General features: G+C 43.3%; 3 protein-coding genes across 13 annotated transcripts; 1 reads left to right on the top strand and 2 right to left on the bottom strand.

Annotated features, from left to right (window-relative positions):
* Positions 1–14,021: 14,021 nt before the first annotated feature.
* LOC121541448 (2-oxoglutarate dehydrogenase, mitochondrial) lies at positions 14,022–51,325 on the bottom strand. Of its 4 annotated transcripts, XM_041850456.2 has the most exons (24): positions 51,199–51,325; positions 44,678–45,252; positions 35,036–35,224; positions 34,429–34,531; positions 32,652–32,696; positions 25,249–25,364; positions 24,995–25,149; positions 23,837–23,983; positions 23,549–23,639; positions 23,058–23,237; positions 22,834–22,962; positions 22,557–22,736; positions 19,665–19,817; positions 18,785–18,887; positions 18,489–18,617; positions 18,175–18,325; positions 16,446–16,573; positions 16,083–16,261; positions 15,780–15,851; positions 15,518–15,646; positions 15,358–15,430; positions 14,728–14,891; positions 14,434–14,588; positions 14,022–14,248 (listed from the first exon to the last, which is right to left on the bottom strand). In XM_041850456.2, exons 2-24 carry the CDS (start codon positions 44,909–44,911, stop codon positions 14,128–14,130), a joined length of 3,126 nt encoding a protein of 1,041 aa, XP_041706390.1. In that variant the 5' UTR covers positions 44,912–45,252; positions 51,199–51,325; the 3' UTR covers positions 14,022–14,127. The 4 variants fall into 4 exon arrangements, with proteins under 4 accessions (XP_041706390.1, XP_041706392.1, XP_041706391.1 ...); XM_041850458.2 differs by lacking the exons at positions 32,652–32,696; positions 34,429–34,531 and adding an exon at positions 34,830–34,923 and having other exon boundaries at positions 51,199–51,324; XM_041850457.2 differs by lacking the exon at positions 32,652–32,696 and having other exon boundaries at positions 51,199–51,324.
* Positions 51,326–56,276: 4,951 nt separating this feature from the next.
* On the bottom strand, positions 56,277–112,768 carry LOC121541449 (calcium/calmodulin-dependent protein kinase type II subunit beta). Of its 8 annotated transcripts, none has more exons than XM_041850460.2 (21): positions 112,485–112,768; positions 110,550–110,644; positions 106,118–106,177; positions 105,877–105,931; positions 102,281–102,346; positions 100,956–101,028; positions 95,059–95,161; positions 89,159–89,242; positions 88,929–89,023; positions 88,620–88,742; positions 88,453–88,536; positions 88,197–88,245; positions 84,185–84,256; positions 75,325–75,359; positions 62,532–62,591; positions 61,477–61,515; positions 60,904–60,949; positions 59,929–60,004; positions 59,400–59,494; positions 58,900–59,139; positions 56,277–58,809 (listed from the first exon to the last, which is right to left on the bottom strand). In XM_041850460.2, the coding sequence occupies exons 1-20, from the start codon at positions 112,544–112,546 to the stop codon at positions 58,904–58,906; spliced, it is 1,608 nt and encodes a 535-aa protein (XP_041706394.1). In that variant the 5' UTR covers positions 112,547–112,768; the 3' UTR covers positions 56,277–58,809; positions 58,900–58,903. The 8 variants fall into 8 exon arrangements, with proteins under 8 accessions (XP_041706394.1, XP_041706395.1, XP_041706397.1 ...); XM_041850461.2 differs by having other exon boundaries at positions 88,203–88,245; XM_041850463.2 differs by lacking the exon at positions 62,532–62,591.
* Positions 112,769–122,060: 9,292 nt separating this feature from the next.
* On the top strand, positions 122,061–124,078 carry LOC121541450 (28S ribosomal protein S24, mitochondrial). Its single transcript, XM_041850469.1, has 4 exons — positions 122,061–122,146; positions 122,369–122,449; positions 122,575–122,686; positions 122,910–124,078. Exons 1-4 carry the CDS (start codon positions 122,108–122,110, stop codon positions 123,191–123,193), a joined length of 516 nt encoding a protein of 171 aa, XP_041706403.1. The 5' UTR covers positions 122,061–122,107; the 3' UTR covers positions 123,194–124,078.
* The last annotated feature ends 1,771 nt before the right edge of the window (positions 124,079–125,849 follow it).

Genomic DNA, 125,849 nt, shown 5'->3' with positions numbered 1-125,849 from the left:
GCGCTAATGCCTGTCAGTTTTAACCCTCTCAGGTGTGATCCCATTACTCTGCCTGTTCTAAAGTATTCTGGGAATACCCATTACATTCCCTATACTGTATGTGTCTCTAGGGATAGGTATCTGTAAAGCAGGTAGTGCTCAGCAATACAGACACTTTACCTGAGTTGTGTTCAGTATGCTGCTAGCCCCATGTCTTGCAACAGAAAAACCAGAACATGTGCTCTTATTGGACATATTCCGTTTTACTCTGTGTTTCAAAACACTTTCTCCCATTTTATACCTACTGAACATGACCCAGGTTAAGAGGATCAGCTCGTACCACTGCAGATTGAGAAGGGTGGAGATGGGTTACACCATGTGGAATAAAGTGTGTGTGTGTGAGAGAGAGAGAGAGAGAGAGAGAGAGAGAGAGAGAGAGATGGCACTGGGAGCGTGTACTGTATATCATTGTTTCTCAACAAACTTGTCCTCGGGGACCCCAACCCATCACTGTTTAATTCCATAGCCTGATTCAATGAATGCGCTAATCAGCAAGCCCTAAATTAGCTGAATCAGGTGTTCTAGTGGTGGAAGTTAACAGTTATGTGAAACGACTGGGAGTTCCTGACGATTACTTTGAGAAACACTGCTGTAGTAGAGAACACAGGCTTTAAAGTGTGTCAAGATGGAAACAAAAAGTATTTCCTTCCTTTGTGCCTTCCCTCTTCCTTTGGTCTAGTGCGGTTGGTATGTTCCATCAGTTACACCCTGCCTAAGGCAATCACATATCAGGGGAGAGAGGGGGGAGAAGCAGTGTAGAGGGAGAGAGGGGTTAGAAGCAATGTAGAGGGAGAGAGGGGGGAGAAGCAGTGTAGAGGGAGAGAGGGGGGAGAAGCAGTGTAGAGGGAGAGAGGGGGGAGAAGCAGGGTAGAGGGAGAGAGGGGGAGAAGCAGTGTAGAGGGAGAGAGGGGGGAGAAGCAGTGTAGAGGGAGAGAGGGGAGAAGCAGTGTAGAGGGAGAGAGGGGGAGAAGCAGTGTAGAGGGAGAGAGGGGGGAGAAGCAGTGTAGAGGGAGAGAGGGGGGAGAAGCAGTGTAGAGGGAGAGAGGGGGAGAAGCAGTGTAGAGGGAGAGAGGGGGAGAAGCAGTGTAGAGGGAGAGAGGGGGAGAAGCAGTAGAGGGAGAGAGGGGGAGAGGGGGTGTAGAGGGAGAGAGGGGGAGAAGCAGTGTAGAGGGAGAGAGGGGGGAGAAGCAGTGTAGAGGGAGAGAGGGGGGAGAAGCAGTGTAGAGGGAGAGAGGGGGGAGAAGCAGTGTAGAGGGAGAGAGGGGGGAGAAGCAGTGTAGAGGGAGAGAGGGGGAGAGGGGGTGTAGAGGGAGAGAGGGGGGAGAAGCAGTGTAGAGGGAGAGAAGGGGGGAGAGGGGTGTAGAGGGAGAGAGGGGGGAGAAGCAGTGTAGAGGGAGAGAGGGGAGGGAAGCAGTGTAGAGGGAGAGAGGGGGGAGAAGCAGTGTAGAGGGAGAGAGGGGGGAGAGGGGTGTAGAGGGAGAGAGGGGGGTAGAGGGGTGTAGAAAGAGAGGGGATGGAGAGGGGGGGGTGGAGAGGCGGGGGGGGGTGAAATAGAGGGAGACAGTGGGGTGGAGAGAGAATGACAGAGAGGGGGGTGGAGAGGGACGGGGGGGTGGAGAGGGAACGACAGAGAGGGGGTGGAGAGGGACGGGGGGTGGAGAGGGAACGACAGAGAGGGGGGTGGAGAGGGAGAGATAAATAGAGACAGAGGTTGGTGAGGACTGAGGAGAACAATAGATGAGAGGTGCTGTTAAGCATGGCTGAACAGAGCTGCCCTCTCCTGATGTCAGGTCAGAGCAATACACAAGGGAACGTGTGTGTGTGAGAGAGAGAGAGAGGGAGGGGAGAAAGTGTCTGGGGACGACAAAGCCAGCGTCTGCAGACCATGGTGTCTGATGAGACCGTCACACAAGACTGAGTACACAGTTACTACTCTGCTTATAGACGCCTTATAGATGATTCATAAACAGTAGTGGTTATAAACTAAAGCTGGTTTCTGTATGCGCACATGTGTATGCGTGTGTGTGTGTGTGTGGGGGGGGTCAGACACGCACGTACGCACGCACACACTCACACCTTATACATAGGCACTGCATCTCAGTGCTACAGGCGTCACTACAGACCCTGGTTCGATTCCAGGCTGTATCACAACCCGACCATGATTGGAGTCCCATAGGGCGGCGCACAATTGGCCCAGCGTCGTCCGGGTTTGGCCAGGGTAGGCCGTCATTGTAAATAAGAATTTGTTCTTAACTGACTTGCCTAGTTAAATAAAGGTTAAATATATATATATATATATATATATATATATATATACACTACCGTTCAAAAGTTTGGGGTCACTTAGAAATGTCCTTGTTTTTGAAAGAAAATAATTTTTTTTGTCCATTAAAATAACATCAAATTGATCAGAAATACAGTGTAGACATTGTTCATGTTGTAAATGGCTATTGTAGCTGGAAACGCCTGATTTTTTATGGAATATCTACATAGGCGTACAGAGGCCCATTATCAGCAACCATCAGTCCTGTGTTCCAATGGCACGTTGTGTTTGCTAATCCAAGTTTATAATTTTAAAAGGCTAATTGATCATTAGAAAACCCATTTGCAAATATGTTACCACAGCTGAAAACTGTTGTGCTGAAAAAGCCATTTCTCAGACTGTCCATCTTAATCTTTTCTTTTTATTGGCCAGTCTGAGATATGGCTTTTTCTTTGCAACTCTGCCTAGAAGGTCAGCATCCCGGAGTCGCCTCTTCACTGTTGACGTTGAGACTGATGTTTTGCGTGTACTATTTAATGAAGCTGCCAGTTGAGGACCTGTGAGGCGCCTGTTTCTCAAACTGGACATTCTAATGTATTTGTCATTTTGCCTCCCACTCCTCTTTCTATTCTGGTTAGAGCCAGTTTGCGCTGTTCTGTGAAGGTAGTAGTACACAGCGTTGTACGAGATCTTCAGTTTCTTGGCAATTTCTCGCATGGAATAGCCTTCATTTCTCAGAACTAGAATAGACTGACGAGTCTCAGAAGAAAGTTATTTGTTTCTGGCCATTTTGAGCCTGTAATCGAACCCACAATTGCTGATGTTCCAGATACTCAGCTAGTCTCAAGAAGGCCAGTTTTATTGCTTCTTTAATCAGCACAACAGTTTTCAGCTGTGCTAACATAATTGCAAAAGGGTTTTCTAATGATCAATTAGCCTTTTAAAATGATAAATTTGGATTAGCAAACACAACGTGCCATTGGAACACAGGACTGATGGTTGCTGATAATGGGCCTCTGTAAGCCTATTTGAGATATTCCATAAAAAATCAGCAGTTTCCAGCTACAATAGCCATTTACAACATTAACAATGTCTACACTGTATTTCTGATCAATTTGTTGTTATTTTAATGGACCAAAAAATTGCTTTTCTTTCGTAAACAAGGACATTTCTAAGTGACCCCAAACTTTTGAACGGTAGTGTGTATATACATACAGTCTAACCTCATGTACAACACCAAGTTAGACAGTGGCAGTTACAGAACTGTTCACAGCCCATCACTGGCAGATAGATTTAGAAGCAAGGACACACTGCTCAGTATGCACTGACTTAGGTAAGTCTGTGTGTGTATGTGTGTGTAGAAGTGTCTGCAGCATTCTGCTAGAGGGCAGCATAGCGTGGAGAAAACACTCCGACCTGCAGTTTTCCGTTGCCCTGGAAACAGGTAGATATCCTTTCCTTTTCTTCATCTTACTCGCCGCTATCCATATCAGTGCACCCTCCTCCTCCTCCCCCCATTCCTCCTTCTCCAGCCCCCTCCTGTGCCCCCTCCCCTCACAACTTGCCGCAGCGTGAACACACACATACCCCCCCCCACACACACCACCTCCCCACCATTCCAATCCACTGCAGTAATTTAGCAATGTCACATAACATAACAGGAAGAGTCGGCATAACAACCAACTCTTCCTGTCTTCCACTTCACAAACTAGTACACAGAGTGAACACACATACAAGCACATACAAACACACACACAGACAGACACAAACAATCTGAAATGGTCCACCCACACAGACAGTGTGGTGAAAAAGGCGCAACAGTGCCTCTTCAACCTTAGAATGATGAAGAAATTTGGCTTGGCCCCTAAGACCCTCACAAATGCACCATTGAGAGCATCCTGTCGGGCTGTATCACCGCCTGGTACGGCAACTGCACCGTCTGCAACCGCAGGGCTCTTCAGAGGGTGGTGTGGTCTGCACAACGCATCATCGGGGGCACACTGCTTGAACTCCAGGACATCTACAGCACGCCATGTCACAGGAAGGCCAAAAAGATCGTCAAGGACCTCAGACACCCGAGCCATGGCCTGTTCACCCCGTTATCATCCAGAAGGAAAGGTCAGTACAGCTGCATCAAAGCTGGGACTGAGAGACTGAAAAACAGCTTCTATCTCAAGGCCATCAGACTGTTAAATAGCCATCAATAGCCGGCCTCCACCCAGTACCCTGCCCTGAACTTAGACACTGTCACTAGCCGGCTACCACCCAGTTACTCAACCCTGCACCTTAGAGGCTGCTGCCCTATGTAAAGTTGAAGTCGGAAGTTTACATACACCTTAGCCAAATACATTTAATCTCAGTTTTTCACAATTCCTGACATTTAATCCTAGTAAAAATTCCCTGTCTTAGGTCAGTTAGGATCACCACTTTATTTTAAGAATGTGAAATGTCAGAATAATAGCAGAGAGAATGATTTATTTCAGCTTTTATTTCTTTCATCACATTCCCAGTGGGTCAGAAGTTTACATACACTCAATTAGTATTTGGTAGCATTGCCTTTAAATTGTTTAACTTGGGTCAAACGTTTCGGGTAGCCTTCCACAAGCTTCCCACAATAAGTTGGGTGAATTTTGGCCCATTCCTCCTGACAGAGCTGGTGTAACTGAGTCAGGTTTATAGGCCTCCTTGCTCGCACACGCTTTTTCAGTTCTGCCCCCAACTTTTCTATAGGATTGAGGTCAGGGCTTTGTGATGGCCACTCCAATACCTTAACTTTGTTGTCCTTAAGCCATTTTGCCACAACTTTGGAAGTATGCTTGGGGTCATTGTCCATTTGGAAGACCCATTTGCGACCAAGCTTTAACTTCCTGACTGATGTCTTGAGATGTTGCTTCAATATATCCACATAATTTTCCTTCCTCATGATGCCATCTATTTTGTGAAGTGCACCAGTCCTTCCTGCAGCAAAGCACCCCCACAGCATGATGCTGCCACCCCCGTGCTTCACGGTTGGGATGGTGTTCTTCGGCTTGCAAGCCACCCCGATTTCCTCCAAACATAACGATGGTCATTATGGCCAAACAGTTATATATTTGTTTCATCAGACCAGAGGACATTTCTCCAAAAAGTATGATCTTTGTCCCCATGTACAGTTGCAAACCGTAGTCTGGCTTTTTTATGGTGGTTTTGGAGCAGTGGCTTCTTCCTTGCTGAGCGGCCTTTCAGGTTATGTTGATATAGGACTCGTTTTACTGTGGATATAGATTTTTGTACCTGTTTCCTCCCGCATCTTCACAAGGTCCTTTGCTGTTGTTCTGGGATTGATTTGCACTTTTCACACCAAAGTACGTTCATCTCTAGGAGACAGACCGCGTCACCTTCCTGAGCGGTATATAATATATAATATAATATGCCATTTAGCAGACGCTTTTATCCAAAGCGACTTACAGTCATGCGTGCATACATTTTTTTTGTGTATGGGTGGTCCCGGGGATCGAACCCACTATCTTGGCGTTACAAGCGCCGTGCTCTACCAGCTGAGCTACGGTATGACGGCTGCGTGGTCCCATGGTGTTTATACTTGCGTACTATTGTTTGTACAGATGAACGTGGTACCTTCAGGCGTTTGGAAATTGCTCCCAAGGATGAACCAGACTTGTGGAGGTCTACAATTTTTTTTCTGAGGTCTTGGCTGATTTCTTTTGATTTTCCCATGATGTCAAGCAAAGAGGTACTGAGTTTGAAGGTATGCCTTGAAATACATCCACAGGTACACCTCCAATTGATTCAAATGATGTCCATTAGCCTATCAGAAGCTTCTAATGCCATGACATCATTTTCTGGAATCTTCCAAGCTGTTTAAAGGCACAGTCAACTTAGTGTATGTAAACTTCTGACCCACTGGAATTGTGATACAGTGAATTATAAGTGAAATAATCTGTCTGTAAACAATTGTTGGAAAAATTACTTGTGTCATGCACAAAGTACATGTCCTAACCGACTTGCCAAAACTATAGTTTGTTAACAAGAAATTTGTGGAGTGGTTGAAAAACAAGTTTTAATGACTCCAACCTAAGTGTATGTAAACTTCCGACTTCAACTGTGTGTGTATATATGTATATATATATATATATATATATATATACAGTGGGGGAAAAAAGTATTTAGTCAGCCACCAATTGTGCAAGTTCTCCCACGTAAAAAGATGAGAGAGGCCTGTAAATTTCATCATAGGTACACGTCAACTCTGACAGACAAATTGAGGAAAAAAAATCCAGAAAATCACATTGTAGGATTTTTAATGAATTTATTTGCAAATTATGGTGGAAAATAAGTATTTGGTCACCTACAAACAAGCAAGATTTCTGGCTCTCACAGACCTGTAACTTCTTCTTTATGAGGCTCCTCTGTCCTCCACTCGTTACCCGTATTAATGGCACCTGTTTGAACTTGTTATCAGTATAAAAGACACCTGTCCACAACCTCAAACAGTCACACTCCAAACTCCACTATGGCCAAGACCAAAGAGCTGTCAAAGGACACCATAAACAAAATTGTAGACCTGCACCAGGCTGGGAAGACTGAATCTGCAATAGGTAAGCAGCTTGGTTTGAAGAAATCAACTGTGGGAGCAATTATTAGGAAATGGAAGACATACAAGACCACTGATAATCTCCCTCGATCTGGGGCTCCACGCAAGATCTCACCCCGTGGGGTCAAAATGATCACAAGAACGGTGAGCAAAATCCCAGAACCACACGGGGGGACCTAGTGAATGACCTGCAGAGAGCTGGGACCAAAGTAACAAAGCCTACCATCAGTAACACACTACGCCGCCAGGGACTCAAATCCTGCAGTGCCAGACGTGTCCCCCTGCTTAAGCCAGTACATGTCCAGGCCCGTCTGAAGTTTGCTAGAGTGCATTTGGATGATCCAGAAGAGGATTGGGAGAATGTCATATGGTCAGATGAAACCAAAATACAACTTTTTGGTAAAAACTCAACTCGTCGTGTTTGGAGGACAAAGAAGGCTGAGTTGCATCCAAAGAACACCATACCTACTGTGAAGCATGGGGGTGGAAACATCATGCTTTGGGGCTGTTTTTCTGCAAAGGGACTAGGACGACTGATCCGTGTAAAGGAAAGAATGAATGGGGCCATGTATCGTGAGATTTTGAGTGAAAACCTCCTTTCATCAGCAAGGGCATTGAAGATGAAACGTGGCTGGGTCTTTCAGCATGACAATGATCCCAAACACACCGCCCGGGCAACGAAGGAGTGGCTTCGTAAGAAGCATTTCAAGGTCCTGGAGTGGCCTAGCCAGTCTCCAGATCTCAACCCCATAGAAAATCTTTGGAGGGAGTTGAAAGTCCGTGTTGCCCAGCGACAGCCCCAAAACATCACTGCTCTAGAGGAGATCTGCATGGAGGAATGGCCAAAATACCAGCAACAGTGTGTGAAAACCTTGTGAAGACTTACAGAAAATGTTTGACCTGTGTCATTGCCAACAAAGGGTATATAACAAAGTATTGAGAAACTTTTGTTATTGACCAAATACTTATTTTCCACCATAATTTGCAAATAAATTCATTAAAAATCCTACAATGTGATTTTCTGGATTTTTTTCCCTCATTTTGTCTGTTATAGTTGATGTGTACCTATGATGAAAATTACAGGCCTCTCTCATCTTTTTAAGTGGGAGAACTTGCACAATTGGTGGCTGACTAAATACCTTTTTCCCCCACTGTATATATATTTATACTCCGGACTCCGACATTGCTCGTCCTAATATTTCTATATTTCTTCATTCCATTCTTTTACTTCTAGATTTGTATACATGTATTGTTGTGTATTGTTATATATTACATCACTGTTGGAGCTAGGAACACAAGCATTTCGCTACACCCACAATAACATCTGCTAAATATGTGTACGTGACCAATAAAATTTGATTTGATTTGAAACACACGCTTACAGGGCGCAGGGTCAAATAGTGCTTCAGTATTGATCTAATTTTCCCCTTTGTGTGTGTGGTTGAGACATGAGGATCACTGCTGCAGCAATCGGACCTCCAGCTAATCTCTAAGCAGAGAAGAGAGGGAGGTAGGGAGAGAAGAGGGAGGAGAGAGAGAGGAGGGAGAGAGAGAAAGAGAGAGAGAGGTGGGGGAGAAAGAGCGGGGACAATAGAGAGAAAAGAAGGAGGAGAACGAGAGAGCGTGTGAATGCCACTGGGTGCATGTGATGATGTCTGTCTGCACTATTATTGGTGGAACTGACGATGGAGACAAAGGGAAGGAAAGCTCTTTTTCCCTCCTCTCTCTCTCTCTCTCTCTCTCTTTTTCTCTCTCCCTCTCTTTCCATTTCTCTTTCTCCTGTGCTGAGCTTCTGTCTCTTAAATCCTCTAACATTCTTTTATAGATGCTAGATTGACACACACACAAAGTCTTTCTTCATTTTCTGGCCTTTTTTAGTCAGTGTTGTGTTTTTCCGGTTTCTCAGTGCATTCCATTGTGGTGACTCCTCAATGGCCAGGGGTGGAACATTCCACAGAAATGGCTGACCCACAATAATACACACACACACACACACACACACACACACACACACACACACACACACAGTAAGGCAGGAAGAGTGAGCAAGACCCTCCACCCTCGTTCAGAGTCAGCCACATAAAGTAAGCCTACATACAGAAACACACACATACAGTGCATTCGGAAAGTATTCAGACCCCTTGACTTTTTCCACATTTTGTTACGTTACAGCCTTATTCTAAAATGGATGAAATTGTTTAGTAAAAAAGAAAATTCCCTCATCAATCTACACAAAATACCACATAATGACAAAGTGTAAACAGGTTTTAGAAATGTTTGCAAATTTAAAAAAATAAAAAACAGAAATACCTTATTTGCATAAGTATTCAAACCCTTTGCTATGAGACTCGAAATTGAGCTCAGGTGCATCCTGTTTCCATTGATCATCCTTGAGATGTTTCTACAACTTGATTGGAGTCCACCTGTGGTAAATTGTATTGATTGGACATGATTTGGAAGGCACACACCTGTCTATATAAGTTCCCAGAGTTGATAGTGCATGTCAGAGCAAAAACCAATGAGGTCGAAGGAATTGTCCATAGAGCTCCGAGACAGGATTGTGTCGAGGCACAGATCTGGGGAAGGGTACCAAAACATTTCTACAGCATTGAAGGTCCCCAAGAACTCAGTGGTCTCCATCATTCTTAAAGGGAAGAAGTTTGGAACCACCAAGACTCTTCCTAGAGCTGGCTGCCCGGCCAAACTGAGCAATCGGGGGAGAAGGGCCTTGGTCAGGGAGGTGACCAAAAACCTGATTGTCACTCTGACAGAGCTCCAGAGTTCTGTGGAGATGGGAGAACCTTCCAGAAGGAGAACTATCTCTGCAGCACTCCACCAATCAGGCCTTTATGGTAGAGTGGCCAGACAGAAGCCACTCCTCAGTAATAGGTACATGACAGCCTTCTTGGAGTTTGCCAAAAGGCACCTAAAGGACTCTCAGACCATGAGAAACAAGTGGCTTCGGGACAAGTCTCTGAATGTCCTTGAGTGGCCCAGCCAGAGCCCGGACTTGAACCCGATCAAACATCTCTGGAGAGACCTGAAAATAGCTGCGCAGCGACGCTACCCATCCAACCTGACAGAGCTTGAGAGGATCTTCAGAGAAGAATGGGAGAAACTCCCCAAATACAGGTGTGCCAAGCTTGTAGCGTCATACCCAAGAAGACTCAAGGCTATAATCGCTGCCAAAGTTTTTGCTTTGTCATTTTGGGTTAGTGTGTGTGGATTGATAAGAAAAACAAAACAATTTAATCCATTTTAGAATAAGGCTGTAACGTAACAAAACGTGGAGAAAGTGAAGGGGTCTGAATACTTTCCGAATCCACTGTACACTCAACTCGTGCATGTAAAGACACAGACATATCCCGCTCCAGCACATGGGTTTTCCCCCTCATATCTGCAGACCACATGCCTAAGGTAAGCCGATACAGCTGCCATCTGCCTATCTGCCCCTCTACACTCACTGCTGCAGACTGGCCTACTGACCCTACACACCTGTCTCTGTGTGCCCTGACTGCATGCACGCACGCACACACACACACACACACACACACACGCACACACACACACACACACACAAAGTAGAGGCCCACACATGCGCCACACACACACGTACTGTTCCACACACACACACACACACACACACACACAAACGCACACCCACACACACAGCCCCTCCATCTGCTCAGAAACATGTTGATGAAAGACAGATGCTGTGTCCTAAAAGCCCTTGCCTCCTATTCTGTGTTTTCAGATCAGAGCAAATGGGAAACGCTGTGCTGCAGTATGAGGAAGCGCATAGCCTGTGGATTACTGTACATCACTACCACCTTCTGTTCAAGAGCGGAATTGATGATTACTCTTTCACAAAGCCAACTTGCATGTTGTTGTGATGATTATGACAGATAGGCCTAATAATCATGCGTTTATTCGTGCTAAATGCAGGGGCGCAACTTTCACTGTGGATGGGGGGGGATACAAACGAGGCAACTGCTTTGGACCATGCGGACGCCTCCGAGCGGTCGGGTAGGCTGTTTGGGGTGTTTATCTGATTGAAACAAAAAGTATAACAATTATGTCCCCCCCACTTCTGAAACCAAAGTTGCGCCCCTGGCTAAATGTACAATGATACATTAACAAAAGTGCAAATTGAACAAAAGGTGAGTCAATTTATGGCTTTATATGTCACAGGTGACGTGCTTGAAAATATCCCTACCAACCTAGACTACATTTCACTTGAATTTTCAGAATTGCTCCACTTTCACGTTCGGTCAGCGAAGCTTTCTAGATCCGTTCTGGAACAAAACATAGGCTATTTATACTGTTCAGAAATAAACTGCATCGGCATCATTCAACTGAAATTACTTATCCGATGCCATTGCCATCATATTCTGGTTATCTTCTGGTTATATTCTTATCACTTATCAAAGTGTCAATATGACAACATGATTATATAGATTAATCTGGATTAACCTGACTTAATTTCGATGTTTTTTCAAAGACAAACAAACGAAATATATACTGAACAAAAATGTAAACGCAACATGCAACAATTTCAACAATTTTACGGAGTTACAGTTCATATAAGGAAATCAGTCAATTGAAATAAATAAATTAGGCCCTATTCTATGGATTTCACATGACTGGGCAGGGGCGCAGCCATGGATGGGCCTGGGAGAGCATAGGCCCACCCACTGAGGAGCCAGGCCCAGCCAATCAGAATGAGTTTTCCCCACAAAAGGGCTTTATTACAGACAGAAATACTCCTCAATTTCATCAGTTGTCCAAGTGGCTGGTCTCAGACGATCCCGCAGCTGAAGAAGCTAGATGTGGAGGTCCTGGGCTGGCGTGATTACACGTGGTCTGCGGTTATGAGGCCGGTTGGACATACTGCCAAATTCTCTAAAATGACGTTGGAGGCAGCTTATGGTAGATAAATTAACATTAAATTATCTGGCAACAGCTCTGGTGGACATTCCTGCAGTCAGCATGCCAATTGCACACTCCCTCAAAACTGTTGCGTGACAAAACTGCACATTTTAGAGTGGCCTTTTATTGTCCCCAGCACAAGGTACACCTGTGTAATGATCATGCTGTTTAATCAGCTTCTTGATATGCCACACCTGTCAGGTGGATGGATTATCTTGGCAAAGGATAAATGCGCACTAACAGGGATGTAAACAAATTTGTGCACAAAATTTGAGAGAAATAAGCTTTTTGTGCGTATTGAAGATTTCTGGGATCTTTTATTTCAGCTCATGAAACATGGGACCATCATTTTACATGTTGTGTTTATATTTTTGTTCAGTATATATATATATATATATATATATATATATATATATATATGATATATGTTTTACATTTTGGCGACCCCATTGCAGTTCCCCCATGACCCCGACTTTGAATACCACTATTGTAGAGCATCTCTGACACAATGACCCTCCTCCACAAGAGTCCAGACCACATTTACTCAGACCCGCAATACCTTGTTTTTTTTGTCTACACTGCTTTTGATGAGCTGTGTAAGCTGTGGTAAAGTTCCCCTTACTAGAGAGATACTTTAGTATGCTCTTTTCTTTTCTTCCTTTTTGCCCCAAAAAATGGCAGTGTTTCAATCTTGTGCATTCACATTGATCTCAATGTACCAGTGTACTTACTTTGATGAAAGCCTATATACTGAATAACAACTGTATTTATATATTTTCTCATTATAAAACCATGTATTGTTTATGAATTACAATAAATTAGACTCTGGTGTCAATCTCAGTTTATGTAGTACTAGTGATATGATAAACTAAAAGGCGTTTAGCTCATTTTGATACAACTAATTTTCTGGTGCATTGAGAAAGCTATACCAGTAGTTAGATATGGCTTATTATGTTTTTAATAAGCAGTTATACCATGCCCATTCCAAGCTGATGTTCCTATTATGAAGTACAAAATATGAAGTTGTTTGAGTATAAAAACTTTATCTGGCTTACTAATTTATACTTTTTTGTGATTTAACCCTCTGGTGATGGCCACCCCAATGTAACCAAAAACTGGGCACTATCTGTTAAGTGTACTGTAAAAAAACAAAAGTCCACAATGATCATTCTTTCTCAAAACATTATGAATAAATTCCTTCATTGATGACGTCACTATGTTAAAATAAACAGAGCATTGTGGAGCCCTGTATTGTGACTGACTGCTGACACACACAAGATATGTTATTAGTAAGTTATTAATATGTAAGATATTATGATAACTGAAAAGTATTTTAAGGCTCACACGATGACACAGACAATGTCTTTATTGAATGAATACATGATAAAAGAACAAACATAAAACACTATCCGAAAATAAATAAATCCTTTACTTAGTCCCAAAGAGATCCCCACCAGACCAGTAGGCATGTTTTACCTTGTCTCTTCATAAATTAGTGGAGCTTATACACTGTTTTTATATAATATAATAGTAATTTCTCATCTCCCAACAGTTTGTTTACATTTGGCACAGGGGGTGGAAGAGAGGGAGAAGAAGGGAGGAGAAAAGAGAAGGAGGTGAGTGGTCAAGAGGAGAGAAAGAAGAAGAGGGGAATGAAAGAGATGATGAGTGGGAAGAATAAAGGAAAGAGGGTTAAAACAGAGGAAGAGAGGGATGGAGAAGATGGAGAATGAGTAGGGAGAGAGGAAAATGGAGGGCATTTGTATGGTTGAATACATTCCTCATAAAATTGATCCATTGTCAGACTGCATGGACCTATGGTCAGTCAGTGTGCATATCAATGTATCTAAAGTCTTTCATAGCAGACAGTTCATAGTGTGTCTTGATATATAAATAATATAGAGAAACTGAAGGAGGGTTCAGGGGAAGTGTATTAAGACTATCCAGTGTATGCTGGTTTAGGGATAAGGGTAGGGTTAAAGGTGTTGGGTTTAGAGTGTAGGGTATAAGTGTGCTAAGACTCAAGTGTATGCATCCAGGTTAAAACCTGACTAAAAAGCGGTGTAACCTGTAAAGCAGGTGAGGTAAGGGTAGTGTGTCGAGTATAGGGCAGGGGTATTCAACTCTTGCCCTACGAGGTCCGGAGCCTGCTGGTTTTCTTTTCTACCGGATAATTAATTGCACCCACCAGGTCGAAATCAGTCCCTGATTAGAGGGGGACAATGAAAAAACGCAGTGGAACTGGCTTCGAGGTCCAGAGTTGAGTTTGAGGGGTATTGGGCATAGGGATTATGGTATAAGTGTGTTAGGACTGTCCAGTGAATGCATCTAGGTTAAGAGCTGTATCTAGGAAGCGTTGTAACTCCACCAGGTGAGCTGCTTTGTTCCCAGTAGCTGGAGCTGCTGCTGGCCCACGACCAGCATACCTACACACACACACACACACACACACACACACACATACATACACACACACACACACACACACAAACATGAGAAAGAAGCGAGCACACAATTAATACAAAACACAACTCTACCCCCACGTTTTATCAGAAATTTCATTGGTATCTTCCCCTGTGAGCAGGTGTGAGTGAAGAAGGGTGGGTCGTACCAAACGGGGCGGGTGCGGTCGACGGTGGTGCGGAGGCGGGGTTTGACGTAGTCATAGTAACCCTGGTTCTTGTGCTCTTCCTGGCACCACACCAGGTCAGCGTTGGGATAACGATCTGTCTCAACCTTCACCTGGTCAAACGGGAAGGGAGAGAGCTGGAGGAGAGAGAGAAGAGAGAGAGAGGGAGGAGAGAGATAGATAGAGGAGAGAGGTGAGATTGATAGTGTGTGTGTGTGTGTATGCCTGAGTGTGTGCACTGTACCTGTGTGCGTGTATGCATGCGTGTGTGTATACCTGCTCTATGCGTGCAATGGCCACAGTATCATCCATGCCTCTGTTCTTGCGTTCTCGGGTCAGTTCATAGTAGACCTTCCCAGTACAGAACACAATCCTCTTCACCCCATCTGGCTTCTCACACACAGGACCACTGTCTGGGATCAGACGCTGGAAGTGGGTACCTGAAAGACACACACACAAACACATTATAGAAACACACACATGTATGGTACACACATACATGTACACACACACACACACACACACATTCGACTCTCATTGGTCTGATAAGCAGTATTTAAATAGTATCTGTTTTCTTTCAAATACTCGCCTGGTGCAATGGAACCAAATGGAATAGTCCCAAAAGTGCAACCCCCGCCCAGGCTCAGTCAAACGCTCAAGGCATTTGATAGAAAGCAAATACCATTTGACTCAGGTCTGGTGACAAGCAGACACTTCAGACAATCATTCTCATCCCATTCCACCAGATAACTTAGCTAAGATAGCTTTTCTACCATCTAACTTAACGACAGTACTGTATGTCAGATGTTAGAAGCAGCCATCATGACCATAGCTAGCTCCCAACCTCCTCGCCTTGCTAACCTAAATCATCCCTCATCTCTCTCCATTCCTCCCTCTCTCCCTCACCTGGCAGCATGTCGTCAAAGCTGGACTTGGCATCAGGGTGGCGCAGCAGAGACTTGGGGGTGAAGACTATCAGCTGGAAGACAGAGAAAAAGAGGAGAGATGTGTGTGTGTGTGTGTGTGTGTGTGTGTGCATGTGTGTGTGTGCATGTGTGGCACTCACAGGCTTCCTGAAGGGCTGTAGAATTTGTCTGCGGAGGACGTGGAAGTAGTTAGCAGGTGTAGAGCAGTTGACTATGATCCAGTTACAGTCATACAGCTGACGCACAGCAAACTCCTCAGCGGAGAATTTCTATACATGAAAGAAGGGACAGGTCATACACACACACACACACACACGCACGCGCACGCGCGCACACACACACACACACACACACACACACACACACACACACACACACACACACACACACACACACACTTACAGGGTATGCATCCGGGTCTTCATTACACATCTGCAGGAACCTCTCTGGTCGGGCCGACGAGTGCTCTGGACCCTGAGTATAGGATCATGGGATACGTAGTTTATCAGCAATTTGTGACCACAGACAATGTTCTTCAAAGCGAAGACAGACTTATAGATAAGTGATGGGAGCAGCAGTGCTATTCTGTTCTCAGAGACTGAGGCAGACAAACAGACAGACGGGTGGACGGACACACACTCACACAGGTTTACACTCACATACTCTGCCTCACAGATGGATGGACGGACAGACAGTAGTTCCTACCATTCCTTCCATGCCATGGGGTAGCAGGAGGACTATTCCGTTCTGTCTGACCCACTTGGCCTGTCCTGGGCAGATGAACTGGTCTATGATACACTGGGCTGTGTTGTGGAAGTCTCCAAACTGGGCCTCCCACAGAACCAGAGCATTGGGACTGGCCATGGCAAAACCCAGCTCGAAACCTAGAGGGGGGGAGGAAAGGAGAGAGAGAGATGTTCAAGTCAGAAAGCATGAGGTTACTAAAAAAACAGACAACCCCTCATAATGCTGTGGCGTGCTGTACCGTAACGAGTGCAAAATAAAAGACTGCGTCTGCATGTCTGCGTACATGTACGTGTGTGTGTGTTTATGTGTCTGTGTACTAACCCAGTACTCCGTACTCTGACAGAGAGCTGTTACAGACAGTGTATGGAGCCTGGTTAGGAGCGATGTGGTTCATGGGAATACAGATCCTCTTATCTACATTCTGGTCATGGAGAACATGGTGTCTGTGACTGTAGAGGGGGAGATGGAGAGATGGAGAGAGAGAGAGAAGGAGAGAGAGAGAGATGTATGGGTAGAGGAAAGAGAGGAAGGGGAGAGGGAGAGGTGTGGGTAGAAGAAGCGAGAGAGAGAGATGGAGAGGGAGAGAGAGAGTAAATAAGAGTTAATACACCACCAAGAGTTAATACACCACCAAGAGTTAATACACCACCAAGAGTTAATACACCACCAAGATGTGACAATAACGCTCCAGTATGGCACCCAGGTCTCCCAGGTCTCCCAGCCCACCAACACAACCAACTTGAGAAGATCCAATGACGTGCAACCAAAATCATCCCACCTACACCTCCTACGACTCTGCATGCAATGACATGGGCTTGTAGTCCTTGGAGTCCCGCCGCACCCACCTCTGCAGATTCTTTGCCCAGAAGCTTGCAAAATCCCAGGATTACAACAAATGGCAGCCTCAGACGAGAGGCCATGTCAGTAGCAGATCTACCCAATCCAGTCACAAACTGAACCTTCCCCCTACTCGGACTGACAGATACTACAACAATTTACATAAGTATTATGAGACTCATAATTGAGCTCAGGTGCATCCTGTTTCTATTGATCATCCTTGAGATGTTTCTACAACTTGGTTGGAGTCCACCTGTGGTAAATTCAATTGATTTGGAAAGGCACACACCTGTCTATATAAGGTCCCACAGTTAACAGTGCATGTCAGAGCAAAAACCAAGCCATGAGGTCAAATTAATTGTTCGTAGAGCTCCGAGACAGGATTGTGTCGAGACACAGATTTGGGGAAGGGTACCAAAAAATGTCTGCAGCATTGAAGGTCACCAAGAACACATAACACTCTTGATAAGAGCGTCTGCTAAATGACTAACATTTTAAATGTAGATTCTGTTTCTTTTTTACCCCCTTTTTCTCCCCAATTGTTAGTTACAGTCTTGTCCCATCGCTGCAACTCCCGTACGCTCGGGAAAGGCGAAGGTCGAGAGCCATGCGTCCTCCGAAACACGACCCTGCCAAGCCGCACTGCTTCTTGACACACTGCTCGCTTAACCCGGAAGCCAGCCGCACCAATTGTTTGCATGCACCCGGCCCGCCACAGTAGTCGTTAGAGCGCCCGGCCAAACCCTCCCCTAACCCGTACGACGCTGGGCCAATTGTGCGCCGCCTCATGGGTCTCTCGGTCGCGGCCGGCTGCGACACAGCCCGGGATCGAACCCAGATCTGTAGTGACGGCTTAGACCGCTGCGCCACTCGGGAGGCCACGTGTGTAGATTGATGAGGGAAAAAAACAACTGAATCCATTTTAGAATAAGGCTATAACGTAACAAAATGTAGAAAAAGTCAAGAGGTCTGAATACTTTCCAAATGCAATGTATATTTCATATTTTTTATAGCATTTTATTTACTTACTTATGTAGACCTACAGTATAGTATGTATGCTGCAATTCAGCTTTTAGCTGCAAATGTATACAATTTCAAATAAACCTTAAATATATATAATGACAAACAACACATAACACTGTCAAACAAGAGACTTTAGAATGACATACAGTCATAACGTTGACATAAGCTGTCGTAAGGGTGACATTAGTACCTGAAGGTTCCTCTCTCCACGTCCTGTCCGCTGAGACGTATGTGTGTTCCTTCCTTGAGAAGCGAGCCAAAAGCCATGTACTCTCCTAGAGCCCAGTCACACACACGCTGGCCCACCATCGCTGCACGACCCTTTAGTATACGACTCAGACCTGACACACACACAGATATGAGGATATGTGAGCATGTACATAGGTTACGCTGTACTTGTCTTCCAGAGGTATTGTGTGTGTCCACACGTGTGTGTGTGTTTGTGTGTGTGTGGGGGTTTGTGCGCGCACTTGTGTGTTTGAGTGGATGTGCGTGGTTGTCTACCTCCATGTATAGTGAAGTCTTCCACAGGGACAGATGAAGCGATGTGTCCTATGTGTCCCAGCTCTTCCTCAGTCAGGCCTGTAGACGGACTGGTCATACTCTTAGGCTGGCCATCCACGTTGAAGAAACCTACACACACACACACACAAACACACACACATATTGATAAAAGATACACACTTTTAGTGTATGCTTACACATAGAGAATAAAACACACACACACATATCCACCTACAATATATTGTAAAACTTAGGTTTACACACACACACACACACACACACACACACACACTGACCGGGCCAGGGTGAGTCTAGCCAGTGTTTGATGTGTAAAATCTTCTCGTCTTTGGAGCGAGCATAAGCCTCCTCACAGATCTTGTCATACTTGGCTATCTCTTCCTACAGAGGGGAGAGGGTTAATATACATTTCATGTTAAATTAAGTAATCCTCAACGACAACACCTTGCTACCTCATATCAATCAGCGGGTGCGTTCTATATAAGGACAGTCTTTTATATAAAGACAGAGGACAAAATACGATATCTAAGTACAGGTTTGTAAGGACTGTTTATGGTACATGATTTATATGGGCAGTCTATGGTGTATAGTATACACTGAGTGTACAAAATATTAAGAACACCTGGTCTTTCCATGACATAGACTGACCAGGTGAATCCAGGTGAAAGCTATGATCCCTTATTGATGTCACTTGTTAAATCCACTTCAATCAGTATAGATTAAGGGGAGGAGACAGGTTAAATAATTATTTTTAAACCTTTAGACAATTGAGACATGGATTGTGTATGTGTGCCATTCAGAAGGTGAATGGGCAAGACAAAATATTTAAGTGCCTTTGAATGGGGTATGGTAGTAGGTGCCAGGGGCACCGGTTTGTGTCAGGAACTGCAACGCTGCTGGGTTTTTCACTCTCAACAGTTTTCCATGTGTATCAAGAATGGTCCTCCACCCAAAGGACATCCAGCCAACTTCACACAACTGTGGGAAGCATTGGAGTCAACATGGACCAGCATCCCTGTGGAACGCTTTCAACACCTTGCAGAGTCCATGCCCCGACGAATTGAGGCTGTTCTGAGGGCAAAAGGGGGGGTGCAACTCAATATTAGGAAGGTGTTCCTAATGTTTGGTATACTCAGTGTATATGGCAATATATGTTACCTCGTACTCCTGTCTGGTGACAGCTCCCTCTGCTATGAGCTTCTCAGCGTATTTCTTTAGGACTCCTTTCTGCTTCTTGATCTGCTTGTACATTAGCGGCTGGGTGAACATGGGTTCGTCCATCTCATTGTGGCCATTACGCCTGTAACACACCTGTAACACACACACACACACACACACACACACACACGCACACACACACACACACACACACACACACACACACACACACTAGAGGTTGTCGGCTCGTTCATGGTTATGGCATGTTACCTGCATGGGCTACATATATGGGTCTTTCTATAAACTAGGGTACCAGTGTGCATCTCTAGTAGTGTACAACTGTTTGGAGCTGTTACAATTGTATTCATGGATGCCCCCCCTTCAATTCGCAAGAGGCTGAATGTATCTCATCTGAGAAAGCATCCAAATGAAAGAAACAGCGCCCCCTCTGTCTCAGGATGCGTAGCCCATCTATCTGATGCTGTCTGGTCAAAAAGAGTATTACACTGTTATCGCCCGTAGCATTAAATGCACGGGAAGCCAGCGAGCATTTGTTTGATGTGCGTTTGATGTCTAGCTGTTTAGTTACATGGGGACATTATCGCACAACATCAGCTGATTCAGGAAAGGATTTTCTGAATGACAGTCAAGTGATAAAGAGCACGCGATTTAACAACAGCCAAAGTGCAGGAATTAATGTTGATCTCGAGGATTGATTGACAGAACATTTCGGTGTCTGTTGTTACGGTGGTAAAGATAAATAGCCCACTTCGTGGAGAACATTGAATCAAGATTACTAAGGTAAGATTACAGTCTGTGTACGTTTTGATCGTTTGTTTTCCGAGTTAAAACGGAGCAAGCGGCAACGTTAAAACGGCTTGTTTATTCGTTTTTGAATAGAAACAGAAAAATATGAAAATTGCTTGTTCTTTTCATTTTTGCATATAAAACCAAAAAACTATTTGATATTTCGATGTTCAAATGTGGCTGGGGTTAAATGTGGAATGCCTGGTCAAGTGCACAGCCAAAACATCCTGTCCTTTCAAAGTACGAGGTCACTCTTCTAACTCCATTCTATAAATCTATTATCTATTAATTAATTGATTAATAGCTGCCCATACCATGCCACAGTGCCAAGATAAAGTAAGATTTCTACATTTCTGCATAAAATGTTGTGTGTATTGACTTATTAATGAACTGCTGTTACTGTAAATAGTTAGCTGACTGATATATCCTAGCTACCTAGCTAATCATTGGTAATCTTATTAAATGATGCTATACAGCCAAAACAACAGTATCTATTGCTAGACTAGAGATATGCCCTAGATATATAGTTAGTCAGTGGTTGCACATCTAACTAGCTGGAATGAAGGAAGGGTTTGAATAGCAGACATGTAAATATATCCTGTTTACAGCAGGTCTCCAGCTGCCCAGACCTGTCTGATCAGCCTGATAGGGTCCCGTGAGTGTGTCCAGCTTACACCTGTGAAAATCTGTGTGTGTATAGCAATGGAATTAAACATCCAACCAATGCCTCAAGTGTTGTGCTCTAGGTCCACCACACACCCAAAGTGTTGTGGGGTCCTGTCCAGAAACAACCCCTAGCCCTACCCCTAGACACTTGTGGAGATCTGAGAGAATTGAACAGGTGTAAGCAATACCACCAAAATTCCACCAAGCCTATCAGAGGTTAAGGTGGAGTTCTCACCATGTTACCACCCATCAGTCCCTCACAGATCTCCACAAGTGTCTAGACTCTGGGCAGTAGGGGATGCGGGTTGTTCCTGGACAGGCCATGGGTATTATGGTAGCTCAGTCAGTCAGTCAGGCAGTCTGGCACTGTCAAAAAATGTTAATAGCTGTCAAATACTTGCTTCCTCCGTCTTTGGGAGAATTTCTATTGCATTTCCTTGATTTGTTATATGAGAAGGTCAGAGGTCCCTTCCCTGTCACCTTCTTATTCAATGGGTTTTGAGAAGGAGGCAAGGGGAGAGGACATGAGGAATGACGAGGACGTGAGGAATGAAGGAAATGCAATTGAGATTATCCCCTTGTTTCCTCCATTCCTCACCTCCCTCTCAAAGCACATTGTGGGAGAGGAGGGAAGGTTCCTCCCCTTGGGCTCCAATGCACTTTCAAGGTGGTGCAAGGAGAGGAGGAAACAAGGACAGAGGAAGCAAGAATGTGATGTCTAGTTTTCACACACACAGACGCACACACACACACACACCCACACACACACACACACACTACTTGAAGAGTTTACTGATTATAATGATTTCATTATTGGTTATTATTATTGTCAATTATGACAGAGGCCATTGTATTATATTATTGTACTAAATTATTATATAAACTATAAAAAAATACAGAAATGCTTTTAAAAATCTTTTTCATTCTTCTGGAAGGTTTAGCATGGCTATAAATGATAGAGAAGTTGACTACAGCACAAACAGACCTGGCTACTAGGCATGACAAAGAAACATGCAGTATCCATGCAGTATCCATGTTTCATGTGACATTTTGAATGACATGTAGATGTTTTGTTGTTGCTAGGAGTTATGGTCTCATTGTGTCTATCTAGACTCTTCTTCCTGTTAGTACCCATTTTTAAATGTACATCAAACCATTTATTTGTTTTGACCCTGATGTCACACATTGGTCCCTTTATTTATAGAGAGACCCATATACATATGCTGACTGTTCGGTAAGTCACTAAAGGTGGCTGCTTGATAACCCTATTATAATGATCATCTCATTATGACCATTACAAATACCTGATCAGGAAACACACACACACACGTTTCTTATTGGACAAGTAGTCCGTTTCAGTCCGTTCTCCTCCGTTTCATGCCTAATGAACACCACCCTGGTCAGGAAACACACACTCACCAGGTCGACGACCACGTCCTTGTGAAAGGTGGCCCTCCACTCGGCGGCGACATTACACACGTACATGACAGCCTCGGGGTCGTCAGCGTTGACATGGAAGATGGGGGCGTTGACCACTTTGGCCACGTCTGTAGGGTAAGAGGATGATCTCGCCACCCTGGGGTCGGTGGTGAAACCAATCTACAGGGAGGGAGAGAGAAAAGAGGGAAGCTAAATTAAGGGAAGGGTGTGTGTGTGTGTGTGTGTGTGTGTGTGCGTGCGTGCGTGCATGTGTTACCTGGTTGTTGACCACCACATGGATAGTGCCATGTGTGGTGTAGGAGGGCAGGTCAGAGAGGTGGAAGGTCTCATAGACAACCCCCTGGCCTGCAAAAGCTGCATCACCATGGAGTAGGATGGACATTACCTGGAAATACACACACACAGAAATATAAATACACACACACACAAAAACATACAACTACATACACAGTCTGTCTGCCTGTGAGTGTGTGTACTTACCCTGTTGCCTTCTGTGTCCCCGCAGTAGAACTGCTCAGCTTTGGTCTTGCCCTGCACCACGGGGTCCACAGCCTCCAGGTGGGAGGGGTTAGCCATGAGTGACAGTGTGATGTTCCTATCAGTGACCCGGTTGATCCTCCGGTGCCACATCCCCAAGTGGTACTTCACATCTCCAGAACCCTGAGGGGGGGAGAGAGAGAGGAGGGGGAGAAAACAAGGGCAAATGAATTGCATGAGTACAACTTCTTCATTTTCTTTAGGTTCTGATATGGAAGACTTTTTCCATGTTAATCACTTTCCATATTGTATTACCAGGGTCGTGATCTTTAGGGCACGCAACGGACAGCATTTTAAAATATTTTGCAACAGAATACGAAAATCAGTGTTTCTTATTGGACAAGTCCAGGTAGTCCCTCCCTGCTTCAGTTATTTATTTCCCCTTTTGGTAGTTAATGAACAGGACCATGCTCTCTGCTAGTTGTAGGATGTACCTCATCAGCAGCCTCGAGCTTGGAGTCAAACTGACAGAAGATCTGATCCAGCTCCTTACGGATCACATTGGCCAACACATTCAATCTCCCCCTGCAGAGACAGAAAGAGAAAGAGAGAGAGAGAAGGGTGGAGAGAGGGAGAACAACTTTCAGCTACCCTACGCATGGGGCAGCTTGTGATTGGTGTGTATGTGGTAACAGTACCTGTGGGGCGGCCTATGATTGGTGTTTCGATGGACCCGCTGCCTGTGGGGCAGCCTGTGATTGGTGTTTCTGTGGTAACAGTACCTGTGGGGCATGCCCATGATGATGCTCTCCACTCCGTTCATGCTGGACTTGTCGATGATGGTCTTCAGGGCTGGGATGAGAGACTCACAGCCCTCAAGGCCAAAACGCTTCTCTGATGACCATTTCCTCTGCAGGAACTCCTCGAACCTTGCCAACAGGAAACAGGAAGTTAAACAGGAGGTTTAACATATGTCGCCCAGTCCAGAAATCACCCCTATTCCCAATTCCAAATCGCCCTTTCGCTCTATGCATTTGTGGAGATCTGAGAGGATTTGATAGGTGTCCGTGTTACAGAACCGATTAGACAACCTTCTGTTACACTATACTCACTTTGTCTAGGGGACCTAGGCTTGCCTAATTGTTCTGTGACCTGACTAGGTGTGTGCTTTAACGTGAAAGTAGGAGTGTCCGGACCGTGTTGTATGTACATGTACCCAGGAGACAGCAATCTTACCGTGTTCAGGGCCAGCTCCGTCTTGACCTCTTGGTTGGCCAGTTCAAGCAGGTTATTCATATGTTCAAAATAAATATGTACAAAAACCAACCTACAAAAAGGCATGCCCAACTAAAGAGGTTAACTAACACAAAGAAACAAACAGAGGCCGTCTGAGAGGCTTCGGGCCTCCTCTCTCTCCCGCACTGACAAACCACCTGATTGCCAACACTTGAGTAATTATCAAGGCTTTCGTGAACTAACACTTGCACTTGACCTTTCCCCCCCTTACTAGCTCTGACTTTGCTGATAGCTACTTTATTGAGGAAAAATGTACTTACTATGCCTGTGATATGTGGTTGTCCCTCCTAGCTATCTTAAGATGAATGCACTAACTGTAAGTCGCTCTGGATAAGTGCGTCTGCTAAATGACTAAAATGTAAAATGTAAGGCTTCCTGGCAGAGCACATCATCTAAACCGGTTGCTGCTGCCCCCTGTCAATGAGGTGTTGAAGTGTAGTATGTTGTCCAGCTATGTGCCTCACACTAAACATATCATAACATAAGCAATATGGTAATAGCAATATGCTTATGCAATAAACTGGGGGAGCATTCAACAGCGTAGAGGAATTCCTTTTCTTCTATGTGACATTTTTTGTAACCTGCACAATTGGTAAATATGCACACACTTGTTTTTTTTATGTGAAATCGGTGTACAGACAGACCTGGTGGATCGAACCATTCTGGCTAGCAGGGTCCTCTTCTCCTCCAGGGTGAACTGCATGATGCCTGGCCTCTCAAACTTCTGTCTGATCCACTGGCACTGCTCCAGGTCATTAATGAACATGAACTCTACTCCGATAGACTGACAGTACGCCATCTACAGGAGAGGAGAGGTCAGTGTGTGTGCGCGTGTGTGTGTGCATGTGTGTGTTGAGTTTTTTGTAAGCAGTGAGTGTGTGCAATGCGGCGGATCTACCTCGAGGCGCTGTATGATCTCTCGGAGGGGCAGAGCGCTCTCGCTGCCACCTATAAAAGTGGTGGTGGGGAGCCGGAAAACCTTGTCCAGGTCGGACTCATCCAGACCATAGAACTCTGCCATCGTTACCATGGAGACGAACGGACCGGGGGGGTAAAGAAACATAATAGACAAATGGAGAGAGGAAGAGGTGATCAGAGAGTTAGAAAAAGAGAGAGAGAGAGATGGAGAAAAGCAGAAAGAGAGGGAATTAGTGGGAGAGAGAGGGGGGCATAGAGAAGGAAGGCTAATTTAAACATCAAAACGACATGATATCTAGAGAAACCCACTCTATATTTGAATACCTAAGTTATACAGACATCCAAAAAAGCACAACATTGATTGATTAGTTTGATGGCCACAAGCAGGGTTATTGCATTACACGAGATAGACGGGAGGGACAAAGCACATGAGAGAGAAAGAGGTAGAGCGAGAGAAAGAGAAAGAGAAACAGAGCAAGAGGTGATGGTGATGGTGAAATAACAATGTCAGCAGTAAGCTGAAGAGGGGTGGTGGGGAGGGATGGAGGGGTGACAAAAACAATGTCAGTCTACTCATTCTAGAATACTTGATTCTAGAAATTATATTCTACAGTGGTATGGCAACAGGAGAGAGGGTTGAATTATTTTCTGGAATGTAGGGGTAAGTGATGATGCATATACAAAATGGTAGCAGGCAGTGCGTGAACGTGAAAGGCTGTCACAGAGTCAGCAGAGTCCCAGCAGCTTTATATTACAGTGCCTTCAGAAAGTATTCACACCCCTTTACTTTTTCCACATTTTGTTGTATTACAGCCTGAATTTAAAATAGATTGCAATTTTGTGTCACTGGCCTACACACAATTCCCCGTAATGTCAAAGTGGAATTATGTTTTAAAAAATGTTTACAAATTGTGACTCGTTTCAGGAAACTAGGTGTATGCCGCGCATCACTACTTCACATGAGAGGCATTTGAACGTAAACATCAATTTTTTATCAAAATGCATTTTTTGGCAAGAATGCCTTCTGGAACATGTGAACTTTCATGTGCCCTAATAACAAACTTGTATGCCATCTGTAAATATGAATACAACTGTTAAATTACGAGCCTAGTTAGTTTAGCCACGAAAAAAGACAGGAACCTTGATTGGCTAAGATAATGGATGGGCTGGACATGCCGAGAGATGGGTTCGGATTGGTCTTCCATGTAGCACGCTTCTGTCTATAACATGAGCTGCTCAGTATGTGTAGGTAATCCTTTCTAAAGCTGATTTTTTAAAGAATATCACGAAGAATTGCAAAAGTGTTGCTAATGCTCTCCACTTTCTGGAGGACCAAGTTTTGAAATCAGTGTAATGTCCGGTGGAAGCAGAGTATGATAGCTAAGGAGATGGAGAACATTCTGGCGTTTGATTGCAAATATGCAGAGGGAGTCAAACAGAAGAAGGCTGTTGTATAAAGCACCTGTCTCCGGATTACATCTTCAAATTAAGGGCAACCATGGCATCCGTGACAGAGAGGGAGAAGTGCTCATCCATGTATACGGGAAATAGAGTCTAGCTAGCTACGTTTTCGGATATTATACATTTCTAATTTTGTCAGAAAGTCGTTTTCATTGCAAGTTAAAGCGTACTGTTAGTTAGCTAGTTAACGTTAGCTTGCTGGCTTGCTAGCTAATGTTACGTGTATGATCTGTGTAGCAATATTATTCGTATCTCAGAGCCATTTGCATTGCTAGTTATAGCCTAATGTTAGCTAGCTAGCTAAGATTGAACCTAGTTGGTTAGCTTTAGCTACCTGCAGATTCGTGCAGGGTAGTAATGTTATCAGTTGGGATTATGGTTAATTGTTTATTTAGCTAGCTACATGTCTAAACAAAAGACTCATAACCATTTCACTGTAGCATTTACACCTTCTGTATCCTGTGCATGTGACAAATAAACTTTGATTTTATTTGATATAGTGTGTGTTTACCAGAGACAGTAATGTGAAGAACAATATGACCTGCACCAAAGTCAAATTAGGATACAGTGGGGACAAAAGTTTAGTCAGCCACATTGTGCAAGTTCTCCATTAAAAAGATGAGAGAGCCCTGTTTTATTTCATCATAGGTACACGTCAACTATGACAGACCAATTGAGGAAAGAAAATCCAGAAAATCACATTGTAGGATTTTAATGAATTTATTTGCAAATTATGAAGGAAAATAAGTATTTGGTCACCTACAAACAAGCAAGATTTCTGGCTCTCACAGACCTGTAACTTCTTATTTAAGAGGCTCCTCTGTCCTCCACTTGTTACCTGTATCAATGGCACCTGTTTGAACTTGTTATCAGTATAAAAGACACCTGTCCACAACCTCAAACAGTCACACTCCAAGCTCCACTATGGCCAAGACCAAAGAGCTGTCAAAGGACACCAGAAACAAAATTGTAGACCTGCTCCAGGCTGGGAAGACTGAATCTGCAATAGGTAAGCAGCTTGGTTTGAAGAAATCAACTGTGGGAGCAATTAATAGGAAATGGAAGACATACAAGACCACTGATAATCTCCCTCGATCTGGGGCTCCACGCAAGATCTCACCCGTGGGGTCAAAATGATCACAAGAAAGGTGAGCAAAAATCCCGGAACCACACGGGGGGACCTAGTGAATGACCTGCAAAGAGCTGGGACCAAAGTAACAAAGCCTACCATCAGTAACACACTACGCTTGCCAGGGACTCAAATCCTGCAGTGCCAGACGTGTCCCCCTGCTTAAGCCAGTACATGTCCAGGCCCGTCTGAAGTTTGCTAGAGTGCATTTGGATGATCCAGAAGAGGATTGGGAGAATGTCATATGGTCAGATGAAAACAAAATATAACTTTTTGGTAAAAACTCAACTCGTCGTGTTTGGAGGACAAAGAAGGCTGAGTTGCATCCAAAGAACACCATACCTACTGTGAAGCATGGGGGTGGAAACATCATGCTTTGGGGCTGTTTTTCTGCAAAGGGACCAGGACGACTGATCCGTGTAAAGGAAAGAATGAATGGGGCCATGTATCGTGAGATTTTGAGTGAAAACCTCCTTCCATCAGCAAGGGCATTGAAGATGAAACATGGCTGGGTCTTTCAGCATGACAATGATCCCAAACACACCGCCCGGGCAACGAAGGAGTGGCTTCGTAAGAAGCATTTGAAGGTCCTGGAGTGGCCTAGCCAGTCTCCAGATCTCAACCCCATAGAAAATCTTTGGAGGGAGTTGAAAGTCTGTGTTGCCCTGCGACAGCCCCAAAACATCACTGCTCTAGAGGAGATCTGCATGGAGGAATGGGCCAAAATACCAGCAACAGTGTGTGAAAACCTTGTGAAGACTTACAGAAAACGTTTGACCTGTGTCATTGCCAACAAAGGGTATATAACAAAGTATTGAGAAACTTTTGTTATTGACCAAATACTTATTTTCCACCATAATTTGGAAATAAATTCATAAAAAATCCTACAATGTGATATTCTGGAAATTTTTTCTCATTTTGTCTGTCATAGTTGACGTGTACCTATGATGAAAATTACAGGCCTCTCTCATCTTTTTAAGTGCGAGAACTTGCACAATTGCTGGCTGACTAAATACTTTTTTTCCCCACTGTATAATGTTAGGCCAAAGAGACAGTGTCCAAGTTCTAAAATTCTCCAGTAGAATGCCCTGCTTTTATTTCATCACACTCACAATCATAAGCTATTTTCTGTAATTAGCTCGCCATTAACTTGTAAGTAATGATCTTGTTGTGAGTTTATTTTCCTGTAATAATGAATACAATGAATACGTTGTCAGCTATATGATATGCTCATTATTTGAACTGGCTAACCAGCTAACTTAACGTTAACTTAGTCTTGAAATCTTTGGTTATTTAGCACACTACCATCGTACTCACTCTGTTTTGCACATGGCGTCACATGTGAATCCTTAAAGAGATGGGTGGGGCTAAGGCTTAAGAGGGTGTGAATGATGCTGAATGGGTGGACAAAAAAGAGCTCTCCATTAGGTATACCAAAACATTCAAGGGCCATTTTCTCAAAAGTGGGGTTACAAGTTTATCAATTTTCAAAGCAGAATTACTTTCCCATTGTCCCTCAACTGTAGTATATGATATACCATGTTCTAGCTCTGAGTCTCTACTTTTATCCAATGTAAAAAACACAATTTCAAATTTTGCTACATAAGATCAAATCGAGCCGGTTGGTCACAATTATTTAAAAATTGAATGAATGTCTTGAGTCAATAAGTATTCAACCCCTTTGTTATGGCAAGCCTAAATAGGTTCAGGAGTAAAAATGTTCTTAACAAGTCACATAATAAGTTGCAGGACTGTGTGCAGTAATAGTGTTTAACATGATTTTTGAATGACTACCGTGGTCCTCTGTAGCTCAGCTGGTAGAGCACGGCGATTGTAACGCCAAGGTAGTGTGTTCGATCCTCGGGACCACCCATACACAAAAAAAAATTTATGCGCACATGACTGTAAGTCGCTTTGGATAAAAGCGTTTGCTAAATGGCTTATTATTATTATTATTATCTCTGTACCCCACACATACAATTATCTGTAAGGTCCCTCAGTCGATCAATGAATTTCAAACAAAGATTCAACCACAGACCAGGGTGGTTTTCCAATGCCTCGCAAAGAAGGGCACCTCTATTGGTAGATGGGTAGAAATAAAAAAAGCAGACATTGAATATCCCTTTGAACATGGTGAAGTTATTAATTACACTTTGGATGGTGTATCAATACATCCAGTCACTACATACAGCGTTTCCCAAACTTGGTCCAAGGGGTGCACGTTTAGTTTTTTGCCATAACACTACACAGCTGATGAAAATTATCAAAGCTTGATGATAAGTTGATTATTTGAATCAGCTGTGTAGTACTAGGGCAAAAACCAAAAATATGCACCCCTTGGGGTCACGAGGACCGAGTTTGAGAAACCCTGCACAAACCCAACGCCTGTATCTTTGTAGTGCAAAGTTTCCCAAACTCCAACTCAGTTGCCGGAGAGGAAGGAAACTGCTCAGGGTCACAAAAAATCACTAAGTACCACTCTCGGAGACAAATTCACCTTTCAGCAGGTCAATAACCGAAAACACAAGGCCAAATATACACTGGAGTAGCTTACCAAGACGTCATTGAATGTTCCTGAGTGGCGTAGTTACAGTTTTGACTTAAATCAGCTGCGTAGCAATGATCAACAACTAACTTGACAGACCTTGAAGAATGTAAAAAAAAATAATGTGCATATTTTGCACAATACAGGTGTGAAAGCTCTTAGAGACTTACCCAGAAAGACTTAGTGCTGTAATCGCTGCCAAAGGTGATTATAACATGTATTGTAATTTTCTTTACAAATGTTAGAATTTTTCTTTCACTTTAACATTACAGATTATTTTGTGTAGATCGTTGTCACGGATACAGCCGAGGCTGCCCCTCCTTCTTGCTCGGGCAGGCTTCGGCGTTCGTCGTCACCAGAGTACTAGCTGCCACCGATTGATGTTTCTGTGTCACACTAGTCCTGTCTTTATTATTCACACCTGTTACTCATTAGGCTTATTGGTTTCCCTATATTACCTCTGTTTTCCCTCCTGGGTTTGTGCGTGATTGTTCGTTGTTACGTCGTCTGTTGAGCTGTTGTTTTGCTCTTCCCTGCGTGGAGGGTTTGCTATGGTTTACTTTGTGTTTAGTAAAGCCATACTTTTCTCAGTTCTGTGTCCTGCGCCTGATTCCGTTTCACCACTTCACCCAGACGTTGACAATCATTGACAAAAAATTACAATCAAATCCATTTGAATCCCACCTTGTAACACAACAAAATGTGGAAAAAGTCAAGGGGTGTGAATACTTTCTGAAGGCACTGTACATGTGTTCTTTATTGAAAGTTTCCATTGCCATATGTTATGCTTGAGTGTGTAAAACCTACGAGCATCGGTAGCATCAGTGCTACACTGATGACCTAAACAGCTGTTTCTGTTATGTTAAAGTAACTGTCCAGTGTTTCCAGATTTCTATTAAAAATGAACTAGAATTAATTACAATATGATTGAAATAGTTTTCCTTCCAAACAATTGTAAGTATGTTAAAAAGCAGCATTTAGGTGTTTGAATGGTGTGGGCGTACCACGTACACCTAACAACAGAATGGTGTAGGCATATACCCGTCATTAAAAATATTCATGCGAGTAGACCGTTGATTGGCCAGCTCAGCCAATGAGCCAACATGACATCATGTTCTATTAGGAAATAGCAAGTATTTTTGAAACAGTCTGTTTGAGATACAAGTTTGAGGTGTTTTTTATAAAATATATTTTTATTATTTATGCTTTGGCCACAAATACGAGTATAGGACGAGTCAACAACATTATTTGGTTATGAGTTAACAGAATATGAACTTTTAGAAGATAGATTTTTACTGGACAGTTACTTTAACAGAAAGACTATAGGTCAAAGTCTATACTTTTAGCCAATACATTTATAATATGCTTTTTATTACAGAAGGAATCTTAGGTGTGTGTGTGATCTCCCTGTAGGTGTATGAGTAACAGTCCTGATATGGATGGAGTACATAAACCAACAGGGCAGCGTTCTCTAACACTATGACACTTGTTTTACTAGAGACTGGGGGGAATCCAGCCAAGCAGATGAACTCTTAATGAAATCTAATCAAGTTAAAGAGTTGAGGCAGCCGGAGAGACATGTCTACACAGCCCTCTCACTGACCCTGAAAACACACATTTCAATTTTAGTCATTTAGAAGACGGTCTTATCCAGAGTGACTTAAAGGAGCAATTAGGGTTAAGTGCCTAGCACAAGGGCACATCAAGAGATTTTTCACCTAGGCGGCTGGGAGATTCGAAGCAGCAACCTTTCGATTACTGGGCCAACGCTTTTAACCGCTAGGATACCTGCCACACACACACACACACACACACACACACACACACACACACACACACACACACACACACACACACACACACACACACACACACACACACACACACACACACACACACACACACTACTCTACTTCTACAATAAACTGCCCACAGAGCAACCCAGAGATAAAAGAAGAGTTAGAACTAGGGAACTTTCCTACCATCACTCATCAGTGGGACTAGGGAAACATCACCTGAATGCTACAGAGAAATCCTTAGGTCCAGTTCCAAACCAATACTGTGACCTGATCCCTAGACCCTTGCTTCTCCATCTGAGAGCGTAGTCTTAGGGGCATAGACAACAAATACGTAGAGACAGGGGCATGGTGTCGATTTGGAATCAGGCCGCAGCAGCAGCGGAGCTGTAGCAGAGCTAAAAAGGAAGTAGAGGATCCTGGGTATTGTAGTCTAGGGGCTGTGTCCATACCTTCAGCAGTGAGATCATACAGACGCTCTTTATACCCAGAGAGGTCTGGGGGACACAGAGAGAGACACACACATATGGATTAGTGAAACGTACACACGAACAGGTTGGTGACACGCACACATGCACACAAACACGCACACACATTCTGGTGCACACCCATAGATGTCTCTCAAACCCACACACAAACCCGGATATTGCTTCATATAGCCTAGCATTCCTCAAAGTTGTTGAGTGCCCTGTTGACATCAGCTAAAAGTGACAGCCAGTCAGTCAGCCAGCCAGACACACTACTGAAGCTCAACAATACTCATTTGAGACACACAGAACCAAAGGATAACCCTTTGAAGAACCCTTTTCGGTTCCAGGTAGAACCCTGTTGAGATCCATGTACATTTTACATTTACATTTTAGTCATTTAGCAGACGCTCTTATCCAGAGCGACTTACAGTTAGTGAATACATGTTATTTTTCTATACTGGCCCCCTGGGAATCAAACCCACAACCCTGGCGTTGCAAACGCCATGCTCTATCAACTGAGCTACATCCCTGCCGGCCATTCCCTCCCCTACCCTGGACGACGCTGGGCCAATTGTCGCGCGCCCATGAGTCTCCCGGTCGCGTCAGCGGCGACAGAGCCTGGATTCGAACCAGGATCTCTAGTGGCACAGTGTAGAACCCTTACACAGAGGGTTCTACATGGAACCCAAAAGAGTTCTACCTGGAACCAAAAAGGGTTCTCCTATGGACAGCCGAAGAACCCCTTTGGAACCCTTTTTTCTAAGAGTGCAGAAGAGACCTCTTTGACCCCAACACCACTTAGCAATAGGCCAACTGTAAATTCCATGTCATCACAATTTGTTTAACTCTGTAATCCTTTCAGTGCACACACATGCATATGCACTCACACACACACTCACGCATGCATGCACACACACTCTCAGTGACCCTTTCACTGCCTTCCCTTTCGTTGGTTGTGTGAACGTCACAATAGTGTGCTGACAATGACGCGTTGTTCTATGTGAAGGCCTTGTAAGATAGCAGGCGGCACAATACAACCAGTCCACAACGTCATCATGACATTGTCAGAACTTTTAACCCCCAGTCCCCTATGCAGTTAACCCTACATGAGTTGCAGGGGTGGGGAAACACTTATCTTATCTTATCTCTACACTTATCTCTGACAGATTCCATGATGACACCACAATGGGGGAATTCCACTGGAGAATTACGGCACAGAACACTGGGAATGATGACGTTCCTAAAAACGTTCTGTCCTCAAAGGGTTAAAGTGGCCACAAACCTCATCTTCTCTTATCTCTAGCACGTACAGAGAATACTGTGGAATACTAGTGTGTTATATGTACTGTCGGAGATCATTCCCTAGAGATTACCCAGGCAGGAGGAAGGGGTGATTAGATAACAGTATGCCTGGAGAGATGACTAGATCCCATGGTTTAACAGTACGACAATCTGACTCTGTGCCCTAAATGTGACTGAGAATGAATTAAACAAAATGGCGGGATGCAATATTTACCCATGGCAAATGCAACAATAGCACAGACAAATATATAGTTTAGTATACTGCTAGAAGAAGCAGCATGTATGCTATAGTACACGCTAAGGAAATTACATAGTTGGGTGACAGGCTGGTGACAGGTGGGTTAAACCATGTGGAGGGTGAGGATATGGGTGTGGGTTAGGGTTAGATATGTGGTGACAGACTATATTTAAGGCCTAAACCCATCAGTCTCAATTACCCTTCCCCTCCTCTCCTCACCCAGTTTGTCATTGGAGGTGATGATGTCAGAGGGGGGAGGGCCTGGGTCGATGGCAGCCATGATGCCCAGAGGGTCCAGCTGTGCCACGTGGTGACCCCGAATCTACAGGGGGGCAGGGGGCGGGTTCGAGAGAAGGGAGGGAACAAATTAAAAGATACAAAATAAATGAAACAGCAAAAGAGAGCAGAGGGGAGGAAAGACAAATCAAAAAGAGGTGAAAGACAAAATAAATCAAGAAAGCAAGAGGGAGGGAAAAAGAGAAAGAGATAACAAATAAACGAAGGGAGAACAGGAAGAAGAAAGAAAGACAATCAATCAGAAAGGTTAACAAACAAGCCGCTTAATCAGAGTTGGCACACACACGGCAGCGAGGCGAGGCAGGCGGGCACACGTTTCTCACCAACTTTCTTCAAGCCCACCATTACTGGGGCCTCATCAAAGTCTACCACACTGATGTCCAGAGGGTCCAGCTTGGCTATGTGGTGCCCCCGCACCTAGACACATACAGGGCAATGACACTCAGTGTGTGTGTGTGTGTGTGTTCAGAGGAACCTCCTAGACACAGGTATTACACTCAGTGTGTCAGTGTGTGTGTGTGTACAGTACCTGGTATGCCCGTACAAGCGACTGTACAGCCAGATGGTCCTCCACTAGCTTCTCCACGTTAGGTTGCACCCCGACCATCGCCTGGGCGTTGGCCAATCCCAGAGCAGCACCACCCAGAGGAGGAGGGCTCTGATAGGCTGCGCCTGGTGGCGCCCCCGCATTGGCATTCCGGAAGAAAATATCCCACGACTGCAGAGTGAGAGTGAGAGAGTGAGAGAGAGAGAGAGAGAGAGAGAGAGAGAGAGAGAGAGAGAGAGAGAGAGAGAGAGAGAGAGAGAGAGAGAGAGAGCGAGAGACAAAGATACAGACAGAGAGACAAAGAGACAGACAGAGAGACAGAGAGAGAGAGACAGAGAGAGAGACAGAGAGAGAGACAGAGAGAGAGGGAAGAAAGACAGAAGAACAGAAAGAGGGCTTGGTTAGAAAACCATCAATCCAGGTATGCCAGGTATTTACCAATAAATCACATGGTAAAATGGTAATTACATAGTAAAAACCTATGAATTACTTTTGCCTCTTTGGAATTCATTTAAAAACTAGCACCACTACGAGACACCATTTGGTACCAGATAGTTAGCAACTGCATTGTCTAATATTATCTATTGATCTTAGGTCGCCAAGCCACATTGAGCAACGTTAAAGAGCAACTGCCCCTAAAAAACAACTTCTCATTTAGAAAACAGCCTAAGTGGCATTGATATGAGTCAGAAACATATATTCTACTGTCAAAATTGACTACAGTGTAAATAGGATACTTTTGGTCAGTCTCATCCAAAACAGGGTTTTGTAAGACTTGTGGTCGTGACCGCATCACAACATAAATGAAGGTTGGGTTTGTTTCAATCCTGCCCACATGCCCACAGCTGGCAGCACACAAGAAATCATCAATTTGGAAATCATCTTTGGATATCCATATTGGGCTAGTTAGGGACCTTAGGTAAATTACACAATATACATGGGACAATATGTTAACATTTCAATAGCTCCAAATTTCAATGAGTTAAAAACCTCAAACTAACTACAAATTGTTGAAATGCACTATCTGACTCCATTTTTGTTCGAAGGCTATAGGTCCAGAATCGTATCCAGTGGGTATAGCCAAGGTTGCGAGCATTGCGTCACCACTCGGAATACTAAGATGCACGTGTCTAGGTTTACCGTTATGCTATTATTAAGAGGCTAAGGAACTAAGTGCTAATATTTTTGCAATCAATGTCCTAGCATTAAATGATTGAGTTAACCCTTAGCTCAGAGATGCACAGTTAGAGACCGAGCACATGTGCTATGTATATTGTGAATAACATTTACCATTGGACATTTCATCAAATAATAATTCAAGGAATATTACTCAGAAATGTGAGGACTACGGTTCATATCCATTTATAAATAATCCGATTTATTACAGCTATGAAGTAAGAATACAATTAACAAATGGTACATACCAGAAATCATCACGATGAAAATAATCCAAAATATCCTAAGTCTTTAACAGCATAGAAAACTCACTACTATGACATACAAGCGTATATCAGGAGATCGGTTTACCAATGACTCCATGATCAACATTTAAACCCAGCTTTTATTCTTCCAAGAGCGCCAAATCCCTGTATCTCCTATCACCATTAATTAACATCACTTTGCATGGCTCAAAACATTAAAACAACGCACACATTCTTGGATCTAATTATCACAACTCTTATCTAAATTATACGGGCGCACCCCTGTGTCGCTCCTCTTTGAACTATGCGCTGTCCGACGAACAGAATAACACAGTTTCTCTGTAACAGTACAATTAAATATATCAACATTCATTCAATCCAGAACACTGACAATCAACATGACAATTAAATTCACACAGTAACATACATTCTGTCTATTCAGGTTTCATCAGTCTTCACCTCTCCTGTCTTCAGTGACCCTTGGACTTCTGTGGGAATGTCTCTTAATTGAGATTGCCACAGATAAGGTGTTTGACCCCTGTGATAGCCCACAGATGGTCTGTCATTCTACTAATGCTATAAATTATGATTGTCATCACGCTGGGCCTCGGCGCTAGCAAGTCACTAGACGCATCTTCATCACTGGCCTTCATCATTGTTCACATTTGTTCACTGTCTTTCTTTTTCCACTACACATATACAAATATTGAAAGCATTTAAAATATTTACAAAATGTTGTCTCATTTCCCTAACTAGCCCCAGAGCTAGGCTATACGAAGTCAAAACCAACTTTGCCAACGTCGCACACCAGCTAGCTGAAGCTAATTGGCTAAATAATTTAGCTAACTCTCCCACCTGTGAACATACACAAGAGACAACCACATCAAACCACACCCCGAAACCAACTCACGTTTGAATTCAGTCACGGATGCTAGCATTTCTTAATGAACCAAATCTAAAATGAGGCCAAAGGAGGAAGTGCAGTCGCCCTTTAAACTAATTTAGCACAAGGGGAGAAAACAAACACTTAATATTAATTTAGTACATTTCTCTTTTGGATGTGACCCATGCCATATCAGTCACAGTGAGTGCTTTTGAACAGGCTTTGCAATATTTGCAAGTTTTAATCTGACCAAAACGCTGTAATTGAGCCAAAAACTGCTCTACAATATACAAATGTTTTGATGTACAATAACATGCAGTTACACGTTTATTCAATACCTTGCCATAACATGAACAATAACATGAACATAGGTAGTGCTCCTACTGAACAGTAGTTTATAGGGCTTGGTTTTTAGGTCAGTAAGCCATGTTAAGCATTGGTTGATCAGATCAGGCATCTGAGAGTGCTTCCAAAGTGGGCCAGGCAGAACTCTTTAGCTGGTTAAATCCTGGGATGCAGTAACACACACCATTTCATAATCAGGGCTCTGGGTTATATAAACTAGAACAAACTGTTAGAACAGCTGTGTCACACACAAAGTCACTCACATAGGATGTATGCAGGCACGTACGCACACACACAGACACACACACATATAGGCACACACACAGCTATTCAATGATGACGACACAAACAGGCGTTGAGTTGGTTCACTGGTGAGGCTTCCAGGCTCTGACTTGGCATATTGAGTAAGACTGGGTCAACCATGCGGTCAATGACACTCACACTCACACTCACACACACACACACACACACACACACACACACACACACACACACACACACACACAGAGAAGTGTGTAACTGTTTCTAACCTGGGAGAAGTCTAATGAGTTTACAGGCTTTAGAGATTAGTCAGTTGTGGAAACCTATGGGGGGGGCTTGTGTGTCCATGCATGCGTATGCGCATCTGCGTATGCCCCTATAGGCCACACAATATTGCAACTCCCCGCACACACACACTCTCTCTCACACACACACACACACACACACACACACACACACACACACACAGACCATCAGCCTCTAAATCAAATCAAATGTTATTGGTCGAGTACACATTTTTACAGATGTTATCACGGGTGTTCCTAGCTCCAACAGTGCAGTAATACCTAACAATACACGCAAATCCCAAAAAGAAGTCCATTCTATTGACACGACACAATGCCATGAACTAATATTCCTAATCAGAAACCTTCTATTCTAACATCTCACTGGTCTCCTGACACTGAGTATAAATCTAATTAGCATCATAAAGAAATCCCCATACAAATCCATCAGTTTAAGACAGAGAGATCTGTATTTTTGTATTGGATGTGTCTTCCGCATCTGCGGTGAAAGGTGACAGAGCTAGAGTGGTATTTGTCAGACCATGAGACATACCGAAAATCGGTCTTCTCACAAAATCGTCTATAGCGTCCGAACGGTTTGGCCTACTATTATCACGAACTCAATGGTGTTCTCCGTTTTGCTCTGTGACCTCCACAAGCATCTTGGGACTGAAGTCGGTACAGTCTGAAGTTGGTACAGCCAATCTGCCAACTTCTGTCTGTAGTGTCCGAATTGTTTTGGCTACAGACTGTGGAAAGGTGAGACTCTCACAAAAATGTACATGTCGGTTGTTTTTGCTATAGGACGCCCACAGGTCTCACAAGACTTGTCTGAAGGTACAGTGGCTTGCGAAAGTATTCACCCCCTTGGCATTTTTCCTATTTTGTTGCCTTACAACCTAGAATTAAAACATTTTTGGGGTTTGTATCATTTGATTTACACAACATGTCTACCACTTTGAAGATGCAAAATAAAACAATTTGTGAAACAAACAAGAAATAAGACCAAAAAAAAGAAAACTTGAGCGTGCATAACTATTCACCCCTCAATACTTTGTAGAGCCACCTTTTGCAGCAATTACAGCTGCAAGTCTCTTGGGGTATGTCTCTATAAGCTTGGCACATCTAGCCACTGGGATTTTTGCCCATTCTTCAAGGCAAAACTGCTCCAGCTCCTTCAAGTTGGATGGGTTATGCTGGTGTACAGCAATCTTTAAGTCATACCACAGATTCTCAATTGGATTGAGGTATGGGCTTTGACTATGCCATTCCAAGACATTTCAATGTTTCCCCTTAAACCACTTGAGTGTTGCTTTAGCAGTATGCTTAAGGTCATTGTCCTGCTGGAAGGTGAACCTCCGTCCCAGTCTCGAATCTCTGGAAGACTGAAACAGTTTTCCCTCAAGAATTTAAGTCCCGTGTAGCTCAGTTGGTAGAGCATGGCGCTTGCAACGCCAGGGTTGTGGGTTCGATTCCCACGGGGGGCCAGTATGAAAAGAAAAATGTATGCACTCACTAACTGTAAGTCGCTCTGGATAAGAGCGTCTGCTAAAAAAATAAAAAAATGCATGATACTGCCACCACCCTGCACCCTGGGGAAGCTCAATTTTAGTCTCATCTGACCAGAGTACCTTCTTCCATATGTTTGGGGAGTCTCCCACATGCCTTTTGGCGAACACCAAACCTGTTTGCTTATTTTTTTCTTTAAGCAATGGCTTTTTTCTGCCCATATTCTTTCCATTTTTTTATAATGGATTTAATGGTGCTCCGTGGGATGTTCAAAGTTTCATATATTTTTTTATAACCCAACCCTGATCTGTACTTCTCCACAACTTTGCCTCTGACCTGTTTGGAGAGCTCCTTGGTCTTCACAGTGCCGCTTGCTTGGTGGTGCCCCTTGCTTAGTAGTGTTGCAGACTATTTTGTATGTCCATCTCATGAAATCCAAACAAAAATCCCTTTAAATTACAGGTTGAAATGCAACAAAATAGGAAAAACTCCAAGGGGGATGAATACTTTTGCAAGGCACAGTAGGACAGACACTTCAAAACAAACTTCATTTAGATTTTTTGGGGGACTATCTGTTGTTCCATGTAGTGACTCTGTTATTCAATGCGTTTGTATGGGCTAATAGCATGTATGGGCTAAGACCAGAAATAATTTTTCATCAAATAATTTATTTTATCTATTTTTTGATACTTCAAGGGGTCTTAAAATTCAAAATCAAATAAGCAAAATAATCCTTGATATGACCTTCTTAAAACAATTCCATATAGCTTAGTAGAACCCCTCCTCTGGCTTGGACAGGGCTTAGACTTGTGGGTTAAGGGAATTAAAAGCTATGAAAATGACCCAACATGTCATTCAGTTCGGCTTGGATGCATATTTTATGTGGTTGAAATACTATCAGCGTTTATGATGCTGATAAAGATACAACATTTAAAGGCGGTCCCTAACCGCCCATTCATTCTCTCAAGATGCTGAAAGAAAGAAATCATATTTCTCCCCTCCTGTACATTTGGTGTATCATTTTACTGCAAGAATTGCTTAATTATGCAGGAGTTAATATTATTTTAGGCTATGTGAGAGGTTATAGACCTACATTCAGTGTCCAGATTTCAGTACTATTCCATTTAACCCATCTGAACAGTACAGTTCCCTTGACGTGCCATATGTACTTGTTTCAGGAAACTAGGCATATGTCGCGCATCACTACTCTACAGGTGGGGCATTTGAATGTAAAAAAAAATGTTAAGACACAAAATGTGTTTTTGGGCAGAAATGTCTTCCGGAACATGTTAACTTTTATGTGCCTTAATAACAAACTTGTATGACATCTGTAAATACGAATAAAATTGTTAAATTACGAGCCTAATTGGTTTAGCCATGGAAAAAGACAGGAACCTTCCCGCTAGCCATGATTGGCTGAGATAATGGATGGGCTGGACATGCCGAGAGATGAGTTTGGATTGGTCTGCCATGTAGCTCGCTTCTGTCTATAGCATGAGCTACTCAGTATGTGTAGGTAATCCTTTCTAACACGGCTGTTTTGAAAGATATCACAAAGAACTGCATAAGTGTTGCTAATGCTCTCCACTTTCTGGAGGACCGAGTTTTGAAATCAGTGGAATGCCTGGTGGAAGCAGAGTATGATAGCTAAGGAAATTGAGAAATTCTGGCGTTTGATTGCAAATAATGAGGAGGGAGTCACACAGAAGAAGGCTGTTGTATAAAACACCTGTCTCCGGATTACATCTTCAAACTAAGGGCAACCATGGCATCCGTGACAGAGAGAGAAGTGTTCATCCATGTATACAGGTAAGAGAGTCTAGCTAGCTACATTTTCAGATATTATACTTTTCTAATTTTGTCAGAAAGTCATTTTCATTGTACTGTTAGCTAGCTAGCATTTGCATAGCTAGTTATAGCCTAATGTTAGCTATCTAGCTAACATTGAACTTAGCTAGTTGGTTAGCTTTAGCTACCAGCAGATTCATGCAGGGTAGTAATGTTATGAGTTAGGATTATGGTTCATTGTTTAGCTAGCTAGCTACATGTCTAAACAAAAGTCTCCACTATGCAAGTAACCATTTTACTGTACCGTTTACACTTTCTGTATCCTGTGCATGTGACAAATAAACTTTGATTTTATTTGATATAGTGTGTGTTTACCAGAGACGGTAATGTGAAGAAAAACATGACCTGCACCAAAGTCAAATCAGGATATAACGTTAGGCCAACGAGACAGTGTCCAAGTTCAAAAATTCTCTGGTAGAACGCCCTGCTTTTATTTCATCACACTCACAACCATTAGCTATTTTATGTAATTAGCTCGCCATTAACTTGTAAATAATGATCTTGTTGTGAGTTTATTTTCCTGTAATAACAAATACAAATGAGCTAAAGTTAAGATGTTGTCAGCTATATGATATGGTCATTATTTATTTAGTACACTACCGTACTCACTCTGTATAGCACATGGCCTCAAATGTGAATCCTTAAAGAGATGGGTGGGAATAAGGCTTAAGAGTGTGTGAACGATGCTGAATAGGGTGTAGACAAAGAAGAGCTCTCCAGTAGGTGTCCCAAAACATTAAAGGGCCATTTTCTCAAAAGTGGGGTTACAAGTTTATCAACTTTCAAAGCAGAATTACTTTCCCATTGTTCCTCAACTGTAGCGTATGATATACAATTTTCTAGCACTGAGTCTCTACTTTTATCCAATGTAAAAAACACAATTTCAAATTTTGCTACATAAGACCGAATGGAGCCGGTCGGTCACATATTTGAAGACCCCGTCTTGTGACTCAAACTTGTATAGCGCCGAACAATCACCACATATAACATCTTTCCCAAACAGGCAACTGTTCTGGCCCTCCCTTCTCTTTATTTTCAACTCTCCATTTTGCAGATTTTCTCTTATGGAATTAAACTCCGACATTGTCCTTTTTGCCTCAGTGGATCGAAGTTGACTTTTTCTGTCCAAGCTCCCAAAAGCATTCGACAATTGCTGTGTCATTTGGCGAGCGTACAGTTAGGCCCTAAAGCTTAGGCTTACGCAACAACGGCAGATAAAAATAATGAAAGAAAAACCTAAATGTAGCCTATAGATATAACTTGCACAAGAATGATACATTTATGGATTTTTAATGCACTGTTTTCTCTTTATTCAAACCGCCCGCCACCCACCAGCCCTCCATCCACACAATATTTCATGACCCTAAACCTGCTCGGCACGCGGATATAACTGCAGGTTCTGTGGGTTATGAGTCAACCCGCGCATCACTAGTGGCAGTCAGTGCCATTTTTTTTCATGAGCATGGCCTTATTTCTATTACAGCATATTGGATGACTGTCATTTATATTCCATTCACCCAGTTCAATGTAACAGCGATAGGTTTAGGCTACTACATGATACTCAAATTTTCCCTATACCCATCACGAGGTTGCTACAACCTAGCCTATGAATGAACGTTTACAACGTAGGAGCACACAGGTCGAGAGAAACATTTGACGTGACAGACAGTGACACATGGACAGACAGTGACACATTCAATATCGCCTTGCACACTCTTGCCCGCATCTAGCTGATCTAGGGTGTAATCATTAGTCCAACAGTTGCAAATTCAGTTATTTTTATCCCCGTTTCATTTGCTTCCGTTTAAGAAACGTTTTTCAACAGAATCGGCAGAATGAATACACCCCTGATCACGCGTAAACACCACGTTGTATTCCTTCTAGCCTCTATGCACTCTCCTCCTCTCACCTTTTCCCTTCCTTTGTGGACTTCAATGTACAACACATCAGCTGTATGTGACCAGGCGAAAAAACCTTTCCAAGCCAAACCATGTCATAATCGCTACACACAGCCTACATCATTGTCTCCATATTAGCTAAAGTAACGTCCTAGTCAACATAGCTAATAGAACTAATGCATTAGTAAGCCTTCTACAATCATGCAGTAACGTAACAGCGCACAGTCACGAAGCAGTTACACCAGTGGGACCCGGTGGCAATAAATTAATAAAACCAAAAGCTTACCTTGACTTGGAAGAGTTCCAGTGTTGTGTTGGATAGTCATAGCTAAGTGTTTGAGTAGGCTAAACTAGCCAGCTGCATTTGCTAGCTAAGTAAGTGAAACTGAAAGTAAAAAAAAAAAGACAAAATCTCTCTCTCTCTTGCTTCTCCTTCATTTTTGAAGAAATTAATTTGTTGAAAACTGTTCAACTATTGTCTTTCTCTCTCTTTGAGTCAACTACTCACCACATTATATGCACTGCAGTGCTAGCTAGCTGTGGCTTATGCATTCAGTACTAAATTCATTCTCTGATCCTTTGATTGGGTGGACAACATGTCAATTCATGCTGCAAGAGCTCTGATAGGTTGGAGGACGTCCTCCGGAAGTTGTCATAATTACTGTGTAAGTCTATGGAAGGGGGTGAGAACCAAGAGCCTCCTAGGTTTTGTATTGAAGTCAATGTACCAAGCGGAGGACGGAAGCTAGCTGTCCTCCGGCTACACCATGGTGCTACCCTACATAGTGCTGTTGAGGCTACTGTAGACCTTCATTGCAAAACAGTGTGTTTTAATAAATTATTTGGTGAAATGTGAATATATTTAGTATAGTTTTATCTAAAAAGGATAACCTTTTTAATGTTTTTCAATTTCAATTTTTATGAAATTCACTGAGGAGGACGGTCCTCCCCTTCCTCCTCTGAGGATCCTCCACTGGTATGCGCCCATGTGTGTTTGCCCTGACCAAAGGTTATTGATTGTGCAGGTGTTTGCATAATTCTTGTCCCACTGCGTTCTGAACATAAAGAACCCATAGTACTGGGAAGCAGCTCCACGCGCACACACACACTCTCTCACACACACACACACACACACACACACACACACACACACACACACACACACACACTCCTACCTTGTGTACACTCCTAGGGTTCTTCAGCCATGCGTAGTACATCTCTTCCACATAATTAGAACTGGTCCCATTCAGAAAAGGCTCGGCCGACACTGACGCAGTGTAACTCCTTATTGGCTGAAACGTCCTCAAAGCCCCTCCCACTGCCGCCGACCTGGCTTGTGATTGGCTCTTGGCTGTCTGGGTGGCCGTGATAGGCCCTAGCCTAACAACCGTAGTCCTTAAGCGGTGCATGGTAGCCTATCAGCAGTGGCTCCTTTCGCTAAACCAGGAAGTAGATCAATAACACCTGTCGCCAGGAAACGCCAGGATTAGGAGGAAGTTATCCTCTAGATGCTGATTTTAGTTCAGTTGTGTGCTTCCCTCCTATGATTAAGATTAAGATTGGAGGAGGGGCAGCTGATCCTGGATCTGGGGCCTACAGGAAATTTCTCCCAGGAGCATGGGACACACAAAGTACAGGGTGTCCTCTGTACGGCTTCTCTTCCTCTGCTTCCGGCCTCTTCTTTCTTTTACTCTCTGTCGTTGTCTCAGGGGGGTTTTGGTCCAGTCCTGTAAATCGTTATTTCCTCTGGCTGTGTAGAGAGAGATTACATAATCAGACAGACACACAGGCATACTTCCCAGTTCCCACTGACCCAGCCTGTGCTGTGTGCACATGTAACACATTTATGACATGGGCTGGATTATATATCATTATTTATGTATTTAGACCTGGCTGCCTAAATGGCAAATAAGAGTCTGCTAAAAAAAACACCTTAGTCACATTCACATTTACAGTCACACACTCCTCCACGTACACACACACACACAGACACAATAATACTACCACAAGTAGGCCTACACACACACACACACACACACACACACTGACCACCCCCCCACCCACACACATTGTTTCAATATTGAAATTCGATCTCCAGCTTTCCCATAGTAACTTTCCCATAGTAATGAACATGTCGGGAGTCGGGACGAGCCAGACAGGCAGGCAGTTTTTCTGCCGAAATCATAATTCAGCATAATTTGTATTGATATATACAAAGAAATGTAAATACAAAAACAGGTGAAACGAAACAAAATGCAGCTACTTTGCCGTCTTTCCAGGTTCAGTTTGAGGTGATTGTGTTGCTGTGTAGATGGCAAGCTGAGTGTCTGAGTGAGAGCGCATCATTAGTGTCCTATGCCAGGCGCAATCGTGCATCATTAGCTAATTTTTATGGATGTCTCCAAATAAATCTCACTAGAGAAAAGCGTAGCCCTTTCCTGCAGTCAAATGACCTAGTGGCGTCATGGGTGGAATGTTATTAATATTTTCATAATTTCATAATTAATAAATCCCGCTGAAAATCCAGTGTTTCTATGTCAAATGGTTTTGTTATATTTCAGTCTTCTGTGATGTATTTAAAGTGTAATATTGGGATGCAACCTCAAAATTGAATACATTTTAACTCTATATCTGACATGGTACAGGTGTCTTCTTTTTTAAATCCCATAACCATGTATGTGAGGTGTATACTTTTGCTTCAGAGTAGATGTGTTTAAGACTACCAAGGAACACTCTGTGTGACCCTGATTTAGCCCACTGCAGTAAAAGGTTAACCAAACTCAAATGCAGCTACTTTGCTGTTATTCTGGCTGCACTGTTTGACGTGACTGTGTTAGCCGAAGTTGGCTAGCTAGCAAGCAAGGGATAAGGGCTGGAAACGGAACATTTAGAACGAACGACTGGGTCGCGTCCAAAGATATAGAACAAAAAAACTTCACGACTGGGTTGCGTCTCTGGCAACCTAACCGATAGAATGAATGACCAGCCGGCTTGGTTAGCAACCCTAGATTTGTGTTGGGACTATATCTAGTGGAAGGATGAACTAGTATGAATACATTTATCCAAATAAAGTTTTTAATTAAAATATGTCAATCATTATTTGAACATGTTGGTAACCCATAGTATAGTAATAATGCCCTCGAAGCCTGTGGTTGGAGGATATATTGGTATGGGTGTTGTTAGGGCCGAGACAAAAAACACTGGCTTCTCAGGCATTATCACTTAAGCATTGACGATAAATCATAATCATCAAAAAAAAATGGAGCTAGCGAACTAGCAGATTTACGTCAATCATCAATGAGAATCACTAAAATCACGCCACTTCGATACAGCTACTACTGTCTGTGACTTTTCGCACAGGTTAGGAGAGAATGTTTGCTAACCCCTTTCCTAACCTGAACCTAATTCTGGTACGATAATTCTCCTAAACTGCTGCGTAAATTCTAATCTGCTACAAAAAAGTAAATTCCGGTCGTAGCTGTATCGAAGTGGTGTGTTTTTAGAGAGTCTCAATCATCAAAGATCAGCTGATAGTCCATCCTCTTTTCCCGATGTCAATCATGTCTCCTAAGGTATAAGGGCCCGGGGTTGTGTTTCTACTAAGCAAACATATGGAATTGTTTTAAGATGGTCATACCAAGGATCATTTAGCTATTTGATTTTGACCCCTGTAAGTATCCCAAAAATATATTTATTTATTTTTTTGCCCCCTGAAAGGTCTGTGCACGGCCCTGGAGCCCATAAATTATGTGCTAAACTGTGTAGAGCCAGCTGGTAGCGTGTCAAAACACATGCAGTGGTGTGTAGTCATGGATGCCAAGGGAAGCCAGGCTTCCCCAAATATTTGACCAATCAAAATATATATATATATATACAGTGGGGAGAACAAGTATTTGATACACTGCCGATTTTGCAGGTTTTCATACTTACAAAGCATGTAGAGGTCTGTAATTTTTATCATAGGTACACTTCAACTGTGTGAGACGGAATCTAAAACAAAAATCCAGAAAATCACATTGTATGATTTTTAAGTAATGAATTTGCATTTTATTGCATGACATAAGTATTTGATACATCAGAAAAGCTGAACTTTAATATTTGGTACAGAAACCTTTGTTTGCAATTACAGAGATCATACTTTTCCTGTAGGTCTTGACCAGGTTTGCACACACTGCAGCAGGGATTTTGGCCCACTCCTCCATACAGACCTTCTCCAGATCCTTCAGGTTTCGGGGCTGTCGCTGGACAATACGGACTTTCAGCTCCCTCCAAAGATTTTCTATTGGGTTCAGGTCTGGAGACTGGCTAGGCCACTCCAGGACCTTGAGATGCTTCTTACGGAGCCACTCCTTAGTTGCCCTGGCTGTGTGTTTCGGGTCGTTGTCATGCTGGAGGACCCAGCCACGACCCATATTCAATGCTCTTACTGAGGGAAGGAGGTTGTTGGCCCAGATCTCGCGATACATGGCCCCATCCATCCTCCCCTCAATACGGTGCAGTCGTCCTGTCCCCTTTGCAGAAAAGCATCCCCAAAGAATGATGTTTCCACCTCCATGCTTCACGATTGGGATGGTGTTCTTGGGGTTGTACTCATCCTTCTTCTTCCTCCAAACACGGCGAGTGGAGTTTAGACCAAAAAGCTCTATTTTTGTCTCATCAGACCACATGATCTTCTCCCATTCCTCCTCTGGATCATCCAGATGGTCATTGGCAAACTTCAGACGGGCCTGGACATGCGCTGGCTTGAGCAAGGGGACCTTGCGTGCGCTGCAGGATTTTAATCCATGACGGCGTAGTGTGTTACTAATGGTTTTCTTTGAGACTGTGGTCCCAGCTCTCTTCAGGTCATTGACCAGGTCCTGCCGTGTAGTTCTGGGCTGATCCCTCACCTTCCTCATGATCATTGATGCCCCACGAGGTGAGATCTTACATGGAGCCCCAGACCGAGGGTGATTGACCGTCATCTTGAACTTCTTCCATTTTCTAATAATTGTGCCAACAGTTGTTGCCTTCTCACCAAGCTGCTTGCCTATTGTCCTGTAGCCCATCCCAGCCTTGTGCAGATCTACAATTTTATCCCTGATGTCCTTACACAGCTCTCTGGTCTTGGCCATTGTGGGGAGGTTGGAATCTGTTTGATTGAGTGTGTGGACAGGTGTCTTTTACACAGGTAATGAGTTCAAACAGATGCAGTTAATACAGGTAATGAGTGGAGAACAGGAGGGCTTCTTAAAGAATAACTAACAGGTCTGTGAGAGCCGGAATTCTTACTGGTTGGTAGGTGATCAAATACTTATGTCATGCAATAAAATGCAAATTAATTACTTAAAAATCATACAATGTGATTTTCTGGATTTTTGTTTTAGATTCCGTCTCTCACAGTTGAAGTGTACCTATGATAAAAATTACAGACCTCTACATGCTTTGTAAGTAGGAAAACCTTCAAAATCGGCAGTGTATCAAATACTTGTTCTCCCCACTGTATATATATTTAAAAAAGTTTTTTAATCTCTCTGTGTTTTCATAACTTTCCTTCAATTATCTGAATCTATATCTCACCGGAGAAATCATCAGAGCGTGGGAAACAGTGCCCCTCTGTCTCAGTATGTGTAGTCCATCTATCTCATGCTCTCTGGACAAAAAGAGTATGACATGTTGCCGGCGTAGCATTTGATTGATTGATGACAGCAAGTGTTTGGCCTCCCTTTGATAAAACAATTATAAAATAATTTGCCAATCAGCGTTGAGCTGAGCTCAACTGTGGATAGTCCTGGCACAGCAAAACCACTCCCCAAGGGAGGCCAGTTTGGATTTGGCTTCACACCAATCAAATCACATCAAAATCAAAACATAATTGTCAGAAAAACTTGTCTGTTTCTGGTCTGCTTGTGTTGTTGTCCTGCAGTAGCTAGCTAGCTAAATTGGCCCTTTCCAAAGCCATAGAGAGGGGGATTTGGGCTTGTGGTTTTGACTTAATTCTCCGTACAGGCCAATGATTATAACGGTGTGAGACGATTGAAGTTCAATATTTAGCCTAGATGTTGCCTAGTAGGCTCACGTTAACTAGTTAGTTAATTTAGCTGGTTCATTGTTTCCCATGTGAGGAAGTTAAAGCCGATTTACAGTACGCTTGATCCGGCAATGAGGTCCAGAAGATCTGTACGGAGGGTGTGACACAATTGCAGAGCCTCCAGAGGCTTGCGGAGGCCAAATCAAGCTCCTTGCACCTCCCAAATTTTGTAACAAAGCGGAGGGCTCCGTATAGCTCCGCATTGACATGATTGATTGACGTAGGTGTGGGCGGTACGTCCTGTATGAACACAAACTCACTTCCTTCACAACAGCTCTGCTCCGCAAGAAGTATGAATGCCCTGACTTCTGCAGAGGCTGCATTGCAATAAATGCTGTATGGCCAATACAGAACCAGATTGACCATAAATCGGCTTTTATGCCCGATGTCCACCAGATGTATATGCATTATGTCTAGCCCACATTTCCCGTACTTAACGATCGTGCTTCGCTTTTCAACTAGCTAAAAGCTAGCTAGTTGGAGTCTGTGTGTGTACTTCCGTTTGGACCACCGCACCGTAAAGCAACACAAGTTGAAAATATTAAACGCACATTGTTGCGGACTGCTCTATTGACAATGAATGACATCCACATGAACGCAAAGAGTTTGATGCATCTGGTGGACATGAAGCATTAAGCTAGCAAGCATTTTAGCCAGGTAGCCTATGACAACAATAACTAAAAGTGTGTACTAGTCCTACTGTATGACAGTCTTTCATGTTGAGAGGAGGATGGCATTGTCATTCTAGTCTACAAGTAGGGTGAGTCCATATGTTTTTTTCTACTTGAGCACACACACACACACACACACAGAAATCAGTACCATAGACAGCCAAGTTATTTAGCAACATTGATTGGACTAAATTGTTTTTGGTATCTTTAAGTTTGTTTTAACTGTATTAGACTAAGCATATAGCCTTGTTGATTGAATAATGTTTTCATGTTTAAGTTGAAATGGTGCTGGAATAGTGCAGGCAGTGCTCCTGTTTTCTTTGTGCTGACTTGCAGTAACTCTCCATGGTTCTAAATCAGTAGTTGTTTAGTGAACTGTCGGAAACATTAACTTGCTTGACCATGCTGTAGGTCATGTAACTGTTTGTTACATGCAATATTTGCTTTGTGGACTTCACCAGACAGATGTTGTTCTCCGGTTTTGGGATCAAACAAACATATGTGTGGTTGAATTTATACCACCACTGTGTGACTATTGTATTTTTGTTGTCTCGGCCAATTGTATATCACTGTGGCGTATGAACGAATCGGTTATGGCGCAAGCAACGCAATTATCACAACATAGGTTGTATTATGGCTTTTTTGCTGGCTTTGCTTCCCCAGTGATTTTACCCACGCACCGCTACTCAACACGTGACCTTGCGTTGCGCTTTCTGCGCGCATCATGTGTGTCAGCTACTGGTACCCTACACTTGGCTGGGAAAAATATAATTCATGCTTTTAGATTTGTATATATAAAAAAAGGAGCCGGTAAATGTATATATTTAGAAAAATAAGAAAACTGCAATACCCACGAATTCGACAACCTATACTAGTCACGGTCTAAAAAGCTATGGCTGGCGCGTTTTACTCAAATAACGAAATAATAATTTTAGAAATAGGCTACTGTACTTACCTTGCGCGACTTGCTGCTTTTCGTAGGCTACTAGCTTAACTTGCTTGCTATAGACGCTTTCTGAGACTGTTCTCACCGTATGTCTCTTCTGTACACTGGCTGGCAGGCTTTCTGATGGCACTGTCGGACTCAAGTGCTGATATGCGTCACACCGTTACGTCATCCTATTAGGAGAGGAGCGCGGTGCACACATTTTCTGCTTTCTGTATGTAAGAGATAAGGTACATGTGATCTATTGATTATTGGACAGTTCAACGTCTAGTTTTGATAAACATTTGGTTGAGTTGTCAACTAACAGGAATTCAACGTAAAATCAACAAAACAGGGTCTATCTGCAGACGGCGTTTGCTACATGGCGCGCCCAATGAGCGTGACTTACTACCTACGGCGCCCACTACCATTGATGCTGCAAGCTAGCTAGGACACCCGCACACAGTGTCCTTCGCCCCCCACCTGCCGAGCACTGCTTTCCCACAGTTATTTTAACGTTACGGTGAGGGTAATCACTACTCGGTAGTGCCATGCGAGAGTTGGGTTGGCTACACTAGCTAGCTACTTCCCTCACCGTAACGTTAACAGAACTGCGGGGAAGCAGTGCTTGGCAGGCAGGGGTGAAGGACACTATGTACCCAAATATTGTTTATAACTAACCCAAGACAGAGCACAGCCTGTCGTTTCCAATGGGAGCAAATTCATCATAGTGGGCAGAACGAGCAAGGAGGTGGGCAGAGCCAAGCACGAGCTTGCGAGATCCTATTGGCCCGTTCTAGCATGTATTTGCATATTTCTGTTTGGGAACGCCTACTCTATGAAGTGCAAGTTTGCAATAATTAAATAAAATAAAATAAAATGTTATTTGCCACATGCGCCGAATACAACAGGTGTAGACATGACCGTGAAATGCTTACTTACAGCCCTTAACCAACAATGCATTTATTTTTTAATAAAAAAGTAAAATAAAGCAACAACAACAAAAAAGTGTTGAGAAAAAAAGAGCAGAAGTCAAATAAAATAACAGTAGGGAGGCTATATACAGGGGGGTACCGGTGCAGAGTCAATGTGTGGGGGCACTGGCTAGTTGAGGTAGTTGAGGTAATATGTACATGTGGGTAGAGTTAAAGTGACTATGCATAAATAATTAACAGAGTAGCAGCAGCGTAAAAAGATGGGGTGGGGGTGGGGGGGGGGGCAGTGCAAATAATCCGGGTAGCCATGATTAGCTGTTTAGGAGTCTTATGGCTTGGGGGTAGAAGCTGTTGAGAAGCCTTTTGGACCTAGACTTGGTGCTCCGGTACCGCTTGCCGTGCGGTAGCAGAGAGAACAGTCTATGACTAGGGTAGCTGGAGTCTTTGACCATTTTAAAGGCCTTCCTCTGACACCGCCTGGTATAGAGGTCCTGGATGGCAGAAAGCTTGGTCCCAGTGATGTACTGGGCCGTACGCACTACCCTCTGTAGTGCCTTGCGGTCGGAGGCCTAGCAGTTGCCATACCAGGCGGTGATGCAACCAGTCAGGGTGCTCTCGATGGTGCAGCTGTATAACTTTTTGAGGATCTGAGGACCCATTCCAAATCTTTTCAGTCTCCTGAGGGGGAATAGGCTTTGTCATGCCCTCTTCACAACTGTCTTGGTGTGTTTGGACCATGATAGTTTGTTGGTGATGTGGACACCAAGGAACTTGAAGCTGTTCCACTACAGCCCCGTCGATGAGAATGGGGGCGTGCTCAGTCCTCTTTTTTCCCCTGTAGTCCACAATCATCTCCTTTGTCTTGGTCACGTTGAGGGAGAGGTTGTTATCCTGGCACCACACGGCCAGGTCTATGACCTCTTCCCTATAGGCTGTCTCATCGTTGTCGGTGATCAGGCCTACCACTGTTGTGTCGTCGGCAAACTTAATGATGGTGTTGGAGTCGTGCCTGGCCATGCAGTCATGGGTGAACAGGGAGTACAGGAGGGGACTGAGCACGCACCCCTGAGGGGCCCTCGTGTTGAGGATCAGCGTGGCAGATGTGTTGTTACCTATCCTTACCACCTGGGGGCGGCCCATCAGGAAGTACAGGATCCAGTTGCAAAGGGTGGTGTTTAGTCCCAGGATCCTTAGCTTAGTGATGAGCTTTGAGGGCACTATGGTGTTGAAAGTTGAGCTGTAGTCAATGAATAGCATTCTCACGTAGGTGTTCCTCTTGTCCAGGTGGGAAAGGGCAGTGTGGAGTGCATCATCTGTGGATCTGTTGGGGCGGTATGCAAATTAGAGTGGGTCTAGGGCAGGGTTCTTCAATTCCGGTCCTGGAGGGCCGAAACACCTCTGTTTTTCATCCTCTCCTTCTAATCAGGGGCTAATTCAGACCTGGGACACCAGGTGAGTGCAATTAACTACCAGGTAGAAATAAAAAACAGAAGTGTTTCGGCCCTCCAGGACCGGAATTGAAGAACCCTGGTCTAGGGTTTCTGGGATAATGGTGTTGATGTGAGCCATGACCAGCCTTTCAAAGCACTTCATGGCTACAGACATCAGTGCTACGGTTCGATAGTCATTTAGGCAGGTTATCTTAGTGTCCTTGGGCACGGGGACTATGGTGGTCTGCTTGAAACATGTTGGTATTATAGACTCAGTCAGGGACATGTTGGGAATGTTGATGAGCACATGCATGTAAGTTTCCCTGCATTAAAGTCCCCGGCCACTAGGAGCGCTGCCTCTGGATGAGCGTTTTCCTGTTTAGTATATTGGCTTATACAGCTCATTGAGTGCAATCTTAATGCCAGCATTGGTTTGTGGTGGTAAATAGACAGCTATGAAAAATATAGATGAAAACTGTCTTGGTAAATAGTGTGGTCTACAGCTTATCATAAGATACTCTACCTCAGGCGAGCAAAACCTCGAGACTTCCTTAGCATTTGATTTTGTGCAACAGCTATTGTTTGTTTACAAATATACACAGACCGCCACCCCTTGTCTTACCGGAGTCAGCCGTTCTATCCTGCCGATGTAGCATATATTCCGTCAGCTGTATGTTGTCCATGTCGTCGTTCAGCCACGACTCTGTGAAACATAAGATATTACAGTTTTTAATGTTCCATTGGTAGGATAACCGTAATCTTAGGTCATCTAATTTATTTTCAAATGATTGAACATTGGCTAATAGGATTGATGGAAGAGGCAGTTTACTCGCTCGCCGTCGGATCCTTACAAGGCACCCCAACCTACGTCCACGATATCACAGTCTCTTTCTCCTGCGAATGACGGGGATTTGGGCCTTGTCTGGTGTCTGTAGGATATCCTTCGCGTCCGACTCGTTGATGAAAAAATATTAGTCCAATACGAGATGAGTAATCGCTGTCCTGATATCCAGAAGCTCTTTTTGGTTATAAGAGACGATGGCAGAAACATTATGTACAGAATAAATTACAAATAACGCGAAAAAACACACATAATAGTACAATTGGTTAGAGGGCTGTAAAACGGCATCAAAGCCATCTTCTCCAGCGCCATCTCTATTCAAGGCAGTAGTAATAATTCACTCTTGCACTCCTAAACAACACCATTTTAAAAACTTTGATAAAGGGTAAAGTCTACAAAACGTAGTCCACTCTGTTCATAACAGATTCTAGTTTTAGGAACAGAGAACTCTATTGAGATTCATCGATGAGAAAATTAGCAGAATGTCGGCCAAAATCCATCTAGCTCCATCTTCACCCACTGCAGGCCACTGGGCTTCCTCTCATCACCATATTTGGTGGTGAGTGGAAACGCCAACCGGATGCTTCAGATTTATACATCCAGTGAAACATCTGTCTAATTGTTCTATCTGTGGCGTACCAGTGTCCGAGCTAGCTAGCTAGCTACTTCCCTCGCCGTAACATTAACAGAACTTGAAAGCAGTGCTTGGCAGGCGGGGGCGAAGGACACCGTCTACCGGTGTGCCCTAGCTAGCTAGCAGCCTGCAGATAGACGTTGGGGAAAAAAATCGAAATTCCCTTACGTTGATGACTTTTTGCAAATCCAATCAGTTTTCCACGTTGATTCAACTACATTTCACAGTTTTCGCCCACTGGGAATGTATATTTGGGCAGAAAAACATACGCTTTTCTGTCATAAATGTTTCCCTGTGTTTTGTATGTGCTTCCACACTATGAGGTTGGAATAATACTGTGAAATTGTGAAAATTATGATAATACCCTTTCAGTGTAAGAGCTGTTTGAAAAGAACGGCTGAAATGTCAGCCTGTTTTGGTGGGATGAAGTTTTGGTCTTCCTGGCGACATCACCAGGTGGTAAATTAATTAATATATAAAAAAGAAAGTTCCAACCTCTGCCAATAACATCCAGTTTTCAGTTTCCCCCTCCCAACTCAGACCACTCACAGACAGTTTCTCTTGTTTGAGAAATTGCTCGTTGCTAAGAAGCTATTTTTGTTTCTTTTTGACCACTTTAATTGAAAACAATCACAGTAAGGTACTTAACTGTTATCCAGAAATTCTTTGATATTGAGATAAAAATGGCTGCATTGGACCTTTAACAGCAGTAAGTGTAACTTTGTGCTACAAAACATTTGCAATGTAGCCTTTAATAATGATATAGTAACAAAGTATTAAAATAGGTGTGTACAAGTGTAGCTTATAATATGGAATAATAAGGAGTTTAATTGTCTTATATTGGTGTAAAACTGGGCATGGTCAGGTTCCTCACACTAAACTCTGTCAGGCATTCACTGTTCCATTCCAGCTTATCTTATCAATGACCTATTTCAGGGCTATTCAACCTTTTCTTGCCCAGGGACCCCCTCCCAGGAAAACCGGTGACCCAGGGACCTTTAATTCATACGTTAGCAAAAAATAAATAAATCACATCTTGACTTATCAGGTGAATGATAATGGCAAGGATAAGTAATCAACATTTTAAAATGAATAGATTTGGTAGATCGTTTTTCATTATTTGACCTCCCTACATTATAACAGGAAGAGGAAGTGTAAAAACACACACAAGGTTTGAGCCAATAGTGCTTATTCTGCTCCCAATATGATTTAGGACATGTGTGTGTGTGTGTGTTTCCCTTGGTGTCAGGAAGAGATCCAGACACAGCTGATCTTAGCACTGACAGGAGTTCTCTTTATTGGTAACATATTGTATAACATCTCAACACACGTCATTGTTATAGAACACAAGAAATGCTAATTGGAAGAACAGAATTCATCGTCAATGAAGAAGAACCAAGAAGAGAAATATTGGATTCACATTTACAAACTCATCTTGTGAAAGTGGATGATGTGAGTCTGATGGCAAGCCCATAGTTGACTCTCTACAGAGGAGACTTAAAATGAAGGTTACGACTAACAGGACTCTACTAAAACTGGAGCGGTTGGCTTTATGTAACTAGAGTGGGATAGGATGAATATACGCGCACAGAGTTTTCGTTTCATCATTGACCGTGTGAAGTAATGCCATCTCTCTGAGTGACCTTAACCTGAAGGTGTTAGCAGGCCTGATTAGCACTGATCCCATTACTGAGACTACACAGGTAAAGGACTACTGGAAAGACACAAAGTGCATGGCCCTGTGTGTGACTGGGGCCTTAAAGTGTGTGTATGCCAGGACAAGTCTTAGGACAAGCCCTAATTTTTAACCCAATTTCCAAACCTTGTAGATAAAGGTGCAGCGCTTCAGTGTATATGGTGGCTCCCCCTAGGGTTAAGTGCATTGCCAGACAGCAAAGCAAGGCAAGTCAACAGGGACGGAGGGACATTACATATTGGTAGACTCAACTGAACCACACAATGTGCATGTTGTTGTTCCAGCCCAGCACTGATGCACCCGATTCAACTCATCAACTAACGATCAAGCCCTTGATTAGGTGAATCAGGTGTGTTAGTGCTGGGCTGGAACAAAAGCCTGCAGTGCACACCCTGTGGGTCCCCTGGACCTGGGGCTTCATTTATAAAAGTTCTTATTTGTTATATTACATTTCTGCCATCATACAATTGTACAATCATTTCTTAAAATATGATGAAATGTCGACACCCATAAATAGTTGTTCACAAAAAAGCACTTTTCATTTATAAATCACAAAACGTAATGCAAAATCTATGTAAATTGCATATTGTCATCACATCGTTGATGTGGATTTCGCCAGACGGACAATTTATGATCAAATCTATGCGTACTAACATTTTATAAATGATGCCCCTGGATATATATAGGTACCAAATCTGTTCACAATAAATTAAAACCAATAACCATATGAAACACTGTTAGTGACCGACCAACCAACCCACTCTGCCTCAGCAGTAGAGCCTGTACAAAAGCATGTTTATCATCTTCATCATTACACATGTCATCATTATCATCATCATCATCATCACGGTATAGTCTCCAGACAAAAATACTTTGATGCACTTTACAAAGTTCCGAAAATAGACATAGGAGTTCATAGATCACCAGCATTCAGTAAAAAATCCACACAACGAACAACAACACTACATTTATCGTCATGTTTCAAATTCATGCAAACAACGCATTATAGTCACCACAATGAAACTGTAGTTGTACAATATAGTGTGTAATCATTTAAAATGTAAGGTATAGTCAGTGATTATTTCCAATGCTCAACACTCAGAGAATCAAGTATAAGAACAACAATACAGAAAGGTACATGCTGCATCGTCTTCTCGCGCCGATGGGGTGGGGGTGGGGGTGGGGGAGCATATAGTTAATTAGAGGGTAGCCGGTTTCCATATTTCAGAATAAAAGACAAGCAAAACAGTGGGAAAAACACACAACTACACTAATCCAGTGGGTTTGTTGTGGATTGTGTGGTCAGTTCATACAGCAGGTAGGAAGCAGCCTTAAGCCTAACTTAAACTTTACACAAGTACGCAACTAGCTACGAAAAATGTCTGTTCTTAGTACTTGCATCATGAAAATAAGCAGGAAAAAAATGCAAGCACGCAAATTGTAACACCTTTTTGCGTAGCTAATTTTGGTATGCGTGAAGTAAAAATTTGACTTCACTGGAGGAGCACAACTCAACAATAATCAGTGGGAATAACACTGGAGAAGTCATGCTTGTCTTTAAGAACAAGCCAGGGACAACCACTTTAAAGAGTTTCAACTGGACCATTAAAGATATTGTACAGTTTCAATATAACAACAACAACTTACTTGCAGCAATAATAGTAATAATACTACTCCTACTAATAATAATAATACTAATAATAATAACAACAATAGTAGTAATAGTAATAATATAAATAATAATAATACAGTAATACACTTGATTTAAACTGTAGATCCTATATGTATGTGTGCCAGGGGTGGGTCTATAGCAGAGGGAAGAGCTTGAATACAGGACTGGTGGCTTGAGTCTGTAGGCATTTGTAATGGATTGATATGGTTGCAGTAGCAGTCGCTGCTGCAGCTTGTGTGTGTGCGCGCGTGTGTGTGTGTGTCCAGGAGGGGTTGAGGTTGTGCGTTGTTGTGTTGCAGTAGCATGCACTGGCCATTAGAGAGCGCTACAGTGATAGAGGGAGGAGCAGCGGGGGGGTGGGGGGACAGGCATCTCTCTTCATCTTCCTCTACAACTCTCTTTCTCCCTTTCCTCTCGAAGGCTCTTCCTCCTCCTGGAAGACAAAAGCGCACACACACACGCGTATACAGTGAGTGAGTGAGTGAGAGTGTACGTGGTTTTGTGCGTGTGTGTTTATGCGTACCAGTTTACTGCTGCAGCGGTGCAGCCGGTGCTCCAGAGCAGTGGAAGTGAACGTTCTGCCACTTGCGCTCCCGGCGATGCCACACCCTCGTCTCCTCTGATTGGCTGGAGCGTGGGCGGCCCGTGCCGTCGACAAATTGTGTGAGCCGGATGTAGGCAATGCAGGCGGCGTCTTCACCAATCAGGTGGACGTGAGGGTTGAGGATGGTGGTGTGGATGGGCTTACTGTTCTTAGACAGAACTAGAGGGAGAGGGAGAAAGAGATGGGTTTGTTTATGGTTGTATAATAGTTGTGTAGTTGTTGTGTGGTGGGGGGGGAGAAAGGTTTGTTTGTGGTGCCTGTTGTTGTTTGTGGTTGTGTAATGGTTGTCTTGCGGTTGTCTACACTTGTTGTTACAGTTGTGCCGTGGTTGTCTTATGGTTGTGTTGTGGTTGTCTTACGGTTGTCTACACTTGTTGTCTTATTATGGTTGTGTAGTGGTTGTGTAATAATTGTCTTACGGTTGTCGAAGTAGAACCGATGAAAGTCCATGCCCTCCACTAGGTTCCCCAGGGCCTCTGGCTCAAATGATGTCAGGGATGGGTCACAGATCTTTCTGTTGAAAACACACAACACAATACAACACATCAGCTCAAAACAAATCCGCTCAGAACAACAGCTTAGGCTACAATGGCAGCCAAGCAATTTCAGTTTAGAACCTCTAGTTGTAGGGTGATGGTGAGGTGCCGAATGGGAGTTGTATTGTTATAGTGAGGCGCAGGCTAGGAGTAATAGGGCATCATTTTGCCTTAGCTAAAATGCACTGATCTCTGGGAAAATTACCTTACTACTTACAACAATATAGAGGAAACTATTAGGGTGAGGTGCAGTCTGGGAGTTGTAGTGTTAGGGTGAAGTGAGGTGCGTGCTGGGAGTTGCAGTGTTAGGGTGAAGTGAGGTGCGTGCTGGGAGTTGCAGTGTTGGGGTGAGGTGCAGCCTCAGAGGTGTAGTATTTGGTAAGGTTCAGGCTGCGAGTTGTAGTGTACTCACGCGTAGGCCTCAAAGTCTCCATTGTTGACAGCTTCAATCAGCTGCTCAGTGATCTTGATGATCTCCTGTTTTCGCACTGCAGAGTGAACCAATAACATAGTGGCCGCAGGTACGGGACAGTAAAACGGTTGAGCAACACATTACAACATATTACACTCTTGAACTTGAACACACAGCAGAAGCTCACACACATACTGTGTACACTCACACTTACCAACATAGTCACACACTCACAAACACACACTGCATTGTGTAACTCAGAACTCAACTACAGAGTGAGGGTTGTTGTCATAGCAGAGTTACTCACCAGACGGCTTGCTATTCATGTTGGTAAATCCTCTCATTCATCGCTCTCTCTCTTTATCGCTCTCTCTTATCTCCCTCTCTCATCCTCTGAGCCTCGTATTAGTACACTCACACACCCTTTCCTAGCATGGTATACACACTCACCCATAACGTACAGTCCTGCCACTCAGGGCTCCATAGAGGTATAAGCAGGGCCTCGCAGAATGAAGACCTCTCCAATAGAAAGACTCGACCAGATATAGTTCACTGGGCTACAGTCACTAGAACCTTCCCTGGAAAAGTATTTCATCCTCAATGAAGAACTCCTTTCTTTCTTTTACTCTCTTCCTCTCTTTTCTGTCGCTTTCTCCTCTCTTTTCCCCCCCTTTCTCCTTTCCTCTACCCTCTCTCATTTGATGTGTGGCACGTTGAGCTCATCATGCTATTCCTGTCCCTAGATAAGACTTACCAGGGAAGGTCCGTCTCCCTCTACCCCTCCCCCCATCCCTCGCTCTTGCTCTCTTTCAGTAGGCCAGCAGTAGAGCTTATACTTACATCCTAATATGCCCTTCCTTCCTCTCTCTTTCTCCATTCCTTCCTCTCTCCTCCCTCTTTACTCTCCCTCTTTTCTGTGTGTGTGTGTGTGTGTGTGTGTGTGTGTGTGTGTGTGTGTGTGTGTGTCAGACTCACGTTTCACATCCTCGTCCTCAATAGTGGTGTTGCTGTCAGACGAGTCCTGTAGACACAGAGAGACCTGTCAATGACACACATCAATGCAGACGCACACAAACCCAAAACAGAACATTCATCCAGTGTGCTGTCCCATACATCCCATACATGCAGTGATCTATACCAGTCTAAACCACCAGATTTTGCAAGACATGGCGCAACAGAGCCCAGTTCCATTTAATTCCACAAGGTGGCGATAGTGGACAATATATCTCCACATAATGTAGTGTGGGTAGTTTTGTGTCAGTGTGATTATATTTAGCTGCTGTTCCCAGGTCTGTATGACTGTGGAATGCAGGCACACCAGACCTAAAAAAAACACAAAGACCAGACCTACAACCCACAAAACACTCCCCAACCAGGAGTCATGATAGACACGCATGCAGGCATGCCCGCTGACACACTCACTCACACACACGTGCGCATCCAAGCACGCATGGGCTATCACACGCTAAAAACACCAGCAAGAGAAGACAAAGATGAGAGGACTGAAAGGAGTAGAGAAAATGATGGAGGGATGGAAGAAGGATGTACCTTGTTCCTATCCACATGGATAACAGTGGTCTGAGGCTCCTATAGAGAGAGAGAGAGAAAGGTATGACACATAAGAGGTGAAATACGGATGCTCGAGAGCAGGGTTGTAGGAGCAGAGAAAAAAGAGAGAGAAAGAGATATGGAGGGAGAGAGAGAGAGAAGAAGAGACTGGTTACATTTAAGGAAGAGAAAGAGATTGATAACCCTTTCACAGGGGGAAATCTAAGGGTTAATGGAAGGAAGGAAATGGTTATTTGAAGAATTCCTCTAAGAAAACTAAATCACAAAACTAGTCTCACATAGCCACGCATTCTCACACTGGCAAGAACCTAAAATGAACCCACATCAAACCCCAAAGTCAACCAGCACCCATATCTTCCAGGAGGTCATACGTTGTGGATATCTTCTTAAAAGAAAGAAAGAAAATGCCATTTAGCAGACGCTTTTATCCAAAGCGACTTACAGTCATGCGTGCATCATTTTTTTTGTGTATGGGTGTTCCTGGGGATTGAACCCACTACCTTGGCGTTACAAGCGCCGTGCTCTACCAGCTGAGCTACAGAGGACCACAGTTCAAACTAGACCGAACAGAACACAGATTTACATACACCTGAGTGACACACAACAACACTATCACCCACAAATAGACCAAATGTCACAGGGCAATGGCTGGTGACTGCGCTTCAACCAGTTAGTCATGGTAGCTACTCGATGATGGCACCTGAAAGCTACTACAATCTGACTGACCATGACATGTACACACAGTCGCACACACAAAACCACACATGCAAAGAATCACACTGAACCGCTACTGACAGGTAGGTGATGAGGGGTTAAGACAGGCAAAGACAAAGACAGAGAGAGAGAGAGAGAGAGAGAGAGAGAGAGAGAGAGAGAGAGAGAGAGAGAGAGACAGAGAGAGAGAGAGAGACAGAGAGAAAAACAGATACAGACCAACAAAAACACAGAGGAAATTGAGACTGACAGAGACAAATAGAGAATAAAGTTGAATAGAAACAGAGGGAGATGGAGTGATATATAAAGGAGGAGTGTACCAGTGCAGCAGAGGGGGTTCCTTTGGGGCTGGTGACTGTGCTGTTTCTCGTGCTGTTAGGCTGCAGCGGTGCAAAAAAGACAATGGGTTAAAATATGGCACAACAGACATGGAAAGTGAGAGGTCTGGGTGTAAGGATGTGGGTGAGGTTAGAAATAAGGTGTATATGCCGGAGGCTGGTCTAGTGGTTACGCTGCCACGCCCGGACCACATATTATGCCCCTGAAGGCAGCGGTTAGATTCCCTGTTCCGTCACTCACTTTCTGCACCCTGTTCCTTTCATCTATCTCTCCATCTACACTTCTATCTATATATCTGTAAAAAAAAAAGAAAGAGTATGATGACATTGCCACTAGACTAGACCCTATGATCTAAGGTCAGTTATGCAATTTCCCCCTTAACAGTTAGTGGCACTCCAGTCTCCTTTTCACCTCATTTAACACCAGATGTATTCAAATAAAAAGACACATCTCAATAGGTGGTCCAGGTATGTCACGACATAGCACAAGTGGGGGGTGGGCCTTTCCTCTTCTGTTCTCTATTGCTCCTCTGTTGTTCCTCAAGCAAGGGGGGAGGCCGATGACATTACGGATTTCCATCAGACCAACTCCTTAAAGTTTGCAGTTGTCTAAAAAAATATTTTTTTTACCCTTTAGTGTGTGTTCTATACTGTATCTATACTTGGGATATTGCTTTTCAACAGTAAAAGTTCAAAAATCGATGTAGGACGTCTTTAAGTTTAGGATTTAGGGAGTGAAACCTACTCCTATATCTGTGCCAAGGGACAACCTCTACCACTAAATAATAAATAAGCCACTCTCTTTCACATATCTCTCTCAAATATACTAGAAGTCTATATCAGATCCAAGTCTATATGGCTATAACCTAACGTAGCAGCCTGAAAATAGATCCCCCACATTCTGGTCTTGACGAGAATAAAAGAAAACTGTTGTGGGATGTTCTCTTCTGCACTGTTCAACCAATCCAGTAAATGTAGAGGAGGAGTTAAGATGGAATGTCGCCTTATTAACGTCCAAAAACGGAAGTCGTGTCACAGGCTCTTTCTTCCATTTCCCCTGAAAACCGGAACATCCGGTTGTTTCCGACCCCGCTGAGGCTAATATGACTGTGGTCTATATCTATCAGGAAACGGACTCATTCAACCCCAATGGACTGATATACTGGGCAGGATCAATACTGTGAGTCAGTGGGTGTGCAGCCAACCTATCAGAGGGTCTGGTTAGTGTGCAGCCAGCCTATCAGAGGGCATGGTTAGAGTGTGGCAGTATTAGAAGTGATTGAGCAGAGATGGATAGACAACCTACAGCTCATATAACATTGTTTACCCACAAGTCTGATCAACTGGAAGCTAAATGGATCAAATGGTTTAGAGGTGAATTGGATTAGGTCTCTTCATCCACCACTTACATCCGCGATCCAATTCCATCAATCATATCAACGCATATCAGGAGTTTTGGTGGAACCTGAAACGTGGTATATTTGACCAAGACCAACAACATAAACCAGAACACAGACACTTTAGAGACTAGAAAATAGAGAGGAAACACACACACACACACACACAATAACCGATTATGTGTTTGGGAGAATGGCTAGCCCCTCATACCAAGTCGGATAATAGCTTGTCATGTCACAACCGTAACAATGCAACTTGGCATATCTGTCTGTCTCTCTCACACTCTCTCAGGTGGACTGTGTCTGAATGAGCAATCACTGAGACGTGACTCATGAAGAGAGGATGAGTAAGAGACAATCGAAAGAGTGATAGAGAAGGAAGACAGGAGAAGAGGAGAGGAAGAAGAGGAAAGGAGGATGGAGAGAGGGGAGGAGGGAGAAAGAGAAGAGGTGGAGAGAGAAGAAGAGGAGAGGAGAAGAGGTGGAGAAAGAGAGAGAGAAGAAAAGGAGAAGAGGGGGGAAAGGGGGATACAGTGATATCCTCACCAAGATCTGAACTTTGGGGCTGGATTTCAATCTCTGGATGAAGTGATGAGATGGAGGAGAGGAGAGAGTGAGACAGAGATAAACACCATAAGGGACGTGAAGAATGCTGAGGATGAGTGTGGATTGTATGTAAAAAGGAATGATTTACAGTTACACAAATGATCCTAGAACAATATAGAAACAATTAAATAATCAAACTCATAATCATTAAAATGTAAGAGATCTGACACTTCGATTATGCTCCTATATGGTGGATATAAATGGAGTGGATATATAACTAGTGGATGTAGAATACTGCCTCACAGCAAGAATATTAGAAAAAACGTATGTGTGTGTGTATTGAGATGATTGCTAAGCGACGCCAGAGGTGCAGCGGATGATATTGTAGCTTCTATTTCTGTCTTCCTGGTTCCCAAAGTTCAGACACACAGCAAGAGTAGCATTCCCATCCGACAGCACGCACACACACACACACGCACACACACACACATCCCAGTGTAGGTGAACCCATTTCATCCTTGATGTGGTGGAGAGTGGTGGGGGTCTGTAGGTGTGGGAGGATTTGGATGGAGTGATGGAGTGAGAGAGGGGTGGAGAGGATGAGAGATGAAGGGGTGATTCAGACAGAGAGAGGGAGAGAGAGAGGTAGAGTAAGTGGTCCTTGTCCATTACTGTTAGTTGCTGGGCTGCACAGAGAGAGATTACAACCGCCCGCTGCTCATAGGGAGATATAGTGTGTGTGTGTGCTTGTGTTCTGAACCCAAGTACAGTGCCTAGTGAAAGTCTACACACCCCTTGCACAGTTGTCTCATTTTGCTGCCTTAAAATTAAATCTAACAATTTATTTAATTAGATTTTTTTCCTATTGATCTACACAACCTGCTCCACATTTTCAAAGTGAAGGAAAAATTATAGAACATTTTCTAAATAAAAAACTAATAAAAAACAAAGATGTCTTGATTGCATATGTCTTCTCACCCCAGATACTTGGTGGAAACACCTTAGGCAGCAATTACAGCTGTAAATCATTTTGAAGAAGATTCTACCAACTCTGCACAACTTTTAGGGCAATATACTGTATATCCATTGTTTTAGTCAAAATTGCTCAAGCTCAGTGAACTGGGTTGGGAGTCATTGATGGACAGCAATATTCAAAGCTTGTCTCTGATTTTCAAGCAGATTTAAGTCAGGACTGAGACTGGACCCCTCAGGAACACTCTTGGAAAGCCATTCTGGTGAGTCTTTTGCATAAAAATGTGTTTATTGTCCCGCTGAAAAATACAACTCTATCCCAGGGTTCGGTATTCAAAAGACCTGGGCTTTGCTCCTTTAATATTGATTTTGATCCTGACCAACACCCCAGTACATATGAGGTTGCAATAATACTATGAAATTGTGAAAAGGATGATAATGCCCTTTTATTGTAAGAGTTGTTTGAAAAGACTGCCTCAAATTTGAGCCTGTTAGGATGAATTGGGATGGAGTTTTGGACAGCCTGGTGACATCACAAATATTTTTTTATTTTTTTTGTCATTTAGCAGACACTCTTATCCTTACAGGAGCAATTAGGGTTAAGTGTCTTGCTCAAGGGCACATCGACAGATTTTTCACCCAGTCGGCTCGGGGATTAGAACCAGCGACCTTTCGGTTACTGGCACAACGCTCTTAACCACTAAGCTACCTGCCGCCCAGGTAAGAGAGTTCCAAATCTCTCTGCCAATAACAGCTAGTTTTCAGTTTTCCCCTCCCCACTCAGACCACTCCCAGACAGTCCTAGCAAAATTCTTGCTTTCGAAATTGCTCTTTGCTAAGAAGCTATTTTAGTTTATATTTTACAATTTTCATTGAAAACAATCACAGTAAGGTACTTAATTGTTATCCAGAAAGAATTTGATATTTAAATAAAAATGGCTTTAAACCCGCAATGCGCCTTTGATACCCCTCTTTTAAAGTCACTGAGATCTCTTCTTCTAGCCATGGTAGCCAAAATAATAATAAGCAACTGTTCCTTTTTATACTTGACCCTAAGTATGATGGGATGTTATTTGCTTAATTAACTCAGGAACCACACCTGTGTGAAAGCATCTGATTTCAATATACAGTGCATTCAGAAAGTATTCAGACCCCTTGACTTTTTCGACATTTTGTTATGTTACAGCCTTATTTTAAAATAGATTAAATTGTTTTTTCCCCTCATCGATCTACACACAATACCCCATAATGACAAACCAAAAACTGGTTTTTATAACTTTTTGCAAATGTATTAAAAATAGCTCTAGGAAGAGTCTGGGTGGTTCCAAACTTCTTCCATTTAAGAATGATGGAGGCCACTGTGTTCTTGGGGACCTTCAATGCAGCAGAATGTTTTTGGTACCCTTCCCCAGATCTGTGCCTCGACACAATCCTGTCTCAGAGCTCTAAGGACAATTCCTTTGACCTCATGGCTTGGTTTTTGCTCTGACATGCACTGTCAACTGTGGGACCTTATATAGACAGGTGTGTGCCTTTCCAAATCATGTCCAGTCAATTGAATTTACCACAGGTGGACTACAATCAAGTTGTAGAAACATCTCAAGGATGATCAATGGAAACAGGATGCACCTGAGCTCAATTTCGAGTCTCATAGCAGAGAGTTTGAATACTTATGTAATGAAGGTATTTTTAAAATATATTATTTTATACATTTGCAAACATTTCGAAAAACATGTTTCGCTTTGACATTATGGTGTATTGTGTGTAGATTGCTGAGGATAAAAATAAAATCAATTTTAGAATAAGGCTGTAACATAACAAAAAGTCAAGGAGTCTGAATACTTTCCGAATGCACTGTACCTAACACGCAGTCCATTCTGATCTTTTTTCCACTAATTGGTCTTTTGAGCAATCACATCAGATATTTTTCAGAGCTGATCTGATTGGTCAAAATACCAATTAGTGAAAAAAAGATCAGAATTGGGCTGCCTGTCTAAATGCAGCCAGAGTATACCTCATTTACTGACGTGTTTCCTTTATTTTGGCAGTTACCTGTACTGTATATAAAAAACAGGAAAATCACGTTTTTGACTGCACTGGGCTTTTAATTTAGAAACATTTCTATACTTGTTCTATCACTTTGAAAATGTGGAGCAGGTTGTGTAGATCAGTATGTAAAACATTTCATTTTAAACTTTTTGTTATTACATTTGAAGGCAGCAAAATGTGACAACTGTGCAAGGGGTGTGTAGACTTTCACTAGGCACTGTAGCTCCAGTGTTGTTTGCAGAGTCAGAGAGAGAGGAACAGAGAGTGAGAGGGAGGGAAGAAGGGAGTGCAGAGGGTTGTGCAGAGAAAGATTACATAACGACAGATTAATCATGAGAGAGAAATAATCTGAGATTAGCACCCTGCCACCCAGAGAGCGAGAGAGAGAGCGAGAGAGAGAGGGAGGGACAGAGAGAGGGTGTACAGAAAGAGGGAAAGATGGAGGGAGAAGAGATGGAGGGAGAAAGATGGAGATTAGAGGTTGAGGATGGGTTATACACCTGACAGCTCTGCCCTCAGTTCAAAGGTCACAGGTGAAATATTTGGCTGGGATACTGTTTAGTGTGTGTAATCTGGGTGTACATCCTATGCTGTGTGTGTGTTAGCGTACCAATGCCAGCAGAATCCGTCTTTGAGGCTGATGAGACTCCATCGACTTTCATTTTTCACCCATCTAAAAAACTCTTTAGAATTCTATAGAACAGATTATGTTCACACAATTTCTATTTGGTGCAAAATTGAAAAACAATGTAACTGGGAATCAAAATGGCATGCCCATACGCCAATATTTCGCTATAACGCCTTGTGATCTGGAGAGCGGCCTTTTGCACCACCCCAATGGTACAAATGTGGAATCCGTACCCATGGACAGTAATGGTTTGAGAACATTCAAAAATTTGAAAGACACATACACATTACCAGACAACTCCTTTTTCTATATTTACAACTTAGGTCAGCTATGCTGGCCTATGGAGTCCTCTGGGAAACCCAACTACCGAAACATCCAATGATGGGATTTATAAAAACATTATCTGGGCCCCCAAAAGGACTGATCTCTATAATACACTGCTCAAAAAAATAAAGGGAACACTTAAACAACACAATGTAACTCCAAGTCCATCACACTTCTGTGAAATCAAACTGTCCACTTAGGAAGCAACACTGATTGACAATACATTTCACATGCTGTTGTGCAAATGGAATAGACAACAGGTGGAAATTATAGGCAATTAGCAAGACACCCCCAATAAAGAAGTGGTTCTGCAGGTGGTGACCACAGACCACTTCTCAGTTCCTATGCTTCCTGGCTGATGTTTTGGTCACTTTTGAATGCTGGCGGTGCTTTCACTCTAGTGGTAGCATGAGACGGAGTCTACAACCCACACAAGTGGCTCAGGTAGTGCAGCTCATCCAGGATGGCACATCAATGCAAGCTGTGGCAAGAAGGTTTGCTGTGTCTATCAGCGTAGTGTCCAGAGCATGGAGGCGCTACCAGGAGACAGGCCAGTACATCAGGAGACGTGGAGGAGGCCGTAGGAGGGCAACAACCCAGCAGCAGGACCACTACCTCCGCCTTTGTGCAAGGAGGAGCAGGAGGAGCACTGCCAGAGCCCTGCAAAATGACCTCCAGCAGGCCACAAATGTGCATGTGTCTGCTCAAACGGTCAGAAACAGACTCCATGAGGGTGGTATGAGGGCCCGACGTCCACAGGTGGGGGTTGTGCTTACAGCCCAACACCGTGCAGGACGTTTGGCATTTGCCAGAGAACACCAAGATTGGCAAATTCGCCACTGGTGCCCTGTGGTCTTCACAGATGAAAGCAGGTTCACACTGAGCACGTGACAGACTTGACAGAGTCTGGAGACGCCGTGGAGAATGTTCTGCTGCCTGCAACATCCTCCAGCATGACCGGTTTGGCGGTGGGTCAGTCATGGTGTGGGGTGGCATTTCTTTGGGGGACCGCACAGCCCTCCATGTGCTCGCCAGAGGTAGCCTGACTGCCATTAGGTACCGAGATGAGATCCTCAGACCCCTTGTGAGACCATATGCTGGTGCGGTTGGCCCTGGGTTCCTCCTAATGCAAGACAATGCTAGACCTCATGTGGCTGGAGTGTGTCAGCAGTTCCTGCAAGACGAAGGCATTGATGCTATGGACTGGCCCGCCCGTTCCCCAGACCTGAATCCAATTGAGCACATCCGGGACATAATGTCTCGCTCCATCCACCAATGCCACGTTGCACCACAGACTGTCCAGGAGTTGGCGGATGCTTTAGTCCAGGTCTGGGAGGAGATCCCTCAGGAGACCATCCGCCACCTCATCAGGAGCATGCCCAGGCGTTGTAGGGAGGTCATACAGGCACGTGGAGGCCACACACACTACTGAGCCTCATTTTGACTTGTTTTAAGGACATTACATCAAAGTTGGATCAGCCTGTAGTGTGGTTTTCCACTTTAATTTTGAGGGTGACTCCAAATCCAGACCTCCATGGGTTGATAAATTTTATTTCCATTTATAATTTGTGTGTGATTTGGTTGTCAGCACATTCAACTATGTAAAGAAAAAAGTATTTAATAAGATTATTTCATTCATTCAGATCTAGGATGTGTTATTTAAGTGTTCCCTTTATTTTTTTGAGCAGTGTATATAACAACTTTTGGAAAGCTCATATTCTGAGCTAGCCATTAAAAAAGTATGGTCCACAGATCTAATTGAATCTGAACCATGCATAAACTGAAACAGAATATGGAAAAATATGACCTTGGTATCCCGTTGACCATTGCTAGACAGCAATTTTCAAGTCTTGCCATAGATTTTCAAGCCAATTTAAGTCAAAACAGTAACTAGGCCACTCATGAACATTCAATGTTATCTTGGTAAACAACTCCATTTGGCCTTGTGTTTAAGGTTATTGTCCTGCTGAAAGGTGAATTGGTCTCCCAGTGTCTGTTGGAAAGCAGACTGAACCAGGTTTTCCGTTAGGATTTTGCCTGCGCTTAGCTCTATTCCATTTCTTTCCATCCTAAAAAACGTCCTAGTCCTTGCTGATGACAAGCATACCCATAGCATGAAGCAGCCACCACCATGCTTGAATGTGTTGTTTGCCCCAAACATAACGCTTTGTATTTGTATTAATTTCTTTGCCACATTTTTTTGCAGTTTTACTTTAGTGCCTTATTACAAACAAGATGCATGTTCTGGAATATTTTGATTCTGTACAGGCTTCCATTGGCCTCATGGTAAAATCCCTGAGCGGTTTCCTTCCTCTCCGGCAAATGAGTTAGGAAGGACGCCTGTATCTTTGTAGTGACTGGGTGTATTGATACACCATCCAAAGTGTAATTAATAACTTCACCATGCTCAAAGGGATATTCAATGTCTGCTTTTAAAAAAAAAATTACGGATCTCCCAATAGGTCTTTGTGGTTGAATCTGTGTTTGAAATTTACTGCTCGACTGAAGGATCTTAAAGATAATGTAGAGGGTACAGATATGAGGTAGTCATTCAAAAATCATGTTAAACACTATTATTGCACACAGAGTGAGTCCATGCAACTTATTATGTGACTTGTTTTATGTGACTCCTGAACTTATTTAGGCTTGTCATAACAAAGGGATACTGGTGTATCAATACTTATTGACTTAAGACATTTCAGCTTTTCATTTTTATTAATTTGTTTAAAAAAATCGAAAAACATAATTCCACTTTGACATTACGGGGTATTGTGTGTAGTCCAGAAACACAAATTCTCAACTGAATCAATTTTAAATTCAGGCGGTAACACAACAAAATGAGGAAAAAGTTAAGGGGTGTGCATACTTTCTGAAGGCACTTCTGGGGCAAAGTTACAAAATTCATTTTGAAGTGCATGAATTTAAATATTCAATACTTTCCATCTATTATGTTACTTAACGATGATAGCCCCTTGAATCTCTCAATCAATCAGAGAAGATTACTGCTGAAAGGCAGCACTGCTGTGACTTTTTTTTAATTCTAAGATGGCAACCACCTCTCTCTCTGCCATTTAACCAGCGGATACAGTTACTATTAGAAGTTATAACATTAGAATTATCGACAGCGAGAATGAATTTTGCTAGTCAAGGAAGGCGGGGTGGGAAGCATGGTTTCCGGGTGGAGAGGGATGATACGGGCGGGTGGATAGGGACTGAGTGGGGAATGGGTCAGGGTTCTTTGTATGCATTTATTTGATTGTTTTTGTACCTGTAACCCCCCCCTCTGTAAAATAAAAATTAAAAACTACAGTGGGGAAAAAAAGTATTTAGTCAGTCACCAATTGTGCATGTTCTCCCACTTAAAAAGATGAGAGGCCTGTAATTTTCATCATAGGTACACGTCAACTATGACAGACAAATTGAGGAAAAAAAATCCAGAAAATCCCATTGTAGGATTTTTTATGAATTTATTTGCAAATTATGGTGGAAAATAAGTATTTGGTCACCTACAAACAAGCAAGATTTCTGGCTCTCACAGACCTGTAACTTCTTCTTTAAGAGGCTCCTCTGTCCTCCACTCGTTACCTGTATTAATGGCACCTGTTTGAACTTGTTATCAGTATAAAAGACACCTGTCCACAACCTCAAACAGTCACACTCCAAACTCCACTATGGCCAAGACCAAAGAGCTGTCAAAGGACACCAGAAACAAAATTGTAGACCTGCACCAGGCTGGGAAGACTGAATCTGCAATAGGTAAGCAGCTTGGTTTGAAGAAATCAACTGTGGGAGCAATTATTAGGAAATGGAAGACATACAAGACCACTGATAATCTCCCTCGATCTGGGGCTCCACGCAAGATCTCACCCCGTGGGGTCAAAATGATCACAAGAACGGTGAGCAAAATCCCAGAACCACACGGGGGGACCTAGTGAATGACCTGCAGAGAGCTGGGACCAAAGTAACAAAGCCTACCATCAGTAACACACTACGCCGCCAGGGACTCAAATCCTGCAGTGCCAGACGTGTCCCCCTGCTTAAGCCAGTACATGTCCAGGCCCGTCTGAAGTTTGCTAGAGTGCATTTGGATGATCCAGAAGAGGATTGGGAGAATGTCATATGGTCAGATGAAACCAAAATATAACTTTTTGGTAAAAACTCAACTCGTCGTGTTTGGAGGACAAAGAATGCTGAGTTGCATCCAAAGAACACCATACCTACTGTGAAGCATGGGGGTGGAAACATCATGCTTTGGGGCTATTTTTCTGCAAAGGGACCAGGACGACTGATCCGTGTAAAGGAAAGAATGAATGGGGCCATGTATCGTGAGATTTTGAGTGAAAACCTCCTTCCATCAGCAAGGGCATTGAAGATGAAACGTGGCTGGGTCTTTCAGCATGACAATGATCCCAAACACACCGCCCGGGCAACGAAGGAATGGCTTCGTAAGAAGCATTTCAAGGTCCTGGAGTGGCCTAGCCAGTCTCCAGATCTCAACCCCATAGAAAATATTTGGAGGGGAGTTGAAAATCCGTGTTGCCCAGCGACAGCCCAAAAACATCACTGCTCTAGAGGAGATCTGCATGGAGGAATGGGCCAAAATACCAGCAACAGTGTGTGAAAACCTTGTGAAGACTTACAGAAAACGTTTGAACTGTGTCATTGCCAACAAAGGGTATATAACAAAGTATTGAGAAACTTTTGTTATTGACCAAATACTTATTTAATGAAAAAATTTCCTACAATGTGATTTTCTGGAAAAAAATTCTCATTTGGTCTGTCATAGTTGACGTGTACCTATGATGAAAATTACAGGCCTCTCTCATCTTTTTAAGTGGGAGAACTTGCACAATTGGTGGCTGACTAAATACTTTTTCCCCCCACTGTAAATAAAAAGTTGGTCACAAAAAAAGAACAGCTTACGTTATATGTATACCGTATGTTTGGTTTGACCTCTGTGCGATCAGGTCAGTCCACATGAATGGAACATTTTAACTACATACAGTGAGGGGAAAAAGTATTTGATCCCCTGCTGATTTTGTATGTTTGCCCAATGACAAAGACATGATCAGTCTTTAATTTTAATGGTAGGTTTATTTGAACAGTGAGTGACAGAATAACAACAAAAAAATCCAGAAAAAACACATGTAAAAAATGTTATACATTGATTTGCATTTTAATGAGGGAAATAAGTATTTGACTCCTCTGCAAAACATGATTTAGTACTTGGTGGCAAAACCCTTGTCGCAATCACAGAGGTCAGATGTTTCTTGTAGTTGTCCACCAGATTTGCACACATCTCAGGAGGGATTTTGTTCCACTCCTCTTTGCAGATCTTCTCCAAGTCATTAAGGTTTCGAGGCTGACGTTTGGCAACTCGAACCTTCAGCTCCCTCCACAGATTTTCTATGGGATTAAGGTCTGGAGTCAGGCTAGGCCACTCCAGGACCTTAATGTGCTTCTTCTTGAGCCACTCCTTTGTTGCCTTGGCCGTGTGTTTTGGGTCATTGTCATGCTGGAATACCCATCCACGACCCATTTTCAATGCCATGGCTGAGGGAAGGAGGTTCTCACCCAAGATTTGACGGTACATGGCCCCATCCATCGTCCCTTTGATGCAGTGAAGTTGTCCTGTCCCCTTAGCAGAACAACACCTCCAAAGCATAATGTTTCAACCTCCATGTTTGACGGTGGGGATGGTGTTCTTGGGGTCATAGGCAGCATTCCTCCTCCTCCAAACACAGCGAGTTGAGTTGATGCTAAAGAGCTCGATTTTGGTCTCATCTGACCACAACACTTTCACCCAGTTCTCCTCTGAATCATTCAGATGTTCATTGGCAAACTTCAGACGGCCCTGTATATGTGGTTTCTTGAGCAGGGGGACCTTGCGGGCGCTGCAGGATTTCAGTCCTTCACGGCGTAGTGTGTTACCAATTGTTTTCTTGGTGACTATGGTCCCAGCTGCCTTGAGATCATTGACAAGATCCTCCCGTGTAGTTCTGGGCTGATTCCTCACCGTTCCTATGATCATTGCAACTCCATGAGGTGAGATCTTGCATGGAGCCCCAGGCCGAGGGAGATTGACAGGTCTTTTGTGTTTCTTCCATTTGCGAATAATCGCGCCAACTGTTGTCATCTTCTCACCAAGCTGCTTGGCGATGGTCTTGTAGCCCATTCTAGCCTTGTGTAGGTCTACAATCTTGTCTCTGACATCCTTGGAGAGCTCTTAGGTCTTGGCCATGGTGAAGAGTTTGGAATCTGATTGATTGATTGCTTCTGTGGACAGGTGTCTTTTATACAGGTAACAAACTGAGATTAGGAGCACTCCCAGAAAAAGAGTGTGCTCCTAATCTCAGCTCGTTACCTGTATAAAAGACACCTGGGAGCCAGACATTTTTCTGATTGAGAGGGAGTCAAATACTTATTTCCCTCATTAAAATGCAAATAAATGTATAACATTTTTGACATGCGTTTTTCTGGATTTTTTTGTTGTTATTCTGTCTCTCACTGTTCAAATAAACCTACCATTAAAAATAATTTCTTTGTCAGTGGGCAACCGTACAAAATCAGCAGGGGATCAAATACTTTTTTCCCCTCACTGTAGCTAGAGCGCATTAGACTATGCTGGAAAGTCAGACTAATAGGCTACACACACACACACACACACACACACACACACACACACACACACACACGCACGCACGACACAGACAGAATGCCCAGTGTACACAAAGAGTGAGAATAAACACACACACCCAAAGAGCATGCCCTCAAAACACGACACAACACTGTCAATTGCAGGAGGAGGGGAGAGAGAACAGAGAGGAGAGGGGAGGATACACGTGTTTTTGCGTCTTACCTTGACGTCAGCCTTCTTGTTGAGGAGACTCTTGGCTGCAAAGGAGATTGAGAACACACTCTCAGAGGGTAAAGTACTCATCATACACACTCTTTTACTCAAACACACCTCAAACATACACACGCACGAGTGTCGATACCTATCTTACTCCTAGCTAGCTAACACACACACACTGAACTCTCAGTCTGCTAGCATGCACACACACACCGAACCCTAACATTTATAAACACACACACACATTCTCACTGTGTGACAACAGCGACCTACTCTATAATGAAACTATATTTTATACTCCCTCAATACCCCTATCCCCCACCCCCCACCACCACACACACACACACACACACACACACAGGGGATTAGGGGAGAAAAGGCAGGGGAATATGGAATGGAGAAGCAGGTGTATAATAATGGCTTTGTTAATCTCCGAGGCAGGTGGGATTAATTCAGATTAGGGGATTCCACTCCGTGAATATAATACAGGAATATAATACAGTACGGAGCACCATGCAAATGATGATGAACGCACACTTTACTAGCTGCTAGATCTCCACTATTGTCTAAGCTTAATGTGCTCAGCCGGTAATACACTCCTGTCCCCCGGTGACCGGTTTGTACATAAAACATCCTCCATTCAGGCTGCAAAGGCATCGGTTTCCTCCTTAACTAGCTTTAATGGTGCGCCGCTGGCAAAATTATTTTGTTAAAATATGCGTACTCTCTTAATAAAACACAATTTTCCACCACCTTGCTAGAGTGGGTAATGGTACTTCCTGACGTTGCGCCCCGCGGTCAGCCAGGGGTAAACAACAGACTGCTGCAACCTGATTGGCTGAACACTGTGTGCAACATCCGGAAGTCGTCCGAAGATCAGGAAATGGTGGTGGAAAATGGTGTTATACAGTTGAAGTCGGAAGTTTACATACACCTTAGCCAAATACATTTAAACTCAGTTTTTCACAATTCCTGACATTTAATCCTAGTAGAAATTCCCTGTCTTAGGTCAGTTAGGATCACCACTTTATTTTAAAAATGTGAAATGTCAGAATAATAGTAGAGAGAATGATTTATTTCAGCTTTTATTTCTTTCATCACATTCCCAGTGGGTCAGAAGTTTACATACACTCAATTAGTATTTGGTAGCATTGACTTTAAATTGTTTAACTTGGGTCAAACGTGTCGGGTAGCCTTCCACAAGCTTCCCACAATAAGTTGGGTGAATTTTGGCCCATTCCTCCTGACAGAGCTGGTGTAACTGAGTCAGGTTTGTAGGCCTCCTTGCTCGCACACGCTTTTTCAGTTCTGCCCACACATTTTCTATAGGTTTGAGGTCAGGGCTTTGTGATGGCCACTCCAATACCTTAACTTTGTTGTCCTTAAGCCATTTTGCCACAACTTTGGAAGTATGCTTGGGGTCATTGTCCATTTGGAAGACCCATTTGCAACCAAGCTTTAACTTCCTGACTGATGTCTTGAGATGTTGCTTCAATATATCCACATCATTTTTCTTCCTCATGATGCCATCTATTTTGTGAAGTGCACCAGTCACTCCTGCAGCAAAGCACCCCCACAGCATGATGCTGCCACCCCCGTGCTTCACGGTTGGGATGGTGTTCTTTGGCTTGCAAGAACCCCCTTTTTACTCTAAACATAACGATGGTCATTATGGCCAAACAGTTCTATTTTTGTTTAATCAGACCAGAGGACATTTCTCCAAAAAGTACTATCTTTGTCCCCATGTGCAGTTGCAAACCGTAGTCTGGCTTTTTTATGGCGGGTTTTTGAAGCAGTGGCTTCTTCCTTGCTGAGCGGCCTTTCAGGTTATGTCGATATAGGACTCGTTTTACTGTGGATATAGATAATTTTGTACCTCTTTCCTCCAGCATCTTCACAAGGTCCTTTGCTGTTGTTCTGGGATTGATTTGTACTTTTCGCACCAAAGTATGTTAATCTCTAGGAGACAGAAAACATCTCCTTCCTGAGCGTTATGACGGCTGCGTGGTCACATGGTGTTTATCCTTGAATACTATTGTTTGTACAGATGAACGTGGTACCTTCAGGCGTTTGGAAATTGCTCGCCAGGATGAATCAGACTTGTGGAGGTCTACAATTCTTTTTCTGAGGTCTTGGCTGATTTCTTTTGATTTTCCCATGATGTCAAGCAAAGAGGCACTGAGTTTGAAGGTAGGCCTTGAAATACATCCACGGGTACACCTCCAATTGACTCAGAAATGTCAATTAGCCTATCAGAAGCTTCTAAAGCCATGACATCATTTTCTGGAATTTTCCAAGCTGTTTAAAAGGCACAGTCAACTTAGTGTATGTAAACTTCTGACCCACTGGAATTGTGATACAGTGAATTATAAGTGAAATAATCTGTCTGTAAACAATTGTTGGAAAAATTACTTATGTTATGCACAAAGTAGATGTCCTAACCGACTTGCCAAAACTATAGTTTGTTAATAAGACATTTGTGGAGTGGTTGAAAAAAAGAGTTTTAATGACTCCAGCCTAAGTGTAAGTAAACTTCCGACTTCAACTGTATTAAGAGAGTATGCATATTTAACTCGTTTTTTTTCCCAGCGGCACGCCATTAAAGCTAGTTAAGGTGGAAACCGATGCCTTTGCAGCCTGAATGGAGGATGTTTTATGTAAGAACCGGTCACCGGGGGACACGAGTGTATTTCCAGCTGAGCACATTAAGCCTAGATGAGATCTTGCACCCACTAGAGGCTACCAAGGCAAACACTTTACATTACAGTAGGATCATACACATATGCACGCACACATAGATACTCATAAGTGCTTGCATTTCTTTAAGGAAGGTTTATTAATCTTTCTGTAGTCTCTCTCTCTCTCTCTGAAAGTATTCAGACCCCTTGACCCCCACATTTTGTTAGGTTACGGCCTTATTCTAAAATTGATTGAATAGTTCCCCCCCAATCTACACACAATACCCCATAATTATTAAACAAAAACAGTAAAAAAAAGAAAGAACAGAAATATCACATTTACATAAGTATTCAGACCCTTCACTCAGTACTTTGTTGAAGCACCTTTGGCAGCGATTACAGCCTCGAGTCTTCGTGGGTATGACGCTACAAGCTTGGCACACCTGTATTTGGGGAGTTTCTCCCATTCGTAACTGCAGATCCTCTCAAGCTCTGTCAGGGTGGATGGGGAGAGTTGCTGCACAGCTATTTTCAGGTCTCTCCAGAGATGTTAGATCGGGTTCAAGTCTGAGCTCTGGCTGGGTCACTCAAGGACATTCAGATACTTGTCCCAGAGCCACTCTTGCGTTGTCTTGGCTGTGTGCTTAGGGTCGTTGTCCTGTTGGAAGGTGAACCTTCGCCCAGGTCTGAGGTCCTGAGCGCTCTGGAGCAGGTTTTCATCAAGGATCTCTCTGTACTTTGCTCCGTTCATCTTTGCCTCGATCCTGACTAGTTTCCCAGTCCCTGCCGCTGAAAAACATCCCCACAGCATGATGCTGCCAACACCATGCTTCCCCATAGGGATGGTGCCAGGTTTCCTCCAGACGTGACACTTGGCATTCAGGCCAAAGAGTTCTTGGTTTCATCAGACCAGAGAATCTTGTTTTTCATGGTCTGAGATTCTTTAGGTGCCTTTTGGCAAACTCCAAGCGGGCTGTCACAGGCCTTTTACTGAGGAATGGCTTCTGTCTGGTCACTCTCCCATAAAGGCTTGATTGGTGGAGTGCTGCAGAGATGGTTGTCATTCTGGAAGGTTCTCCCATCTAAACAGAGGAAACTATAGAGCTCTGTCAGAGTGACCATCGGGTTCTTGGTCACCTCCCTGACCAAGACCCTTCTCCCCCGATTGCTCAGTTTGGTCGGGAGGCCAGCTCTAGGAAGAGTCTTGGTGGTTCCAAACTTCTTCCATTTATGAATGATGGAGGCCACTGTGTTCTTGAGGACCTTCAATGCTGCAGACATTTTCTGCTACCCTTCCCCACATCTGATCCTCGACAAATCCTGTCTCTGAGCTCTACGGACAATTCCTTCGACCTCATGGCTTGGTTTTTGCTCTGACATGCACTGTCAACTGTGGGACCTTAAATAGACAGGTGTGTGCCTTTCCAAATCATGTCCAATCAATTGAATTTACCACAGGTGGACTCCAATGAAGTTGTAGAAACATCTCAAGGATGATCAATGGAAACAGGATGGACAACAGCTCAATTTCGTGTCATATAGCAAAGGGTCTGAAAACGTATCTAAATAAGGTATTTCTGTTTAGGATTTTTTATACATTTGCTGAAATTTCTAAAAACCTGTTTTCGTTTTGTCATTATCAGGTATTGTGTGTAGACTGATGAGGAAAATGTTTTATTTAATCCATTTTAGAATAAGGCTGTAACGTAACAAAATGTAGAAAAAGGGAAGGTGTCTTAATACTTTCTGAATGCACTGTATATACACACTAAGTGTACAAAACATTAAGAACACTTGCTCTTTTCATGACATAGACTGACCAGGTGAATCCAGGTGAAAGCTATAATAATAATAATAATAATATGCTATGATCCCTTATTGATGTCACTTGTTAAATCCACTTCAATCAGTGTTTTTTATATTTGAGATTCTTCAAAGTAGCCACCCTTTGACAGCTTGATGACAGCTTTGCACACTCTTGGCATTCTCTCAACCAGCTTCATGAGGTAGTCACCTGGAATGCATTTAAATTAACAGGTGTGCCTTGTTAAAAGTTAATTTGTGGAATTTCTTTCCTTCTTAATGCGTTTGAGCCAATCAGTTTGGTTGTGACAAGGTAGGGTTGGTATACAGAAGATAGCCCTATTTGGTAAAAGACCAAGTCCATATTATGGCAAGAACAGCTCAAATAAGCAAAGAGAAATGACAGTCCATCATTACTTTAAGACATGAAGGTCAGTCAATACGGAACATTTCAAGAATTTTGAAAGTTTCTTCAAGGCAGTCGCAAAATCCATCAAGTGCTATGATGAAACTGGCTCTCACAGGAAAGAAAGACCCAGAGTTACCTCTGCTGCAGAGGATAAGTTCATTAGAGTTAACTGCACCTCAGATTGCAGCCCATATAAATGAGGGGACTGTGTGAATCAGGCCTTCATTTTTATTTTACCTTTATTTAACTAGGCAAGTCAGTTAAGAACAAATTCTTATTTACAATGACGGCCTACACTGGCCAAACCCGGACGACGCTGGGCCAATTGTGCGCCGCCCTATGGGACTCCCAATCACGGCCGGTTGTGATACAGCCTGGAATCGAACCAGGGGGTCTGTAGTGACGCCTCAAGCACTGAGATGCAGTGCCTTAGACCGCTGCACACTCGGGAATTGCTGCAAAGAAACCACTACTAAAGGACACCAATAATAAGAAGAGACTTGCTTGGGCCAGGAAACACGAGCAATGGACATTAGACCGGTGGAAATCTGTCCTTTGGTCTGATGAGTCCAAATTTGAGATTTTTGGTTCCAACCGCCGTGTCTTTGTGAGACGCAGAGTAGGTGAACGGATGATCTCCGCATGTGTGGTTCCCACAGTGAAGCACGGAGGAGGACGTTTAATGGTGTGGGGGTGCTTTGCTGGTGACACTGTCTGTGATTTATTTAGAATTCAAGGCACTTAACCAGCATGGCTACCACAGCATTCTGCAGTGATACGCAATCCCATCTGGTTTTGGCTTAGTGGGACTATCATTTGTTTTTCAACAGGACATTGACCCAACACACCTCCAGGCTGTGTAAGGGCTATTTTTTACCAAGAAGGAGAGTGATGGAGTGCTGCATCAGATGACCTGGCCTCCACAATTCCCCAACCTCAACGCAATTGGGATGGTTTGGGACGAGTCGGACCGCAGAGTGAATGAAAAGCAGCCAACAGGTGCTCAGCATATGTGGGAACTCCTTCAAGACTGTTAGAAAAGCATTCCTCATGAAGCTGGTTGACAGAATGCCAAGAGTGTGCAAAGCTGTCATCAAGGCAAAGGGTGGCTACTTTGAAGAATATAAAATCTAAAATATTTGTTGGTGTGTCCAAACTTTTGACTGTGTGTATATATATATATATATATATATATATATATATATATATATATATATATATATATACACACAGTACCAGTCAAAAGTTTGGACACACCTTCTCATTCAAGGGTTTTTCTATATTTGTACTATTTTCTACATTGTAGAATAATAGTGAAGACATCAAAACTATGAAATAACACATATGGAATCATGTAGTAACCAAATAAGTGTTAAACAAATGAAGATATGTTATATTTTAGAGTCTTCAAAGTAGCCACCCTTTGCCTTGATGATAGCTTTGCACACTCTTGGCATTCTCTCAACCAGCTTCATCTGGAATGCTTTTCCAACAGTCATGAAGGAGTTCCCACATATGCTGAGGGTCACTGTCCTGTTGAAAAACAAATGATAGTCCCACTAAGCCAAAACCAGACAGGGTGGCGTATCGCTGCAGAATGCTGTGGTAGCCATGCTGGTTAAGTGTGCCTTAAATTCTAAATAAATCACAGACAGTGTCACCAGCAAAGCACCCCCACACCATAACACCTCCTCCTCCATGCTTTACAGTGGGAACTACACATGCGGAGATCATCCGTTCACCCACACCGCGTCCCACAAAGACACGGCGGTTGGAACCAAAAATCTCAAATTTGGACTCCAGACCAAAGGACAAATTTCCACCGGTCTAATGCCCATTGCTCATGTTTCTTGGCCCAAGCAGGCCTCTTCTTATTATTGGTGTCCTTTACTACTGGTTTCTTTGCAGCAATTCGACCATGAAGGCCTGATTCACCGGGACCACCCATACACAAAAAATGTATGCATGCTTTGGATAAAAGCGTCTGCTAAATGGCATATTATTATTATTATTATTATTATTCACACAGTCCCCTCTGAACAGTTGATGTTGAGATGTGTCTGTGACTAACTTTGTGAAGCATATATTTGGGCTGCAATTTCTGAGGCTGGTAACTCTAATTAACTTATCCTCTGCAGCAGAGGTAACTCTGGGTCTTCCATTCCTGTGGCGGTCCTCATGAGAGCCAGTTTCATCATAGCGCTTGATGGTTTTTGCGACCGCACTTGAAGAAAAAAAAGTTTTTTAAATGTTCCGTATTGACTGACCTTCATGTCTTAAAGTACTGATGGACTGTCGTTTCTCGTTGCTTATTTGAGCTGGTCTTTTACCAACTAGGGCTATCTTCTGTATACCCCCCTACCTTGTCACAACACAACTGATTGGCTCAAACGCATTAAGAAGGAAAGAAATTCCACAAATTAACTTTTAACAAGGCACACCTGTTAATTGAAATGCATTCCAGGTGACTACCTCATGAAGTTGGTTGAGAGAATGCCAAGAGTGTGCAAAGCTGTCATCAAGGCGAAGGGTGGCTATTTGAAGAATCTCAAATATAAAACATATTTAGATTTGTTTAACACTTTTTTGGTTACTACATAATTCCATATGTGTTATTCAATAGTTGATGTCTTATTATTCTACAATGTAGAACATTGTAAAAATAAAGAAAAACCCTTAAATAAGTAGGTGTGTCCAAACTTTTGACTGGTAGTATATATATATATATATATATATATATATATATATATATATATATATATATATATATATATATATATATATATATATATATATATATATATACACATATATATATATATATATACACACACATATATACACACACACACAGGTAACTGCCAAAATAAAGGAAACACCAATATAAAGGATTTTTTAATAGGGCGTTGGGTCACCACGAGCCGCCAGAAACGCTTTCATGTGCCTTGGCATAGATTCTACAAGCCTGGAACTCTATTGGAGGGATGTGACACCATTCTTCCACAAGAAATTCCATCATTTGGTGTTTTGTTGATGATGGTGGAAAACGTTGTCTCAAGCGCCGGCCCAGAATCTCCCATAAGTTTTCAATTGGATTGAGATCTGGTGACTGACATACTGACTGACTTTACACCCCCTATGCTCCTTTGACACCCTTCTTTCAAAGTCAATCTCTTCTTCTAACCATGGTAGCCAAAATAATGGGCAACTGGGCATTTTTATACATGACCCTCAGCATGATGGGATGTGAATTACTTAATTAACTCAGGAACCACACGTGTGGAAGAACCTGCTTTCAATATACTTTGTATCCGTCATTTACTCAAGCGTTTAGTTTAGTTTGGCAGTTACCTGTATTTATGACACACAGCAAACACACCTCATACACCTAACCCACTGCTCATGAGGGAGGGAACAAAAGGCAGAAAAAGAAAGACAGAAAACGACTCCAAAGATACAAAAGACTAAAGCATGGTAGAGAGAGAGTGGCTGGGTGTGAGGGAGGGAGGTAGAGAGGGTGGTGGGGAGAGTGGGTGGGTGGGGGAGAGTGGGTAGAGGAGTTAAAGGCGGGGTGAGGGAGGAGGTAGAGAGTGGGTTGGTGAGTGGGAGAGTGGGTGGGTGGGAGGGAGGGAGGTAGAGAGCGGGTGGGTGAGTGGGAGAGGAGGAAGGGAGGTTGAGAGAGAGGGCTGAATGGTGAGATGTGGGTGGGAGGGAGGGAGGTGGAGCGGGGAGGGGAGAGGAGAGTGGGTGGGTGGGAGGGAGGGAGGGAGGATGTGGAGATGGACATGCCTTATTCATTAGAGGGGAGGGATGATAGCGAGGCAGTGGAGGAGAGGAAGAACACGAGAAGTGCAAAAGGGTAGGATGAGGAAGGGAGTGTGAGGGAGAGGAGCGAAGAAGAAGAGAGGAGAAAAGGTATAAATGTGGAGGAGGAGGTATAGAAGCGAGTGGTGGAGGGAGGAGAGGAAGAGGATACCTTGCTCCACTATCCCAGCGGTAGTTTCAGACACAGTAGTGATTGATGCAGGAGATGTAGACTGTCTACCAACTGATGCAGAGATAGAAATAGAGGAAGACAGAGAGCAAGTGAAAGCAAAGAAGCGAGGGAGGAGAAGAGAGGAGTGTGTTAGTGTGAAGAGGAGGACAGATTGAAGTCACATTAGGTCCAAGGTAAGTCAAGCGTCTCAGAGTAGGAGTGCTGATCTAGGATCAGGTCCCCCCCTGTCCATTCATTATAATCTAAAAGGCAAAACGGATATCAGATCAGCACTCCTACTCTGAGACACTTAATGAATAAGGGCCAAGAGTCGAGTCACAAGTCTCACTCCCCTCTTACCTGGGTCGGCAAACACAGTGTGAGTGCAGAGGAAGTGACAAATGGAAAACATTTCTTATAGGGATAGTTCAACCAAATTACACATAGGTTTCCTTACCCTGTAAACAGTCTATGTACAAGGTATGACAGAAATCCATGCTTTGGTTTACTTTCCCTGGCAGTGGCTGGCACTCCTCTCTTCAAGTCAGAGACTGTTCTCTCTGCTACAGCACGGCAAGTGGTACCGATGCACCAAGTCTAGAACCAACAGGACCTTGAACAGCTTCTGTCCCCAAGCCATAAGACTGCTAAATACTAAATAGTTAGTTAAATAGTTAACCAAATAGCTACCCAGACTATCTGCATTCAACCTTTTTGCACTAACTTTTTTGACTCATCACATACGTTGCTGCTACTGTTTACTATATGTCACTTTATTCCTAGTTATATGTACATATCTACACTATATGCCAAAAAGTATGTGAACATCTCATTCCACTCTTCTAGGAAGGCTTTCCACTAGATATTGGGAACATTACTGCTGGAACTTGCTTCCATTCAGCCACAAGAGCATTAGTGAAGTCGGGCACTGATGTTGGGCGATTAGGCCTGGCTCGCAGTCGGCGTTCCAATTCATCCCAAAGGTGTTCATTGGGGTTGAGGTCAGGGCTCTGTGCAGGCCGGTCAAGTTCTTCCACACCGATCTCGACAAACCATTTCTGTATGGACCTCGCTTTGTGCATGGGGGCATTGTCATGCTGAAACAGGAAAGGGCCTTGCCACAAATATGGAAGCAAAGAATCATCTAGAATGTCATTGAATACTATAGCATTAAGATTTCCCTTCACTGGAACTAAGGGGCCTAGACGAAGCATGAAAAACAGCCCCAGACCATTATTCCTCCTCCACCAAACTTTACAGTTGGCACTATGCATTTGGGCAGGTAGCGTTCTCCTGGCATCCGCCAAACCCAGATTCGTTCGTCGGACTGCCAGATGGTGAAGTGTGATTCATCTCTCTAGAGAACGCGTTTACACTGCTCCAGAGTCCAATGGTGGCGAGCTTTACACCACTCCAGCCGACGTTTGGCATTGCGCATGGTGATCTTAGGCTTGTGTGCGGCTGCTCGGCCATGGAAACCCATTTCATGAAGCTCCCGACTAACAGTTATTGTGCTGACGTTGCTTCCAGAGGCAGTTTGGAACTCAGTATTGAGTGTTGCAACCGAGGACAGACGATTTTTACGAGCTGCGCGCTTCAGCACACGGCGGTCCCATTTTGTGAGCTTGTGTGGCCTACCACTTCGCGGCCGAGCCATTGTTGCTCCTAGACGTTTCCACTTCACAATAAAAGCATTTAGTGTTGAACGGGGCAGCTCTAGCAGGGTAGAAATTTGATGAACTGACTTGTTGGAAAGGTGGCATCCTATGACGGTGCCACTTTGAAAGTCACTGAGCTCTTCAGTACGGGCCATTCTATGGCCAATGTTTATTTATCGAGATTGCATGGCTGTGTGCTCAATTGTATACAGCTGTCAGCAACGGGGGTGGCTGAAATAGCCGAATCCACTAATTTGAAGTTGTGTCCACATACCTCAATTACCTCATACCCTTGCACATTGACTCGGTACTGGTACCCTTTTGTATATAGTAGCCAAGTTATCGTTACTCATTGTGTATCTATTATTACGTGTTTTACTTTTCTAATATTTCTCTATTTTCTTTCTCTCTGCATTGTTGGGAAGGGCCGGTAAGTAAGCATTTCACTGTTAGTCCACACCACAAATTTGATTTGTTTCTAAATGCTAACGTTTTATATTTGTGGCACAAATCCCACTCAAGTCATGGGACTGATATTAGCATTTCTCGCACATCATGGTCAAATAATCTATAAGTGACTTTGGTGAGCTTTACAATCAATTTGAGATACTTTCGGATTATTTGGACATAATGCGCAAAAAATGCTAATATCAGTTCCATGAGTTGAATTGGATTTGTGCCACAAATGCTAAAATGTTAGCATTTGGAAACAGTGCCTGGGAAACTAAACCAAAACATGGATTGCTGTCATACCTTTTCCATAGACTGCTTACAGGGTAAGGAAACCACTATGTAATTTTGTAATGTGGGTGAACTATCCCTTTAAAGTTTAAACGGCCATAGGTTTTCTGTTAAAGCGAAAATAAACATTCCTAAAATTCCACAATTGCTATTGCGCTCAATTAAGTTATATTTACGGCAGTCATAAAGTAGGCTTTCATGTGAACTTGTCTAATGTCTGTTGTTGGGGGCCTGCGCTGCTGCCAGGATTTGTTTGGGTCTCACGGTGCGTCCCTTTCAGATAGTTAAGAATTGCACCTGTACTACCATTACTGTACTTCAATTCCACCACCTTCTCATTTAACTTCTTAAAGTATTGCCATGTAGGACTTCACTGCTGTCATTTGCCTTTCTCTGTCTTTTTTCCAACTGTTAACGACAATGACGTAGTGGTGGAGAGTCGACTCCAAAATAATAGATTCCTCGACTTCTTGCACATCGACTCCAGGTGTCAACTCCCATTTCTGAGTGACTCATCGACTCCTAAGATTCAGTGTTTTTGGAACGGAGGACACTGATTAGTTGCTGTACTTCCAAGAACACGAACACTTGCATAGCGAGCTAGCGATGGACGGAGAGAGGCGTATAGGCAGGTCGGCCACTAGGCAGACAGATTCAGAACTGTTCAATCGGTAATCAAAAGCTGTACCTTGCAATGGAATGCTGTATCTTGCAATGTCTGGCAACTTCAGTAAAGCAGGAACCATCTTCAATGAATAGGCTAGGATATTCTACACGCAACAGACCAAAGACTGAACACGAACGCGTATCATTAGCAAAGAGAAAAAGTAGGCGAGCCAACGTGAGGGAGAGAGAGGAGGGGGCAGGCAGAAAGAACTGTGCGCATTTGTTTAGGTAATCTGTATCTCGCAATGTCTTGTCTTGCAATGCCTCGCAAATTCACCAAAGTAGCCTAAAGTTCGCCTTTTTGGTTTTATTTAAAATGGCACAACTTTCCCCAGGCCTTTATAGCCTATCGTCTAGTTAGGCTATAACACGGCAAAGAACATGTTTGGTGATAACTGCACTGTGATTTAAATTGTGTGGGGAAAAATTTAATATTCACTTTAAAGATCCCTATTTCATTTAAACTTTTTAAAGTTTAAAAGTTCACACCCCTAAGTGGAAGAGCAACATGTAATGATCCATGCAGGTTACCATTGTAGTCAAACTTAGTAAATTGGAGGTGAAACTCAATTTGTGATAATGAGAAAGAGAGGGTGTTTGTGTGGGTGTGTGTGTGACTGTAGCATGCATGCATGCATGCGCAGTTTGACGTTTATTGTCATGAATCTTGCCTTGGAGGCAGAACTGAGCGATTTCCGCTAGATGGGCGAGCTACAAAGCAGAAATTGGCTATATTGTAAAGATTCATGAAAACTTAATTTAAGGTTAGGGTTAGGCATTAGGGTTAGCAGTGTGGTTGGGGTTAAGGTTAGGTTTAGAATCAGATTGTATGACTTTGTGGCTGTGCCAGCTAGTCACCACTCTGCAGAGATGCCTCCAGTACACGAGTCATCCCAATAAATGCCAACCTGCTGTGCATGCGTGTAAGTGTTAATGAAGACACACACATTTACCGGAGAAATTCCTCGTCACCAGCATAGCAGTCAGGACTGCTCCCTATGGACAGAGAGAGGAAGAGAGATGGGGGGAGAGAGAGAGCGAAAGAGAGATTAGGAGAGAGAGAGAGCGAGACGGGAAGAGAGAGAGGAATAGAGAAATAAAGAGACTGGGTGAGTGGTAGGTTACTAGGTTAGTGAGAAGGCTCACATATGTTTAAAGTGAAGGTATTCCTGTGGATTATGAGATTATTAAGAGAGAGCAGACCTTGAGTTTCCTCCTGGCGTTGAACTTCTTCAGGCACTCCACTGTCTCCTGTCTGTGCATCATGGACGCCACCGTGGAGCGTTGCTGGAGAGAGATAGAGAGAGAGATAGACAATGTCAAACAGAGAGGAAAAGTGTGTGTGTGTGTGTGTGTGTGTGTGTACTTACGGAGACCCATGGGTGTTTGAGGGCCTCCTGGGCAGTTATCCTCTTGGCAGGGTTAATAGTCAACATCTGGTTAATCAGGTTCTTGGCTTCTGGAGTCACCGAGTCCCACTCTGGAGATGGAAACTACATACACACAAACATACACATACACACACATATGCAAAAACGCACACACAAACACAGACACACACACACACACACCCTCCCTTTTGTCAAACAGATTGATAGACAGAGGTGACAGAGTGTGTGTGTGCTTGTGAGTGTGCGCTTGCATGTGAGTGTGTGTGTGTGTGTGTATGTAAAACTCACGTCATAGGCTCCTGCTTTGATTTGCTGGTAGAGTTTGTGTTGGTCCTCATCCCAAAATGGAGGATACCCCACTAGCAGGATGTACAGGATCACACCTATACATAAACACATACACACACACACACACACACGTTGAGTGGTGAGAGGGGCAGGAGATATTGAAGAGAGAGGGTGAGAGAGAGATGGAGAGAGGGATAAGACAGAGAGATAATAAAGTGATCTGTACTCACCACAGGCCCAAATGTCTACAGGTTTACCATAGGCCTCCTTCCTCAGTACCTCTGGAGATAGGTAGCCTGGGGTACCTGCAAAACCTACACACACACACCGACACGCACAGAGTCATTAAGCTGTATTTTACTTTAGTCGTGTGCTGTGGATGATGTATCACATGATGATTGAGGTAGTCGAACAGAGCAGACCAAATAACGCAACGAAACTGATTCCACTGTATGTCTTTTATTTTGTTGAAAACCGTAACCAAATACCATAATCAACAATGTAATTTTAAACTGAAATACATTTATTTAACTGGAATGGAAAGCTGAACTGGGAAGTCCTGCTGTACAAATGGTAGTTTTTGACAGGTTATTTGCTATTTATATGTAAGCTAAGGCCTACTGTGTTTGTGTATTTCTTTCTTTTTATATTTTGTATTTGCAATGTAAATCATGTTGTCTAACTGACTATGATGCAATAAAGAAAGTATTGTAATTGGATAGATTCTATTTGATCTAACATGACTTATGACATAACAAACGAGGGGGTTCCAGGAGTTCCAGGAGTTCCAGGGGTTCCAGGAGTTCCAGGGGTTCTAGGAGTTCCAGGGGTTCCATGAGTTCTAGGGGTTCCAGGGGTTCTAGGGGTTCCAGGAGTTCCAGGGGTTCCATGAGTTCCAGGGGTTCTAGGGGTTCCAGGAGTTCTAGGGGTTCCAGGAGTTCTAGGGGTTCCAGGAGTTCCAGGAGTTCTAGGGGATCTAGGGGTTCCAGGGGTTCCAGGAGTTCCAGGGGTTCCAGGAGTTCCAGGGGTTCTAGGAGTTCCAGGGGTTCCATGAGTTCTAGGGGTTCCAGGGGTTCTAGGGGTTCCAGGAGTTCCAGGGGTTCCAGGGGCTCTAGGGGTTCCAGGAGTTCCAGGGGTTCCATGAGTTCCAGGGGTTCTAGGGGTTCCAGGAGTTCTAGGGGTTCCAGGAGTTCTAGGGGTTCCAGGAGTTCCAGGAGTTCCAGGGGTTCCAGGAGTTCTAGGGGATCTAGGGGTTCCAGGGGTTCCAGGAGTTCCAGGAGATCTAGGGGTTCCAGGAATTCCAGGGGTTCCAGGGGTTCTAGGGGATCCAGGAGTTCTAGGGGTTCCAGGGGATCCAGGGGTTCCAGGAGTTCCAGGAGATCTAGGGGTTCCAGGAGTTCCAGGAGATCTAGGGGTTCTAGGGGTTCCAGGAGTTCCAGGGGTTCCAACACTTGACATTCTATCATCCTCCTGTCATTCTGTTCTCTTGAGCAACCATCGATCAGCAGCTAAAACATAAACCTTACAAGATTTGTAAAGAAAAAAAAGAAGGACTTGCAAACAAACCAACGTGAACACCACAAGAATGTATGCTCCGTCATACATGGCTCCCAGCGGGGCCAGAAACCCCAGGGTCTCCCTGTATGTTGGTGATCTCCACCAAGAGGTCACTAGCGCTGTCTTATTTTACAAGTTCAGGCCTATCGGGGATATACACTCCATCCCAGTGGAGGCTCCTCAGAGGAGGAAGGGGAGGACCATCCTCCTCAGTGAATTTCATAAAAATAAAAATAGTGAAACATAAAGAAAGTTATCCTTTTTAGATAAAACTATACTAAATATATTCACATCACCAAATAATTAATTAAAACACACTGTTTTGCAATGAAGGTCTACAGTTGCCTCAACAGCACTCTGTAGTGTAGCACAATGGTGTAGCTGGAGGACAGCTAGTTTCCGTCCTCCTCTGGGTACACTGACTTCAATACAAAACCTAGTAGACTCATGGTTCTCACCCCCTTTCATAGACTTACACAGTAATTATGACAACTTCCGGAGGACGTCCTCCAACCTATCAGAGCTCTTGCAGCATGAACTGACGTTGTCCACCCAATCAAAGGATCAGAGAATTAATCTAATACTGAAAGCATAATCTACAGGTAGCTAGCACTGCAGTACATAAAATGTGGTGAGTAGTTGACTCAAAGAGAGAGAAAGACAATAGTTTTGATCAAATTTATTTATTTATAAATGAAGAAGGAGAAGCAAGAGAGAGAGAGAGCTAGGTATATTTGTAAACGTTTATTCATAGGCTAGGTTGTAGCAACCTCATGATGGGTATAGGGAAAATGAGAGTATCATGTAGTAGCGTAAAGCTATCATCTTAAATGGCACCAACCACAACTGCTCCATCCGGGTCGCTCGGAACAAAATAATCCTTTGTTCACTCGTATACGGTTATGTCAAATATGTTATAATTAACCCAACCGATGCTGAGCGTGCCCTGAACACGATCAACTTTATAACCATCCATGGAAGCCCCATCCATGGAAGCCCTATCCATGGAAGCCCTACCCACTTAAACAACACAATGTAACTCCAAGTCAATCACACTTCTGTGAAATCAAACTGTCCACTTAGGAAGCAACACTGATTGACAATAGATTTCACATGCTGTTGTGCAAATGGAATAGACAACAGGTGGAAATTATAGGCAATTAGCAAGACACCCCCAATAAAGAAGTGGTTCTGCTGGTGGTGACCACAGACCACTTCTCAGTTCCTATGCTTCCTGGCTGATGTTTTGGTCACTTTTGAATGCTGGCGGTGCTTTCACTCTAGTGGTAGCATGAGACGGAGTCTACAACCCACACAAGTGGCTCAGGTAGTGCAGCTCATCCAGGATGGCACATCAATGCGAGCTGTGGCAAGAAGGTTTGCTGTGTCTGTCAGCGTAGTGTCCAGAGCATGGAGGCGCTACCAGGAGACAGGCCAGTACATCAGGAGACGTGGAGGAGGCCATAGGAGGGCAACAACCCAGCAGCAGGACCGCTACCTCCACCTTTGTGCAAGGAGGAGCAGGAGGAGCACTGCCAGAGCCCTGCAAAATGACCTCCAGCAGGCCACAAATGTGCATGTGTCTGCTCAAACGGTCAGAAACAGACTCCATGAGGGTGGTATGAGGGCCCGACGTCCACAGGTGGGGGTTGTGCTTACAGCCCAACACCGTGCAGGACGTTTGGCATTTGCCAGAGAACACCAAGATTGGCAAATTCGCCACTGGCGCCCTGTGCTCTTCACAGATGAAAGCAGGTTCACACTGAGCACGTGACAGACGTGACAGAGTCTGGAGACGCCGTGGAGAACGTTCTGCTGCCTGCAACATCCTCCAGCATGACCGGTTTGGCGGTGGGTCAGTCATGGTGTGGGGTGGCATTTCTTTGGGGGGCCGCACAGCCCTCCATGTGCTCGCCAGAGGTAGCCTGACTGCCATTAGGTACCGAGATGAGATCCTCAGACCCCTTGTGAGACCATATGGTGGTGCGGTTGGCCCTGTGTTCCTCCTAATGCAAGACAATGCTAGACCTCATGTGGCTGGAGTGTGTCAGCAGTTCCTGCAAGAGGAAGGCATTGATGCTATGGACTGGCCCGCCCGTTCCCCAGACCTGAATCCAATTGAGCACAACTGGGACATCATGTCTCGCTCCATCCACCAACGCCACGTTGCACCACAGACTGTCCAGGAGTTGGCGGATGCTTTAGTCCAGGTCTGGGAGGAGATCCCTCAGGAGACCATCCGCCACCTCATCAGGAGCATGCCCAGGCGTTGTAGGGAGGTCATACAGGCACGTGGAGGCCACACACACTACTGAGCCTCATTTTGACTTGTTTTAAGGACATTACATCAAAGTTGGATCAGCCTGTAGTGTGGTTTTCCACTTTAATTTTGAGGGTGACTCCAAATCCAGACCTCCATGGGTTGATACATTTCATTTCCATTGATAATTTTTGTGTGATTTGGTTGTCAGCACATTCAACTATGTAAAGAAAAACGTTTTTAATAAGATTATTTCATTCATTCAGATCTAGGATGTGTTGTTTAAGTGTTCCCTTAATTTTTTTGAGCAGTGTATATAACAACTTTTGGAAAGCTCATATTCTGAGCTAGCCATTAAAAAAGTATGGTCCACAGATCTAATTGAATCTGAACCATGCTTAAACTGAAACAGAATATGGAAAAATATGACCTTGGTATCCCGTTGACCATTGCTAGACAGCAATTTTCAAGTCTTGCCATAGATTTTCAAGCCAATTTAATTTTTAAACGGAATGCTCCTAGATAATTTTTGTGTGATTTTGTTGTCAGCACATTCAACTATGTAAAGAAAAAAGTATTTAAAAAGATTATTTAATTCATTCAGATCTAGGATGTGTTGTTTAAGTGTTCCCTTTATTTTTTTGAGCAGTGTAGTTTAGTGGAACAACTTTCACCTAAGCAAAACAAAGCATTTACAATGCATTCGGAAAGTATTTAGACCACTTGACTTTTTCCACATTTTGTTACATTACAGCCTTATTCTAAAATGGATTTAATTGTTTTTTTTCCCCTCATCAATCTACACACAATACCCCATAACGACAAAGCAAAAACAGGTTTTTAGAGATTTTAGCAAATGTATTAAAAATATATATTTTCAGGTCTCTCCAGAGATGTTCGATTGGGTTCAAGTCCGGGCTCTGGCTGGGCCACTTAAGGACATTCAGAGACTTGTCCCAAAGCCACTCCTGCATTGTCTTGGCTGTGTGCTTAGGGTCGTTGTCCTGTTGGAAGGTGAACCTTCACCCCAGTCCGAGGTCCTGAGCGCTCTGGAGCAGGTTTTCATCAAGTATCTCTCTGTACTTTGCTCTGTTCATCTTTCCCTCAGTCCTGACCAGACTCCCAGTCCCTGCCGCTGAAAAACATCCCCACAGCATGATGCTGCCACCACCATGCTTCACCGTAGGGATGGTGCCAGGTTTCCTCCAGACGTGATGCTTGGCATTCAGGCAAAAGAGTTCAATCTTGGTTTAATCAGATCAGTGAATCTGGTTTCTCATGGTCAGAGTCCTTTGGGTGTCATTTGGCAAACTCCAAGCAGGCTGTCGTGCCTTTTACTGAGGAATGGTTCCGTCTGGCCACTCTACCATAAAGGCCTGATTGGTGGAGTGCTGCAGAGATGGTTGTCCTTCTGGAAGGTTCTCCCATCTCCACAGAGGAACTCTGGAGCTCTGTCAGTGATCATTGGGATCTTGGTCACCTCCCTGACCAAGGCCCTTCTCCCCCGATTGCTCAGTTTGGCCGGGCGGCCAGCTCTAGGAAGAGTCTTGGTGGTTCCACACTTATTCCATTTAAGAATGATGGAGGCCACTGTGTTCTTGGGGACCTTCAATGCTGCAGATATGTTTTGGTACCCTTCCTCAGATCTGTGCCTCTACACAATCCTGTCTCGGAGCTCTACGGACAATTCCTTTGACCTCATGGCTTGGTTTTTCTCTGACATGCACTGTCAACTGAGGGTCCTTATATAGACAGGTGTGTGCCTTTCCAAATCATGTCCAATCAATTGAATTAACCACAGGTGGACTCCAATGAAGTTGTAGGAACATCTTAAGGATGATCAATGGAAAAGGACGCACCTGTGCTCAATTTAGAGTCTCATAGAAAACGGTCTGAATACTTACATTTTTTAAATGTTTAATACATTTGCAAAAAAATCTAAAAACCTTTTTTCGCTTTGTCATTATGGGGTATTGGGGTAGATTGAGGACGGAAAATGTTTATTTACTCAATTTTAGAATAAGGCTGTAAAGTAAGAACATTTGGAAAAAGTGGAAAAAGTGAAGGGTTCTGAATAGTTTGCGAATGCACTGTATACCTTTAAGATAAGGTTGATGAGCACTCTGGAGCAGGTTTCCATAAAAAATAAATTGAGGTTTAAAATGTGAATATGAAAAAATATTCTAACAAGAGAACAGCTAGTCTCTGGGACACCCACCCACCCAGCCAACCACCCACCCACACACCCACACACCCACACACACACACACACACACACGTTCAAGCATGAATACAATGTGTGTGTGGACGTACCGAACCATGCCTGTTGGTCTCCCTGCACCTCGATGGCCAGTCCAAAGTCAGCCAACTTCACTGCAGCGTTCTTACACTTACTGGCCAGCAGCAAGTTCTCTGGCTACACAGGGGACAGATGGGACATGAAGTCAAACACTTCCCATGGGGTACTGGGCACAGAGATCCTATTAAATATATTATAATATGTTATTCCATGGTGCTAGGCCTAAAATAATGTAGTAGTAACGCACTTGCACATACACACACACAAACATACACAGAGACACACACACGAGCATGCACATACGCGCGGACACACACCCAGATGGTCCCATCGTTAACAGACGTATCAGTTTGTAATTTATTTCATGTATTTGTTTATTTATTAGGAACCAATCTGTCTGTTAACAGCTGTGTTCTGCTACTGTGATTAGCCAGTGCTAACAGTCACACACACACATACACACAAACACACACAGTTAGTGAACCACTGCAGCATGTGGCGATTATTGAGAGTAATTGATTTGTGGCATGCAGGGCAGAGGAGGGAAAGAGGAGGGGTGTGTGTGTGTGTGTGTGTGTGTGTGTGTGTGTGTGTGTGTGTGTGTGTGTATACAGTTGAAGTCGGAAGTTTACATACACTTAGGTTTGAGTCATTAAAACTCGTTTCTCAACCACGCCACAAATTTCTTGTTAACAAACTATAGGTTTTGGCAAGTCGGTTAGGACATCTACTTTGTGCATGACACAAGTAATTTTTCCAACAATTTTTTACAGACAGATTATTTCACTTATAATTCACTGTATCACAATTCCAGTGGGTCAGAAGTTTACATACACTAAGCTGACTGTGCCTTTAAACAGCTTGGAAAATTCCAGAAAATGATGTCATGGCTTTAGAAGCTTCTGATAGGCTAATGGACATAATTTGAGTCAATTGGAGGTGTACCTGTGGATGTATTTCAAGGCCTACCTTCAAACTCAGTGCCTCTTTGCTTAACATCAATGGAAAATCAAAAGAAATCAGCCAAATAAATTGTGGAACTCCACAAGTCTGGTTCATCCTTGGGAGCAATTTCCAAACGCCTGAAGGTACCACGTTCATCTGTACAAACAATCGTATGCAAGTATAAACACCATGTGACCACGCAGCTGTCATACCGCTCAGGAAGGAGAGGCGTTCTGTCACCTAGAGATGAACGTACTTTGGTGCGAAAAGTGCAAATCAATCCCAGAACAACAGCAAAAGACCTTGTGAAGATGCTGGAGGAAACAGGTACAAAATTATCTATATCCACAGTAAAACTAGTCCTATATCGACGTAACCTGAAAGGCTGCTCAGCAAGGAAGAAGCCACTGCTTCAAAACCGCCATAAAAAAGCCAGACTTACGTTTTGCGACTGCACATGGGGACAAAGATCGTACTTTTTGGAGAAATGTCCTCTGGTCTGATGAAACAAAAATAGAACTGTTTGGCCATAATGACCATCATTATGTTTGGAGGAAAAAGGGGGTCGCTTGCAAACCGAAGAACATCATCCCAACCGTGAAGCACGGGGGTGGCAGCATCATGATGTGGGGGTGCTTTGCTGCAGGAGGGACTGGTGCACTTCGTGAGGAAGGAAAATGATGTGGATATATTGAAGCAACATCTCAAGACATCAGTCAGGAAGTTAAAGCTTGGTCGCAAATGGGTCTTCCTAATGGACAATGACCCCAAGCATACTTCCAAAGTTGTGGCAAAATGGCTTAAGGACAACAAAGTCAAGGTATTGTAGTGGCCATCACAAAGCCCTGCCCTCAATCCTATAGAAATGTGTGGGCAGAACTGAAAAAGCGTGTGCGAGCAAGGAGGCCTACAAACCTGACTCAGTTACACCAACTCTGTCAGAAGGAATTTACCAAAATTCACCCAACTTATTGTGAGAAGCTTGTGGAAGGCTACCCGAAGCGTTTGACCCAAGTTAAACAATTTAAAGTCAATGCTACCAAATACTAATTGAGTGTATGTAAACTTCTGACCAACTGGGAATGTGATGAAATAAATAAAAGCTGAAATAAATAATTCTCTCTGCTTTTATTCTGACATTTCACATTCTTAAAATAAAGTGGTGATCCTACCTGACCAAAGACAGGGACTTTTTACTAGGATTAAATGTCAGGAATTGTGAAAAACTGAGTTTAAATGTATTTGGCTAAGGTGTATGTAAACTTCCGACTTCAACTGTATACACACACACACACACATTCACACACACACACACACACACACACCAGCCTGGTCGTTCAAGATCCACTGCGAAATTAGCAGCCAGGTCACCCGTGATACAAGTCAGTATTCGACGTCCATCCATGTCTGAGGACGTCAGGAGGTGACGTGGAAACCGGCCACTAGGGGCAACAGTGAGCACTGTTACCTTCAAGTAGGTTTCAGTTTTGCTAGGGCGTTGTGGATGGCGGATGGGCGTAAGCATCTGCCTCTGATTCCAAAGGTTGCAAGTTCTAATCTAGCAATATAAACTAGTTTTTTAGATTTTTGTTTTCAGCCTATCCCAAACCTTAACCATTTGGAGTTGATGCCTAACCTTAAGATTTCGGTGTTAATGCCTAAACGTAACTTTAAACACGTCGAAATTTGACGTTTGCAATAACTTCTAAATTTGACATTTGAGAAACATGGGTGAATGTCTAATTCTGACGTGAGACTGTGAGAGCTAGTTGGAAATGAGACGTCAGTCGGTGAGCACTATTACCATCTAGTAGGCTTGGGTTTTGCTAGGGTGTTGTGGACGGGGATGGCGGATGGGCGTAAGCTCAGAGGGCCGCATGTTCAATCCTAGTGCTAGGCACTAGTTATTTATCTTTTTGTTTTAGCCCTATCCCAAGCCTTAACCCATAACTTAACCTTAGAAATTTAACATTTATGGACAAGAGTTTGGACGTCTGAATCTGCAGTGAGACTGTGAAAGCTTCTTGCACACACACACACACACACACACACACACACACACACACACACACACACACACACACACACACACACACACACACACACACACACACACACACACACACACACACACACACACACACACACACACACACACACACAGTGGAACTGTGTTAATACCAGTGAGGCTGCTGTATAATGTCAGCATGACTGCAGATCTATCTCAGAGTGAACAAGTAGAGACCAGTTTTACTTTTATGCCATTTTTATTGTAGAAAATCGATCCTAACCTATTCTTATGGCATGACAATTACACACACACCCACACAGCTACAGTATGTCTTACTATACTTTATGGGGGGCAATAATTGATTCCCATTCAAAATCCTATTTTCCCTAAGCCTAGCCCTAACCCTAACAATAACCCTTATTCTAACTCTAACCCCTATGCCTAAAATAGCTTTTTTACAAGTGAGGACCGGCAAAATGTCCTCACTTCACTGAATTTTTGTTGGCTTACTATTCTTGTGAGGACTTCTGGTACTCACAAGTGTAGTAAAATCTGTACACACACAGAGATACACACACTGTATCTCTCTGTATCTCTCTTTCCGTCCAGCAGACACCAAGATACACACACACACACACACGACAAACACAGAGAGACACACACACTCTCACACACAATTACAGTTTTTCTTTATCGCTTTGGTGCAATTTTCACAAGTACGTGGTAAATGTTTACAACTCCTTGTACAAACCTCAAAACAGATAATCAAAAAGGCAGTTGTTTCAAATTCTAAACTCTAAGGAAATTTTCAATTGACTAAGAACAACACACAAATTACAAAAATTGCATTGGCCAATACAGTACTGTAATACGGTAATAGATGCATTTATGTAGCAGACACTTTTATCCAAAGTGACAACAACATTTTGGTATGTGACCCCAGTGAGAATAGAACCCACAACTCTGGGGTTGCTAGTGCCGTGCGCTTATGAACTGAGCCACTTACAGGACCACTACAATACATAAGTACAATACAATACTGTAAAATACAATACACGATTACAATACAGGTGGAAGATGTATGATTGTCAATCCTCAATCTACACACAAAACCACATAATGACAAAGCAAAAACAGGTTTTTAGAAATAAATGTTTGCAAATGTATTTAAAATTAAAAACAGAAAAATCACATTTACATAAGTATTCAGACCCTTTACTCAGTACTTTGTTGAAGCACCTTTGGCAGCGATTACAGCCTCGAGTATGACGCTACAAGCTTGGCACACCTGTATTTGGGGAGTTTCTCCCATTCTTCTCTGCAGATCCTCTCAAGCTCTGTCAGGTTAGATTGGGAGCGTCGCTGCACAGTTATTTTCAAGTCTCTCCAGAGATGTTCGATTAAGTTCAAGTCCGGGCTCTGGCTGGGCCACTCAAGGACATTCAGAGACTGTTCCCGAAGCCACTCCTGCGTTGTCTTGGCTGTGTGCTTAGGGTCGGTTAGAAGGTGAACCTTCTCCCCAGTCTGAGTTCCTGAGCGCTCTGGAGCAGGTTTTCATCAAGGATCTCTCTGTACTTTGCTCGGTTCACCTTTCCCTCGATCCTGACTAGTCTCCCAGTCCCTGCCGCTGAAAAACATCCCCACAGCATGATGCTGCCACCACCATGCTTCACCGTAGGGATGGTGCCAGGTTTCCTCTAGACGTGAAGCTTGGCATTCAGGGCAAAGAGTTCAATCTTGGTTTCCTCAGAACATCGGGTTCTTGGTCACCTCTCTGACCAATGCCCTTCTCCCCAGATTGCCCAAACTTCTTCCATTTAAGAATGATGGAGGCCACTGTGTTCTTGAGGACCTTCAATGCTGCAGACATTTTTTGGTACCCTTCCCCAGATCTGTGCCTCGACACAATCCTGTCTCGGAGCTCTACGGAATATTCCTTCGACCTCATGGCTTGGTTTTTGCTCTGACATGCACTGTCAACTGTGGGACCTTATATAGACAGGTGTGTGCCTTTCCAAATCATGTGCAATCAATTTAATTTACCACAGGTGGACTCCAATCAAGTTGTAGAAACATCTCAAGGATGATCAATGGAAACAGGATGCACCTGAGCTCAATTTCGAGTCTCATAGCAAAGGGTCTGAATACCTATGTAAATAAAGTATTTATTTATTTTTAAATGTGCAAACATTTCTAGAAATCTTTTTTCGCTTTGTCATTATGGGGTATTGTGTGTAGATTGATGAGGAAAAAAATGAATTGAATCCATTTTAGAATAAGGCTGTAATGTAACAAAATGTGGAAAAAGTAAAGGGTTCTGAATTCTTTCCGAATGCACTGTATGTCAGGCTTGGATTCGCCATGCCAAAAGGTTTTTTCCCCAGGTGTATGAACAATGAGGATATTTACTGCGATTTCGATGGGAACCTATGGCCAAATGCTCAAGACAGGCTTGATGCAAACTAGTGCTGCTAAACATTGTTTCTTTAATTTATTTCATTTGATTACATTGTGAACGATGTCTTCAATGATCACACCTTTGATATCACATAGGATAGAAATGATGGAAATGTGGTGTTCAGTCAATTTTAATGAGTAGTGCAAGTGTATTGCCTAATGTGAAAACAGTGGAATGTACTGTACTTTACAATACTGTAGCATACTACAGGGCAATTATTAAACATGTATCTTACATTGTTAAAATATCTAAATTGAGAAGATATCAATATGTTGTGTTTTGATGATTACATTTCACAGTAAACTTATATTTTGGATCAATGGTTGTGTGGTGAAAGATGTCAAAAAACAAAATGAATACATAATGAAAGGTGTTGAATGTAAGACTGGCTGCGTTACTAGTGTTACCAGTTTGGAGTTTTATACGAAATCGTTTTTAAAATTCACAACATACTTGTGAAAATAGTGCCAAAGTGATTAAAAGAAACAGTAACTCACCTTGAGGTCTCTGTGTACCACGCCTGACTGGTGACAGTGTAGCACGGCCTCCAGGATCTGCTGGATGCAGTGACTGTATAACAACACCAGGGGGAGTCAGTTAGTCTCTACCAGTGTACTGCATCTGATCTGTGTTCTGTGTGGTGTATTGCAGTGCTTTTAAATTGTGCAAGACAAATTATGTTCTATTCTATTTTAGTCCCAAAAATGCAAACTCCAAGCTAAATCAAGCGCCCCTCAACTTTCAAGTATTTGAAGGTATTTGACACACGCACACTTGTACAGTGAAAGTGCATTAAAATGTCTATACACCCACCGCTCAAGTCCACCCCTGTGTCTTTCTGTCCTGTGTGATATTCTGTGTTATCACTGGACTACAAAGGAGTGGATGCTCTTAAATATCAGCACACCTAAAACACTCCACATTGACTGGAGAATAGTGTAACCTGTCACAGTGTGTGTGTGTGTGTGTGTGTGTGTGTGTGTGTGTGTGTGTGTGTGTGTGTGTGTGTGTGTGTGTGAGAGAGAGAGAGAGACGTGACAGTGTGGTTGTGTGTAGGAGAGGCTGTCTAACTTGGTGACTTTCTCAGGCTTATTTATTTAAAAACTGCACAAGTATCAAAGCACAAAATAGAAAATATACTTCACCAAATTATAACAATTATAATTTCAAAAGTGGGTGGACTTACTCCCAGTCTCTTTGACTGAGAAATACTTTCCCTCTAACTCTCTTTCTCTCTCTGACTTTCACTATCTTTTGTTACCACGAGCAACATACAACCAGTCTTGGATAGGCAGACAGACGGACAGAGAACACATGCAATGCGGGCAAAATTCTGAACACACACACACTCAGGGTAGGGCAATGTAGCAAATTTCACACACACCATGAAATATGTATGTGCACTTGCAATCTTTTCTCAATTTCCTCTACCCCTCATACTCCCTCTATCCTTGCTATTTTCTAACTCACCTCTCTCACTCTGTCCTCCTTCCCTTTCTCTCTCTCTCTCTCCCACCCCCACACAACGCCTCCACTGTCAAATTGATTTAAGTCTCCCTCCTGAGGGGCAAGGCTGTGTGTCTGTCTGTGTGTGTGTCTGTCTGTGTCTGTGTGTGTGCAAGCTGAGGAGTAACATTGAACAGGAGAGAGGGAGAGTAAGAGAGTGAGAGTGAGAGTGAGAGTGAGAGAGAGAGAGAGAGAGAGAGAGAGAGAGAGAGAGAGAGAGAGAGAGAGAGAGAGAGAGAGAGAGAGAGAGAGAGAGAGAGCACATGATAGAACAAGAATAGATGGAAGAGGGTGAACAGTGTAAAAAGGAGTTTACCTGGCATCTGCTTCACTGTAGTACTCTCTGGCCACAATGTCCTCAAACAGCTCTCCACCTGTCACTCTACAACACAAAGAGACTAGTTTACACACACACGCACACAACCGTAAAAAAAAAAACGTGGCAATGTAGTTTCACATGTGAAAATCGCATTTTCACATGTGAAATGGCTGTTTTCACATGTTGAGCTTAAATTTCATGCGTTAACACCCTTTTTTCACATGTGCAGAGAATTACATGTTCACCTCACAATTGAATTGCAAGTTCACATTTGAAAAACATGAATATGTGAAAATCACATTTGCAGTTTCACGTGTAATAATTCAAGTGCGTTAAAAATAATTATTTCTGAGCCATCCGCTCCATTATTATTGTAGTCCTCCATGGTGTTGCATTGATATACATGTATACTTCACGCTACCATTAGGGAGAGGCATCTCTCTCTCTCTGTTACTACTGCAGACACGCGCCTCTTTTCTTCGTACGTTGGTCCGTGACCGTTGGAAGAAGTCCAGTGAAAAGAACAGAAGCTAGCTCTCTGTGTCTCCTTTTTTTTTATCCTGTTTTCTGGTTTGTATGCATCGTTATGTTTTTTCAAAATCTATAGATAACATGTTTAACTAAACTGTGTTGAGTTCTTGTCACACCCTGGCTCTGGGACTCTATTTGTTGAGCCAGGGTGTTCATTCTATGTGTTATTTCTATGTTGGGGGTTCTAGTTTGTTGTTTTCTATGTTTGCCTGAGTGACTCCCAATCAGAGGCAACGAATGTCAGCTGTTGGCTGGTTGTCTCTGATTGGGAGCCATATTTAAACTGTCTGTTTTTCACTTTGTGTTTGTGGGTTTTTGTTCCGTGTTGGCCAAGGACGTTACGAGTCGTTTATTGTTTTGTTTCGTGCTTTATTAAATAAAGTAACATGTTCGTTCATCACGCTGCGCATTGGTCTACTTCTCTCCCTGACGATCGTGACAGAAAAACCCACCAAGATTTGACCAAGCAGCGTGTCCAGGAGCCATCGCCAGGGAGATCTCTAGCAGATCTCCTTCGCCTCCTCGACTGGGTCAAGCCGAGTGAGGAAGAGAAGGGCTTGACATTATGGCAGAAGGGCGAAAGGCTGGCGAGGGACATGGAGACCTGGTCCACGGGTAGGAGAGACGCCCAGACATTTTTAAGGGGGGGCTAACGCCGTGGACGACGGGCCAGCAGGAGACCGCGGCAGAGCGGCCCAGCGGATTGGCAGAGGAGGCCGCCAGGTTACGGGGGCCACTGGTCGAAGAGGGGGTGGAAGGTGTAGAGGCACGGCGAGAGGTACTGGGGTGTGTTACCAGTCCGGTCCGGCCCATTCCAGATCCCTGCGTAGGACCAGTGGTGTGTGTCCCCAGTACGGTCCGGCCTGTTCCTGCTCCCCGCACCAAGCCTGGGGTGCGAGTCATCAGTCCGGTGAGGCCCGTTCCGGCTCCACGCACCAAGCCAGGGGTGCGTATCGTCAGCCCGGTCCGGCCCGTTGCTGCTCCACGCACCAAGCCAGGGGTGCGCATCGACAGCCAGGTCCGGTCCTTTCCTGCCTCACGCACCAAGCCTGGGGTGCGCGTCGTCAGTCCGGCACAACCCGTGCCTTGGTCATCGGTGCCAAATCAGGTACCGCTTTATTGCTCCCCAACGGAGCTGAAGCTAGCCGCTCCTGCAATGTCCAGGTCAGCTCCAGCCAGCGGGGCCAGACCGGACCAGGGGCGCTATGGGGGGTTTATTGGAGGGTGGTGGGCAAGCCCGGAGCCAGAACCGCCGCCGAGGAGGAATGCCCACCCAGCTCTCCCCTGTTTTGCTCGTATTGAGGCGCGGTCGCAGTCCGCGCCTTTAGGGGGGGGGGTACTGTCACACCCTGGCTCTGGGACTCTATTTGTTGAGCCAGGGTGTTCATTCTATGTGTTATTTCTATGTTGGGGGTTCTAGTTTGTTGTTTTCTATGTTTGCCTGAGTGACTCCCAATCAGAGGCAACGAGTGTCAGCTGTTGGCTGGTTGTCTCTGATTGGGAGCCATGTTTTTCACTTTGTGTTTGTGGGTTTTTGTTCCGTGTTGGTCATTGTTACCAAGGACGTTACGAGTCGTTTATTGTTTTGTTTCGTGCTTTATTAAATAAAGTAACATGTTTGTTCATCACGCTGCGCATTGGTCTACTTCTCTCCCTGACGATCGTGACAGTTCTCTGTTCATTTTGATGAATAATTTAATTGTTTTGACCGAGTGAAAAACAAGTGAGATTTTAACTTTTTTTTTTTTTTTTTTTTACACACATTTACATGACTGTAGCCAAGCTAAGTAGCTAGCTAGCTGCTCCCTTTTGTATGCAAGTCAATGAGAACAAGATGGCATTTGGGATTATTTCTTTTGTCTCTTAAAATGGTTTTATTTTTTACAAACAATGGCTCATATTGAGTGTATTTACATGTGTATACATGAATCATGCTAATTATATGTATTTTAGAAGGTTACTTTTTGTGAAATGCGAAACTAATGGTCGAATGCTAGCTAGCTTAGAGCTAGCTTAGTGATAGGTGATAGCTAGCCTTCCATTTCGTCCTAGCTAGCTATTTTTAGCTTCTGTTTTTGTTAGCTGTCCATTGTTTTTTGTTACATTTAATACACAGGCTTAAAAGGGATTTTAACGTATTTGTGAATGTGTTTACTTTTGGAATGAATGTAAACAGATACTTTTCAACAAAGAGATGATTTTGAATTAGGGCTGTCAGAGTTAGTCAGTTAACTCGATTACATTTTGTTTGTGTGACAGCCCTATTTTGAATTGAACAGTCAATAGAACAGAAACTCAGTGTCGGCCCTCTTGGCCCTCTAATGGTCAAGACATTGGCTTCTCCCATGGGAGACCTGGGTTCTAATCCTGCCGGTTACAAAAGCACACGTTAAACTTAGAATATCACATGTGAAATGTTGGGAAACCACTATCTTGTGTTCATGTGAAAAATGTACTTGAAAGATCCATGTGAAACTTCACAAGTGTCTGAAAAACACTTGACATTTTTCACATGTGATTTGTTCATACATGTGTGTTCATACATGTGTCTTAAAACCACATGCTTTTTCTTACATATATTTTTCCACGTGATTTTTTTATAAAAAAAATTGTAAGGACACCCACACATATAGTGACATGCACAAATGTACGCAAGCACACACACACAACCAAACATGCATGCACACACACACACACACACCGGAGGGGGATGTCCTCATTAGGGGGAAACCCTCTGCTCTGCAGGAATCTCTCTGGCTGGGTTGCCATGGAGACAGGCTCACTGCGGGGCAGTGTGTGTGTATGTGTGCTTGAGTGTGTGTGTGCAAGGCTGAAGATCGTACTGAGTGTGTGCAAAGGGGGATGGTTACGTAATTGGGGGACATCTCCTTGGAAACGGGGAGAGAAGGACAGAAAAAGAGGAGCGAGAAGAAGAGATGAGGAAGAAGGAAGAGGAGAGGAGAGGGAGATAAGAAGGAAGGGAAAGAGAACAGAGAGAGGAAAGATAGAAGGAGGAGGGAGGGATCAAATATAGAGAGAGGGATGTGAGCGCTGCCACTCACAGGTCAAACAGAAGGTAGTGGAAGCCCTCCTCTGATATACTGTCATGGAGACGAACTAGAGAGAGAGAGAGAGAGAGTAGGGTGGGTAGGGAGAACCGAGGGAGAGAGAGGAAGGTGAGAGAGGGGGGGGGTAGAGAGAGGGTAGAGGAGGGAGAAAAGAGAGATGGGTTGAGAACGTCAGCAGAAAGCATTCTCTATTCTATTCCTGTGCAGCAGCAGACAGAGAGTTACAAGTACTGACCGATATTGGAGTGTTTGAGCAATCTGCAGATCCTGGCTTCTCGTTCCAGCTTCTGGTGATCTGAGGAGAGAAGATGGAGATATAATCTTGGTACAATCATATCATAATATGATACAATATTATCTTTCATATTATCACAAGAGAAGGATATCAAATGTTTGCTGTAAGTGTATTCAACAGGAGGCGAGCAACATTGTGGAATATGAAGTCCCCATCAATATAAGTATGGGCACACACACACTCGTGCCCACACACAGTGTTGTGCATACAGTAGATACCCTGAGAGTTGCATTAGCCCCATATTAACTCCCATTGCCACAGTCAGATGATGGTGGGATTAATAAGGGATGGATGGAGAGGGGGAGGAGTAGAACAAAGGAGACAAGAGGAGAGATACAGAATAGAGCGCAATGGAGAGATATTTCAGTTGAAATAAAAAGGAATCTATGTTGACACACACAACCAATTTCTTCCCCAGAGGGAAGTGTTGGTCTTTGTATGTAAATAATCCATACATATCCTAGATGTTAGGTTGTGTCAGAGATCAGGAGATAGAGGAGAGGGACATAGAATGGAAAGTTGCGCAGGCTGGGTTTGAACCCATGCCTCCAGGGGCAAAGTGTGGTCCGGGGGCGGAAGCACTACCACTAGACCAGCACTTAGCACTTCGACACATCTCAACTTAAACTTTTTTTACACAAAAGGTTGAGAAACACAGCTTCTAGCCTGTGTTTTCCCCTCTAGTCCAAGGTGTCGTCCTCCAGGCTCCAGCAGCACAGAGCTCTGCAGTATCTGACCTATTAAAAGTAGAACATTGTTGTACATGGTGGGTGCCAGTGATCTGCTGTGTCTGGAAACACTGTCAGGGAGTCCCACTGCAAACATAGTAATGGGTACTATAGCGCTGTACAATATAGTACAACCCAGCCTTATATCCTGTATAACAGCCAGTTCAGCTCAGCCCAGTTATACCAGAGGTTTGTTCAAGAGGGCGCAATGTTACGTAATGTTTAGAAAGAAATGTGTTATATAGAACATAATATGTACATATATTATATGTAGTCTGTCATGCAGATTAGGGAATGTCGTCAGCTCTTTTTATTACATTTGCAACATATCATTTGCAACATATCTGCAACATTGTGAACGTTTCACCTCACTGAATACACATTTTACATTTTAGTCATTTAGCAAACGCTCTTATCCAGAGCGACTTACAGTTAGTGAGTGCATACAGTTTGATACTGGCCCCCTGTGGGAAACGAACCCACAACCCTGGCGTTGCAAGCGCCATGCTCTACCAACTGAGCTACAGGGGACTACACCCCAGGCTCTATCTCTCTCTCTCTTCATAAGATATCTCCTATTGGCTAGCAACAGCTGAAAACCAGGTGCATCTAAATAGTTTAAGATGTCTTCCTCTTCTTGCCTCCTCTCCTTCATTTGTCCTCTGCACTGACGTGAAAGCAAATTCAGCTGTCCTGTTCTCTCACGTCAGTTCAGAGGGAGAGGAGATGAGGAGAGCAGGGGAATTTAGACTGTTGACTTGAAAAGCATGCTTGGTGTTGTTCAGTAGCCTCATGTGAGGGATGAATGTGTGTGTGTGTGTGTGTGTGTGTGTATATATCTTACAGGTTTCTCGAGGAAACTGTTCATTGTTCATTTTTGAAATCCTATTATATGTATTATTTACATCCTGAGACTGGCCTCTGGGACTTCCTGTTCCTGTCCAGACAGGAAGCTGTCACCACAGATCATGCTGAGTTATACAGTACTCAGGGCTGAGCAACTATTACAGGGACTGCACACACAAACACGCACGCATGCAGGCATGCACGCACGCACATACACACAGCCTGAACCCTCTCTTTGAGGACATGGAGGGAGCAGCTTTGGATTCGTGACAAAACAGACCAAATCAGAGATGAAGAACTAGATCCCTCAGGCTGGGGGGGCATGCTGTCGTGTGTGTGTCCTCATTTCCTTGTGTCCTCTCCTTGCTTACTCTTTTCCTGTTCTTTCCATCCTCTGATCTAAGAATAGAATATGGAGGACCAGCTCCTTTAGATGTTCAGCTCTTTCAGATCAGTGCAAATGGCGGAGGAGATGAGGGAAGGTAGCAACTGTAGACTATTGAGATGCAGCCTTTGTCTCGAAATGAAGCGCTTCAGTGGTTATCGTGCCATATCTGTTGGCAGTAGAAATGGTTATCCTCTCTCGCCATCTCTCTTCCTTTCTGTCTATATCATGTGCTCTCTCTCTCTCTCTCTATATATATATATATATATATATATCATGTTCTCTCTCTATACAGTGGGGGAAAAAAGTATTTAGTCAGCCACCAATTGTGCAAGTTCTCCCACTTAAAAAGATGAGAGAGGCCTGTAATTTTCATCATAGGTACACGTCAACTATGACAGACAAATTGAGGAAAGAAAATCCAGAAAATCACATTGTAGGATTTTTAATGAATTTATTTGCAAATTATGGTGGAAAATAAGTATTTGGTCACCTACAAACAAGCAAGATTTCTGGCTCTCACAGACCTGTAACTTCTTCTTTAAGAGGCTCCTCTGTCCTCCACTCGTTACCTGTATTAATGGCACCTGTTTGAACTTGTTATCAGTATAAAAGACACCTGTCCACAACTTCAAACAGTCACACTCCAAACTCCAATATGGCCAAGACCAAAGAGCTGTCAAAGGACACCAGAAACAAAATTGTAGACCTGCACCAGGCTGGGAAGACTGAATCTGCAATAGGTAAGCAGCTTGGTTTGAAGAAATCAACTGTGGGAGCAATTATTAGGAAATGGAAGACATACAAGACCACTGATAATCTCCCTCGATCTGGGGGCTCCACGCAAGATCTCACCCCGTGGGGTCAAAATGATCACAAGAACGGTGAGCAAAAATCCCAGAACCACACGGGGGACCTAGTGAATGACCTGCAGAGAGCTGGGACCAAAGTAACAAAGCCTACCATCAGTAACACACTACGCCGCCAGGGACTCAAATCCTGCAGTGCCAGACGTGTCCCCCTGCTTAAGCCAGTACATGTCCAGGCCCGTCTGAAGTTTGCTAGAGTGCATTTGGATGATCCAGAAGAGGATTGGGAGAATGTCATATGGTCAGATGAAACCAAAATAGAACTTTTTGGTAAAAACTCAACTCGTCGTGTTTGGAGGACAAAGAATGCTGAGTTGCATCCAAAGAACACCATACCTACTGTGAAGCATGGGGGTGGAAACATCATGCTTTGGGGCTGTTTTTCTGCAAAGGGACCAGGACGACTGATCCGTGTAAAGGAAAGAATGAATGGGGCCATGTATCGTGAGATTTTTGAGTGAAAACCTCCTTCCATCAGCAAGAGCATTGAAGATGAAACGTGGCTGGGTCTTTCAGCATGACAATGATCCCAAACACACCGCCTGGACAACGAAGGAGTGGCTTCGTAAGAAGCATTTCAAGGTCCTGGAGTGGCCTAGCCAGTCTCCAGATCTCAACCCCATAGAAAATCTTTGGAGGGGAGTTGAAAGTCTGTGTTGCCCAGCGACAGCCCCAAAACATCACTGCTCTAGAGGAGATCTGCATGGAGGAATGGGCCAAAATACCAGTAACAGTGTGTGAAAACCTTGTGAAGACTTACAGAAAACGTTTGACTTGTGTCATTGCCAACAAAGGGTATATAACAAAGTATTGAGAAACTTTTGTTATTGACCAAATACTTATTTTCCACCATAATTTGCAAATAAATTCATAAAAAATCCTACAATGTGATTTTCTAGATTTTTTTTTCTCATTTTGTCTGTCTCATCTTTTTAAGTGGGAGAACTTGCACAATTGGTGGCTGACTAAATACTTTTTTCCCCCACTGTATATATCTCATGTTCTCTCTCTCTATATATATATATATCAAGTTCTCTCTCTCTCTCTATATATATATATATATCATTCTCTCTCTCTCTCTCTATATATATATATATATCATGTTCTCTCTCTCTCGATATATATATATATATATATATATATCATGTTCTCTCTCTCTCTATATATTCTCTCTCTCTCTCTCTCATCAAGCATGAGCTAAAATATGCTAATGTTCGCTTGCAGATCTGGGACAGCAGTAGCGCGCACACACACAGAGACACATGCTTGCATGCACATACACACTTAGAGGCAGTGTGAGGAGGAGGAACAATCAGCCAAACGCCTCTGCTTTCTCCTGTTAGCCTCAGCCACTGATGAGCAGACGTACCCATTTTCTCTCTCTCTTTCTCTCCATCCATCCCTCCTTCTCTCTCTCATACACACGTTGCATAAGGATGAGGACTAAGATAACGTTAGAGTTTCTAATTTAACCAGATACCACACAGTTTACCCACTGTGCAGATGGCACTCAGTTGTTGTGTGTGGGAGGGTGTATGTCTCACCTCTGGCTGAGAGCTTTTTGGTATTGATGATTTTGGCAGCGTACTCCTGGCCAGTGCAGAGTTTGACACAGCGGCGCACCACTGAAAACGCTCCCCTGGGAAACAAAGGAAGGTAAAAACAGGTGTTAAGACATCATATAGCACTGGCAGCATCTAAATATTCTAGAGTCAATTCCTTTACTGTCCATTGTCTCATTTCCTTCATTCCCACTGATCTGAAAGAACTGGACAGGTTGAAAGCATATCCTTGTCCACTACCCCTCTACTGCTTTCACCTAGTATCCTGTCATTTCACACCTGCCATTCATGAGTAAAGACATTTCTCCTGTATGGAGTAATTTGAGTGTGACACATATGACACACCGCACAGCAGCACATCCTGCTTAGGATATATGCAAATGAGAAGACAAGAGAAAACAACAAAACTGTCTTTCAAGGATATCTCTTTGTGTGCTTGTGTGTGTGTATGCACATGTGTCTGTGTGTCCATTTTTGTGAGCGAGAGAGCGAGAGAGAGCGAGAGAGTGTGTGTGTACTGTAGCAGTGCTGATATTTTGGGGAGTGCTTGCATAACTAACTCAGCAGGGAAAAACAGCAGTAACCGTCTCTGTCGTTTCTCTGAGCTATATATAGACGTTACACAATAACACACTCTTACCCGTCCACTGTGTCTCACACACTCTCAGGCATACACTAGACCCCACGTCTCTCACACACACACTCGTAGATGCTATGACAGGTGAGGGTGTAAGGGTATCCACTGGGAATGCTCCGAGTCAGAGACAGTAGAGAAAGACAGAGAATGACATGTGAGATACACACAAAAATATATATTGCACACCCACACATGCTCGCAAGTACACACACACACACACACACCAAAAAGGGACAAACTGCTGTCCTTACAGGAACTGTCGTGTAATGAAGGTCCTGTTATCTACTGGGCAACTGCTGCTACCACAGCATGGTTATTGTCTCTGGCTTATAACACAGGCCAGAACACACACATACACACACCAGCGACCCTGTGTACTACATGCTGTGCCCTAAAGGTCAAGACCTCTTGGTGGAACTCACAGTAGTAGGCTAAACTTCATGTTAATACATACAGCAAATGTGTGTTTGGTTCCTAATCTCTACAGTTGTGTTTGCATAAAGATGCATTATGATCTAGAAAATATGTTTCTCCTCCTGTTTGAGAATGAGGAGAAAACCTCCCCCCTACCCAGCCCCACCCACGCACAGCCTGACATGCCTATCTTGCTGTGGCACATAAACTCTCTCTCTCGAGTTGGTGGCACCTTTTTAATTGGGGAGGACAGGCTCGTGGTAAAGGCTGGAGCAGAATAGGTGGATTGGTATCAAACACATTTTCACATTTACATTTGAGTCATTTAGCAGATGCTCTTATCCACGTTTCCATTTGTTTGATGCCATTCAATTTACTCAGTTCCAGCCATTATTATGAGCCGTCCTCCCCTCAGCAGTCTCCCATTGCTCTAAAGACCCTAATTACAAAACAGCCCATCCCACTCTGCTCTTTGACAGCTCAAATTGTCACACTCTCTCTCTCCAGATCGCTACAGCGTGTCCCCAGTCCCTATCACTGCCGTTACAGACCATGCAGCAAGCGGATCAAATGTAGGCTATATTTTATCTTCACGTTTAAATCGGGTCGTCTCGGGGCTACACCTCAAAGCAGAGCGACAGCGTGCGTTTTGTTTAGAGGGCTGTGTGGCAGCGAACGTGACAGATCATCATCAGTAGAGATGAGCTCTGACCCCCATTCCGCCGCTCGAACAACCCACACACACACCTGCAGACATGCAACGATGCAAAGCAACCATAGAATAACAGGGTAAGGACGATACAGTGAAGGCTATGTTGTTTCCGCATCCGTGCCATAACGTAAAGCAATAATACAGCAAACCCTACTTTCCGAGTTCTTCATATAGTTGGAAATCGTCCGTAAAACGTGTACAGGTAATCACTGCCATGGTCCGTTTATTCGCGGGGTCGTGCGCCCGAAATAATCCCGTCCTCAAGTGAATTGAAATAGGATGTATCCGTTGAGTAGCCTAGTTATACTATCTAAAAAAATGCCGCGGTGTAATGCGTTTTCTGACCAGAGAGCACTAGGATCTACAGATATGTATTCGAGTGGAGGAGAGGCAGTGGTGCTACTCTCTCGCTCTCCTAAAGTGTGTCGTTCAATCGCCTTTCACGCCGCTTCTACACCATCGAGCGCGCTGTAAATACAACACATATTTTTCTTACCACCAGGGGGCATTGCATCTGCTCGGAAACACCTGAAGCCACAGCATCAGAGATTCTATAGACTGTACATTTACATTTTATTATAATTTAACAGGCTTTGGCAGTATCACCATCATCATTTGCTGCTGGAACAGGTATAAGCCAGCCTACAGGCTATACAATTGATTGACGTCTTTTTGTTGATCTAGCCTACCAAAAAAAAAAAAGGATTATGTTTTAGTGTGTCAAACTTTTAGACTGTAAAGATACTTAAAATGGTATTTGTATAAATACAAATATGCAAACAAAAGTACATTTTAGTGGTTGCTTTAGGCCTACTTGGATTATGGTATTTTCAGGATGATCAACACCACCTACATCTCCAATTCAAAGCAAGGTCTGGTCCATGGGCAACATCAGCGCTTGAAGTGGGCCGGTGCTCAACGCTGTACCCCACATTTTCTCCTGAAATAACTGGCCCCTCTTATAGAATTGCCTCTGAAGTATGAATACTTTCACCTAAATAAAAAAAGTAGCCTACCGGCACCTATTTCAGTCCACTTGAAGTACTGGGTGAAGTCAAGTACCAGTGTAACTGACCCGGGAAGGAAGATATCTGCATAGTCATAGGCAACTACTGTCTATATTCCTGGCTTGTTCCTCTGCACTGTCACCACTAACAACTGTATTCTTAGGAACAAAGCATCTACACTTCAGATCTGAAAAAGACAGAGAATCCTTTTGAGCTTCAAAGACCTGTCTGCAAGTGATTTCTGTAAGCATCTGACTAGCTCTAGCTATATCAGTTCTGATATTCATCCTTATCTAGCTATTCATCTGATACAGCCATTCTCAAAGGGATATTATACTGCAGGAGAAACAGAAATCTTGTGATAGCGCCCTCCTGTGGCCCTACTGCTGAATCTCAAGTCGACCGCCAGCCTGGCACTCCTGTAGATCTAAAACCGCATAGGTTTTAGTGACACTCCACAGCACACAAACACCAGTGGAGGCTGCGGAGGGGAGGACGGCTCATAATAATGTCTGGAACGGAGCAAATGGAATGGCATCAAACACATAGAAACGATGTGTTTGATACCATTCGACTCATTCCGCTCCAGCCATTACCACAAGCCAGCACTCCCCAATTAAGGTGCCACCAACCTTCTGTGACAAAAACACAGTCTACACACAGAGAGAACACGTCAGTGCATATTTAAAGTTTTAATTTAATTTATTTCAGGCACACAAAAATATTGACACACCTTGGTAAAAGGAAAACGGCAGAGAGGTATTTAGCCCACTAATAAAAGTAATCTACATGTAAAACACCACTGAGACATATCTGGACCTGGAAGTTACCCCTAGACACTGATCTAAGGCCAGTTTTGCATCCTCCACCTCAATGGTGAAGGTTAGGATTTGGGAAGGTACGCTGATCATAGATCTGTGACTGTACAGCTATCTTCCAGGTCTGTTCAGTGGACAGATACATAAACAGGTAAGTTCAGGGTTGTGTTCATTAGGGCCCACAACGGAAAACATTTAAAAATGTTTTGCAACAGAAAATGAAAATGAGCTTTCAGGGAGACCAGTTGATACCTCCCAGATTCAGTCTGTTCTTACATATAAGTCAGAACACAGAAACAAAGCTTCCAGAGGGTTTCTCTCCCTCCTATTCAAAGTTTGCACAAAAAAAATAAAGAAAATTGTCTTAAAATACCAGCCTGTTTCCACTGAATAAACAGCCAACTCTCCTCAGTCTCAACACCAATTCCCAACATTGTGTGTTTGTGTTCACATCTGTACGGCGCTGGGGGGGATGTCGAACAAGGAGGGATCAAACTGTTGTCCTTTAAAGGGAGAGCCCTCAGCATCCCAGCCCTTCTTCAGCATATCATGTACCTTCTACAGAGAGAGAGAGAGATGCAGGGGAGAGAGAAATAGAATGGAATGTCCACATACATACGTACATACAATCTAAATACAAAACTGCACAATTGGGCTTTCAATTTGTCTAACAATAACACTCTTGGGCTCAACATAGTTCAGCACCACAATCCTACACGTCCAGCCCATACACTATACCACTGTTTCTGCTGCACTCATTTAACTGTGGCGCTGCGCCACGGCAAAATCATTGCCATCACTGCCCCAAAAAATGAAACATTAAACAATAGGTATTTTGAGGCACACTTTGAAGATGCTAGAACAGTCCATATTTACTTTCCCTCTGAAAACAAAACAAGTAATGAATAGAAAAACGATTCTACTATGGGGTTGTCTGATTTGTCTACACTGAAACAAATATAAAACGCAACATGTCAAGTGTTGGTCCCATGAGCTAAAATAAAAGATCCCAGAATTCGTCCATATACACAAAAAGCTTATTTCTCTCAAATTTTGCACACATTTGTTTACATCCCTGTTAGTGAGCATTTCTCCTTTGCCAAAATAATCCATCCACCTAACAGGTGTGGCATATCAAGAAGCAGATTAAACGGCATGATCATTACACAGGTGGACCTTGTGCTGGGGACAATAAATGGCCACTCTAAAATATGCAGTTTTGTCACAACACAATGCCACAGATGTCTCAAGTTTTGAGGGAGTGTTCATTTAGCATGCTGACTGCAGGAATGTCCACCAGAGCTGTTGCCTGATAATGTAATGTTAATTTCTCTACCATAAGCCGTCTCCAATGTCGTTTTAGAGAATTTGGCAGTACGTCCAACCGGCTTCACAACCGCAGACCACATGTATGTCGTCATGAGGGTGAGCAGTTTGCTGATGTCAACATTGTGAACAGAGTGCCCCATGGTGGTGGTGGGGTTATGGTATGGGCAGGCATAAGCTATGGACAACGGACACAATTGCATTTTAGCAATGACAATTTGAATGCACAGAGATACCGTGATGAGATGCTGAGGCCCTTTGTCGTGCCATTCATCCGTCGCCATCACCTCATGTTTCAGCATGATAATGCACAGCCCCATGTCACAAGGATCTGTACACAATTCCTGGAAGCTGAAAATGTCCCAGTTCTTCCATGGCCTGCATTCTCACCAGACATGTCACCCATTGAGCATGTTTAGGATTCTCTGGATCTACGTGTACGACAGCATGTTCCAGTTCCCGCCAATATCCAGTAACTTCTCACAGCCATGGAAGAGGAGTGGGACAACAATCCACAGGCCACTATAAACAGCCTGATCAACTCTATGCGAAGGAGATGTGTCGCGCTGCATGAGGCAAATGGTGGTCACACCAGATACTGACTGGTTTTCTGATCCACACCCCTAACTTTTTGTAAAGGTATCTATGACCAAGAGATGCATATCTGTATTCATGTGAAATACATAGATTAGGGCCTAATGAATTTATTTCAATTAAATGATTTCCTTATATGAACTGTAACTCGGTAAAATCTTTGAAATGGTTGCATGTTGCGTTTATATTTTTGTTTAGTATCTTTACCTGAATCGGCTGCTTGTTGTGCGTTCTATGCGAGATAAATATTCCTCTAAGGGCGCATTCAAGTTACGAGTGTCATAGGGAGGGAAACCTGCATTCTGACAAGCAGTCAATGCACACACATTTTTGCAATCGTGGGGAAAACAGCAGTTTTAATGGCCTTTGTTAAAAAGAGGGGGTTCCCAGCTTTCCATTCCTACTTGATCTATTTCTCAACTAAAAAATATGCGCAAACTGCACCATTTTAAGCCTGGAGTTTTTAGGAGCGTCATGGTTAAGCATGTTCTGCAATTCCCTGTGAGTGCGTAGGGGAGAGTGCGGGTAAATTGTATGGTAACTTGTGTTAAAATGCCACCCTACCTAAAAATCATTTTTTTGGAGTGACTTAAATTGTGATGAGACAAATTACATTTTTAGTTGAGCAAGAGTAGTGGCAACCAGGGAAAGTGTTGGGGGAAAAAACTGTGACATGAAGTGGTTTCTGTGAGAAGTACAGGTAAGGAGCGTGTTACCCCAGGTGACGGGTTACCCCAAGTTACCACAACTGGTAGGCCTATATTATATTCACTGTGTTTATGCAAGTTTTTTGGGACATAAAATGAATCAACAGGATGCTAACTAGTTAAAATATTACATTTGGGATCTAGCTAATGATAAGCCCAATAGGGTAAATGCAGATCGGCAACCCCATGCTTCAGCCTATTTATTTATAGCCACTATGCTGCATTAGTTGGGCTACAGGTCATAATGCTTATTGCAAATAGCATAATTGATATGTTAAAATCATTTTAACAATTAATTTTACCAATATGTTATAGGGCTTAATTTTGGAGGTGGAAATTATATTTTAGATGGTGTCAGCGTCATTTTATTTTCATTCATTTTCGAGTACAATGTCCGTTTTAAAAGGTCACCAGAACAGAGCTTCTCTACATAAAAATTATCTGGGGGGGGACAAACTTTTGAATGTCGCTTGAGCTACTGCTAGGCATTTAGCCCTCCAGTCAGCCCTGACAACAGTATGCTAACTTCCCCTCTTCATATAGCGATTACAGGTGCGCACCTAACGGAGGACATAACACAGATCAATGCAAAACACTCACCAGAACTTTTTTGTATCAGTTCTATCATGGCAAACATCAGACTTCTCGTTCACTGTTGCTGCAGTGATCTAGTCAAGTCACTAAACCTGGAGTCCCAAGTCCCTAGTGTTCAAGTCCATGTCCAAGTCCTTTATGAGTCAATATCACTATGAGGTGCCTTTGGTGTCCTCATCAGACTCACTCAGTCATCATGAAAATGTAGCAGAATAATGAAAGTCTGAGGTCTTATTATAAGTGGCCAAACATTTGCACACATATCAGTAGAATGATAAGTCTCTAAAAAAGTGTTTCCTTCATTTTATTAAACTTTTTTCATTGGATGTACGTGATTTTGGCATGTCCCACACACTGCTCTGCTAACTACAGTGTGTGTAATAAGTGGTTAAATGATACTAAATCCTTTTTTTTTTTTACATGGTTTTACTGTCCACAATAAGTTATTTGATAAAACAAGTAATTTTGATCATGTATATTGTATTTTCATAATCATATTGAACATTTTGCATGTGTCCCTGAAATTGCTGTCCACCCTGTCATTATGGGGTAACTGCCCCTTTAAGAAACCCACTGATGTTTTCAGTGACATCACTACGAGCATTTTGTCTTTCTTCAATGAAGGCTGAAGCAGTGTCTAGTTGCAGAGTAAGTATTTACACTTATGTTTCATAATTTTCATCATATTATGTGTGTAGTTGGATGTTGTCAAGCTTAACATGTCCACTCTGTCATAGTGAAATATCAATTGATAGAAAAACCTATCAGAACTTTGAAATATATTTGTAAAACAGTACACAGTCAGCTTGCTAACTGTAGTATGTTGCTAAGTGAAGGTCCACCATGTGCTCATTAAATGCTAACATTAGCCAAAAATGTCCACCCTGTCATTGTCCACCCTGTCAGCAAGCCTTCCATGACAGGGTGGACATGGTTCATGACAGGAAGGACATGTGCATAGTTTAGGCCACATACTGATAATGTTACACATATTACAACAGCTGTTACACACATTTTATAACAGTACATGCTATACGTAGTAAGAATGGACAATATGGACAATTTTTTTGGCGATATCGGTATCAGCAAACCTAGTTTGATAATGCAAGCCTAGTTTACCGGGACTGCCAATTAAAGTGTGTAAGGGAACATTTTGAATCGTCTTTTTCAAGGAATGAGATCAAAAGGAGCTGAGATAGCAAGGAGATATATCGGGAACGTCGTGATGCTGACCCAGACAGAAGAAGAAAGTACCTTGAGAAAGAAAGGGTCAAATGGAAAATAGACAGAGAGACTGGAAAGAAGAAGGGTGTCAATGAGCTCAGTGAGAGAGAGAAGAGGGCAAAAAGAAAGAAATGGAGAGAGGCAAAAAGTCAAGCCAGAGCCAGAAACAGGGCCAGTGCCATAAAAGGCACTATGAGAATCCACCAAGCTATCAGTCTGACACCCGGCCAAATGAAATACAGAGACATTTCATGTCTGTGTAAAAGGGAGGAAGGTGTTTTGGACTGCCCCTGCTTTAACCTTCAAGAGGTCACTCTAGCTAATGTTCCTGTTTCATCTGACAAGTCCCCAGCATGTGGAAAGACACCAGATAATCCTAGGAGACCAGAAATGATTGAGGTAAAGCACATTGGAGAGTGGTGCGTCGTTAATTATGACAATGAAGCATACCCAGGTATCATCATGGATGCAGAAGGGCACAGTGTGAAAGTTAAGTGTATGCAACGCCATGGCATAAACAAGTTCAAATGGCCAAGTCTTCGGGACGACATCTGTTGGTACCATGCCTGGCAGGTACTTTGCCTAATACCAGAACCACAGGCTCTGAACAAGCGCTCTGTACAGATTGAAGTGTCTGCATGGAAGTATGTGGAACAGCAACTGCAGAACTGAGCCATGTCTCTGCAGAAAGGGAGAGACTGTTTGGAGATGCGTCCAAGTGATCTTTCTGTAATATTCTGTTTTTTCAAATCAACTGTTCTCCACTTAAAAAACATTTTTCTTCTTGTTCTACAGTTGAATGTTTGACTTTCACTGTGCAGAATGATGTACAGAGTTTAATGCTAGAAGGCCACAATAATGTCTCATTTTGGGCATCTTTATTCAGTGGCTGCATGCAGGTAGAGTGGATCAAAAACAGTCTGTTCAACTTGTAATTTCCCCCTACATGGGAAAAGGCATTTTTTACATCATTTTCTTGCATTGTTCCTTGCATTTATGAGGCCATTCAATGACATTTCACAACGTGTCCACTCTGTCATGCCCAGGGTCCACCCTGTCATGTCACTGTCCACCCTGTTATTTTCATGTTCTATGAAAATAAACAAATTATTTTCACAAGTTAGCAAAATCTTTTGTGTGATTCCTTTATAAACAAATGAGGGCCAAATAGTATTGTTTGAAAGTTTGACCAGATATCTTTTTTGTTCGATTTTATTTAGAAAAGAAAGTGCAACTCTCGCAGATTTTATAGAGAAACAAATAGTTTGCCATAATTTCATTATTATCCAAATACTTTTCCCATAAACTAAAATATATTGTTGAGAAAGTGACTAAATAGTTTTCTGAAAATGTACGTTTTATAATCACTATGTAATTACAATGTATTTATTCTGCTTTGAAATTGTCCATGACAGGGTGGAGATATTTTGCTGTTTGCATGTAAATTGTCTGCTTGCAGTTAATTTATAAAAAGTGTGGGAGCTTGACCAATATGCATTTCTAACAGCATAACATATACTTAATACAATGAATATGAAGTTCAATGGAAAATCTCAGCTTTTTGGGGGGGAAATGGGGAAGTCTCAAAGGCACCTTATGGTGATATTGACCCTTATACTCAAGTCACAAGTCTCTCAGTAGTGCTAAAAGTAGCTGTCCAACCATTTTAAAGCTACATTTCATTAGTGTTGCACATTTGTGTAAGGCTAAGTAGATAATAGAGCTATTTAAAGGTGCAATATGCAGAAATCACGCCACCATTTCAAATTCGAATAGTTCGCCTAACTTCAGTTTATGTGACAAAACAAGCAAAGATATGATTCTCTACACTATGTCATGCAATAAAATGCAAATTAATTACTAAAAAATCATACAATGTGATTTTCTGGATTTTTGTTTTAGATTCCGTCTCTCACAGTTGAAGTGTACCTATGATAAAAATTACAGACCTCTAAATGCTTTGTACGTTGGAAAACCTGCAAAATCGGCAGTGTATCAAATACTTGTTCTCCCCACTGTATATAGAGTACCAGTCAAAAGTTTGGATACACCAACTCATTCAATGGTTCTCTTTATTTTTACTATTTTCTACATTGTAGAATAATAGTGAAGACATCAAAACTATGAAAAAACACATATGGAATCATGTAGTAACCAAAAAAAGTGTTTAACAAATCAAAATATATTTTATATTTGAGATTCTTCAAAGTAGCCACCCTTTTCCTTGATGACAGCTTTGCACACTCTTGGCATTCTCTCAACCAGCTTCACCTGGAATGCTTTTCCAACAGTCTTGAAGGAGTTCCCACATATGCTGAGCACTTGTTGGCTGCTTTTCCTTCACTCTGCGGTCCAAGTCATCCCAAACCATCTCAATTGGGTTGAGGTCGGGTGATTGTGGAGGCCAAGTCATCTGATGCTGCACTCCATCACTCCTTTTTGGTAAAATAGCCCTTACACAGCCTGGAGGTGTGTTTTGGGTCATTGTCCTGTTGAAAAACAAATGATAGTCTCCCTAAGCACAAACCAGATGGGATGGCGTATCGCTGCAGAATGATGTGGTGGCCATGCTGGTCAAGTGTGCCTTGAATTCTGAATAAAGTGTGTCACCAGCAAAGCACCATCACACCTCCTCCATGCTTCATGGTGGAAACCACACATGCGGATATCATCCGTTCACCTACTCTGCGTCTCACAAAGACACGGCGGTTGGAACCAAAAATCTCATCAGACCAAAGGACAGATTTCCACCTGTCTAATGTCCATTGCTTGTGTTTCTTAGCCCAAGCAAGTCTCTTCTTATTATTGTTGTCCTTTAGTAGTGGTTTCCAGAGGTGTGGACTCGAGTCATGTGACTTGGACTCGAGTCAGACTCGAGTCATGAATTTGATGACTTCAGACTCGACTCGACAAAATGTACAAAGACTTGCAACTCGACTTGGACTTTAACATCAATGACTCGTGACTTGACTTGGACTTGCGCCTTATGACTCGAGAAGACTTGCTACGAGGACTTGTAATGACTTGCAAAGGCTTGCTAAGAGGACTTGAAATGACTCGAAACTAAAATGTAGGACTTTGGACTCGACTTGAGACTTGATGGCTTTGACTTTTGACTCGACTTGGGACTTGCCTCATCTTTGACTCGACTTGACTCGGGACTCGAGGGCAAAGACTTGAGACTTACTTGTGACTTGCATAACAATGACTTTGTCCCACCTCTGGTGGTTTCTTTGCAGCAATTTAACCATGAAGGCCTGATTCAAGCAGTCTCCTCTGAACAGTTGATGTTGAGATGTGTCTGTTACATGAACTCTGTTCAACTCTTTGAAATATTTTGCGTTTTAGCTAACCCTAACCCTTTTCCTAGCCTGCTACGTTAATTATCCTAACCTGCTGCGAAAATTCTCCTAACCTGCTACGAAAAGTAAAATCGGACAAAATCTGTATCCCTTCTAGCCATGCCCAGGCCAACGGCCCTTCCCACAAACACTTTCGTCAGTCAAAATGGCTGCGTCCTTGAGCTGTCGGAGTGTGACGTTATCGGTGAGAATCATGTTTACATTTAGTCCATAATTTGACAACTGTTTGAGAATATTCTACATATCAACTTTAAAGTATTGTTACATTTTAACTTTGACCCGTTTTTGTGTTTCTGGCTGGCTAGCCAATGATGTAACTAACGTTAGCAGTTAACGTTAGCTAGCGCGCTGTCAATGTTACTTGTCTGTTGCTCAGTGTCTTTGCATTCATGTCTTTGCCTCATAGAACGCGCTTGCCAGAGTCGGCACTTCGATATGCATCAACTCTGGAACACGAACACTTCATGTCACTGCAATATGCTGCAAGGTATGTTTTATTCGAAGACTAACGTTACAGAATTTCCATCCTCCACAATGGACATTACCTAGTTACTCACTTGCTGCTGAGAAGACTGCTTCCAACTTCACATCTGTACTTTTCTTTTGTCATAGAATCGGGCAGCCCGTATCCGAGTGGGGAAAGGAGACCGACCACTGACCTATGAGCAAGCCCTCCATCCCCACCACATAGGCCACCGCAAGGGCTGGCTTTCCCAGCACACTAGTGCGTTTTTAGCTTACCTCTACATCATACACACTGAGCTATCTGACCATATATGTAAAAAGACAACCCCAACCTAATTAGTGAGGATGCTGCCCAAGGGGCTAGCCTTAAACTCATCAGTTATTAATGTAGCTAAATGAACTTGATAATTGTTGTCAAAGTATTCCTAACGTCTCCGTGTCTATTTCTCCCTCCATCCGCTGTCCCTCTCTTTATCTCCTAGGTAACTTACAGGGAGAGGGAGGAGCATCAGATCGTACAGTAGAGGACGTGTTCGTGCGGCGTTTCCTCTTTGGCACCTTCCATAACTGCCTGGCCAATGAGATTGTGATAAAGCGGCGAGGGAACATGCTGGTGGTGTGTGCCCTGATGCTGCAGAAACTCCCTCCTCAGAAGTTCTACTTCCTTATTGGCTACTCAGAGACGCTGCTCTCCCACTTCTACAAGTGTCCCGTCAAGATGCAGGTCCAGACCTTAGCGGACAAGGCTGTCTACAAGTACCTCTGAGGAGGAACAGGAACTGCGGACAGGAGACTGGTCATATAGGACTTTGTGGAAGGACTTAGACACAATAGTTACGATTGTTAAAGCTACATTCTGGGAACAGAAAAACAACAAAATGGCTGCCCCACGGCTTGTTTTGGTATATAGCTGAGGGATGAGGTTAGGAAACTAACCCCTCTCATAGATCACGCTCTAGATGCATGGACTGACTCACTGACAGTACATGACATCCACATGATAGTTTTAAACATATTGAGGGGTTTACGTTCTTGTTTGTAATCAATGAATAAAACCTTATATTTTGGATTACAATAGAGTATGTTGGGATAGGCTCATGAGGCTATATAAGTTATATTCTTCAAGAGTCAATGGGTAAGTGTCAAGACTTGAAATGACCATTTACCAGATTCCCAGATCCCAGACTGTAGCTTTAAAGTCATCCTGGCTGAAAAATGTAAATATTTGAACTTAAATATTTGAATGTGTCTATTGAAATCTCTTTTCACATGGAATGCCTTGCATTTATTTACTGTGGTGTTAAACAACTGCCTCAGAGCTGGCTGTTCACAGAAGGAAGGAATACACAGGTTAGCTGACAACGTCACGAAAACTATGCACGTGATTCAATGGGGCTGAAGTCTGTGATTCCGGATGAGCAGATGGCTAGCAACAATGACAATAAGATGCCATGTGGGGAATCGTCGCTGGCTAGTTTTATCTTGTTCTTTATACCATGTCTTGTTTTGACTGATGTCATGCCTATGCTAATATGGCTCAAATCTGCTAGTTAGCTAACCAACAACTGTAACAATGTATTTGAGAGATAAGTTGAGAGATAAGTGCTCATTGTGCAAATGTACTTATGTTTTCAATAAACATTGTAGATGAAATATAGGTCACATGTCAACAATCTAAGCCAACCCAGTCCGTTTTGCCCCATAGTTGCACACGCGTTGGTTTTGTTGCTAAACAACCAACCTGTCTATAGAGACAGGCCGTACCAGACGGTGTTATCATATGTATCAGTCCGGTGAAACGTTCAGAACATTACAGATAAATGTAATGTATAGAAACGGACATGCTTCTCTGTTCTACATGGCAGACAATCATATCAGTCATTTATATTTTCTATGGTTCAAAACAATACATTTCTTTAAATACAAATTGAGTTAAAGGGCAACTCCATCACTTTTAAACTTCATTTCATTATCTCCAGCACAATACCAATGTGAACATATGTGAAAATTGGCCAAAAAAATATAAAGTTAAGTTCTACCCAATGACATCATTAAAACCAGTGATTTTCAAACACTGAGATTCGCAGTTATGTGGGGAGCAAGAAAATACCCTCCCTTGGGCTAGAAACTCGTTGCAGGTTTTGAAAATCAAATTGTATTTGAAAATCAAATTGTATTGGTCACATGCACCAAATACAACAGGTGTAGACTTTACTGTGAAAAGCTTATTTACGAGCCCTTTCCCAACAATCAGAGTTAAAAAGTATGACAAAAAAAGAACAAGACTATATACAAGGAGTACCGGTACTGAGTCAATGTGCAGGGGTACAAGGTAGTTGAGGTAATTATGTACATGTAGGTAGGGGGAAATCGTGACTAGGCATCATGATATAATAAACTGAGTAGCAGCAGTGTACTGTGTGTGAAAGTGTGAGTGTGTGAGGATATGTAGTCGTATGTGTGAGTGCGTTGGTAGAGTCCAGTGAGTGTGCAAAGAGCATGTGCTAGAGAGTCAGTGCAAATAAGGGAAGCCATTTGATGAAATGTTCAGCAGTCTTATGGCTTGGGGATAGAAGCTGTTCAGGAGCCTTTTTGGTCCCAGACTTGGAGCTCTGGTACCGCTTGCTGTGCGATAGCAGAGACAACAGTCTATGACTTTGGTGGCTCAAGTCTTTGACACATTTTAGGGCCTTCCTCTGACACTGCCTGGTATAGAAGTCCTGGATGGCAGGGAGCTCGGCCCCAGTGATGTACTGGGCTGTACGCACTACCCTATGTAGCGTCTTAGAGTCGGATGCCAAGCAGTTGCCATACCAGGCGGTGATGCAGACAGTCAAGATGCTCTCAATGGTGCAGCTGTAGAACGTTTTGAGGATCTGATGGCCCATGCCAAATCTTGTCAGCCTCCTCAGGGGAAAGAGGCGTTGTCGTGCCCTTTTCACGACTGTGTTGATGTGTTTGGACCATGATGGGTCTTCAGTGATGTGGACACCGAGGAACTTGAAGCTCTCGACCCGCTCCACTACATTGAGATGGCGCTGGAGGGAAAAGCAGCCATTTTACGGGCTCCTGACCATTTGTGCTATTTTTTGTGTTTTTTTGCGCTGATCTCAACTTTTCTTGTACTTCAATGAGTTGGAGGCCAATGACATACTGATCATCCCGGACCAGGCCCAAATCCCCAACACTTGAAGAAGAAAGAGGCGGCGGTATATAGACCGGCATGCGGGATACCTGATGAGACTACGTCGGCGAGTGGATAAACCGCCTCTAACCTCTGTTCTATTGGCGAACGCGCAATCACTGGAGAATAAACTGGACGAGCTCCGTTTGAGACTATCCTATCAACGTAATATGAAGAACTGTAATATCCTACAGTTGAAGTCAGAAGTTTACATACACCTTACCCAAATACGTTTAAA

This window comes from Coregonus clupeaformis, chromosome 27, assembly GCF_020615455.1.
Source record: "Coregonus clupeaformis isolate EN_2021a chromosome 27, ASM2061545v1, whole genome shotgun sequence".
Lineage (NCBI taxonomy): Eukaryota > Metazoa > Chordata > Actinopteri > Salmoniformes > Salmonidae > Coregonus > Coregonus clupeaformis.
The sequence above is the reverse complement of the archived record's forward strand: the minus strand, read 5'-3'. Positions and strand labels throughout refer to the sequence as shown.

Excerpts from the sequence above, each read along its gene's own strand:
- LOC121541448 (XM_041850456.2), bottom strand. The coding sequence starts at position 44,911 with ATGCACCGCTTAAGGACTACGGTTGTTAGGCTAGGGCCTATCACGGCC. Across the intron at positions 35,225-44,677 it reads ACCCTAGGAGTGTACACAAG|TCGTGGGATATTTTCTTCCG; the intron begins GTAGGAGTGTGT and ends CTCACTCTGCAG. Across the intron at positions 25,150-25,248 it reads AGATCATACAGCGCCTCGAG|ATGGCGTACTGTCAGTCTAT; the intron begins GTAGATCCGCCG and ends CCTCTCCTGTAG.
- LOC121541449 (XM_041850460.2), bottom strand. The coding sequence starts at position 112,546 with ATGGCAGTGATTACCTGTACACGTTTTACGGACGATTTCCAACTATAT. Across the intron at positions 75,360-84,184 it reads CGCTGGGATAGTGGAGCAAG|CCAAGAGTCTCCTCAACAAG; the intron begins GTATCCTCTTCC and ends TCTCCTTTGCAG. Across the intron at positions 59,495-59,928 it reads GGAGACTTTGAGGCCTACGC|AAAGATCTGTGACCCATCCC; the intron begins GTGAGTACACTA and ends TGTTTTCAACAG.
- LOC121541450 (XM_041850469.1), top strand. The coding sequence starts at position 122,108 with ATGGCTGCGTCCTTGAGCTGTCGGAGTGTGACGTTATCG. Across the intron at positions 122,147-122,368 it reads GTCGGAGTGTGACGTTATCG|AACGCGCTTGCCAGAGTCGG; the intron begins GTGAGAATCATG and ends TTTGCCTCATAG. Across the intron at positions 122,687-122,909 it reads CTGGCTTTCCCAGCACACTA|GTAACTTACAGGGAGAGGGA; the intron begins GTGCGTTTTTAG and ends TTTATCTCCTAG.